Here is a 144,179-nt window from a genome sequence, read left to right as displayed (position 1 = left end):
TTGCTTTGACAGATACTTTAACTAGAAGAATTTTTTGCCAAACAATATTTTGCAATTCAGTATTGTAAACAACTGGTCTTATTTATCTTTCAAGACAGATTGGTGACACCATAAAAAGGGTGAGGAAAGCAAGTATCTTTCTGCCTTGACAACTACGAAGTTGCTGTAGGCTTCTAGTTTGTGCTTTCAGAAATGCCAGCAGGAGGTTTTCTGGCTCCTAGAGGCAGTATACTTAATACATTGCTAAAAAGCTTTTAGCTGCAGAATTTTGCTTCCCAGTTCATGAAAAGCAAAGTCCAGTGGTGAGGGCATCCAGTCACGCTCTTCAATATGACAAAACTATACAGCATTAGTTCAAAACAATGTTATTTGCCATCCATATTGCATAAGTCCCTGTATGAACAGAGCGCTGTTATATGAAACATTACAGACATAATGAATAACATTACATATCATTCCCAAGTGCATGCACCCATTTTATTGCTTTCTGTAAAGAGAAGATAACAAATAATAGGGTGTGCACAGCTCCAGGCTTTTCACAGTAACAATAGCTGTATCCTCTTTATCCAGTATTACTGAAATACAAGACATACATAATTTCATGAGTTGCACTATAAAGGTTCAAAGCTTAAGAAATAAGTATCCAGACACTTATACGTGCCCTTAGCAAAGTTCTTCAAGACTGAAACTGTTTCATGTGTGATGTTTAATACAACTGATCAATAGAGGGCAGCAACTTCCTTGTAAAATGCAGGAGTGCAATAGATTTAAGAGATTAGATTTAAAAAGGTATAGCAACAATTATATTACTTAGATTCAAAAAGCAAATAGGGAAATGCATGATTTACAAAGTATCTGCTGTTAACTCAGCAAGTTCTTAAGTGTTCTGGTACATCAGCAGTCCTTAGCTGATGAAGTATAAAGGCTCCAACTCAACAGAGCACTTCCCAACATGATAAATTTCTGCTTAATGAAATTTCAGCTTGATAAAGTGTCTGTTTTGTTTTAAACCAATGTTGCATAGATTCCTGAAACTGGGACAGAGTGAAAGTATGGGAAGAGTTTTTGGAGTTTATGTTCAATTTTGAGAAATATTAATCTTTTTGCATGGTTTTTGGACTCAAATGAGAATCCTACCCCTGTCCAGTACCCAGACCTCCCAGTCCCAGCACAAATCCCTATCTCCAGCTCAGCCACAGACAGTTGCTTAAATGGCAATTCCTCTCTGCTTCCGCCTAGATCCAAGGTTGCCTGTCCCTGGGTTCTTATGTTGGGCAGAGGGGAACATTTTATACCAGTTCTATAAACAGTAGAATAAATAAACCTTGGTTTCATGTGGAGTTCCCAGGGTTGGGTTCTTGGTATCTGATGTAGTGCAAATTGAAGATTTCCCTGTGTTAGGAAAATCTCAAATACAGTTTCTTTGATGCATGCTAGGGAAGGAGTTCCTACTGCATTCTTTCACTAGGTAGAAATTATAAGAGTTGTTTGTTTTTATCTTTTCTTTTTTCCTTCTATCCCACTGCCTGCCTACGTAAATGAAATCTGGAGAAAGTTTTCAAAACCTTTGAATCCCTTAGCACTCAGTCAAAATCTGCTGAAATTAGACAGCATGTTTAAACACCCAAAACATCCCAAACCTATTTCTAGGGGACGGGAGATAGATCTGACAGATTGTGGATAGTACAAACATAATTTTCTTCAAAAGAAAGGCTAAGATTTTTGCAGAATCAGAATCTTTTCCTTTTCCTCACTGGGAAATAAATTTATGCTTAAGAGGCATTAAAGATCTGTAGATGAAGGTTTCAGAAACACAATCAACATCCTTGGGAAACTGCTTTTCTGGTTCTGTCCTACATAAGATAGTAGGAATGGATTGAGAAAAACAAACAAAAGCCTTCAAAAGAGGTAAATTTATGTCTTTACTGAATTGTATTTATCTGGGACATGACTGCATTAATAATTCAATATTTATCTACTGTCCCTTTTCTCTGTGTCTTGATAAAAGTGAAGGCTGATCTCACCATAGCTCAGAAAAAGTGTTACCTGCTAGCATAACAGGTTTGAATTTGCCCATCAGAACAGAAGAAAATGCAAAAGACTTAAGAGGCTCATTTAAACGCTCAAATGGATAGAAGTAAACGTATATAAGTAGAAAAATAATGGTTGAGACTACGCTGTATATTTTAAAACAAGAATAATATATACAAGGACAATTCTCCATTCATTTATTTAAAAACCACCCTTCTTCTCACCAAACCATTAGGTATCTGTAAGATAGGCTCTGAAAGAGCTGATTTTGGGTTTATTTAGGCACCTTAGCATCATGAAAAGCCTATCTTCGAAGGCGTGTGCTTACTCATTCCTATAGTTTATCTTTTCATTAGATTCTTTATGACAATGACACAGAATTAAAGACCAGAATATTGAAAATAAGATATCCTTATATATTTAAACAGCAGCTTAGAAGGAATTAAAAAAAGCAAGAAATCTAAGTACTTCCATCTCCTGCAGGTTTTTGGTTTTTTCTTTTGCTTTTTCTTCTTCCTTTATTAAAGCATTTTAATGATTTGTATTTATCTATTCAGTTATACCCTCCTGGCAGGCACTTCCTCCAGGAAGGCCCACATCACTTACATAAAAGGACTTCTTATTTTCTTCTCATTCTCCTGCACAAAACTCAAATCAGGCACATAGCTTGATTTTGTCCTTACTGATACCACTAATGTACCATAGACTACTGCTCCAATGCACCAGTTAACAGCAGCTTTAACAATCCGTTGCAAAAACTAGTGATGATGAAAATGCTGAAGATACTCTAACAGGATATCCCCAAGGAAATATATTGCAGAGCTAGGTTTATTATTCTTTATTCAATTCACTACAGGCATAGAACATGGTCTCATTCTTACTTTATTCTAAAAGTAAGTTTCTACAACAGATTTCAAACTCACCCCTCTCTAAGAATTTTCCTATGTTGTTTGAATCAAAAAACAAGGAAATGCAGCAAAGACTTCTTAGCAGGCTCTATCTCTGTTCATCTCCCTAATCACCTCTCTCCCTGTTCGTTCCTATCTCTGTGCTGTTAAAGGAGAGGGCTACATCCCTCAGCCCAGAGAACCGTCTTGAACTTTCTTCAGCCGAATCAACATGCAAGAAAACAATATAAGTTTTACACAAATTGGGCAGCAACCCATAAAGATAATCCTGACAAAACAACACAGGAACAATAAGAAACATACATGGAAACCAAGTCTTTAAACAGTCACTAGGAATAGAAAGCAAATTAAATGAAACTAACAGGCAAAAAACCCAAGAGCTAAACAAAACATGGAGAAAGAAGAAAGCCAACACTTGGGAAGTACATTAAGTTGATGTGTTTGAGCGAGGCCGCACAGCAACAGATTCTCAGGTTTGCCACTGAGCTCTCTGAAGAACAGGATCGTAGTAACTGCGTAACCCCCAAATCTGGTAAAGGTAATAGGTGCTAGTGATGCTCCTTTACTGAAAGCAGAGTCAAGATCAGAGGTCTGTTGAAAGGCAATGCATTTAACTAATGCTGCATACTATAAATGCACAAAAAAATTCCTTTAGCTGCAGTGTTGCTGAAGGAGGAGTATAAACTAATGTATAAACTAATCATGAGAGATTTCCTGGTAAAAGGTCCTTCCTAGCTGAAGAATGGGAGGGTCAAGTCCTAGCAAGTGATGGAAAGTCCTAGTTAAGCCAGCTGAAATGATCTTAAGTGCAGCAGCATGTAACAAAAACCAGTCTCTTAAAATAAAGGTAGATGAGCACAGAGTGTTCTCTTTTGAGTAGAAAAGCAGAAGTGAGCAGTTGTCTGAGTAAGCTTGTGTTTTACTTTAGCTTTATCAAGGTAAGGACATTGTATAAAGTAATTATTTTATCAGGGAATTTGATCTGAGGTTTCTGATGTATGTGGATTAAAGTCAGATAAAGAAGCTGGAAGTCTTTCTAATGAGGTTTTGTTACCTTAACAACAGGCAAAGCATTTATCAGGGTATCTGTAAAATTTAATTTAATTTTTCTCTTTCATTATTTTAAGAGTGAACTTGGGTCCTCATGTTGTGGGTTTCTGAGGCTGTGGAAACTCAGTCTCAAAAGTGTTGTATCCATTTTAAGTGTCTTGCACTTAGAATGGATAGTATGATATAGGGATTGTTCAGTGTGCTGGCATATGACATGGAAGACAAACTGGTAAGCTATTGAGGTACCTGTGTTTGGTGCTTGGATTTTTACATTTAACTCTTCTTAATGTCTAGTAGCTTTCAGTTATTGGGGAGCAGGGGGTAGACAGCAAGACTGAAATAAGTAAAATAAAATAATGATCTCCAGATATTATAATAGGAGCTTAGAGTATGCTTTAAGAAATACCCTTTTTTAATATTAATGTTTGAGTTTTACCATATGTCAACTATTTCATGTTTTTAATCATATTTCTCAGCCACTTAAATGATCACTCTCTAGGGAACTGAAGTTTTAGAAGAGAAACTTAAAAATTATATCAAATGTATTCAGCATAAAATCTGCTAACCTGATTAGTTCTTGACTGTGATGACTCACATCTCACTTGATAGAGAGCATAGTGCTTTGGCTCCCTGCTGCTGAGGCAGTTGTCATGTGATTCCTGATGTCTCTGCCCCATCTAAGGAACTGCATGTTAAATGTGCCAGTCTGTGCTGGTGATCAAGGGAGACTGAATCCCTGCTATTCTTTTCTCCTCTATTGTGTATGGGTATAGGGCTACTTGCATTATGGTACTGCTAGGGAGAAAGGACAAGTGCACAGCCTATTTAATTGGAAAATGTGATGAAATAGAGACTGTATCAGTGAAAGAGTGAAGAATCACATTTAAAGTAGCTGTAGGAGGAAAGGGAAATTCTGGTGTGAATATGAGAGGATCATACATCCACCAGTTCTTATGCTGATTGGGAAAACCTGAGGATTTGCTAGCAAAAAGGCTAGTGAATGTCTTATCTGGGTGACTGTGATGTATGCTTTGTCAGTGATATGGGTATGCCATTAAAATAAAATATTGAAGTAGCACTGCCCCAAGTTCTGGACATCTCAGATGGTGTTTGACCATACGTAGACTTAGTGTGAGAATAATGTTGATAACATACTGGTGTTTTACTTGTTGCTGAGTAGCACTTAAGGATTTTTCAGTTTCCCATGCTTTGCCAGCAAGCAGGTGCACAAGAAATTGGGCGGGAGCACAGCCAGGACAGCTGACCCGAATCAACCCAGCAGATATTCCATACCATAGAATGTCATGCTCAGCATATAAAGTGGGGGGAGTTGGTTGGGAGGGGTGGATTGCTTCTTTGGTCAGAGGGTGGTGAGCAACTGCACTGTGTATCATTTGTCTTTTCCTGGGTTTTATTTCTCTCTCTTTTGTTATAGTCCTTTTCATTATAATGATTATATTTTATTGCTATTATTATATTTTAGTTATTAAACTGTTCTTATCTCAACCTGTGAGGTTTACTTTTTTTTTGATTCTTCTCCCCATCACACTGGGAGCGGGGAGGAGTGAGCAAGCAGCTGTGTGGAGTTTAGTTGCTGGCTGGGGTTAAACCACGACAAATGTCTTGAAAGAAATGTTTCATTGGACAAAGTAAGGATAGCAAAAACTTACAGCCTGGGTATTTGATTATTCAGCACTCATAGGAAAAACTGAGCACTCTATCATTTACAATGCAATTTCATTATATTTGACTTTCTTTAAATTTGTTGGCATTTAAAAACTCATTGTTCTGCATTTTCCCCCTCTCTTTTTCTTTTGCCCCAACACTTTTCTGAACATATGTACATCTGGGTGGTACTACACCAGGCTGGTGATTTATGGTGCAGGTGCTTTGTATGTGTATTTTGAAGTACCACTCCTACTTCCTTTTAAATCTAACAGTGTATAGACTTGCACGACTTTGAGTAATTTAGCCCATTATATCTGCAGGTTGTTGTTCTTCATTTTCAAGGATAAAGAACAAGAAGTTAAGATCAGATTAACAGAATGTGCTTCAACTCTCCTTTCTCTCTGGTGGCAAATGTAGAACAAATGATTGTTACCCTCTGCTGTGGTTTAGTTGAGACCTTATATTCAGTGCCAAAGTACTTTGTCTTAATTTAGACCTTGAGCATATAAGCGCTTGAGCATGTATCTAGAATTACTCACATGAGTAAAGCTATTGACTTCAAAGATATTGACTACCATATGAGTAAAGTGCAGCTTTCATAAGGTTAAAGGTCTGGAGCCATTCAAAAAAGGAGGCTAAGAAAGCTGTGGCTTTTGTACTTTTAGGAGGTTTTTCTTACAGAAAAAGATCTACAATTTAAATAGTTTTCAGTGTTGTTATTCTGGAGATGTCAGGAATAGAAGAATGAAGATATTGTCACCTTCTAGAGATCTGGCTCACGGTGTTCAAGGTACTGTATACAGTATGACAGAATTTTTTGTCTAACTTTTTCTGAAGGTTCCTCTCTGGTGTAGTGGAAATGGATCCAAACCCAGTCAAAGCAAATAGAAAGGGCTTTCCCTCCTCTGCTTCCCCTCCCCCCCCACATTGTGTTTTCTGTGAATACACCATGGTTGCTTCTCAGAACCTCTGCAGAAGTAACAAATATCTGGATTTCTCCTGTGTAGTCTGAGGTACATAGAATCACGTCTGACACGACTAACTTGGTGCTGCTGAAAGCAACTCCAGCATGGGACTTCAGTGCTGCCTAGAACAATGTGTCACAAGCCCTGGGTAGAAAACCCTTAATACTTTCTATCAAAAGCCTGCCTTTTAAAGAGTAAATCCCAGCATTATGTGCTGAAAGCTATCTGAAGTATTCAGCTTTGTGTGACTAATAGATTCCATTGCTACCATGAGCCACAGCCAAGATAATGGAGATTTCTGTTGTGAGATCTTCTTTGTGAAACAGCAGCAAACTTTACATCACTGCCCCAAAACAACAACAAAAAACCCCCTCAAAAACACCCGTGCCCCCCGCAATCAACCAGCCAAAACAAAACTACCCAAAACAAAGAACACCCACCTCTTTTTGGGTGAAACTCTTCACTTAATGAAAGAACATTTTTTTTTTTCCCCCCATCATGAAAAACGTCAAGAAATGGTTTGAGGTGAGAATCTGGAGGAGTGGAAGAAGGGAGAATCTGCCAGGCTCAGAGTGAAGTGTCTGTAGTGGAGCCTCATGGGAGGAACATTGCTCTAGTTTTAGTTTTTGCCAAGGACTCAGGAGTTCAAGAGGGTGAGGCTCCTGTGTGCTTAGTACTGTTTTCTTGTTTTCTTTTCCTAGAGATAGTAGGGGATATGGAACTGAGCAGTCCCTTCTGATATGAAAAGGAGGCTGTTTTGGGGGATTATTTCCCCAGTTTGCAGATGTCTCAAAGTCCCTTGTGAGGCTCTCTGTAATTAAGAAGTGCTACTGCAGGTGGGGCTATTGCTGAAACAGCCAGAGCTCTGTCACTGGGATGCTCTTGTTTCTTTCCTATCTGCTGTTCACTGAAACCACATGTCTGGTACAGACACTCTGGAGTTGCATGCGGGATCATGGAAAATGAGAGAAGTTGTGGTTTGTGCTGCAAATCTGTGGTACAGAAAGAGTGTAAAAAAGCAAATAGATAGCTCATAGGTAATGTCTGAGAACTCACTGGTCTCAGCCTGTCCAGTGGTGACAGATATTGTTCTGCACTATTTCTGTAACATAAATGTAGCTACTGAACAACAGATTACTGCAGATTCAAAAGCTTGATGGCTTACTTGAGTCTGGGGGGAAGCACTAGTGTTCGCTCTTTATAATGGTTGACACCCTGCAAGTTGCTCCTCTTCTATTTCAACCCTAATCTAATCCTTTGGCTCCTTATAGGAATATTTCTGAATGTTCTGATATTCTTCTCTCTGAGCCCTGCTCAAGCAGGTGCATTGTATGAAAGCTATATACCATGTACAGACAGGAGAACTGTCACTAATTCTTCTAGGACCTGCAAGAAGCTCCATGTGTAGCAGCCCAAATAATGAGTCAGAGTGTTCTTCTTTCTTTCTGCAGGGCAGGGGCTATCTTCTTTCTTTATTCTTTCTTTTTTCTTCTTATAACAGTACATACTTATGCTCTCATTAAAGCTCTTACTTCATAATTAGCAAATCAGCAATTAGACAGCTATCAGCCTTTTCTCCTATCAGCATAAGACCACTCTAACACGTGCTGTGCAGACCAATCAACTTCTTGTTCACGTGGCTGTAACTTCTCACAGTTCAGTGTTACAGCTGTCCGTTGTTTTTCCCTGCCACCTTGACACAACTAGGCAGTTTCTTATCTTTCTTCCAAGGCCTGTTTCTCATCAAGCCCTTGCTGCTTCTCAGGGGCTGCGCAGAGCTGACAGGCCAATGTTGACTTGCCTCTCTCCCACAGCTGCGCAGAGCTGACAGGCTGATGTCGACTTGCCTCTCTCCCACATCTATGGATCTCTTGGTTTCTGAATCATGTTTCTTCCTTCTAACCTCCTAGCAACTGTGCCTGTATCTTTTTACTTCAAGGTAAGATTTTCACTAGATATCATGTAAAGAATCATAGAATCATGGAATGGTTTGGGTTGGAAGGGACCTTAAAGATCACCTAGTTCCAACCCCCCTGCCATGGGCAGGGACACCTTCCACTAGACCAGGTTGCTCAAAGCCCCGTCCAGCCTGATGTTGAACACTGCCAGGGAGGGGGTATCCACAGCTTCTCTGGGCAACATGTTCCTGTGCCTTACCACCCTCACAGTAAATAATTTCTTCCTTATATCTAACCTAAATCTACCCTCCTTCAGTTTAAAACCATTACCCCTCATCCTGTCATTACCCTTCTCAGTAAAGAGTCCCTCCCCATCTTTCCTGTAGGTCCATTTTAAGTACTGTAAGGCCGCTATAAGTCTCCCCGGAGCCTTCTCTCCTCTAGGCTAAACAACCTCAACTCTCTCTCAGCCTGTCCTCATAAGGGAGGTGCTCTAGCCCTCTGATCGTTTTTGTGGCCTCCTCTGGACCTGCTCGAGCAGGTCCATGTCCTTGTGTTGGGAGGCCCAGAGCTGGACACAGCACTGCAGGTGGGGTCTCACAAGAGTGGAGGGAGAGAATCATGTCCCTCAACCTGCTGGCCCCAATTCTCTTAATGCAGCCCAGGATACAGTTGGCTTTCTGGGCTGCGAGTTTACGTTGCTGGCTCATAATCAGTTTTCCATCTAGTAATACCCCCAAGTCCTTCTCTGCAGGGCTGCTCTCAATCCATTCTCCACCCAGCCTGTATTTGTGCTTGGGATTGCCCCAACCCATGTGCAGGACCTTGCACTTGGCCTTGTTGAATTTCATGAGGTTTGCACAGGCCCACCTCTCAAGCCTGTCAAGGTCCCTCTGGATGGCACATCCCTTCCCTCCAGCCTGTTGACTGCACCACACAGCTTGGTGTCATCAGCAAACTCACTGAGGGTGCATTCAATCGCACTGTTCATGTTGCTGACAAAGATGTAAAACAGCACTGGTCCCAACACTGACCCCTGAGGAACGCTACTTGTCACTGCTCTCCACTTGGATGTCGAGCCATTGACTCTTTTGAGTGTGACCATCCAGCCAATTCCTCATCCACTAAGTGGTCCATCTGTCAAATCCATGTCTCTCCAATTTAGATACAAGGATGTCATGTGGGACTGTCAGATGCTTTGCACAAGTCCAGGTAGATGGCATCAGTTGCTCTTCCCTTATCTACTGATGCTGTAACCCCAGGATAGATCCCTTCTTAAGGAAGCTAGATAAGTCATTGCAGAGGTCACCTGTGTGTTTCAGCACAGTAGGGTTGAGATGATTGTGCTGATGAGCACAACAACCTAATTCAAAGTTGCATTACCATTAATATTATATACTATCATATTACTTGCTTTTAACAGGGCCAAAATCTTGTAGAAGGGGAAGCAGTTATCTAAAAGAATCTAGAACTAAGAATCCTGTCTAATATAAAATAAATATAGTCAGACACTATTATTTCATTGTAAGCAGAGAGCTTGGAATCAACAGACAGGTGTGAATTAACAGCAGCTGATGAAAGTGAAATGCAGTCCAAAATAAAAAGTTACTTGACTCATTTAAGTAACATAACATGTTCTGTATTTTTCCCAGGATTAACTGCTGTTTACTTTCTGTAAAGGCTATTATTCACTCCACTGGATCTATTGTAGAGCGACATCATAACCTTGACTCTCTTGTGAATACTGCTGATGGTATTATCACTGTGTGGTGTCTGGTGCTCAGCACTTCCACTGTGTAGCATGGCTAAAACTGGAAACCAGGGAGGTTCTTGTGCTGACCCAGTCAGCTTTGGATATATAAAAAAAAAATGGATGTGAAGCTTCACCATTCAAGCTGGGATCTCTGGAAAACTGCTTTCAGTGACTAACTTGTCCCAAAGGCACCACAGTTTTCAGCAACAATCTCACTTCTAGACTTTTTACAACCTCATGGTCATGATTTATCAGAGTGATCAAACAGTGCTAAGGAAGCCACATTTGCATGGGCCTGTGAGATGCTGAGACCCAGCCTTTGGTCCTTGCTTTGTTGAAACTGGGGAGAATGGAGAGCTGAGTACTGTAACAGCTTCCATCTGGATATACGCATCTGAACTGGGTCAGAGAGGCATAAGGCTTTCAGAGATCATTTGCGTAGAGCAAGCTAGGTGTGAACTTGTGTAAACATTAAGGCAGATGAGTGACCTGGCAAAAGCTATTTTTTCATGGTCTAAGGACTGACTCAAACTGGAACTAGAGCTGGGATCTCTGTATAGCATTGCATTTTGTATAAGCAAGTCTCTTGTACTGAGCAGAGCATGGAGCATGGCTCCTGTGTGCAGTTGTTTCTTCTCAGTTCCAAGTATCATACTGTGGCCAGGTTAAGAAGTCTTTAGTGCAAAGCCCCAGGACTGAATTTACATATGCGTTAAGATGTGGCCTCATAGGAGGCAACGTAGTCCTATATCCAGGGAGTTTTCTGAAGAGGAAGAATGGAAAAGGCAGGGGACTAACTGGATAAAATACAAACAGTGCAAACATATCTTCACAAAAAGAACTTGGTCTTTGGCACAGGCTTCTACTTGGAACATGCAACATTAGTTAGAATCCAGCTAACTAATGTAATAAAGAAATGCAGCATGTGGTATCTGTGAGCGTTAAAACCAACACTGATAAAATATAATTGGACTCCTGTTGTAGTTAGCCGAGGATGGAGATGTTTCAGTCAGGCTGCTTCTCTTGGTTATTGCCTGGGTGTGGGCACACCAAGGAAGACCATGTTGCTACCTGATCAGCGCAGACAGATCTGATCCGTTGCCTCCAGTCCATGGAGGGGAAGAGGAAGCAAAGACTTGCTGACAGGCTGGAAGGATAAGACAATGTGTTTGTGTGAAATTACTCTGCGTAAGATCCTTAAATGTTTCCCACTCACATAAGGGGAGTTCACAGTCTTTAATTCTCCAGCCTTCTTGTTTAGTGATGCAGTATAATTGCTGTCCTTCGGTCGAGGAATCAAAGCATATATTGACTTGCCAAAATACAAACAGGCACTCGTGGGAAGAAATGAACTCAGGTCTTCTGTCCACAAGACAGCCTCCTTTTTCTCACATCTAGCTATCAAACACCGTCTGTCTAGTCTTACCTGCCTACACCATTGCAGGGACCTTCATAGGAAGCAAGGAAAGGGACAGTGACCAATATGAGTGGTTTTAATAATCTGCTGTTTTTCTTCCCTGATTTGGTTGTTGAATCTCTCTAATAGAAGAGTAAAACTTCAAGAGCATCTTCCTAATGATAATACCTTCTTCTAAGGGGCTGGACTGAGCTTTGTGATCCATTAACTTCAACAGGGATGGGAAGGGGTGGGAGGAAAATATGTATGAACTGGTCTGTTCAGATGTGTTGTTCTGCAGCTGTTCTGAAACCATACTTCTGTGCTCCCATTTCCCTGCTCCTTTAACCCCCCAACTGTGTGAATGGTTCTAATCTCCACCTTGGAACAGCCTCTAGGTTGCTCTACCTTAAATTTCATGAACTTTGAAGAAGAGTGGGGAACTGAAGAAGAAAACTGTCGGTAGATTCCAGGCCAAATAGCTTTATGAGTAAGCAGACATAAAATACATTTAATGCATAAACATACTTGATAATGGTGTAATTTCTTCTGTGAAAATATTTGTAGTTGAGATCAATGGTGTAATGGCTTTAGTTTATTTGTATGTGGATATCTAATATTGCCTAGCTTCCTTTCCTGCAGAGGAGCCCTTCCTGGTGAGTATCCTGGCTTATTTGCTCTATGTGCCTGAAGCCCTCAGTTGATTCCAGAAGCCAGTATCAGAGTTGTTTGTTGTTTTTTTTTTTTTTTTTTCTTTAATATTTGGACCATGCCCCTTCCCACAAAGCTTAATGTGAGGGAAGAAACCAGAGGAAAAATTTTGTGATAGGAGTTGCCTGAGGTGATAGAATAACAGGATGACTTCTGAGAGCTGTATTCTTGGCTCTTGATCTTTTGTAAATTGAATTTTCTGGAAGCATTGAAATACCCATGTAGGCATTCTCCATCAACATTTTAATGTAAAGAAATACAGATGACTCTTTCTGGTTATTGTTGCCCTGTGACTGTAAAATTGTTGTGCTATACCTTCCTATTGAGAAGGCAGTACACTAGTTTTTAACTAGTTTGTGATAAGAGAACAGGCACTATACAGTTACTAACTAAAATAGAACTGGAGGGCGTGTGGAATAGCACACAGGGAGAAAGGGAGAGGATGGATGAGTGTTTGATCAAAAACCTATGTAAGAAAACAAATGAAACTCTCTGCAGTAATACCTGCAGCTTTTCAGGGACACAAAAATCTGTTTCTCTGCCATGGTAAGCCAGGTCCATAGTAGCCCTCCAAGTTAAAGTACACAGACAGAAGTTGGGGAGCCAAGTCCTGTCAGCAAGGGAATAAAACACTTGAGACTATTTGAATTAATGGGAGAGGGGAGCAGGAGGGAGAGAAATGCCATGAAGAGTTGACTTAAAACCCAAACAAATCACATTAAAATGCAAAACTTGAGCAGGAACTGCAAGTAAGTGACGCAGGTCTGCCCCACTCCTGGTGCTGCCTTCTTGCTTTCTGGACAGACCCATCCCAGCATGTGGGGTGTGATCATGATGAGGACTGGCTGACACCAAAAGAGGCTGGTGGAAGCAGTGCTGCAGAAGTCAACTATGGAGGGAGGGAAGTGCTCCAAAAAGCAATACAGTCCTGCAAGTAGTGCCCTTCCTTCAGGTGAGAATTGATGGTACAGGCTTTCATACCTTGATGAAGGCCTGGGTTGGAGAAACAAACTCAGAAAGATGCCCTAGACATGCATGTTGGGAGGAGCATAATGGCACTGAAATTGTGGAGGGGCTCATGCACTGTGAAGTCTGAAGCTGGTAAGCAGAGCTTTGAACAGAGCAAAGAGAATGATGTAACTGAGGTGGAAGAGATTATTATTATTATTTTTTTAAATAAAGAAAAAAATATACTTCAAGTAACTGGATAGCTAAAAGATTGACGTGCTTGCCTGTAACAACCTTGTCCTATCTCTGAACTAAGAAAAAAATCAACATTTGAAGCAAGTGTTAACCAGACAGAAGGAGGAAAAAGCAAAGCTTGAAGCATCTTTATTAAATGTGTCCACAGTCTCTAATCAGCCTCAACTACACTGGCTGCTGAGCTAATGCAAGCTTAGCCAACTTGCCCGATGTTTACCAACAGGTTTACTGCACAAAGAACTAAAGCTCAGTGAAAAGACTGGAAATATCTGAAAGTGCTGTTTGGAAATGTTTTACTTCTCTTAGTCAATTCTTGAATACATCACTTTTCTCTTTCCTATTAATTATCTTTCCAAACAGTAAGTTGATGGTTTGCCATAGTCAGTTGCTTACTCTGCAGCGTGGACTGACAGTTTCTTCAGGAATCTTTCCCTCTTGCTGGTGCAGACACCCAATGCACATCAAAGCTACCACATGAACACATGATGGCTGTCATAACTTGTGGGAGAGAAATCCCTTTTCATCTGGTCTGTTGTACATGGTATTATTATTTTAAAATGTTTGAGGAGGCCTCCTGCTTGAAAGAAAGAGCCATTGTGCTTTACAGAAACAGAAGATTATGGCAATGATGAAGCCTACATTTGGCGGGGCAATATCAGCCTTTTAGTCCTATCCTGCTTAGTTGTGGGAATGAGGGGATGGTGGGCCAGAGGGAGGACACTGCTGAAGTGACAGTGGGAAGTTCAGGGTGGGAGCAACCCTGAGGAGACCGCAACACACACCAGAGGAAGGATGCCCCTGAGGGAACTGATGGTGCCTGAGGGATGGCCCTCAGTAGATGATGGCCCATGTCAGAGCAGGGGATGGCAGCCTGCACCACTGAGGAACCAGAGCAGTAGGAAAGCCATTAAACCTCACATGGCAGAAGACCCCATCCCACCCCCCAACCTCCTTTGCCACATGTTGCCTTCTTAACCTCAGGAATCTGGCTGGACTAAGTGAAGCCCATAGCAAAACCAAGAGAAAGTGAGTTTAAGGAAGGAGGAGGACACGTGTTTACATTGGTGTCTGTTTAAATGTCTGTCCTTAATTTTCTCAACATCTAAACCAGTTACCAGGCACTTGTATTGTCTGGTAGTAAAGTAAGTGAATATCCCCAACTCAGCATTATGTCACCTATGATAGCAGGACATGAGATGACGCATCTCATCATGAGAAATCCATCTGAGGCATCTACTGCTGAACCACTCATCTTGATATGGGCTTGCTGAGCTGGTTTAGGTATGGTGTGTCAATACCAATGTGAAAATGCATGTGAAAATGATGAGTATGTAATGAGAACTGGGATTTCTTGTATTGGTTACCTTCCAGTGAGGAACCAGTCTTTGCAAAGGTGCTGCTCTTTTCAATAGTTAGCACTTCGCAGTTCTTATGAACATAAGTGACTTCAAAAGAGGACTTGATGTGTACTCCAGTATGGCTCATTTTTGTGGCTTTTTTCTTTCATGTTTTATTATAGCTGGGGAGATAAAGGAACCATTCTTTAAAAAAAAAAAAAAGTAGAGTTTGTTCTTGTAGGATAATCACTTCCTTAAATTTATAAGTTACTCTTTAAACAGATATTGTTACAAAGGAGTGGGGGCTTTGTTTTCAGTTTTGATTTTTTTTTTTTTAATCCTCTTTTCTTCATATCAATTCTCTCTGTGCCTGAATCACCATCAAAGGCTTCCAGATTCTTGCTTTTTTTAATGCTGTTCTGTGACTTTGTTTTCCCTCTTTGACATGAACTTTGGGGAAGATGGAAAAGTACTTGGAGTAAGGACTATAGGCCAGGACCTTGTTTAGTACACATGGAGTGACAGGCGGGGAGGTAAGGAGGAGGTGACTGCATACTACTTCTCTCCTTGTATTTGAGTGTATGCCTGTAGAAATACTAATCACAACACTTACCTTTCAGCTGGTAGTAAATTGGCTCAGTCTCATCAGACTGTAATGTGATCATGCAAACAATGCAGTTGTTCTGAATCCTCTAATCGCGCAATATTTTGTGCATGACGGTCTTCCCCCCCTGCAACCCCCATGGCATTATTTGTGCAGCAGGGTTATTTACTCCCTTCCCCAAACTCTTCTTTTTCTGTATTATGTGCTTTTTCTGTGGCTTTTCACTCACAGATTGCAAACTGGAATAACTTTGTTTTAATGCCACTATCAGGACTGAAGTGCTGCAAATGTCTTGAGCATTCTTGGTGGTATTTTTGGCCATGTATGTCACCTTTTTCAACTCGTTTCTGACGTCTCTGAGGAAGGTGAAAGCCAATGACAAAAAGAGTAGCTCTAACATGAATGGTAGGGATGCCTGAAACTAATTTATGTGGTGCAGACTGTGGATGTTCATTTCTGTTTATCTGACTCGTTGCAGGACCTCATTCCCAGAGGATGCAGTAGAAACTAACAGCTTAATCAGGGCATGAATGGAAGCTGGACCAGTTAATGGAAAAGAAATCCACAAAGGGATGCTAAATGCATGAAAATATCTGAGTTGGGAAGTTGCTGATCTGAAAGTAGTAGTAAGCTGGGAATGCTGGGGAAATACATTGCCCTTGCTCTTCCCTAGGCATTCAACAGTGTCTTTAGGTAAGGAGGAGGGTATTTAGACTAGACAGGCCCTTGGTCTGACTAGATAAAGTACTTATTATTTAAATAACAGGTAAAACAGCCTCTACTGTCAGAACAATGTGGCTGTCTCTTGTTATTTTTCTTTTAAAACACTGAATGACCCACTTGGATGTCATATGTTTTGGGGTTTAGGGGCTTTGGTGGGATTAGCTGCGTCTGTTTCTCTTGACAATGATGGAGAACAATGAGTTCTGTCTTCTATTTCTTCTCAAAACCAGGTTGTTCACTTAAAATGTCCCTTGTTTTTCCATGAAGGACTGGCCTCTGAAGGGAGAGGAGGAGGTAGCCAGTAGATTGCTTCTACAAAGAGGTGCTACCCAAAAGTTCACCATGACACCTCACATAGAGGTAAGAGTAGCAACAAATGCTGTCAGGTAATGCTAAAATAATACCAAGATATATTCATATTTAGATTAATTGATCTAGGATGCTGTTGCTAAATTACCATTTGGCTTTAGCTAACAGAGGCATAATATGGGGCTAACAGCCAAAACTGCAGCTAAGGAGGAGTTTCTTTTATTAAACTTTGGGTACATTGAGACAAGCTGCTTAAATGCATCATTCTGGGAAACAGAAGAGTGTTAACTTTCACCTTTTGAGTGTCTAATCATTGTATGGTTTAGAGAATTGAATATATTACAAGGCTAAACAATACTCAGGTGGTCCAGTAATTGGATTGGTTAATATTTTTTTTATTTAAATAGCAAAACTTCATAGCACAGGTAGCAAAATGCTGTAGGGAAGTAGAAAAATAGCCTTTAATGTAAAAAACAGATTGGTGTGCCTAAGGGGAAGATACTCTATAACATTTTCAAGGGCTCTTAAAAGCAGAACAGAATGTGTTTAATTCAGTAGACTGATCTGACTCTCACCCTCAGTGGCCAATTCCTGAATGTCATTGGGAACTCAAGGGGCTTGAGTAGAATAGTTGCTCTTAAACTTTTTACCCAAAACTCTTTTGAATAAAGTTGACCTGATGCATAAATCCACAAGAAGACAATGGAATGGATGAATAAAAATGGAAATGGGACTTATGGGCTTAGTCTAGTAGAACTAAATATAGTAAGGACTTCTGCATCTCTCCCTTGAGTTTCTATCTTTCTTTGTTTAAAATAGTGTGTTGTTCTGGCACAGGCTGCAGCATGTATAGCTCTGGTGCAATGGAAAGGAGAGAATAAATTGTGAAAGTAAAATGGACAGTATGAAGAATACAGCTGTACAAGGGTTTCTATAAATTTTCTTAGTGTCTGAATAAAAACCAAGGAGGAGAGGATACCTCTTGTGTAAGAGGAGACTGCTCTACAACACTGATTAAACGGCTTCCTGCTTGGTCATTTATTTCAGTAAAGCCCAAAGGGCTTTCAAAGAAAAGGCTGAATTTTGCAGGGCAATTTATAGACTTTCACAAAATAGATGAAAGTAGTATTGTCTTTCTTTGTTTCTCTGCACTTGAGTTTAAGAATGTCACTTAAACCACAAGTGATGAAGTCTGATCCTTTCCCTTTTTCAAGTTACTCTGGGAAGAAACCTAAACAATAGGCCCCAAATTAAAGGGCTAATGGATATGCCAGGATGGTCTACTTGGTCTCTTGCTAAAAACGCTGTGGTTTGTTGTTTTAGTTTTGTAACTAGAATATAACTTTAGGTCAGAGAGAATCTCTGAATATTCATTTGACTGGATGACTGATGGGGGGGGGGGGGGGGGTAGGGGGAGAAGAGATGTAGTTCTCAGTATGATGTTTTCCACAATGATTTACACAGCTCCAAAGACTGTTGGAATATCTAGCAATTGAGTTTATTCCTCCCAACGTTTCTTTTCTTTTTTTTTTTTTTTTTTTGGCAATTTTGTATTCAGTATAAATCACTAATAGTTTGGGCTTACCTATTTTTGGTGAGAAACAATTGTCAACTAGTTTCTTTGCAATTTTTGCCCTGTGCTGCCTATAGCTTACCTTGGAAAACATATTGATCCCGTTCTGTGCAGGGAGCTGACTGCTGAGAGAGGTGAACAAATGAAATTTGTAGTTCTGATTTCTGTTCTTCAAGAACTGCTTTGTCTCATGAGCTATTTCATTTAAAAGAGAATAATAATTAGGCTCTAACCCTCTTGAGACTTGATCCCTCTCCATATATGACAAGATTAACTATGCCCGTGTCACTTCTACAGCCAGTCAGAATTGTAACTATGGAAGTTTATAGATAGATTTATATTATCTGCCTAAGTTTGTGAGACTATATTATTTTCCTTTCAAGTTGTTTACATTTTAAAATTCTTCTGGTGAAGATAAAAAAGGATTGCTCACAATTTTAAGCTTATTCATGATGAGCAAAAGCAATTGGCTGGGGAAGGGGTTAGTTCTTTCATTTCTAGCTGCTGCTTCTTACTAGAATGCTGTGATGCCCTTTCTTTGTTGTCTCTTCTATTGCTACTTAACAGCAAACCTTTATGCATTCCTTATGCTTTTTAGGCTTCTGATCATTGAGCACTCTTTGGACTCTGTCTCACTAGCATTCACATGTATTAAACTATGCTGTAATAGAACTCCAGTTTTGCATGGGGAAGAATTTAGCAGAACAAAACGATTGTGTGATATGTTCCTGTTTACGCATGCCATTGTAGTGCTCCTCTTAGATGATGTCATGGCACTCACCTGTAGATCATGAGCCTGAGCTTCAGGCTTTTTCCTCAAGAATTGCTCTTAGCCAGCTGTTTCCCATGCTTAAACTCATAATGAGATTCTTTAACAGAAATAAGTCTTGTGCATTCATGATTAGACTGCGTACAAGGCCAAAATGGTCTTTCACTTTCCTACAGTTCCTTGTGCTATGAAATCAACATACTTATCGATGCACAAGCTTATGCATTATTACCAGAATTCTTGAGTTCTGTAAGTGGGATTTAGGTATTGCACTTGATGCTGGTTTAAGGTTGGAACTTAACTCATTCTGGACTTGAAAGTCTGCAGAGCTTTGAGTAGAGACAGTTAATTAAAGAGAATACTTGTGAATGTTTTCATGTGCCAGAACATTGTTCAGGGGCATTATGATTCACCAGAGTATTAATTATTGATGATCCTATAGGCAAGTATTTGGTACGTATTAAAAAATTATTCATGGAACTCTATTAAAAAAGAAGTTATGTTGAAGGGAGCTGCTATTCACTTATTAATCAACTACTAATGTAAGTTGGTTTGATAACACTGTTCAAAGAGCTGTGGTATCATGCAAATTAAAGCTAGTCAAAACAAGTTGGTGAGTATTTAGCAAGTAACCACATCTGCAGAACTATTAGGCCCATGTTCAACTTACCCGATACAAGAGAAGCTATGTTTTTTAAAAAAAATCTATTTGAGAACAAATACTAGAAGTTGATGTAGATAGTGACTTTAAAACAGTACTGTGGGCCTCTCCATTACTGGAGGCACTATCATATACATCTTCCAGGTGGCATTTTGAAGCTTTTATTTAATACGAATTTTCTTAGTTATGCCAGTTATAGATTAAAGTCATGCTCAGACTTATAGGTAAACCTGTCTGGTTTACCTTAGACAGTGATGTTGATTTAGACTTGACTGCAGTACTATGGATACAACTGATGGTCTGTCTCCCAGCAGTGATAAAGACGGAAGCTTGAGGAATACTACAAGAAGCTGTGTGTCTGTGCACAGGGAACAGTTCAATTTCCTTCTCAGCCACTCTAGGGAATTTCAAGTCCAAGTCTGCTCCTGGTGTGTTACTTACTGATGGACCTGCCCTTGATAAACGAGAATGAAGGCACATACAAGGGGCTCTTTAGTTAGTGTTTTACATGCACGGTTCAAGGTATATAATGTTATCTTTAGTGACCTTAATTAAATCTAGCCTGTAACATCACTCAAGATTGTTGGAATTATTTACCATTGACTTCGATTCAAGCCTTTGTGCTCAAACTTTAGGAAGTGAACACTTACCTTGGGTTGTTCAAAAGCAGTTTTCACTAGTGTTAACTTCTACTGAACTCTTTCCCAAACTTCACTATGGACTAATTATTTTACAGATAAATGATTACGTGCTGGAAAGCTGCTTGCTTATTTGCATCAAAAGAAAGAAATCAATTAAATAATTTACTGCTGTGTATCTGACAAGACATGACTATGCACAATTAGTTCTCTCATGCATATATATGCCCGATTCTTTTTTCTTTTTATTATTTGGCATTGTGACAAATAATGAAAACAAATTTTTTTAATGAAATGTAATTTAAGCTTTAAACTTAGGTAGTGTGCATTAGAGCAAACTTACCACAATTTATGGAAGAAAAGGTAAATGCTATCTGCCTGAATTTAACACACAGAGGTATATTTGAAGCCTGCAGTGACTTTAACTTTGTCATTAATTTCAAGCAGCTTAATTCATGGGTGGGTCTATTTTTTTTTTTTTTTCCAGCAGAAACCTTTAATTTCCTTACGAGCTCAAGCAAATGCTGCTTGCTTTTCTGCCTGTCTTTCCCAGCCCCTAGCTATTTTAAATAAGGTTCAGCTGAGGTATATCTGTTAAACACTGGACAGACTTCCTAGAGAGGTGGTTGATGCCCCAAGTCTGTCAGTGTTTAAGAGGCATTTCAACGATGCCCTTAATATGCTTTAACTTTTTTTGGCCCTGAAGCTGTCAGGCAGTTGGACTAGATGACTGTAATAGGTCTCTTCCAACTGAACTATTCTATTCTAAATTCTCAATGCTATCTAGGATACAAAATTCTGCAAATGTCATTAAGACAAAATCTGGGTACAGATGGATTGTCTTTGCTTATGAGGTAGGAAAAGCTGTTCAGCTCCAGTACCAAAGACCCAGCAGCATGATACCAGAGGAGGAACTACTTTTTGGTAGCTGCAGCAGAAGCATTACTAGAACAAGTTAACAAGCTGCTCTCTTTCAGTGTGTTGTGGTGACTTCCAGGAGAGTGCTGGCAGGCTGTCTGGCCACAGTATTTCAGCTGGCACATATACTAGCTGGGCTGCTGCAGATTACCAGATACATTGTGTGCATGCTACTAAATAGCAATCAGTTTATTATGGTTCGTTTTTTTTTTTTTTTTTTAATGATCCTGAGTGGAATTTTTTAACTGACAACGTGCATACTATTAAAAAACAAACAAAAAAAGTACCTTGCATCTCCTTCACCCCCCCCTTCATTACTCCTTTTAACTTCAAAACTGTTCAATTAAGTTCAGTACTCACTCGATGATGCACTTCTGTTACGGAGGCTTCCAAATAAGCAACCCACCACCAACTTAAAAAAATAGATAGATTTATTTTTTCCATAAAACCACCAGTCAGCTCTCCGTAGATTACAGATCCGGATGTCCACAAGAGGAGAACAGAATAACTTTCTGGGGTTTAACAATAACCCGAAATACTTTACAAAGCCCCACTCCCCGGGGGTTTAACGACAACCCCAAACGAAAACTTCACTTCCTGGGGTTTAACGGGAACCCGAAACGTAAAACCAAGCCTCACACCCCAGGGGTTTAACGACAACCCCAAACGAAAACTTCACTTCGTGGGTTTAACGAGAACCCAAAACGTAAAACAAAGCTTCACAGCCTAGGGGTTTAACGACAACCCCAAACGTAAACTTCACTTCGTGGGTTTAACGAGAACCCAAAACGTAAAACAAAGCTTCACAGCCTAGGGGTTTAACGACAACCCCAAACGTAAACAAAACTTCACTACCTAGGGTTTAACGACAACCCAGAACGCTCTATCACTCACCTAGAAAGTGAGGGCTCTCAACCTCGAGGACCTGCTCAGGGCAGCGTCCCGACCCAAAGTACCTCGAGGAGTTTCCTTGGGCAGCGTCCTGACCCAAGGGGAGAGTCCTCTGACCGCAGCGTGCAGCTCCAGGGGACGAGCTCAAAATGGCTCCCCCAGGGGACTCCATTTATACCCAGGCCGAATCTGACCTGTAGTCAATAGCGGCTCCCATTGGTCAAAAGGTCTCAGCTACCGCGAGACCCTGAAAACAAAGACAGCCAAAAGCTGCCACGTTTCAACAGCCAGGAAGCTCTGTTTTCACTGGGCGGATGCACCTGCCACAACTTCATAATTACTTAAACTGACCAGAATATAATTTTATGAATAGAAAAATCTAGTAATTTTTCATTGATGCAAATGCATTCCAGTTTCTACAATGTGATTTCCACTTTATTTCATGCATGCTGAAGCAAGGAATTGACTTGGTTTCTCCGGGTAAGATTTCACATGTTATGAGTCCCTTGGTCACCTCAGACTGTAAGCACTGAATGAACAAATACTTCTAAAGTACCTCTTGTCCAACTACTACTTCTCTGGCAGCTTATTCACACCTACTTGCCAGTAACCTACAAGATTTATGCTTTTAGGCCAAAGCAAAAATTTTTTTTTAGAAGTTGAGCAGGTTATTTATTTTTCTTTCATAAAACTTAAACCAAAACACAGCCCTGTTTTTCATGGGGATAAACCTGAGACCTTACTGAGTGGAAGAGGAGTTCAGTTCAGTGTGAGGAGAACCACACTAGCTTAGTTAGGCACCTCAAATGTAATTAGAGGAATGGAGTTAAGCATAGGTTTCTTGAGAGGTTTCCATTGTTGTGGTGTTGTGAATACTTAAATTGTTTGAGCTAGTTAATCAGAAGTGAAGAGATGTAATTATGAAGATGTGGGTGCTAATGGATGAGACCTGGGAGACTACAAAATTGTTAGTAGCACTGCTTTTCATACATGTATTTTGATGCTGTGCTGTTTTGTCTCAAAACTGAATTCCAGAAGATTGAAAGGCAGATTTCTTACTTTGCAGGATGCTTTTCATTAGTTTTGGTATGTCTCGGTATTTATGAAGATGACAATGTCAGTAGGAACATTAGATTACAAAGGTAACTCTGAAAAGGTCAGCAGGTCTGACAGGCAATTTGTCGTGTTCAATTAGGCTTTATATTGATATCCTGTCTGTCTAACCAATATCGTAATCACTTCAAATATAAGTGATGTGTGGGAAATTATTGTGGTTTTGTCTGAAGAACAATCAGAACTCTGAACAGCTCTAACGACAAAGCTAATAAACATTTAAGCTACAGTATGTGATCCTGTGTTGACTTTGATCGTTAGCTCTTGTAGCCTACTTAAGAATTTAATAGGCAAAAGAAGTGTCCAGCTGTGGCATCTGTAAATAAGAAATATTGTCTGGTTTTCATTACTTATCTGAATTAACAGATATCCATAATTAGAAATGCATGAGGCATACTCACTACATCTTTCTTAATCTAATGCCTGTTGCTATGATTCATCATCATATTGCAAAAATCAAAATATATTAACCTGTATAATCCTCCAAAATGCTTGCTCCACATACTTACTATGTGTCTGATGCTGTTCAGCAGAATATAAAGAATAGCTGTCTACATTGACTTGCTAGGAGAAATGAAGGGAGGATAAGTTTAAATAAAATAGGTCTCAAGTTTAAATAAAATAAGTCTAAGCAGCAAATAATTCAGGAGAATTAGAATTTCAGATCCAATCCATTTCAATTATCTATTGTGGCTTGCCAGTACTGAAGGGTTTTCTTTGTTTGTGGTAACTTAGTGTTCCAATAATTCTGAAGTTAAATCGGAAATGATGAGAAAGAGCGGGAGGTGATCTTTCTCATGCAGTCACAGCAACTTGCCTGATTATTTCATGGAATGGACCTTCTTCACCTTAATGAAACAGGAATACTCATTTATAATTCTACAGTGCAAAAGAACATTGCAGGAATTCAAGTCAATTGGAATAAAAGTTATGAAGGTATATTTCTTGCTAGTCCTAATGCTACTAAGGAACATAAGAGATTAGTATTTGGAACAAACAACTATGCCTCTTAAATATTTCAAATAATTTAAAACTAGATTTTTCAACCTCTTTTTATGGATTATTACTTTCACAATGCCATTGAAAGTTTGTCTTAATCCTCTTTTAATGCTCATTTTGGAGTCCTTGCTATTTTCAGTGACAGAAGTATTGGTATTATTTATCAGGTAATAGAAATTTACATGTTTACTCTAACTTATTTTATATTTCCATAATAGTGATTAAAGTATTTAAGTATTTTAAAACTGCTTTAAGTATTGTCCTCTTCTGTCAAAGCACTTTTAATCACAGGTAATTTATCTCACTCTAATTTGACTTTCAAGCAAGCAAGAAGCCTGGCTATCAGAGGGTTTCCTTCAACCCTGGTTGTGCAACCAGTTTTTAGAAGTGTCAGTCAAGAGAAGAAAAATAATGTACTTCTCTCAGAAGAGAGGCTCCAGCCTCACCTGTTGGTGTCTAGAATGGGATTGTCTCCCAGACAACACAATGATTCTTTCCCTAATTTTATTTGAAACAATGAAGTCTGCATAATAATTCTTAGATGAGGCTAAAAAGATGTTGCTTTCCTCAATGGGAACTGGCTGTAGGAATTCACATTTCTTGTATATTGTATCAGGAACTGAGAAAGAGACTATTTGCTTGTACTTCAAGTGGTCCTGAAATATAGGGATACATTCTGTATCCTTCTGTAACTGCAAAGGATGCAATGCTGCTGTTTAGGAGATGCTAGTTCTGCTCCTGCTGCCACTGATAAGCTTTGCATCATTAAGTAAAGCTTCTTAAATTCTTTTTACTTTATGGATGCCTCAGCACTAATTGCCTAAGTAGAAGTGCTGAAAAAAGTGTCCCTCTGAATATAAAATGGAAGATCAAAAGGTAAAGAATGTTCTTTAAAACTCTTGCTGTTTTTCTGTGGTGTCCTTGTCTTTATGAATCAAAGTAAACAGATGAGGAGGACTTCCAAGATCCATTTGTGAAGTAGAAAGTAGTAGTATTTCATTAACTCCATGGGTCTTGCTGCTCTGTAAGCATGTCAGAAACTTAGAGTAGATCAGAAGAGAACTATAAAAATGTTTCCGTGACCAGAAAAAGTGGCCTTATTGGGAACACTGGAGAGTGATCTATGGTTTTAACAACTCTTGAGAGACAATCCAGGTATAACTGCCTTTATGGGGGAATATATCTGGAGCTAAAGGGCTCTTACTCTAGTACAGCAAAACTTTACTGAGAAAGCTGTGTTTGGGAAGCTGATCCAAGGCAAGACTGGTATGTCTACACAAAAAGAACAATTTGGTCCCTCTTCCCTCACTCAGAAAGACTAATATTATTCCAAAGGCTAAAATAATAAACATTAAAAGCCCTTTTGGAAGGGATAAATGATAAATTTATTTTAATTCTTGTGTTTAGCTTTTACTGACTCTGGCATCCTGAAGGAGAAAGACTGTAAGACTTACATTAATAAGCAAACTACAAATGTAATCTGGTATGGTATCTGAATGATCTTTGTTTCCTACCACATCGGTTTCCCCTGCTTTGGGTAAAATGTTAAAGGTGTGAACACTTGCTTTGTTCCATTCAGCCTTATACAAAAGCCAACACTATTTAAAGTAGTAGAAATGTGGGAAGGAAAATATTTTTGACTTCCCATTAGATTGTATGTAGCTGATGAAATCTTACTGTATACTAAAACAAAAAAAAGTTTTAAAAGATGAATTATCACACTTGAAACAGAAGCCAATTCTGAGCAACATATTTGAGGACTCTTTTCATCTACCCAAACATCTTAAGGTATTTTAGTGGAACGAAGGGTCCACTGGTGGTCTTCAGGCAGAAATCAGTTCAGAAGGTTTTTGTCTTTATAAGGCAGAAGGAATATCCACCCTTCCCATGACTGCATTCACATAGCTTTAATTGCACATTCTTATGGAAAAATTCACAGAGTTCTAGATATCTGGAGCATAATAGAAAGGCTTTAGTGAAGCCCAGGTGTCTGACATTAGTCTGTCCATCTGTGCTAAAAAGAGCACTTCATGGAAACATATGCTGTAAAAATAATGTATATAGAATGTATGATCTCCTGAAAGTCTTGGGAGATGGGTCAGTTTTGAATGAAGTAGGTTAAGCTTATGTCCTGTATGCAAGCACCTCTGAGAACTAGGTGATAGCAGGCTCTGGAAGGACTATCCCTCAAGAAGAGCTGTTTCACATACAAAACAGAGCTTGTTTTGTCTGTAAGTTAACTGCCAAATGTGTCAGCACAACAGCGCACTTTGTGAAAGCCTTTTTGTAAAAATTGTCTGTGTCTCTACTCATTCCCTCCACACCAGACCATCTGCTGTTGGCCGCTCTTGGGAGTGCTACATGAACTGAGAGTACAGACCCATGAAGGATGGCAGCTTGATGTTTGGGTGGAATACTTGGGCATGCTTTGCAGGGGGGAGAAACTTGGCATCATTCTACATCCCAGCAAAGACAAAGCATCCAGATTCTCTGCAGGACAATCTGGTGTGGGTTTTCTCTAGGAATCATGCATTTTATACGTAAGATGATTTTGCTGGAGGATAAATAATGGTGCATTTTGACAGAAATGAAACACATCATTCTGGAAAAATGTTAAAACATCATACTAATTGGAATTTTCTCTGGAAAAATTTGAAATTCTGGCAAAATTGATCACATTTCAGCCTTAGTTTCAAGGGAAGGCATATTCTAGGGGCATGCACATTTGATGAGGTCTCTAATTGAAATGATAGTAAATGCTTAATAGTCACTCCTCAGTGAAGGTAGCTCCATCATTAAGTTTTTTACTCATATAACAGTTGACAAAGATATCACAATATTTCAGCACTCTGTGGGACCATCTGTGCTAGGAATGTGCGCCCTAAGCTAAAGGTAATATTAGATAAACTGTTCTTGAGAAAGCTTTGCCAGAAGAGCCTCTCAGTGTCTTGTGAGCACAGCTGTTAGCAGGTATGGCATGTCACGCTTGCTCTGTGATGGCTTATACCAAGGGTGTAATGACTACTGTTATCATTCATTGCAGGGGATACCCAGGTAGGAAGGTTCCTTGATTCTGGCAACAGTCCTTAATTTCCATGGCAAAAAAATAAATCCTAGTATAAAAGCAGCAGCAACAATGCGTAAGCCTGTATAGCTGATACTGGACAGTAGTTTGATGCAATGGCAGTCTTCCAATTGTTTAAAAATAATAAAGGAAAAGTGACAAAATCCTGAACCCATCCCATATGGGCTCTGCAGTTGATATGGGTAAAATTTCTGTGCTGCTGACACTAAACACCTCCAGAATTAATGATCAAGACCTTTGCATTACCTGTAATACAAGTTATGACAATTCAAAACCTTCTGACAGTTCAATTAGCTTAACTAGGGCCTAACTGAGATGATGATGCTGGGGAATCTGTGCTGCAGTGCTGGATTTCAGTGGCAATTTTTGTTTGCCTATTTTTGTCTACACAATGATTATGCATCATGTGAGTAATAACAACGCAAACAATTTTCTCTACTGTTAGAGACCTGAATCAGTGGGCCAAATGTATATGGGAAACACTTGTTGAAGGACTGCTTAGACTCTAACTCTCCAAATTGTCATTCAATTTTTGTCATTACCATGGTGTAGCAGTTACACTTTTGGTCAGCACAGAAGCCAAGAAAAGAGGCTAATCATTAGTATTTTTCATGACTCTGCTCTTTCTGTTTATACTATGGACTCTTAAATGTGGTGCTTTCCAGTAGATCCTACTTGTGCATTTGTGGTAGTGGTCTAATGCTTGGTAGCTTCCATCCTTTAAAACAGGAGCTGTTCCAATTTTATCACTCTTTTTGTAAGAAAATATCTTGTCTTACTTTGGCAATTATCTCTATTTAGATGATGATCTGCATACCCTACCTAAATGATGCAGCATTTTAATTAAATTAATAAATCTTATTTGATGTCCAGAATTGCATATGGATTTTCTAAGTCTCAGTTTAAGTTGTTCTGGAGGAGATAATTCACGGCTTCTGGAATGAAGCTGTTTTTGGCAGAAAGACTAGGTCTGTTTCTTAATTGATAGCTTACTGCTTGGCATACTGTCTTGTTGAGAAACAAGTTAGTCACAGGCAATGCCTGTACTATTAAATAACACAAGCCCATGACAGAGATGTAAGCACCAGATCACAAGCACCAGTACTGTTCAGTTTGTAGGCATGATCTCTGGTATACTCTGGGGCCTGTAGCAGCCCAGACTGCCATCAGAACAACTTCCACATGCAAATCTTTCACTGCTAGTTTCAAATATGAGGTCACAGGTATGCAACCAGCAGCTATGGATGAGTGACAGTCCAACTGAGGCGCCTACACCTTTGTGACCCAGGAGCCAGTGTACTTTTCTCTGCTAGCGCCTCCCTTTGCATATAGCTGGTGGGCATCTCAGGACCAGGATGAACAATGTATAGGACAATGGTATACCTTGAGGTATGGGAAGATAATTGCTGATTGTACTTATATCTGCAAAGTTCTGCAAATTATTCTGAGTTCATGGCTACTTTGGCCAGAAGAATAACCCTCTGCATAACCCTGCTCTGTGAGGCTAGGAGCTCTAAAGAGAAAACCGCTTTGGATCCCAGAATTGTCTACCAAAATATTTGGGTCATGGACCAAGGAGAAAAAGTATGATTCATTGGGTTTATCCTGTCACCAGCACTGACTCTGCCACCTAGCATGGTAGCAGAATCCTGATCAGAGCTGTAGGGAGATGCGATGGTGTCTGCTTGCTCTCCTTGACCAAAAAGAATCCTCAAGGATTGACGGGAAGGAAGTAGCTCCTGGCTGTGTTCCTGGAGCAGCCACTGGGGAGCAATGGGGAAAGTACTGTTCATACCAGCACAGACCACCTCTGTGACATGACCAGGTCCTGCTCAAAGAGAACTGGCTGTTCTGGGATACAGAGCAGTTTGGTTAGGTATGTGGGTGTTGGCATCTCCTGAGCTATCAGCAGCTTGCCCAGCTGGGCCGTGCTGATATACTTGGCCAGGTGGGACTGAAGCTCCAGGCTGCTGAAATAGAAACTGAGAAGGATGGAACACCTCCCTTTTAGTTACCTGTCCCCATGCACACCTGGATGATAGCTATTTAAATAGCAGCTGGACACATGCTCCACTGAGACAGTGGTTGTTGCAAACTGGACCTATGACCTATGGTCCAAGACGGAAAGCAACATTTTATGTCTTACAGTATAGAGATGGTGTCCCCAGCAACTACCTCTAATTCCAAGTAGGAAGAGCATGTCTTGGGAGCACTGCTATTGCCTCAAACTAGAAAGTCCCATGGGAACTCCAGATACAAATGAAATTAATTTTCTATGGAGCCCGTAACTGAGGGCAGCTTTGCTGGCTCTAGCCTGAAGAATGAGGCAGGACTATAGATGGGCCACACAAGGCACCTAAAGGTATCTGACAAGCATAATGAGAAAATGAAGGAATAGGCAAAATATCCCTGGCAGGCAGCAGGATGTTGTCACACCTGGTGCCCAGCACAGATTTCCAGCCTGCAAGCATAGAACAAGGAGTGCTGAAAGGTTTCATAGTCTGATGCCTGCCTCAATAATGGACTGAAGTGAGTGTGACCACCTATGGGGTTGTGGGGATTAACAGGGGCCAAAGCATGTCAGAGTTGCTCTGAGCCAGGGCTGGCTACCAATAATTTGCAACTTGGATGCAATGTTTGTATTTTGAGTGTGACTTCTAGCTGTGTGGATATGAATCAGTCTGTGCCATTTGGCCTTGGAGCCCAAGGGTCCTTGGCCCTCTATTTGTCAATATAAACAAATTTCTCTGGGTTTACTGAGCTTTATCTCTTCTTCAGCTGGATCTCTAAGTATCCACTCTTAGAGCTGTAACTGCATGTCTTTTTAAGAAAGTGTACAAAACAGGTTGAGTATGCAAAAATAAGAAAAGAGTAGGGTGTAAGGAAAGGGAATTTGTGAAATTATTGACTTGTCAGCTTAACTTCAATTATGAGAAAAATTCTGGAATGGGAAAAAAATCAAGCCATCTGTAAGCTCCTGGAAAATCATCAAAGAGATGAGTAGCCGCCAACATGGTCCATTTGTTCAACCCAGTTCCCTTCTGTGACAGACTAATTGGCCAGTGGATACAGGAGATGCATTAGATGTCACATTTTGAGATTAGTAGAGCTTTTGCTACTCCCTTGCATCACATTTTTGTAAATATGCATGTAAATTAAATTGCAGGGTAAAAAGCCAAACCAGTTGGATAATTGTGCCCAGAGAATTAATCTGATATCTAACCCAACAAAGACATCTATGATGTTTTACAGGGTCTTTTGAATGGAATAGTGAATTAGCCTATTATCTACAATTTTAATAGCAAGCTAGAAGCAAGAAGACTGTTTTTATTGCTAAACTAGTTCTTCAGTCTTGATAAGCTCAGGATATAATCGGAAATAAAGATAAAATTTAGAATCATAGAATCACAGAATGGTTTGGGTTGGAATGGACCTTTAAAGCTCATTTAGTCCAACCCCCCTGCTACGGGCAGGGACATCTTCAACTAGACCAGGTTGCTCAAAGCCCCATCTGACCTGACCTTGGATGTTTGCAGGGATGGGGCATTTACAACCTCTCTGGGCAACTTGTTCCAGTGTTTCACCACCCTCATTGTAAGAAATGTCTTCCTTATATCTAGTCTGAATTTAGCCTCTTTTAGTTTAAAATCATTACCCCTTATCCTATCACTACAGGCACTGCTAAAATGTCTGTCCCCATCTTTCTCATAAGCCTCCTTTCAGTATTGAAAAGCTGCAATAAAGTCTCCCTGGAGCCTTCTCTTCTCCGGGCTGAACAACCCCAACTCTCTCAGCCTGTCCTCACTGGGGTGGTGCTCCAGTCCCCTGACCATCTTTGTGGCCTCCCCTGGACCTGCTCAAGCAGTTCCATGCCCTTCTTATGTTGGGGGCCCCAGAGCTGGCACAGTACTCCAGGTGGGATCTCATGAGGCTGGAGTAGAGAGGGAGAATCACGTTCCTGGACCTGCTGGCCCTGCTTCTCTTGATGCAGCTCAGGTTATGGTTGGCTTTCTGGGCTGCGAACGCACATTAGTGGTTCATGTGCAGCTTTTCATCTATCAGTACCCCCAAGCTGTTCTTCACAGGACTACTCTTAATCCCTTCATCCCCCATCTTGTATTGATACCAGGAGCTGCCCCAACCAAGATGCAGGTCCTTGTAATTTAGTAAGGTGTTCAATTCAGATGGAACAAATGGAGAAAATAAGTGATCGTGGTTCAGAAAGTTTCCTGGAAAATGAGATGGGGAATTGTGGGAATTGGGTTGTGATATGAAACAGAAGCATCATGCTGTGTCTTTTTGCTGTGGGAAGGAAGCAAATGTTGTATCAATAAACATTTGTATTGCCTGCAAAATACAGAATTTATGCCCATTCTGCTCAATGTTATCAAGGCCTCAGTTGTAGTGATATGTGCGGTTTTGGGGCAGTACACTTCAGAGAAAATATAGACTACCTGGAGACTTTCCCAAAGATAGAGACTGGAGTGATCATCTGGTTTAGAACTGCTGCTCTTTCGTTAGAGAAGGCTGAATGCAACAGGTCTTCTAATAAGGGAAAGCTGTTGTGAATCTGTTTAACAAACCTGTGATGCACAGAATGATAACTTTTGTTAATGGATTCAAATGATAGGAAGGAAGGTCACTGTGCATTTTCACATTTTCATTTCCTTTCTTTCCTGAGCTAACTGAAAAGACTCTGAAACACTCTGATGGATTGCTGGATACTGGTGATACAACCATCTTGCAAGCAAATAATTTGAATGTCAGCTGCTCATACTCCCATCACAGTCCAGCTGCTATAAGTCTTGGCTGTCCACTGACTGGTGTCAGTTCAGATAACAAGGCTACACAGGGAGATGAGAACCTCTTCTCTACTGGTTTGGATTCTCAGGAGGTGGTGAATACTTTGGAGACACTTCCATGTCTTCCCCTTGCTGAAAGTACAGGCCTGGTTACTTCTTTCAAGCCTGTTGGGTATCACCATGAATTTTAGAGGAGCAGATAACATATGCTATGCATGATGTGTTCATCATGCAATGGAGTGGCATGCAGATTTTGTACCACAGTATCTAGACTATGCACTGAGTTGGGACTTTTTTTCCACACTAGTGTGATAGTGGGATTACAGCCAGCTCACCCAAAAAAAGGGCCGACCAGCCAGCCCTTATCTAAGACTGCAGTACTTGGTTGGTGTGATGGAATGCTCCCCATTGTTGATATGGTCCACAGTAAATATTGATGCTGTTTTGTTGGGATGATATAGTCCTTCCATGATTTGGTTCAGGAACTTTAAGCTTTGGGGACACTGCAGTGATTAACCTTTTTCCTGATAAAAATCTGCTGAAGTATGGCCAAGTTACCAGGCTTCATGTTGCCCCTGCTCTGCCCTGCCCTGCCCTGCCCTGCCTGGAGGAAGCAGAACAGTTTGTAGAGGTCACTGGAGAGAAGCAGCATTTATATCCATTGCTTTCGGCTGAGAACATCTCTTCATTTCGATTCAGCTGTTGTGAGCTGGCCTGACTGCATAATCTAGGCTGAGACTGGGGGGTACAAGCAAGTATATAATTATTAATCTCTGTTCATGCCATCACTTGGCACCAGAAGAGAGGACTGGGTGTAGAGGATTCAGTAACTTTTACCTAGAGCAGACCTAGAGCTTATTAAAGCTTGTCTCAGTTACAATAAGCAGCTAATAACCTTCAGAGGTCAGTGTTTATTAGGAAGAGAGTAGTCAACCAAAGTTCTCGGGGACAGACTGCTACATTTCAGAGTCTGCCACCTGTATAAGGACTATTGTTTTTTCTGCCTGTCTGCTATTTTCTGGGGAGAAGAAACAACCACCCCAAGCTGAATTGTGTAGGTAAGAGGACATGGACTTTAAAAACAGGTAAAAAAGGGAGAAAGGAGCTTTAGGATTGGAAGAGAGCTAAATGAGAGCATGCTCAAGTGAGAACTTGGAAATTTAACCATAATTCCTGTGGCTCTGTTAACCATTAAGGACCTGCTGGTGCAGGGGCTTCCAACATATGATGTCCTGGCAGGATGCCTAATCAGTTTTAAATGTCAGAAGCACAAACTTGCATGTTAGCTGGTGGTGTGGTGTCACTCCTGCTGCTGTGGTTTGCCTTTACAGAAGTTAACCCCATTGCTGCCTGTTTGTTAGATCTGTGGTCTGGTCCTTGAGTTCACAGCATGAGTAAATTCTTGTTGAAAGAAGAGATCAGTATGCTACATCATGTCCTACATTTTGCATGACATACTCCCTGATTTATGTGCTTTGACCAATTTCTAATGCCTATGTGAGCAGATTAATGTACAGATCTGCAGAGAGAAGTTTATGTGAAAAGTCTCTGAAAAAGTCCCAACTTTGCAGCCTTAGTGCATAGATGTTTTTATTTAAAAAACAAAAAGCCTCTGAAGTCTGTAGAAGACATATGTAAGTGTTGTGTTGTGGTGTAACCAGTGAGACTGTTTACTGAAACATAACCCTTCTTTATTGCCTTAGAGTAAGTGATGTGATGTTTATCCTGAAAAGCTACGCTGACCTTTCACTGGGTGCAAGTACATGGGCGTGCGCATGTTTCCTGTGATGAAAGCAAGAAGAGACCTGGGCCCGTGCTGTTTTCTGGAGCTCTGCAGTTGCTCTTAGGCTCTATTACTACTGTTCACTGAAGTTCAGAATATAGGAGGGAGAGTGCTTAAGGTTCTTACGTGCCATAGCTTTGTTTTTATGAGGAGTTTTAGTGTTTTAGTTCTGCAGCAAAGTAATCTGCTCTGCCTTTAAAGAGCATGGCTTGTACTTGTGTGATTTCAGTCTAACACATACCAAACATGTCAGGAATTGTGTGGTTAGAGTCATACTTTTTGACATGGGAGGAGTTCAGATGCATGAAAGGCTGGAAAAACTTCAAAGCTGCTTTAAAAGACATTCCCTATACATTTTCTATTTAATGTTACACTTGATTAATCTAAACATCACTATCCAGCTCTGAGACTTTGTTCTTTGGGTATTTTGTTGGTTTTTGTTTTGTTTATACCTTTGAAATGGGAGCCTCTTTATACCGCTGTATCTCAGACACACAGTATTTTATGGATGCTTGTAACTCATCTGTAAAACTAAAAATCTTTTTACTAGACAGGAAAGCTCAATTTCTTTCTACTTTTGTCAAATTTTTTTTTTAGTTTTGTAGCAGTGACAGGAAAGAGAACATTTTAACTCTTGCTGTAAACAAGTATATTGGCATCTCTGGGAGAGACTGAGCAGCTCTTCTAACTGAAACTTTGCTTACAGCATGGCACTGCAGGTTTCTTTTGGTATAAATCCACCGAAAACCCATGCACAGTTAGGATAAACATCTGGCTGCTCCTCTGTTGTCCTCAATACAAGTGATCTGCTCTGTCTGGAAACTTTGATTTCTGTGAACAGTCAACAATTGTGTTTGACAGAACAGCAGTGTTCTTACACTGTCTTTGCCTTAGGTTTGCATTCCCCTAGCTCATGAAGGAAGAGAGGAAAGTTAATCACAGTAAGTTTTTTGTAAAGGTATTTCACTGAGTAGTTCAAAATCAACTAAAATCCTATTGGTTAGGCCTGCACTCATATTGTCACTTTTATTTTTAAAGTGTTACAAGATGGGTTCAGTGTTGAAATGGATTATAAAATTGTAGATAATGGAGGACAGCTGAGGACTTCATGTATCTAGCATGTGTTTAGATCAGTGTGCTGTTCCACCTATTCCAGACCAGCAGACCTTTAGTGGCAAACGTATTTTGGAATTTCTTTGAATCTAATCCAAATGGATTAATGGGTCAGGTCCTAACTATCAGACAACTAGAGTTAAGTCTTTGTCATGAGGGACCCTCAAAAGATGTCTTAGATTTCTCAGCTTGCAACTCAAGATTCAGCCTGAAGAGTGAGGGATACTGTCACTGGAGACAGCTGTTAAGTGGAGTGCTAATATATTCAAAAGCCTCCTTCTGCTGGCAAATCCTTCAGGGCTTATGCTTTTCCTCTGGGCTTTGAAAAATACATCATTTGTAGTGCTACCATAGTGTTAAAAAATAGAATGTCTTAAATTTTTAAAAAATTATTGTTAAACTTTGGTTAATTACATTTTGCAGTATAATCAAAGGGAAGATTTTAGATCTGTTAGGGATAAGACCAAGGAACCTGTGCCCAATTCAGGTTTGTGCAAAGCTGTTCAAGGTAACATGGAAGCAGGTGGCCATGCGAACTTGGTGCTTCTCATGGGCTAGCTTTGCTTCTCACTGTAGCCTGATGGGGCTTTCTAATGACCCTAGACAGTGAGTGCCACAGTCACGTTAGTGAAAAATTTCAGGGTCTGTCTCTCATTTTTAAACACAGTAATGGTGCAAGTCTATCTACATACCAGCAATGAGGAAAAAAACCCTCTGCTCTCCCAGTAGTCAAGCAGCAGTGCCCTTCTCTTTAGGAAGATCTTTTTTACTCTAGAGAGCTACTCTGTGACTGACCTCCGCAAGTCACTGTCTGTGACAAGAATCTAGTGTATGCTTTCTTCCTTTTGAGCTGGAAGCCACTTTAAATCTGCCAACACTTTTGCTTAGCTTTCCTTTTAGAGCAGAGCCAGCTGTTCTTCTGGGTCTTTGGAGTATCCATATGTTCTCTTAAACTCTTCTAATAGTTTTGGCTAGAAAATAGGGACAGTAGCTAGACTGCTTCCCATACCAAAAGTTTAACAAGGTATTACTATATTGCTTAGACATGCCTGTGGTCATAGTTCAGTCCCTGCTTCCCCTTACTTGAGGCTTCATCAGACCTGTGTCCAGGCTCAGTTCATGGAGCAATGCTGGTTTGTGTCAATCCTCTGACACAGCGCACCTACTCTTTGTACTTTTGAGAGGTGGTAGCAGTTGAAGGACAACTGGTTCTTCTGTCATGACCCCCCCATCTCATCCAGGAAAAAGTAGAATGGATTATGTTCTCAGAAATTAAATAGGAGCTAACGAGGCTTGTTTGAAGCCAGCAATGGGAGTCACAAAGCAGCTGGTCATTAGAAGGGCTGTGGAAAGATCTCTGCTTAGCCATTAATCAGAGAAAAATAAAAAAACAAGTAATACTGATCTAGGGATTTTTTCCTCCCTTTTCTAAGTATTAAATTCATGTTAAGGGTTAAACAAAGCCTTTTTAGAAGTGAGACAGAACAGTTTTATGAAAGGTTAATGATACTAAACAGAAGACAGGAAAAAAGAGGAAAGCAAGTTTTATTCAGTAATTGTGAGATTTTGTCACTGGCCATGGACTTCATTCCATCCCCTGTTGAAGGATGCATGAACTTGTGCTGCCTGTCTCCCAGAATGATAACTGATGAGACCATCATCTCCCAAGTGAATACACACATTTACAGACTTGTTCTTTCCCTTCTACTCTCAGTACAATGAGTAATCAAATATCTTACCTCTGAGTTGGGGTAAGATCGAAGGTAGTTTCTGTAGTCTGTCATAGCCTGCTCTGTCTGGGATGTCCACCAGAGACGATGCTGGTGTGTCTGAAGACACACATTAATGCAAGTGTGTGGTGTGCTAAGCACTAAGTAGATTCCAGCATCCTACTGGGATAGGAACATGCAGACACAAGGTGTGTTTTGAGCAAACTTGAGTATAATACAAGGGATTTTTTTTTTTTTTTGGTGTAATTTTTGGCTGTGGTGGGGTTTTGGGCCTGTTTGTTTGTCTGTTTTGGGTTTTGTTTGTTTGTTTTTCCCCCTCCCCAGAGGTGACAGCTGACTAAAAGTGACTTTCCTGGAGTGATTTCCCCACCCTCTCCCTGCTTCCCCCAAGTATGGGAAGTAACTTACGGAGAAATTGTATAGAGAGGAATCTCAGAACTAGTGTACAGATACTGGATAAAGGAATTTTCAGTTAGGGTTGCCGGTTTTTCTCTTCAGCCAATGCCTTTCTCAAATGTGCAAAATTCTCAAAGTAAGTGTGTTAATTTATGTTTCTGAATTAAAAATATTTATGTTTTTTCCTTTCAAGTGCTTAACTTCTTTGAAATAATTCCTCTATAAACATTCATATCCATACATTGATGTGCCTGATCATGCAATGAAAATGGCTGCAAAGATAGCCAAAGCAAATTTAATTTTCTCCTTTAAAAATAAACACATTGAAGTATTTGTCTGGTTCAGAGACATTGTCTTTCCTTGTTTTACCTTGTGGCTTTGACATTGGTTCTATTGTTTGTTACATTCCTGCTGTATTTGGAAGTTCCTAACATTTAATAGAAGAGAAGAAGGGGAATGAAGAAAGCTAATGAACACCTTTATCTGAAAACATAATGTGTATTATTATAGGCTTCCTGTGAACTAGAGTATTCAAACAGGAATTCTGGACCTGCCTGCCAACAGTGCCAAGACCTCCCTTTCCTATACCTTATTTTATTAATGTTCTTGGACTTGAAGTAATGAAATGGATGTAATATTCAAGTAGTATCCAGTATCATGATTTTATGTAAATGGCATTGCACTTTCAGTTCTCTTTTCCCTTCTTAATGAAGCCTGGTTTTGACTCCTATGCACTAAACAGGTAGTGAGCTGCAGAGTGATAGCATGCAAGTCTTTTCAGGGAAATATGAAATGTTGATTGGAAATTATCTGTATGTGGCTTGGTTTTTCTCCTTACCACTCTTTGTTCCCTTGTATTGAATTTTCACTGCCCAGTTTATTTTGGCTTTCTTCATAACCCTACTGTGACCTCTGTCATCAGTGTGGTATATTTTTCCCCTGCCTGTGTGTCTCTTCTGTTTACTCCACAGAACTGAACAAGACCAATGTTGATCTGAATGTCTATTCACAGCTATGTTTACTGGCAGTATTTTCCCATGACAAAATTGTTGTTTTCTTTTCTCTGGCTTTTAACCAGTTCCTAATGTATAACAGGACTTAATTTTCAAACCAGTTACTCTGCTTTCCCTTCCCCAGTTTTATTTAATAGTTCTGTGCAGAATTCACTTTATATACATGGAAACTGCTTTTAGATATCTGACTAGTGTCTTCCATGATCTTAGACTTCTAGGGAGGATCTCTGGATCCACTGTACCCGGAAGAAGGAAAGAGATATCCAGCCTAGGATATTTAAGGCAAGCACTGGTGGCTGTGCCATGCCACTGTCAGTTACTCTTCCAGAGTTGAGGGTGAGGAAGATGTTTCTCCAGAAGATCAGAGGCATGCTCTTTCTAAAGTGGTAAAACACCTGCAGTGAGTTGGATGGTGTGAATACTTTTCACTGTCAAGGATACCTGTTTCTAAACATTTAATTCAGCCAAGTTAATTCTATCTAAAGTGTTGTCTTGTGTCTAAAACAAGAGGCTTCCTCCATGTGGTGGATCAGCCTCAATTTTTGTAGGACAACGCAAGGAAGCTCTGAAAACATTGATGCAGCAGTTCTCCCTCTTTGATGTGATCTGATCTGATCTGATCTGATAGACCTGCAGTGTAGCAGGAGGATACAGAAGTTTCTACTGTTTGGGGGCCATGTGCCTTAAGGATCTTCTATAGTCTAGATCCTTCAACCTTGAAAGAGTAGTTCAGAAGAACTTCTACTGAGTTGTCTTTTATGTTTTCATATACAAAGGCACAATTCTTACCCTCATTAGCAAGTATCAACTGGGAGCTTATAATGATACATTTATGGATTCAAGTGATATTCAGGGTCTTATCTAGATTATGTAGATGTATGCTGGAAAATTGAGAGAATGATGATGCTTCATTAGGTGAAAGGAACTTTGTGGACTTTGTGTAGAGAACAAATCTTATGAGGATGTTGATGTATGGTGAATGTATCTGATATCTGGGTATTACAAGAGCTTTCAGGAGGGAAGAATTTAGGCTCAGTGTAAAACCCTGACTGAAATGGAAAACGAACTATGTGAGGTCTAGAATCATGCCCTTAGTTTGCCAGGGGTGTGAATATTTAACCAAAACTATTCACAATACTTCCTTGTAGAAGTATTAAAAGATCTAGTTGCTATGATCTGGAATAAAGGAAATAAGTATAAGGCTGTTTTGCCTACTGGAATTATTATTTTCCATCTCTTTCTCATGGTGATAATTCTTACCAAACAGCATTCGACATATGTGGAACTCAGCAAGAAAACTTCAGACTTGGTTGTTTTCCTGCTGCCACTCATACATCAGAAAAGTGACATATTGATGCTGAGTGACAGATGAACTTACCTATACCAAAATGGAACCACTCACAGTTATGTAAAAGAGGCAGCACAGTATCTGGTCTATCAGGAGAAAGCATTGGGAATGTTCAGGGTTTTTTTGACTTACCTTCTAACATATTTAACTGGAATATTTGATACTTATTTTTAACGAGTAATTTGCTTGGTCCATATGAAATGTTTTCTAGGTGAGAAATATAATTGAATGGTAGTTTTCTGCAGGTATACTGCAAGTATATGAAGAAATGAGCTATCTTTACTTAACTGAAATAATACTGAATGCCTACAGCATTCTTTTAGAATAACCCACCTCCATGGTTTTCACTGAGTTATGTTTGATAGTCACATTGCATTCAGTTGTAACAAATCACATACAACTTGCAGAATTCAACCATATAGCAGTAAGTTTCATATTATGGAAAATACCTAAAACATTTTATATAATCTCAGGTACCAGTTAACTTAAGGGCTGGTGAATAATAACGAGAGTTTATGTTTATTTTCTGTCTAAGTGAATATTAGTATTTATTGTCTGTTCTAAGAGGCAAGTCTACTATCAAATGTCAACCCCCAATGAATTTAGCGTGATAGTTCAGATCCTGTTTTTGAGAATATGAACACAAAACCAATATCTCATTCTCCTAGAGAAAAGGAGGGATAAAGTCTTTAACCACAAGAGATGCAATCTGCCCTATACTGAAGAACTGTGTCAAATGAAGTATTTTCCTTCCAGGGCTGCTATTAATTTGTCCAGATTTTATGCAGCAGTTGTGTCAGTGCTGTGTCTTCAAATTCTTAATTGTGGTGGCATTTCTGTTTAAATATCCAAGGATGGCCTTTGTGGATACTAAGAAAGCACAGGGAATGATATACAGTGCTTTTTGTACTAGAAGGTAACCTTCTGTGATCAGAGAATTAGACTGGCAGGAGCTGGCCTCTCAAATAATTGCCTCCATGGGGCACAACTGCATATATAGGAGTTGGGCAAGAGAGAGAGATTAATGGGGTGCTGTGATGAATCAGCCATGATTTTGAGGTGATAGTGCTTCAGATGTACTATCAGAGTGAAGCATAATGTACTTCAACTTCTGGTATTTGTTATGTACCAGTAAATATTCCAGTAAGGGCACTTTTTTTTTTTTTTAAAACACCATCTTGTTTTGCTTTATTTCTCTACTTTCTGAAATGGAGCTACTCATCATGTGAGCTAATTTTGAAGTCTTAGCTAGTTGTAGCTTCATATCTGACTTTGAAACTAAATTCCAATATAAAAGTGTTGTTTCAAACTTATGAGTCTAGGGAATTTTTCTATTTCCCTCCTCTCCTCCTGGAAGTGGCCACAGCTACTGCACGAATTGTTTTTCTTCTCTTGCTTCTGAATACTGTTCTTACTGATAGCTTCTGATGGAAACATAATTTTTTGAGCCAAAAATAACTCAAATTATCATGGAATCTGGAATAATCTAATGCTTCTATCTATTACTAAATCAAAGAGGTTGCAACCTTTATTTCAGCGTTGTCTGTGCATGTGTCTCTCCAACTCTTGCCCAGTTTCTGTTTGAAGAAAATAAATTGTAGCTGAGCAAACTTGTTTACGAGATTTTTGAGGTTAAATAGTTTTGAAGCCATGTTTTGTTGATTTGAAAAGGCTTTTTCAACAGTGGCCTGCTTGTAATAACATTTACGGTTGAGAATCTGTTGTCATTTGACCTGGAGAGTGAAAATGTGGGTTGCATTTTTGAGCACGTCTCCATTTGGATGCTTGCACTTTCAATCTTCTTTTAAAGCTGCATTCTGGTTTACCACAGCACGTAACTAGGACAGTGGCACCTTCAAGAGTGATGTGTCATGACACCTGGAGAAGTTGCTTCTGCACATGAGCATCCCTTACCTGAGCTGAATCCCAGTTAATGTGTGAATAAGACTATAGCCAAGGGCAGCCTGGGAATTTGTTCTGTGGGAACCCAAAATTTCAGCTTTACAATTCTGACATGGAATGAAGCTTTGAAATTCAACAACAAATGCAAAATATTACAGAGGTGCTATTTCAGCTAACCTCTGCCTTTTGGTAGAATTTGAGTCTTGTCCAGATATCAACTGGGGAGAATATGATGATGAAACATAATCTCAATTAGATGGAATAGGTCTAATTACCATTTAGACTCTTTACCAGACTACTAACAATAGCAACAGGTGCCTCCTATTTGTGTTTTAAAACGAAAGCAACACTGACTGTATTTTCTGAAGGGTCTGATTATCTTTGTGTAGGCATACTGAGTCTGACTGATAAATGATACCCTTATTATGTCCTAGGCCCTGCTCTGCTTGGTTTCTGGAGCAGAGTAGTTATGAGTCCAGAGTAGGGTCCAAGACAAAAATGTAATCATTGAGAGAACTGAGGAAGTCAAAAAAAGGAGAAGGCTAGCCATTGAGCATAGGCTTGGGGGTCCTAGACTTGTCCTGAAGTCTTAAGATATAATAATCTTACACGTCAATACTTGTTGCTTAATTGATATGAACTAAAATAAATATTATAAAATAAAATACAATAACTGTAAAACAATGTTTAATGTTCTTCTTTGGATTCATTGTTTGGTGATTACAGAAGTGTTCTAATGAATCTCAAACAAGTTCTATATTTCTGAGAAGTTTGGGAAATTTCTTAACTTCCCATTTACCCATAAAGTAGCATTTGGGGATAAAGCCTGGGGAAATAAAAGGTGTTCATTTTGCTGACAACAACCTAGAAGCTCCTAAACCGAGATAAAGTCTTGATTTTTTTTTTTTTCTTTTTTTTCTTTTTAAGGATCCTGAGCTAGTTTTGGGAAACTGTTTTATTTTCCTCACGTTTGCAAATTGAAAAGTTGAGTTGATTGAATTGATATTGATATGGAGTACTTGCAGAAACGATTATTTTTCACAGCCTGTTCAATTTCAATGCAAAATAACCATTTGTTTTAGAATGCAATGATTTACTTAAGGTCAAGCTAATCTTTTTTCTTTTTTTACTGTGAACAAAACACTTCAGCCTCAAATTCATTTTAGCAGCTGTAAAAATGCTTATGTTTTCTATTCTCATGCCAAGACTGACGTGAAAAGAGAACTTTTCAATAATGTTCTTTCCACAAAGAAAAACTTGTACTTCCCATGTTGGTTAGCACTTTATTTTTCAAATCCTTTGGGAGGTCTTGGCATTTCCTTGCCCTTTCTATTAAAAATATTTAAAACCACCTATATAACTTTTTTTAAAAAAGAGAAAAGTATTCCTCCTCAGATCCAAGACTCAAAATCCTGTAACAAATACTAGATGTTGCTTAGCAGTCTTAATAGACTTTTACAATCAAGATGCTGATAAAAAATCACATTTGTGGGAGACTTCTGAAACATGAGGACAACAAACAAGTATAAAATTGCTTGTTTTCAGTAAATTAATGAGCTTTAACAATCTGAAAGTGAGTTTGCTACTTTTTCTTTTCAATTCTCTAAGTATTTTGCCCACTTCTAATATTTAACTTGCCAAATGATGTCTGAATTTGGCTTGTTTTGAACCAAAGTATTTTTGCCTCTTGTGAGATCAAAGAAACAGATTCAGTTAAGTGGAATAGTTGTCATATTCTTTTCTCTGTCTAAAACTCTAATTCCAGTTTCTTCCATGAGTGTTCATTTTATTTTAGGAAAAATTTATCATCTAAGATGATGAAAGCTACAATTTTCTCAGCAAGGTGTCAAACAACAGTTCTATTACCCTGTCATTTACACATGAATAAAATGTCTGTTTGAACTAATAATAAATTTGCCTTCATTTTCGTGAGACTAGTGATTTCTTGCTATCTCAAGGAAGACTGCAGAATACTATAGGAAATACAAACTGAGAAGGCAGGGAATGTCATTTTAGCCCATCTTCTGTTATGTGGGAAACCCATCACAATCTGAACATTTTTATTGATGTATGTGAAGTAGGGGAAATTAAGATCCGCCCAAGATAGTGTTTATTTAACTACTATGATTTAAATATGATAATATGTGAGTTTGAGTATGCTGACTTCTGTGGACTGCTGGGTGAAAAAACAATGCAATAGGGGATTCACTGTAAGTTTATCACTGCTCTTTGGTTTTTGTTGTGTGGTTTTTTTTTTTTTTTTTTTCTATTCTTGCTGCGAATATTCCTAAAAGACAGGCTTTTTTTAGTGTTCCCTTAAATGTTTGAAGGAGATAGCCATATAAGCATGCTCAGTGTAAATACATAAATATTTCTATTTCAGATTTGGGAATGAGGTTAGTCAAAAGGAAGGGGGGAGAGGGAGAGTATGCAGTCATCTGGAGGAAAGATTAAACCCTCTTTGATCACAGGCAGCAGGACTGATCTTCCCTTACTGTGTCCTGCAGCTCTGGCTTTAAAGTCCTCGAACTGAAAAAAACACAGTTTCCTCCTCTTTTTCTTTAGTAGTAGCTTATGCTACCTGAAACATGGGGGACTGAATTTACAGGAAAATTTGAAGCAGGGCTGCCTTGCCAAGGATGCAGGATACTGTCTAAGAGCAGATCTGTTGTCTCCACAGCTGTGCGGATGTATCTGGTCTTCATGGGACCACAGCTGAAATCAGAAGATCTGTAAAACTGTGATCCTATGATGTCGCACCCCGTCATGGGGTTTATGTGTTGGAGGGTTTTATATAAAGCTGTGAAAAGCTTGTATAAAACTGTGAAAACTTGGAAATGGCTGAACTGTCTTGCACAAAACACAGTTCTTCAACCAGTGGCTTTTTGCATAATATGTCCCTAGGATCATGCAGACCCATGGCATTTGGGGAATGCCAGCAGATGCCTTTGTTCCTGAGGTAGTACATGGACAAAGCTGGGTACCACAGAACAGACAGAAGCCATTCTGGCAGGCTATGGGAAATGCTAAAGGCAGGGACACATCCTGAGTTTTGTCCCTAAGACAGCTAACAACTGTGCCTCCACCTGTAATTCATGGCCTAAAGAAAGAAGCCATTTCCTTCCAGAAATGAAATAGGATACACTTCAACACTGGTAACTGTGTTATTTTTCCTCCAGTGGCTGGAGCAATGAGTAGAAGCCATATCTCTTCCCTGCAGTATTGCCTTAGTCACTGGCTTGTAGCTGTCATCCTGTGGGATCCCAACTGATTACCTCTATGGTAGTGTAATTTCAGCTGCATGGAGAGTACCCAGAATCTGTACCCAAACATTTATGGAAGTCTCCTGGAAGGCAGGAAATATGAGTTTGAAGCTCTTCTGCCAGATGCTGAGGTTGAACTAATCTTGCCTAAATCCTGAATCAGAGCTCTGGCTCCTGAGCGTAGGAAGGAGAGGTGAGCAGGGAAGAGTAGGACTGGAGGAAAGCAGGTTTTGAGGGGCTGACATAAATGCTGGGTCACGGTGTCACAGTGGGTCAGGCCAAAAGACTGTCTGGACAGGTAATCTTTGCCTGAGAGCATCCCAGTCATCATGTCAAACCCATGTTACAGCTTGCTTTCTGACAACTCTGCTAATCATTCTTGTAAGTTCTGTTTAAATGATGCAATTTCCAAACATGAGGCTGTATGTCCCTTTGTGTCATGAACATGAGAATAAATGGAAGGCAAGTGCAGAACATACTGAGATCTTACTGTTCTGTATCACACTACATTTTGCACAAGGAAAAGAATATGAACCTACTTCTGAGCTTCCTATAACGACAAGCAAAAAATACAGCAGACAATCAGAACAGGCTTAGCCTTCTGAAAGGAATTTCTTGGCATTCATCAAACTGCGTTCAGTTTCATGGAGCACAGTCAAAGTTATGCTTAATATAAAGGAATTAGGACAACTCTGCCCTAGACTACCTTGTGAAATAGTTAAATTGCTCATCCATTTTTAACCTGCCTCTCAGTGTAGCAGGAACATATACACTTTTGAAAAAGTATTCCTAATCTCGAATAAATATGTGGATTTGTGTGGCATGCATGATAGAAGACAAGTATTTCAATTACTTCCATGTCACTAATATTTTTCTTAAATTTGCATCTCCTGTTTAGTTTTTCTTGTTGCAAGTATGAAAAAGAACCCCAGGCAAAGTACAGAGAACTTCTGGGAGGCGTTGAGTTGGCCTCCAGCTCCTGCTAGCTCCTGTCCCATTTTAAACTGCTTTTAATGCACAGCTAGAAGGAATTCTTGATTAGAAATATGGTTCTTGGGTTGTTTACAGAATTGTAGAGTTAAACTCTCAGTCATGAATCAAAGTTCAATTTTTGAGGAAAACAGCAGTAGTTCGCAAAACCTTTGATCTATGTAGCTCATTTAGGGCATAGAAACAGTACAAATCTTACTTAAGTAAGAAGACAATAGAAATTGGGAGAAAATGTAATTTCTTTCTGTAGTAAAAGCTATGGAACTTTTAAGTGTGAAACTCAGGTTTGTCTTTTGGTTATAACCAAGGAGTAGTCAAGCGTTGAGACTGTGCCTGTGTGCATGACCAGTGCACTTCAATCATAAAATCCTTGGCTGGATCAAGAACTCTGGGGTTACTCATGAGCACAGATGAGATAATTGACTGGCTTGAGATGGTGGACCAATTTGAAACAAAGTTGATTGTGCAAATAACCACCTTCTCAGCCAAATATTTGATTAATTGGTGCAAGAGCTCCTCTCTAGGTGGGAAAGTCAGAATGACCTGAAGACTCCTTCCAGGCAGTTCTTGCTATGCCTAGGCTAATTCTTGTGCTTGAACATTTTGATTAACATCCTAGGTGAACAATTTGTCCCTTCCTCCCACAGACTCCACTAGAGGCTCCTGTTGCAAAATTGAACAAATGTACATAGGGAAGATGCTTATAAATGGTCAGTAGAAACTATTCTTGCAGATGCAAAAATGGTCATGTAGAACAAACAGTTTATGTATGTACTCACAATGATTTGTAGCAATGGATCCACCATATGCTGGGGTGGTCATGTAGGACCATGGGTGAGGTGGATTACAAGAGTTAAGGAAAACAGCGGTTCAGGGAGTCTCACACAATTTAGTAAAAGATCCTCGCAAGTGGGACTCCTGCTGCCCTCTGGACAGCAACCAGCCATTCTGTTCAAGAATTTGATCACACTCAGTCTTATTCTATGCCAAGATCCTGTTAGGTTGGTTAGTATTTTTAAACCAACACTGTGGCCATGGCTGCCTGTGTAAAATTTCCCCCAGTAACTCCCAGCCCTTTTAATTGTGCTGTCCAGGCAGTCCTGAGCTCTAGATTAGCCTTTGTGCCTTGATGAATACTTCACGGTCCTGGCTTGATCTGTTCCCTGTTCCTGACTTCAGCTTTAGCAAGTGATAGTAAAACATTTTCATCAGAAAAATTCCAAACCGTTCTAATCACAATAAAAGTGGAAATAGTATCACTTCCAATTTCTCCATCAAATGTTGTCAGACATGACATGTTCTCACAAAACTGTCAAATTTTTTAATAGTCGCCAGACATCTCAAACAGCAAGCATTTGGAACTGGGGATTTGATGGAAAACTTGGAGTGAGGAGTTCATGAAAAACTTATAGGCAACAGTAGAAAAAATTTCAAATAACAGAGTTATTTGAACCTATTGGTTGCTGACAGTTTAGATGGGTTGCTGTGGGGTTTTTTACTTGTTTATACTTCAGATTTGCATGACACCATGTTTGGAGTAGGAGTTGTAAAACAGAATGTCTCCCACTTACTAGAATTTTCTAAATTACAGGAATAAGAAGCTGAGCAATCTTTTATGACAGCTTGCTGGATCAATGGATCTCAATTCCATGCCCCCCACTCTTGGTTTTGTCTGAAAAAGATGTAGAGATGGTGTCTGACATCTTAGGTGTATTCTTTTATTTATCATTTATTTCAGTAGGAAAGATATAATTACCTGCATTCAACGTGTTTCCACGCTGACCTTAAAGATAACTTGTGTGATAAAGGAAAATACATATATGGCCAACCACTGATGTGCACTAGAAAACAACCTGCATAACAGCTTACTGAAGTATGCTTGTCTTATTGACATTAACTAGAAATTAAGGAATTTCAACTTTGTCTGCTAGAGAATAGCACTCCTCAGTAACTAAGACAGTAAGTTGGTTTCTTGAATGGGAATTGCTTGCCTTCTTCTCCCAGGTCTTTGCTCTTTCCACATCCTTTCTGATCCTTTGCCTACACTGTAGCATTATCAGTAGCTCTTGCTTTAAGAAATATTTGTAGAGTAATGTTTTAGGTTAGTCTATGTTTGTTATAATCTTGTAAATTGTGTTCTAATTATCCTGCAAACCTCTGCAAATCCGACAATACTTAATGTGAACTTCTGAACTGTTGTGGGAGATATTTTACCTGTAAAACTCCTGGTCTTTAGAGGTGTGTTTGATTTATTTTATTTGTATAAACAGTTCTGGTTTTTTTCCCCAATTCTACTTTCTGTAGAGAAAGAGATTCAAGCAGTCTGATTTAGGTTTTATTAATAAAATTGGTTGAACTATTTCTCATTTGTAGTGCAACAAAATGGAGTAAGTAGCACATCCTGTAATATAGATACCAATTCTTTTTCAAGAAATGTTTATGCTGCCCAATGTCTATTTATTCCTTTTGTTTAATTCATTGTGTAAATAAAGTTAGCAGCTAACACATGCAAGACATAATTCCTGTCTTCATTGTGTTGTTGGTTGTTTTTCCAGTAGGATCTCAGACTATAAATTCTCTTCAGATCTTGGCAGAAACTTCAAGCTCTAGAAACCCCAATTAACACTTAACATTATGCCAGAAGGGAAGGACAAGGCCACAGGATGCTTTCAGTTGCCCTGCTCTCTCTGTCTTTGAGCCATTTCTGGTACTACAATTGTATCTGTGTGTGAAGAATGTGGTAAGAATAAATCTCATCCACCAAATATCTGGTTCAATAGAACTACTCCTGCCACTGGAAATACAGGATTATTCTTTTCTCACCCATTTATGCAGACATTTTTGGTTGGTCTTTTCTGGCTTTGAAAACGTTCTACTTTAAAAAGCAGAAGTAAAACTGTTATGTTGGATTGTGAAGATGAAAAGATTTCCTATCTTCAGAAATCAGAGATCATTACTTGTTTTCACGTAGTCAGCACTTCTATCATTATCACTGCCAGGGATCAATTCCTTTCAGGCCCAAAGGGAAGATGCTGTACAGCTAAGTGTGCCTGTCTAAGGGGGCGACCTGCCTCAAATAATTTTCTCAACTGCAGACATTTGAGTGAGACTTTGAGTAAATGAGCTTGCTTCTGAAAAAAATTAATAATAATAAAAGTAAAGCATTTCACCAGTCTCTCTGCCTCATTTAGACAGTGCAGAGCTTATTAAGAGAGACACAATATATGATCTTTCTGTAAGTACTGTATACAGCTTAAAGGATAGAAAATAGCAGCAGGTGAGTGTCCACCAGAGCTACTGCCTTGGGATTTGCCCTCCATGCACTTGTTTTCCTAGCTTTGGTGATGAACTGCAATAGGGGTGCTGTAGGAAGCAGCTGTCCAATTCTGTCTGCAAGCAATGCTGCTCCCATGTTTATACCTCTCTAGAGGGATAGGATTTTTGGAGAGCCTGGATTTATTGTGCCTGTGTCCGGTAGTGATAGAGTATGATGAATGGAAAACTTTAAGAGGGGATTGTTGTGATGGTTTTTAGCTGTTTCCTTTCATATGAATGTGTTAAACTATTGCTAGGCTATATTCTTAAAATGAAAGGAAGGTGAGATGTCTGGGAAATGTTTGTTTTTATTTATCTTCATTATCTGTCAGTACAGTCTGACAGGTTTTGCCATAGTTCAATAAGAAAAAAGGCGAACAAAGTGTGCTTTTTTAATTTAAATTTGCTTGCTTTTTGCACATCAGCAGTTGTGGTTTTCTTTCTTTAAAAGAATTCTGAAAATAATATTTTAGACTGCAATATGGTAATTTATTCCTATCCTAAAGTTGGGGTCACATTTATCTTGCTTGCTTCTGAGTAGTCCCTCTACAATTCTGCTTTGATACACAAAGTCAGGTTTGCTCTAAGCCCACCAGGGTTTGGTTTTGAGGGCTGTTCACAGCTGACCGTAAAATAAATGAATACACCTAAATTGTTCCCTACCTGGAAATAAGCTCCCAAAGTCAAGTTGCACAGTGCATTCATTGTGAGAAAGGACAAGGTGGCAACTCTTTCACTCATCAGTTTGCCACCGCTTGCTTTGGTTTCCCCTGCTCCACCTTCTTTCCAGTGGCCCCAAAACTTATCACACCTTCCCTTGTGCTAGTTTAGCCCACTATCCCAGCAGAAACATTATCTGGGTTTTTCTACAGGGCTGCTGAGCTGAATCTGTTCATAGGGGCATCCAGCAGCTGCCAGATCTCTCAGTGTGACTGAGCATGGCTGGTGATGTGGAAAGAGAAAAAAGACGGATAGGGAGAGAATGGTCAGAGATACCTCTTGACATCTGTTTTTGAGGGTGATTGTCTTACGTTGTGCTGTGGGACAGCCCCCAGTAAGAAAGTCAACAAACACAAGCATTAGACTATGGACTATCATCTTCCGTGATTCACAACAGTCACTGGAGCGGGAACATGCTCTAGGAGATGATTTGGAGAACAAGATTAATTTCAGTGCTCTGGAACACCTCTGAGGGACAAGTATCCCCTCACTGAGTATTTTATGCATCTGGAGCAATCAGCGTCTTATCAGAAATTAACCTGTACAATGTCTTCCCTTAACTTATGTTCTTTGGTCTCTCCCTTTCTTGTCATTGTTGCCTCTGGTGGGGAATGCCATTTTTCTTGGGCCTTTCAGGGCAGCTGGGCTCTTCTGACTGCTCTGGGCCAGAGGATCTGCCCCTTCATACTTCACCTCCCCTGTGTTGTGGAAGAGGTACAGAGTTTGCTGTTAACACGCTAAAAATGGTAGTCCAGTTGTCCTTGCAAACTGTCCCTTGGCACTTCTGTAGACAAGGGATCCATGATAATTTTACAATTTTCCACTACACTTGTTTTTTTTTTAAATTATGATAAAATTCCTCCTGGCTCCCACCTCTTCCAGCTCTCAAAATATTATAACTGAAGAACTTTAGTTGGGTGACACAAGTTAAAATTCACAATGGCTGTAGGGGATAATCTGAGCAAGAGTATAACTTCTTCCCAACATCTTTAATTCTGTGCTTTTGAAATAATCCCCTTATTTTAATGCCACTTGAGTAGATACAAGAAAAAATGATCCAATTTCACAAGTAGCTTCAACAGAAGTGTGGTTGCAATTTTAAATATTAAAAAGATCCTGCTCTCACCAGGCACCTGGCAGTGCTTTTGAAAAGTACGGTGAGTTTTTCTTTCTTCTTGTCTTTTCTTCAGCTGAAAGCTAAGATTATAGACAACATCTAAATATTTTTTAATGAAGGGAGAAAAAAGTTTCTTTCATTAAATGACACAAACACAGCCATGTTTAATAAAGGCCATATCTACAGTCTCAGTGCATCCCTTGTTTGGACAATTGTAATAGCTTCTTTGTTTGCTTACCAACATATTCCCTTTACGTATTACAACATACTCTGAATCAGGTAGCTTATCTGATCTTTTGTTGCCTCTCTTTCTCTTTTATAACCCTATTACTTAAAGGTCTTCCTGATCTACTGACGTACATGTGTGTGCCTGCGTGAGCTTTTTATGCATATACATAATATGCTATCTTAGACTGAAAGAATGACATTAAAGTCCCCCTACTCTGGAATAGTGTCATTCCTATTCACTGCAGCTTCTATAAAAACATGGACTGTGTATTTCTGGCCTGTCTCCAACATCTCCGTTCTCCTCCTCTGTCAGTTCTAAGTATTGGCTTTTGGCTGCATACTGTGCTTGGGGTGGAATTCCCAAACTTTTCAGGTCCCTGTTTTCCAGCTTACACTTTTAAGCTGTGATTTAATTTGTATTTCCTGAATAATGTGATACATTAGCAATTCTCAAGCATTATCCAAAATACAGACAGTGAGTACTGTTACAAAAGTGTGTTCTATTTTCTGTCTTCTTAAATAAAATGTTTTAATGCTTTTCTACACATTAGTTGAGAAGGTCATCTAATATTTTGGTTAATATAGGAAGGAATTGAAGATTGATCCATGAAAAAAACCGAACCTAATTTATAAAATCCAGAGGCATAATAAGAATAGTTAATAATTTAAAACAAATGGAGAACAAAAGCCTGAAGGTAGCTTGTCTCCTTTGGTTTGTGTAGGTCAGGTGTTCTGTGCTGACTGGGCAAGGGTTTATACTGAGGGTAACAGTAAATATCAAATAAACCAGTCTCAAAGGTAAGCAGAGCCAGTTTTTAAAGATATTTTAATATCTGTTCACAGGGACCATAACAAAGTGGATAGATTTAAAAATGGGCTAAAATACTTTCTATTGTCTTTATGTACAGTTAGGGAAGAGGGGGAGAAGTAAGATTCTGCCTTGCTTATTCTGCTACTACTGCTGCAAACACACAGCATCAGAGCCCTGAATGCATCAGTCCATCTTCATGAGCTGTTTTGAAATGTTGCTGGATGAATAACAGACACAAGGAGACTATGAGACCCAAATGGCCCAAGGCAATCCACACAGCAGAATCCACAGTCCTGAGTCAGGGATCAGATTTCTTTGAAATGCTAAAAGAGAACTAGCTTCTGGAGGTGGAAATGGGAAAGTTTAGGATCCTGAGTTGGTTATTACAGCTCTATAGTCAACACTACCAGATGTGTGTCTCACTGCGTCTTCTGCTATGAATATGATTGAGAGATGATGATGATCTGGAACTGCTGGAATGAATTGACTAAGGGTAAGCCATGCCTGACCAACCTGACTGCCTTCTGTGATAAAATAACTAGGTTTGTGGATGAGAGGAGAACAGTGGATGTCACTTACCAGGACTTTAATAATGCTTTCAGCGGTCTCTCCCACAATGTTTTTCTGTCCAAGCTGGAACATCATAGTTTGGTCGTTGGACAACTAGATGGGTTGATAACTGGATGAATGGTTGGGCTCAGAGGATAGTGATTAAAGAGTTGTATTCAGCCTGGAGCCTGCGATACGTGGAGTACTGCAGCGATCTGTCCTGGGACATCTCATTTGTAACATCTTCGATCTTTGAAGCTGAGAGAGATGGGTTTATTCAGCCTGGAGAAAAGAAGGCTTCAGAGGGACTAAATAGGAAGCATCCAATGAGGTTATTGAGAAGATGTAGCCAGTCTCTTTACAATGGTGCATGGCAGAAGGTTGAAAGACAGTGAGCATAAGTATAAGGAGAAATTTTTCTCACTGTGAGGACAGTCAAGTCTGGAGCAGGTTGCCCAGTGAAGTTGTACAGTTTTCCTCCTTGAAGGTTTTCATGCACTAACTGGACATAGCACTGAACATCCTGGTCTAATTTCCTTGATGATCATAGTTTGAGCAGGAGTCTGGACTAGAGACATCCTGAGATCCCTTCCATCCTGAATTATCTGAGGACTCTCTGATTCTAATGTCTGAGCACACAGTTGATTGTCCAATTAGCCAGACCCCAGAGCTGGCTTCACGCTGACAATAGGAGGACGTAAGACACTGAATCTGACATGATAATTCTGTAGTTGCAACCTTCCTGTCAAAATATTGTTAGCAAATGTATTGTAAAAAACATGGGTTTATATCACATTGTGTTTTCTGTCACATGAAAGCAGGCTTTGATTTAGTGGCAATATTGGAAACTGTAACACAGTACACCCACTGTTGCCAAAATAAGGTTTCCAAGTTGCCCATCCTCAGTATTTCATGTTGGGTACATCTTGGACTACACTGCATCTCAGATCCCACTTTTTCTGGGTGGGAGTTTTATACTTTGGGATTTAGATTCCTGCAGCTTTCAAAACATACTCAAGGGCTGAACAAGAGCAATTTGGTCTTAATGTTCATGCTGAATGTTTTTCTACAGAAAGGTAGGAATTCCTAGGCTTTTCTTTTTTTTTTTCCTCATTTTATTCCCCAGGCTGCATATGTTCTGACAGTGAGGGGTGGTAATTTGACTCTGTTTTTCACCTGAAGTAAATTTACTCAAGGGAAGAAGATCTTTTGCTACAGTCTTCAGAGTTCCTTCAGTTGAGAAATGTGGCTTTGAATGTCTGAATGATGGAATTTATTCACCAAACTATATTTTGGTTCATGCGTTTTGGGGGAAAGACAGATATCTTCTATAGTTAGATCATTTGACCTTGTTGGCACAGCATCCACCAAATCCTGCTCTTGGTATGAAACATATGGAGGAACTTCTGTCAAGGTATTCTGACATGGTCCCAAGGAAGGACCTGCGCTGTGCAGCCATGGGCCAAGGTGCACGCATACATAGTGCACAACAGAATGGCAGGTACTCACCTGGCCTGAAAATACAGATATGTTTGCACTTGGGTGTCATCATTGCAGTCCTCATCATTCCCCACTTGTCCATAAGCTGCTTACCATCCTGGGGAATGTGATTTCTCATGGAACTATTTTGTTCCTGAGAAGCCTGCTACAGGGCAAGGATTTTGAACCCCAGCCTCTCGAGCCCCTGATGAGCTAGACAAGACTTTCTTTTTACCATTGTGGTGAAGGAGTGAAAGTTTGACCCAAGCCTCCACAAGGCCAAAGAAAGACTTAACCCCAAGCCTGTATCTGTTTTCTGTTCTCTTATCCTTGCATTCTTAGCCACTGAGGACACACAAAACTTAGGGCGCAGATTTTATAGCATGCTAGTTCACCTGTTCAAGCTCTCCCTGCTAAAAGTCCTAGTGACTGCGTTTATTCTGCATTTATCCCATTTTCAAAGCAAGGTGAGTTACCTTGTTTGGTGTCATTCTTAGTTCATGTTAAGCTTATCTGCATGGAGTACCAAAGTAAAAAACATAGGGCTCTGTAAAATCACACCTTTCTTTGTGTATGGTTATATCCTTGCCAATCCCATCTATACATGAAGCATGGCTCTTACTGGAAATATATTTTACTGCTACCAAAATTCAGTCTTTGCTGGCTGAGAATAAAACTCAATATGAATACACAATTTTTCTTTTCTTTCTTCTTAAATATACCTTCTGATGTTGGACATCTTGTCAAATTTTCTGGCCCTATTCCCTCACCAGTGTTGCACATGACTTTGGATGAGTAAGAATGTAAATCTTCAGAATATTAATTTCCACTACAAAATCAGGTGTAAACCCATCTTTTTTTCTTTCCCACGCCCCCCCCCCCCCCCCCCCCCCCCCCCCCATAAAAAACAAGGGTAATGTGAGGGCATCTCAGGCTATCTTCTTCCTTAGATCTTGAATCAGGCCCAGAAATGTGTCTGCTTTTTCTACATCTAAGCTACCAATCCTGAGGCTTGCTATAATGGTGCTATCAATCTCTTCTATGACAACACGGAGGAGGAAAAAACTGCTTTTTGTCTTTTTGAGCTTTTATAAATTAGGTATCTTTTTTTTCAAGGATTCATGTTGAATTTGTTTATGTGGTAACCAAAAAATCAGCTTTTTCTTCTGGAATTCTCTCTCACATTTCACATCCTCAAAGGCCAAAGGGTTTATTAGCTCATCCAGTTTGACCTGTTCATTGCTCCTGATCATGAAGTTTCAACACACTAGAACCTCATTTTAACTAAATCCCTTCCTTTCTTAAGAAGTTCCATTATATACTATAAAAAGAAACTTCAGGCAGTAGTTCTCAGCTAGCAAGATGACTGCTGCTTTTGGACTGAAGAAGAGCTGGTGTGCTGGAAAGTCTGTCTTTTTAGTTTTTTGTTTGTATTTTTCACCTCTGGTAGCATTGGTCGGTCTAATAATATATTTTTTTCTCTCCTGTGAGGTTTGTCTTTCTTATGGCCGTAGATTATTATAGCTAAAACAATGGTTTATTTACTCCTGGTGCTGTTAAGTAGCAGTCTTAACTCCAGAGTTAGCAGCTTTGGGAACTGAATGGATGGCCAGGTGATGCAGCAGGCAGGTACCTTGTGCTTCAGAGAAATGTGGGAAACCAACATCCTTCCTACCTGATGCAAGGAAAATATTTGCAGGACTTTTGAGCCATTTTAATGAAACTAGAAAAAATCAGTTCTCACTGCAAGGAAACAAAGCTTATTCATTGCAATTTACAGTATCTTACTATCTGCTTTTTTGAAGACTACAAGACTTAAACTTCAAATGAAATATAAAAATGTTCCATTACTCACTTTTCTTTAGAGCACACTGGAAAATAAGCATGCCATCTGAGGCCCTTTTTGAAAGGTTACTAAGAAATAAAAACTGACCCAGTCCCTAGTGTACTGTGCTATCTACAAACATAACAAAAATACCCTTATTTTCCCCCACAAAATTGACTGTGTAAACATAGGAGGTAACGGTTGCATTCAGACAAATAGAAGAATGCACCCAACCAGGACTACTGCACTTGGTAGCAGACAGGAAGATTTTTCTAGTCAGGATCTCTACTACTGTGTGGGGCACTTACTAGAGAGCCACTGCTGTTACTCCAGTAATCAGAAAGCAAAAGTCAGCATAGGCAGCAATGGTTTAGAGAGCAGAGAAATGACACAATACAATTTTCTTTTTTTCTCCACCTCAGTTGCTGTCTTTCAAGTGTCCAATTTGTTTCTCTTTTAATTACCTTCATCACAAAATATGTGGTGTTTCAAGCTCCTTCTTACCAAGCCTGGGAGCAGCTGTGGTGCTGATGGGTGACTCTCCCATCACAACTTCTTCACTTGGCATAGTTTATGATCAGTACTAGGCTCTGCTGGAAGAGGGAGCCCCTCCTGCCACCTTCTACCTCTAATTTCCCAGTGTGTTTTCATACATCTGGTCAAGTTTTGACTCTCTCTTTTTTTCAGTCTCATTTTGTCATTCTGATATCAGTTCTCTTCAGCTGATCTGCATTTTTCCTTTTTGAGGAAGAAAGCATTCCTTGTTTATATCAGCAAGGACATATTTCCTAGCTAAGGGACCACCTTTAAATTAGGAATAGAAGAAAAACACTCCCAAAGCAGAACTATCACTAGACCATACTTTATGGAGTAACAGCAGTAACCCTGTCAGTTACACAGTACTTTAGTCTTGAAGTGCTTCACAAAATTTTAACTGCTAAATGAGTATATCAGAAGATTGAGTCTCATCTACCGTAGGGTTTTTTGACTCTGCTTTGGTGAATAGAAGCCTTTGAGTGGAAGGAATTGATATCATAATTACTTTTCAAAGTATTTTGTTTTTGTAGACTGTTGGAATATAGAGGAAACTTAGCATGAGGGAGAAGTAGATGTATTAGGGGACTACTGGCCCCAAATCATCTTTCAAATGGCCAGTATAATCACAAAGATGAAGAACAAGAATTCAGAATAAGGTGTAGGCGTGGGTAGGTTTTTTTCTGTTTGTGGTGTTTTTTGGTGTTTGGGGTTTTTTTGATTTTGTTAATGTCTCTTTTCCTTCTCTCTTCCTCATGCTCTTCAGGCACCCAGTCTGGGATGTCTCCCTCTGCCTGCACTGTCAGCTTCTGTTCCTGCAATTTCTGAAAAGACTGACCCTCAATATATGCCATGATAATTTAAAACAGATGTTAGAATGAGTTTGAAATTAGAGAAAGTAAGAATTCTTTTCATCTAATTCAAATGTTTGTTTACTGTAGTAGCCATACTAGGGAAATTATCTGTATTTAGTAGCAAAAATGAGCAAAAGTGTTGGAGCACTGGCTCAGTCAGTATTAGATATTATGGTTTTGGCTGAGAAAAATAACACATGTTGGAGATGCTTTCATTACTTTCTCCAAGAAATCGCTAGCATATTTTCTAGGTCAGGTTAGTGGTGCCAAAGCCAGCAGTGAAATACTACAATGTGATATGTTTAAAAAAACCCCACAAATCACATAGCATGTGATTGCAATGTACTCATTATGTGCTCTTTTTCCCAGGTAATGCTCATGAATTCTTTTTACTCTCACTGTGTCTATCATCGTCAAACAACTGATCTGACTTCCTACTATATAGTGTTTTGTGAGGTATTATAGGAGTGTCTCAGACCCTAAGTAAGCTTTTCTTATCCCTTCTTATTTGTGTTTCTCTTCCCCTGCATGGACTTATTAATTCATTAGTGGTGTACAGCATCAATGTAATGTGTTACAGATCTACTAGGAGACAAAAGTCCCAGCAGTTTTTCAATAAAGGAACATGTGTTTATTTTCCAGGAGGATAAAATTGAAGCCTTTTCTGAGCTCTGTTGATTCTGCTTCTCATCATGCTCTTTCTACAGCATAATTTGCAACTTCCAGAAAAGCACAGCATGGGTGTGAGTCAACGGCAGGCGAGTACATGGCTTGCTTAGCACTGGCTTGTCACACAAATATTTAGGGCACACATTCCTGTATATTTTGTGAAGCTGAAATAATTCAATGTTTATAACTCCCTAATATATACTTCTATTCAGTGAAGTCTTGTGAATTGAAAGTTGAGAGGATGGAGCATGTTTTAAAGGAGTCCTTCAAATGTCCTTTTAGTCAACAGCAAATATGAATTTTCTTTCTTTTATTTTTTTCTACTGCACTGTTGGATACAACAAGTAAAATTAGGTCATAAAGGGAGATAAAGAAATAAATCCAATAACACTACGCAGCTTAGCAGCTGTGATGCTACCTCTAAGGAGCTTTTTAAGTTGCTGATTGCTAGAAGAAGGAAGGGATGGGGAAAGGACCACTCTATTAGTTCTCTGTTGCTTACATACCATCTTAAACTTTGGTCAGTACTGAAAACAAAGTGCCAACCTGGATGGACCTGTTGTGTGACACAGCATGGCTGTGTTCTGCATTTGTTACATTTCTGTTTATGAATTGCCTGATAAGAAACCCTTTCTCCTCATACATGAGGGACTGCATTTAGGGTTTTCCTTTTTTGACTTAGGTTATAACTGCAACATTTTAGTGCAGTTGTATTTGGTAGGGGTGGTGCAAGTTGTAGTCTGAAAGAAAGGAGAAGTTTTTTTGTAATAATAGTGTGGTCACAGCTGTGACTGTCTACAAGCCTGGCAAGCTTTTTGGAGAGAGGTAAGGACCTAGATTAGACTAGATTTTTTTGTGTGTGTAAAGGCTCAGTTGCTGCATTCATTGAAACTGTTGTTGTGAACCTTCAGAACACCCTCAGGGTTTTAAGGACAAATAATCGAGAAAATTAAGTTTTCCTATTTTTGGGGGGGATGTTTACAGTTTTTCCTAAAAGGACTTGGTAGGTTGGACAGTAAAAAGATGAGTTTAGGAAAGAGCAGATTAGTAGGAGAGGTGGAATTTAAATTGGGAAGTATAGAATCATAGAATGGTTTGGGTTGGAAGGGACCTTAAAGGTCATCTAGTTCCAACCACCATTCCATGGGCAGGGATGCCTTCCATCCACTAGACCAGGTTGCTCAAAGCCCCGTCCAACCTGACCTTGAACACTGCCAGGGAGGGAGCATTCACAACTTTGCTGGGCAACCTGTTCTGGTGTCTCACCACCCACACAGTAAAGAACTTCTTCCTTATATCTAATCTAAATTTTTCTGTCACTACACCCCCTGATCAAGAGTCCCTCCCCATCTTTTCTGTAGCCCCCTTTAAGTACTGGAAGGTCACTATAAGTTCTTCCATGAGCCTTCTCTTCTCCAGGCTGAACAACCCCAACTCCCTCATCCTGTCTTCACAGGAGAGGTGCTCCAGCCCCCTGATCATTTTCATGGCCTCCTCTGGACCTGTTCTAACAGGTGCATGTTCATAAGCCTGCTGTCATAAAAATGCACATTGAAACGTGAGCACGTGACACATGCTGGTATCCAAACCATGAAAAAGCTCTGGATCCTAGGAACAGACTGTGTGTATCCACATGGAAAGTGGCCTCTGCCTGTTTTTAGTTGGTCTCTGAGGAATAAAGTACGAAGCAGCAAGAAGAGAGCTGCTCAGCCTGCTTGTTAATTCTTATTTCTGTTCTTCAGTAATTAAAGGCTCTTCCAGCTCTCTGTGAACCCAGTGAGAGTCTTTGCTAACAGATGATTCTTCACATTGCAAATAAAAACATTATTGTAAATTAAAAAATGAAGCCAAAGCAAAACAACCCCTCTCCCCCCTCAAAACTGGAGTCCAATAATTGTATGTTTGTTCCTAGTCACCTGTTTTCTTCAAGGGAAGGAGAGGAACATGGACTGGCTGGGAAGAAATTCTGTGAATTAGAGTTAGTCATAGGGATGTAGATGAGTGAATTTTAAATAAGAAAGAGGTTTGCTTAGCAGTTAGTGAGGTCTCCTTAGAAGCTGTGCCATTGAAACAGGAACATAATTATAGGTTAAGCATCCTGAAATAACATTCCCAACTTTTTTTTTCTTAGTTCAGCAAATGTGATGTGAGAATTGTGAAGAGGAGTTAAATTAAATACCTTCTGAAAACTCTAAGTGAGCTGTTTCCTTCCTAGATATTATACTTTAATAACAGCATGCCTGCCATCTAAGAGAATGATATTCAATGATGCTACTAATACAGACATAAATGCTGCATATTTGTGTTAAAATCATATTCACCAAGGCAGAGATCTGATGTGTTTTGCAATATACTATCTGAACCTGTCATTTTTGAAATGATACATCAGGCTGAGGAGAAAGCAAAAGAAAATCTGTTCATGCATCTATTTTGTGTGGAGAGACACTCTCCTAAGTTTTCCTTCTGTGAAGGAATGGGACCATGTGACCTCACTTTATTGGTCACGGTGATGTCAGGGTGGCTCGTTCTGTTGTACTTGGGGATGGAAATAAAATGACATCTGACACTGTAAACTAATCCTACAAGAGAAAGATCCTCTTGAGTCTCTGCAGGCAGTTGAACTCCTGTCACCAAAGAATATTTAAAATGAATTTGTATTCAATTCTTAAATCTCTCTACCTGCCCCTTCAAAAGAAAGCTTGCAACTAGACTCCTCTCTTTAATTTATTGTTATGGCCCATCAGAACGTAAGTGATGTGAATCAACATGAAGACTAGCATACTGCTGTGTCAGCTTAGATTCAAAATGAGCTGGAACAAGCTTTCAGGATTTGGATGCTTATCTGAAGCTTTTTCAAATTTTCTCAGAAGTTAGGTTTTATATCTGAAAAGAAAAGGCACTCGCAGTTCTTCAGAGCTAGCTGCAGTTTGATGTGGCGGTGGAGATACCTTTTATTTTCCTACTTCAAGTAACAGTGCCTCAGTCAGAACTCTATGTGTCTGCATGTACATGTGTGAGTGGAGAATGATGCCAACCAGAGCCAAATGTTTCACAGTCTCCACAACTAAATGTTTCACAGTCTCCATAACTAAATTTAAGCTGAGCTTGTTTGTACAGCTGAACACTGGCTCCAGAAGGGATCTAAAGCATGAGAAGTTGGGGGGTTACTGGTTTGCTTACTAGTAACAGCTTTCTCATCACCACCTCAAATGCCCTGGAAGGGTGGTGGGAGTAAGCTTGCACTGTGCATGGGTTGTCATACATCTGTTTTGGGAGAAAAAAAAGTCATTTCAGTTACTGTCATTCTGGCACTATCTCTAAGCATTTGATTCAGTGAAAAAGAGCTTTCCCTAAACAAGTCATTTTGTTATTGCTGTGATTTTTTGTACTTGGATCCAGGCTGAGGCATGTGGCGATGTAATTTCTTGGTATTACAGCTAGCTAGGAGCTCCCGGTTTCATTCTCTGTTCCTAAAAAAAACCCAAACAGCCCACAAAACCCAAACCCCACAAACAACCAAACCCCCCAAAACCCCAAATCCTGCCTTTTCTCAAACAGTCTTCTCTGATACCTCAAACTATAGATTCATATTCATGTACTTGATATAAATCTCAGCCTCCCCGTATTCCCAGGAGCAAAAGGTATGTTTAGTCATGGTTAGTCCCTTACTCATCGTGTTTTTCCATATCCAAAATGACTTACTACATGTGTTTTTCCCATCAATGTGAAGCTGTGCAGTATGTCGTCATTGTGCAATGGGATATTGAAGTCCCACAGAAGAAGTTAGATATTTCTTGTCCAAATCTTATTTTTAAATGAACAAGTTGCATTCAGCATCCCATAATATTCTACTTGTGCATTAATTTTCAAGAGTTTGGCCAAAATACTTTAGTAGTTTTTAGGAACACTTGCACTGATTTTTGTCTTTTGTTTAATTACTTGTAATAATAATTTGCAGGTAGAACCAATTGAATTGCTACATCTTAATCTAGCAAATGCTTTTTTCTTAACTATGATCTGTTTAAGAATGCTTGCATGTTTCAGTGCTAGAAGATCTATGGACAGATAGATACATTAGATTTTTTTTTTTCAAATGCATTAATTATTTATAAGTAATTCATGGAATAGTTCAAGTGAACTAATTGCAGACTAATTGCAGAATTTACTTTGTAAATTATTGAACTAGACTATCAGGTGTTTGTGACATGTTATTGAAACAAACTCTTCAGTGGGTGTTACTGAAACTTCTGAATTCCAGAAGAACAAAGTCATAGAAGAACAAAGTCAAAGCCATGCTTTGTGGACTTTGAGTATTTTGCCAAAGAGCTGGTTGGATCCTGCAAAAACATTGTATCTGCCATACCTCTTTGTGAAAGATACTTGAAAATGTCCATATTTATTTTTAATCTAATGGCAGAAAAAGTAAAACAAGGATATAAGAGACTGACTTTTATTCTTTAGGTATGTTTTCAGACCAAGAAAATGTATTAAGATCATAGTCTTTATCTCTTTTGTTATAGATAGAGTATATCTCTGGTTTTGGTTAATGTTTTCTAGTTGGGGTTTTTTGTTGCTGTTTTTCACATGAATTTGTCACACGCAGGATTTCAGTGTGTATTATCCTATTCAACAGACAGCAGCCTACTGAATTACTTTATTTTAATGTGTTGGTATTTCCCACTGTTTTTTTCTCAGTGGAAAAGTATTGGGTAAGATTGGTATGGTTTGTCAGCCAGCTCAGAAGTGTGGCTGGGGCAATGCCTTGGAGGGCTTACTTTTCGCTGGCTGTACCTGGATTTGATCCTTTGTTGACAGCAGAGTTGTATAAAGTCTTGAATTAATTTTCATTGTGACTTTAAGGAAGTCAGATAGCTTCACTTTCCAGGAGAAACTGCTAAAACATCTTTGTTTTTCCTTTTTTATTGGTCTGATGTCTGTGGATGATGGTGTCTTGCACACGTCCTGCCTGGGTCAGTGAATGACTGGTAGAGCTCTGACCAGATGGCCTGTTGATACAGGATTGGTGCTATATGTTTCTGATGGCAGGATACAGCAATGAACAAAACTAGGGATGACACTCATTTCAGGTGAAGTGTTTCTCTGTGGGGTAAAAGCAGTTTTGTGGAATTCATGGTTCCTTTACATAGCTGTAATTTTCTCCCTGCAAATGAAATGCAGAAGGAGAGGCTCTCCTAGCAGGTATCAGGGATCTGGGAAGCCTGGTACTGGGTTACTTACAGGTTACAACAAGTAAGCTACCTGCCATAACCAGGAGAAAGGATGATGAAAGCACAGTTCCACAGCTACAGATTTAAATGGAAGTATTTTCCTTTTCCAGGGAGACATACCCTTGGCAGTTACTAATTCTAACTGCTGCAATTGTGTTTAACACTAGCAAAACCTGACGTTTCAACCTCTGTAACTTTCACAGATGTTCTGAAGGAGAACGACTTCAGCTGAGCTGTTTCCAACTGTACATCACTGTGAGTCAGGGTAGGATCCAGCCTTCAGGGAGGGGAGCTGAAGTTCCCTTTCCAGGTTGAGAAATTATTTATCTTTGCTTCATATATTGTAGACACAATAAAAACAAGCCCTTATTTTTTTAGCAAGACAACATGTATTATTAAGTAGGGCATCTATTCATATGTTACACTCTTTTATTTATTAATTTCACTTTTGAAAAATCCTATTCACACACAGCCTTTGGACATATATTTTTTAATGAGGTGAGTAAAATGTAATTGTTTTCTCATCATCCTTATCCATTATGGTAAAAGGCCAGTGAGTACATTTTGCTTCTCTGCTCACAAACGTAAAAGAAACATTTGCTTGACTGATTTTATTATTTCCTTAGACTTATTCCAACTCCATTCTAAGTATGGATAAGTAATAACATAATTGTATCAAAGTTCAAGTAATCAAATGTGTAAGAACAATCTGAAACGCATATGCTCAATCTCAGTAATGTTTGCCATTAGAACTCACATTTTCCTTTACTCTGGTGTTCCCCTTCCTCTGCCCTCAGCTCAGATCTTATTATATTTTTGTCTATCACAGTCCAGATCTTACTTTATTTTTGTCTACCTCTTAATATTTACTCAAAATTCATTTCAGGAAAGGGGCCTTGTAGATTACCCAGGAGATTAACAAAGAAATGTTGTGGGAAGAATATTCTCCCTACACACTTGTGAGTCTGCAAACTTGCATGCAGCTGCTGTTTTCATTCTGGATACAGGAACATCATTATCCCAAACTTAGAAGGGTGTTTGGCTTGAGCTCTCTCTGCAGGAAACATGCTGCATTTCCATGTTTAGTGTTGGATCTCTGAACTTTCATGCTTCAAGGTTCCTGTTGGACTGAGCACACTTCTGAGCCAGCGGAGGTTGATTCTGATCCTATGTGCAGGTCCTTGGCACAGGCTATGTTTAGTGCCACTTTCAGATGGTTTTTTTGCACACGAGATCAAATGCCCCAGGCTCCCCAGGTATGCTAGTTTCTCATGCATGCTCTCCTCTATGCTTCACACTAGAAAAAATGCTATTATATAGTTTAAGCCTCTATGAATGGCTAAAACAAGTCTTTTGATAACCCTTTCCAGACCAGCTCAAGAGAATTACAAATAGACAAAGCCCAGCAGTCTTTTTTTCCTTTATTTCTCAGTGCTTCAGGAACCCTTTGGGATTAAGGACAGTGTTTTCTTTGAAAATCCAAGACTCGTCTGCAGCCCTTTTCCTCCTCATTCTTGTGCAGTTACATTGTCTTCTTCAGAAGGACATGTTGAAGTAATCATTTAGTAGAAGCCCTCAGCATTTCTTTCGCTCCTGCTTTCTCCATATTCTGCCAATCCTCTCCACTCAGTACATCAGTGCTGCCATATAGCATTTCTGCAATAGCAACTACAGTAGCGTGGCAGGCTTCTTATTATTCAAATTATCACAGATGAGAAAATAGCTTCCTGAAACTCCAGGTCCTTATTTGAGATGGTTATAACTGATCAGGTTATGTATGCAGAATATTGCCTCCAATGTATAGCAACTGTGAAAAAACATTGCTTGTCTCCCATATATGGGGCAGTAGTCAATGCAGGGAGTCTCTGGAACATGAAAAGTCAAAGGAATCTGACAGATGGCTGCTGCCAAATATTGATGGGGCAGTTAAGATGTTACCATCCCTGGTTCTGGATAGCTCTGTAGAATTAAAGGTGGGGCAAGACAGAGAAAGAATGACTCTTCTAGCCAAGCCACTGAAAACTGGCCCTGTATCATACAGTCATGGTGCTAGCTGGCACCACTAAAATGATGTTTATGTTAACAGAACCACAATTTTATCTTACTGAAGTTGCTTGTAACTCTTCTAGAGTAGACTCTATGTAAATAAGCAGACTAAGATCCACTTCTGATGAAAGTAGCAAAGAAAATGCGTGGTTTTTTTTTTCTTTCCTCCCCTGCTCAATACAAAAGACAACTGGAGACTATCATCTTGGGGAACAGCATGTAGCCTGTGACATTGAAGATGAGAAACAAATGAAAGAGAACAAAAGTTAGAGCTACTTATCGTGGTGCTTAGTGCACTGCTTCTCTTTATCCATGGTATGGGAAGGATGTGTGTATGTATGGGCATGAGCATGTGATTAGATTAAACTTCTAAAAATAGTGTCCACATTTTCAGTCTGAAAATGGTTATGCATGGTGTGTGTGGATATATATATCTAAGATATATAGCTGTGCTTTTATCTTTGTTTAATATCACTTATTATCCAAGACTTCACTGCATTGGAGTGACACAGTTCTGACAGCTCTTGGCACATGATGTTAGCTATGAGGGGATAAAAAATGACAGTCTGATAGTAGCTTGCAAAGATAACCTTGCACCCTTAATCAGGGACTTTACAGCTTGTGTTGTGCAGAGGCTGCCTGGCAAAGTCAACCCATAACCCTGGATGAGGAAGGGGGTGTGTACACAGAAAAAGTGCAGAGCTGGGAGAACCGAGAGAAACAGAGGAGGAGACACAGAATATGTGACTACCAGGTAATCAAGTAAAGAAATGTTGATGATGTGGAGAAATGGGCCCAGTCCTGTGTGCCCTGAAATAAGTAGCAGTTTTGCCAATGACAGCCTGAGAGTCTATTGAATGAGGTCTTGTCAAGGGAAGGGAAGGGAAGGATATAAAACAAAAACAAGGAGGTGAAGGAAAGAAAAGGAAGAGGCAAAGGCAGAGGAAGAATTCATATAGCAAAATTAACTCATGAAGTGTTTAAGAGAGATAAACAGAAGGGAGTGGGAGGAAGAGAAAAAAAAAGGCAAAATTCAAAATTTCCAAGTAGCAGAACTATCTAGGTTTTTGTTAATTATCCATGTTTTGTGAACAGCTAGCATATTGTGAATACACTTAAATATCTAGTAGAGCAGAACTTGTGCAACTGAATGCACTGAAGTATAACTGACTGGAAAGAAAGAAGGAAAGAAAAATTGTCTTTTATCTGTGTAAGGCTTGAATAGATGAGGAGATTCTCTTCTCAAAGAATACTATAAACATGATATGGAGGCAAAGTAGCCAAATGACCTATTCAAGGTCATCTCACAGGCAAAGGGCAAAGCTAAAAAGCTCAGGAGTTATGTTGCACAGTGAATGAACTCACAAAGCTGAAAGAGGGCTGGCATGCTTTAATCCAGTTTTGTATTTTCTTTCTCTTCAAATGAATTCCAAACATCAGGACATTGCTTTTTCTCCCTTCAGAAACTTGTTTAATGTAAGAATGAAATGGATGTTCCAGTGTCATCTGAAGTCTCATGACGCTGCCTAGGATGGTCTGTCTCGGTGTATTCGTCCCATCCAAAGCACAATCCTAAGAATTAAGGAAAATCCCTCTTTGCTCTGAAGCATGGCTAGAGGTATAATAAGCTATCTAACATAGCTTCAATGACCCGATAATTTCCAGTAAAGAACAGAAAGTGATACAACAGAGTAATTCCTCCCTATGGAGTTTCCTTGCAATGTCTGCTTTCTATAGTTATACTGGTTAATATTTCTAAAGACAACAAGTAATATAACTGTCACACCCTGGAGGCCAAATTTCAATCTAATGCAAAAACACTAATCAGAACTTGAAGTAGAATTCAGTATAGAATTTATTAACTTGAGAGAGGATATCTTGCAAAGAAGGTCCAGGTGATAAGATATACGTAAGTACTTCTGACTATAGCAAACAGTATCTGCTTTAAATAGTATTTGTGCCCTCAGGTTAAAGCATTAGAATTTATATTAAATAAGCCCCTTGACAGAGTGTGCTTCCAAGTGCCATTTTGTTGACCCTTTTACTGAAACCACAAGGTTTTTGATTATTAGGTCTTTGATCTCTTAGGATAGTTCTCATAGCTTTGTGTCTTCTAAGGAAGGAGATATTTGAATCTCTCTCTCCTACGTTCCAGGAATACTTTGCTGTGTCAGCATACCATTCTGGTGGAAAGCCCTGTTTTATGAAACCAAATCAATCATTTATTATATACAAAACATTTTTCCATTGAAGTTACTTGACACCAGTCAAAAAAAGTCCCTGGAAAAAAATTATCATTAGCAACAAGAATAGTAGGGTGAAAGTGGACTGATTACTCACTCCCCATCACTTACATTATTAAACTAAAGAATCGCATCTTTATTTTACGCATTTACCTATGTATTTTCGTAACTGTTGCTGTTGCACAAAATTCTGTTAGATATTATTTCTAAATGATTTTGCTTCTTTTATTGTGAGACATGGCAGAATATAGATCATAAAAAAAGTGAAGACATGTTATCATGTAATACACAATATTGTAGTGGGAAGAGTGTAACATCAATGATTTGCATACAGGTCTCATAAATAGAAGCATTCTGAGTGATGGGTCTGTAATATCAGTAATAGTCATGCCAATAATAAAACTATGGCTATATTGCTGTGCTTATTTAAGAAGCAGGTTCTTAGGTGACATTTACATACAGTTCTAATGAGGGTATCAGTGTTCATGTTGCAAGTAAAGAGTAGTATATAATATCAAGAAGATAGTAGAAATAGAATACTATTGGTAATAATTTTGTTATATTCCAGGTACTAATACTAGAAGTATTGAAGCATTATAAGGACGGTTGAGCTCAGTGGGGGATGTTTTTTCAGGAATGTAGAAATCAGCAGTCACAGAGTAATGTCATGGGGTATCTGGAAATTTTGCAGGGTTCTGAGGAGCCATTGCAAAACCCGATGAGGGTATTACGTGCAGAAGTCATTTTAGACAAACATCGTTAGTAAAGAGGACGATTTTTCAGCTGTTCCCCAGTGGCTGGGTTCATTTAAAAACTGATGGTTCAGCTGCTATTGGCTCAGGACTGTGAGTGGTAGCTCCTGAAAACAAATCTCTTGGCAAAGTATTCCTATCTCCTTTCCAAACAAGTTGAAATTGATCCCAAACATAACTACTTTAAGATTGAAATATACGGTCCACTTGACTTGAACTTTCATATTAATAACGAAATGGTCATGAGAAAGAAATTCAATGTCTCCATCTCCTCCAGCCTAAGAGGACCTAATAGATATTCAAGCATAAACTAAATTTTGACCACATTGGTTAAGGCACACACATGGTTTTAGAAAGAAATGGAGTTTCCCTTTTCTAGATGATAAATTCCAGTTCTGTTTATAACCACTGGATTTTTGGGGCAGAAGGCTTTTTGAGTCAATGAGTCTAATTTTGGAATTTTATTCCTGTAAATAGATGAAGCCAAGCTTCTACAGGGCTTCTACTTCTGATGTAGGCAGTTAGATGTAAATGACAAAATAGTCTTGTCCATTTAATGCACTTACATGTGAAGTCTCTTGACCAATTTCCTAGCCAAGGCAACCATTAAGACCAAACCACCAACCACAGGTGGCTGAAACCTGTATTTCTCTGCTTCAGACATGAGAGGCAATCCTTCTGTCCATGTACAACACCCTCTGCCAGATGTCAAGGTGAGGTGCATGACCCTGAGCAGTTCCCATACTATTCTATGAATTAGATTCTGGTGCCCTTCTTCATAATGATGGTGATTTTCCCTACCAGTATTTCCCTCCCAACTAGTGATATTTCTGTCAGTAAGTCACTGGTACAGACTTTGATGCACGTGCCAGGGCTACCTTTAAAACATATGATCTGGGCTCAACCTTAGGAGTTTTGCAGACTCCCAGTGTGCAAAGGTGTGTATGGATGGCCTCTTTCATCAGGGTTATTAACTGCAAACTGGTGACTAGTTTTCCAAAAGCTTTGAACATCAGCATTCTTTGGTATTCTGGGTGCTGCATTCCTTAAGCTGCATTGTAGCACCGGAAACTATTAATCATGATGACATGTCATTATATTGAGACTTCAGCAATGATAGATTCCAAGACTTATTTGAAGTATGGCTATTATAGACTCAGTTATGCTTTTGGACACATGGGGCTTCACTGGAATTATTTTGGATTTATGTAACTGTAACTGAAACCAGAATTTGTCCCTATGGCAGTTAAACATTTCAGAGTTTAGCTTGCTGATGATTAGTAAACTAACACTTTTGAAAAATAGCTCACACAAATGTATATTAATTTTATTTTTGAATTCAGTTGCAGGATCAGTTTTAGCCTGTAGGGAAATATCTACTATATAACACAATGCTTTCTAAATTAAGGTGATTCTTAGTTTGTTTTTCAAAACAGGAGAATGACAAGTCATTATTTGAAAATGAAAGATGAGAGAATTTGACAGGCTTGAGCTACCATAAAGAGCTAAAATGTGAGGTGTGAACCTACAAACAAAAAAAAAAAATAATGTGGGTGGGCAGAAGATGTATTCCCTAATATAGCAAAATTTAAATTAGAACAGTCAAATTCTAAGCAACTTCTTAATGGAAATGTCAGTGTAGCTGTAATCATGGCAGCAGTACCAGGCACCGGTTCAAGAAATAATCAAATAAAAAAGAAAAGCAAGACAGACGAAGAAAGTAAAATAGTAATATTCACGGAAAATGTGTTTCACATGCCACCACCAAACCTGTTCAAAGACCTAGACTGAAAGAGCAAGCTGAAGCTAGAGCATGTTCAGAAAGGTATTAAGAAAGACTAAGCGTTTTCCCAGTGCTTTGTGTCTTTGCAATAGCAGGAATATGTTAAATACAATTCCCCAGAGGAAAACCCTTATGGACTCAGCTACTCTGATTTAGGGGAATGAAAAAAAATCCTCCTGACTGTAAATCTGGTGGTAGGGTTTTCATCCATCATAATGGATTTTTTTGCTGTGTTAATGAAATGCTGATTGCCAGCCAGTAAAATGGATGCATCTTACTAACACAAGATCAATTGTACTTCCTTATTCTAACAAAGGTAGCATTCATTTTAATTAATTAATCAGCCACATCATCAGCAGATCTTGGCTGTAGTCAACTAGTGATTACAAATTGACTCTGGGGTAGCTGGTCTCTCCCTTGGAAAAGGAACTTTTTAAATCATGTTCTCATTTTCCTGTGTGGTGACTGAAATCATGCACATGCACTCATAAGTAGAGAGTAAGCTTTATTTTCTTTGCAATTTAGCCAAGATCTGGAGCCTCTCCAACAGCAATTAAATCATTCCATCTTCTATAAACCTGAAGAGAGTAGGGTGTTTTTATCTCATTGTGAAAGGAAATGTTTCTGTATAATTATTGGGTCAACAGGAAGATCAGACTAAAGTTACATATGCTGATGATTTATTTGGTTCATTTGTGTGTTGTGCCTGTAACAATGGTATCCAAGTACTTCTCACTGGTATTGAAACTTCTCAATTTATCTTTCTCTCTCTCTTCCTCCTCTCATCCCTTTTTCTGTAACTTGGCAGTAGGTGGAAGAAAACAGCTTGTTTAGATTATAGCCCACTTACCTTTTGTACACAGATTGATCATACTTTTTCTCTTCCGTAGCAGCAGGTGGGAGAAAATGTTTACATCCTCCTTACTAAGCTTTTGGGTCTTTAAGTGTGTCAGGGCCAAACTTAACAGCCATTCACATCCTCTAGATTCCTTTTGTGGACTTGGAGGGATCAGAAAGTATGTAGAAACAATTTGTAGGAAGGGGGGAGTGAGTGGCAGTGTGCTGCTCAGTTGCCCTCTGAGCTCAAACCACGACACCTGTGTACAAGTTTGTATCACTGTACAGTGCATGGAGGGAATAAAGTGCTTTAATTCACCTACACAATGAGCAGGAGCCCCCTATGGCAGAGGAATCTGAAAAACTGAGGACAAAAGGGGTAGTTGATGCAATACTGCTTGTCAGACAAGTTATAAACTTGTGTCTCCCATGTAATGGGAGAGCATGAAAATATGTGGCTACAGGTCAGGGTGCGAGAGTTTCACTCCACCTTTCCTTCAGTGAGCTGGACATCTGTTCAGTTCAGGAATTTCCAAAGTGAAAGAAACCTTTCAGTAGCCAAAGTGGATGTCAGCATGACATCAAGTGTCTCAAAAATATTGTTGTCAAGAGGAAGACAGACACAGTGGTGTCCCGATCCGATATCGGGAAGGGTTCTTAATCCCAGGAGTGAAATTAAGACACAAATGAGGTCAGATGCCATACAACCTTGTTCACTTTATTTGCTATAACAATTAGTTATAGCGATAGGACAGAGAGGAAAAGAAGAGGAAAGTCAGAATCCCTAAGCAAGAAAAACAGTAGATATGCAGCTAATTACCACCACCACCAGGGATCCAGCGATGTTCTGTTGGCTTGGGCTTGGTGCAGGTGATGGTGACTCCAAGCTCCAAGCTCCGCTGAGGTCCTGGCTCCAAGCAACAGATGTCGAAGAAGGTGCCCCCGAGGGAGGAGTACGCAGTCCTTTTATTGTCCCAGTCCCCTCAACCTTTTCCAAAAGCATCCACCCATTTCGTGCCAGCCTGCACGTCTCATCCCAATCATGGGGCTCCTGGTCCCGTGGTCCTCCATGCGCAGATGCCCAGGCACTGGTCATGCCAGCCCACGTGTCTCCCGCACCCCGATTTAGCTTCGGGCGGATGTTGTGGTTTTGTCTGGGACCCTTTGTCTCCTTTAGAACGTACTCCTCCATGGCAACAGGGTGCCAAAGCCAGGAAATGGTGGTGGGGCAACAGCAATGTTGAGACAAACAAAGTTTAACACAGTTCCTTACAAGTGGCCTTACAATACCCAATATATTCTGAACAACTTAAAACAAACTGGACTATCTTTCCTATAAGTACTTAAAGTGGCCATGAATTTATATCTTGGATCACATTGTCTTACTATAGTTACCATTTTCTTTAACTTTTAATTAAATTTTATTTGAATCTTTTTTTTTTTTTTTACTGTTTAAGTTGGAAATCAGCTTTAGGGGAGAATTGCTAAAGTTTTCAACTAAAGTTGCTAAATTGTTGCTAAAGCTCTTCAAGACTTGGGTGGTTTTCACATGTTATAAAGCCAAACCAACAGAATAAGTCAGAAGTGAATCTTATTCCAGTTAAAATTGATATCTTTCAATGTTTTATTTCATTACACTTTGAAGAAAAAGTTACCTTTTGTGTGTTCATACTTCATGACTATTCATAACAGATATGGAAATCACAGCTTAACTTCCATTGCTTGAAAATAATGTCAGTAAGGTTTTTTAACTTAGTCTCTGCTCCTTACTATGGGAAAAATCTCTGAATATTGAATCTGTTTTCTGATAGTTTTTCCTTCTCTGTTATATCCCGTTGCTATCATAGTTCAATTATATCCTCCCAGGTTACTTTTCATAGCGTTCCTGACCAATTTAAGAAACCTGCTGCCAATGTGCAGACTTCCAAGTCTGTAACATCATAAAGATAAGCAATAGTGTTGCCAAGAGAAGCGCTCCTGTCTCTCGCTTAGGCTTTTTTGTAAAGTAGACAAAGTGAGATAATAATATTATGCTAAATGTGATTAATATGGTAATCACATTTGTCATCTCAGAAGCATTCTATCAGCTCTTCTGTTTCAGACAAGAGAACTCTCTTCTCCTTTTTTTCCATGACTTATCTTGTCAAAAGGAAAAATGTAAATAAGTTTTGCAGGGGAAGGATGTCCTTATTCAGTTTCAATTTGTTATAAAGGGATATTCTACCATGTAAACCTCAAAGGACAGAACCTGTCATGCAGGGTGCACCACCATGTTTTGTGTCAAGTATGTTCATATGATCAGTGTGAGACTGACCAGAAAACATCTCCATGTTAACACAATTAAGCTTGATTATAGATAAATTCACGTGAAATAGCATATTTCTTGGTGCTCAGACTCTGTTCAGTCAACCCTATATTTATGGGGCCCTAGTCCAGCCTGATTTCAAGGGTCTGTTTATGGCCCAGATCCAGCAAAGCACTTAGACACATGCTTATGGTTTAATGGGCATTTAATGTTGTGCTGGATCAAAAAAGTATTAGAGCTATACAATGCCATCATTTTTGGACAGCAGTCTTTTTTAATGCCAGTAGAGATTTCTGCATCAGTCTGTGGTGAATGTTAACCATTGCCACCATATAGACTTTAACAGACAGCTGTCCCTTGTGTTTGAAAGGATACGGTTTCTATGAGTTGCAGCATGTGATGGGTTTCGGATAGTAACTCCCCTATTATGGATTACATTAAGGAACTTCTTATTTGGGTATTTTTTTTTGCTTTCTTATACCCAGATCTAATCTCCTAGCAATTCACTTAATTACTAAGGGAATAGCTCATTCTGTGTCCCTTTGTATGTGTTCAAATACCTGGTAAAGTGCAGGGACTTTGTGCAAAGAAAACCATCAGACAAAATCAGATCTTAAAATCCGAAGCAAAGAAGAAACAGTTTGCAGTATGTCTGTACTTACTATACCACTGTGGGGAACAGAAAAACTGAGTAAGAGGCAGTACTGAGAGCTGACTGAAGTTGAAAGTATCTGAGGTAGATCAAACCAAGGCCAACCAGGTGCTCTTCAAACAACTCCTCAGAACCAGTGTTGTGCAAGGGCACAGTCATACTGGTACTTCACAGCTATGAACTTCAGAAAAGCTTTTTGTAAAACAAAGACACACTAGGCTTTTGCCTACAAACTTTTAGGCATGAGTTTTGAAGAAAGCTCTAACCATAGCAACTCTAGGAGTAGAAAAAGAATAACAGTTTTTGGTATTCACTTATAGTAAAGGTTTAGGCTCTTCTGAACATAGCAAAAAGTCCTCTGACCTTCCTAATAAAAGGTCAAATGCTGAAATGTACTGAGCACCCGTAATTTTCACTACAATCAACCTCTGAATGTTATGTACTTTCAAGGACTTGGCAGAAAGACTTCCTGCAGTAGAAAGTATTGGAGGGACTGGCTTTTGACATCCCAATCAGAAGTAGGTGTTTTGAGGTAAAAGACCAACTGATTAGAAAAAAACCACTTTTGATTGTTTCAGTCTTTAATGTTTCCACAGACTAGAGACCAGTATGTCCCTGATTTGCCCTGTGATGGGAAAAGAAGTGTCTTGTGTTCTGTGAGGAACATGACTAGTAAATTAATTAGTGGGAACAGACTATGAAAAGAGTTGTCCCCACTTCCTCTTGGCTGGGAGGATCTTGTCAATGTCAAATAGTCTGGGCACTGTGGAAATAGAAAGACTGAATAAAAAATACGCAAAGCACAGGTAATGCCAACATGATGTGAGACTGGAACAAGACTAGGCCCCATTGATCAACTGTATGTGATATTCTGACCCCTCAGTGATGAGGCAAAGGTGCTGTAAATCTCATCAATGGAGAAGATATTTAGGAGACAAGTAAAAATGCAGTAGCAGCCTAACATAGTACTAATATGATTTCATCCTGCAAGGTGCATAAGAAAGTACATCTTGAATTTCTAAAGGGTTTTGAGTCCTGATGGTTTTGAAGTTTCTGCAAGGTGGGAGGGAAATAAGTGATAGGAGTGTGGGAAGAATGGCCATTCAGCTTTAATTTGGGCAAAACCATTTTGTAAAGGCTTTAAAAACAGTTTGACTGGGGAAAAAAAAGTTTAAATATATGTCATCTTTCGAAGTTCCAAGCAAGGAGATCATAGACAAAGGCAAAGCCTGAGGAGCAGGAGTTTGAAGACAAGACTTAGAAGGAATTTTCTTTGTTTTATGTCCCACTTTATATAAAGGGATATAACAATTGCTATTTGATCAACTAGTTGCACTGTACTGCTGGATTGTTTTTCAGCATGTAGTCTTCAAATAAAATTAAGTTAACAAAAGTGTAAAGCTTCTAAGTTTCTGGAAAAAAACCCCCAACATTAGCATATAATTCTCATAATTGCATAATTTTTTTTTTTTTTTTTTTGGGGGGGGGGGGGGTGTTACTGAACTACCTGATATAGTTTCAGCCAGGAATTGTATTCCTTTTTGAAACAGGATATAATTCTTGAACTGAAATCTATGTATTGTCTCAGAAAATGGATTTTCATTAGACAAAATCTTGTAAAGGGAAATGCAAATTTATTAATGTTTATGTTACAAAGCAGCCAAAGATTTTAATAAATATATTGAAATTGGTTGGCTAAATACAAGTGAATTTCATGTGAAAGCCATTTGGAGATGTTTTGCGTTTTGTAAGAGGTGCTAAACTTTATCCACCTGCACTGGTATATATTGTCCCTCCCATGCAAATGTGCCTCTTTGATATCAGTCACCTCTCAAATACCAATTTTACTTGGGAGGACGTGGTTGATGAATTTCTCCAGTGCTAAAGACTGATGTTAAATAAGTTGCTGTACGTTAGAAATTCCCTGCCAAAGGCACTTGGAGGGCAGTACTTCAGCAGTCATGCTGCCTTGACTCCTTGAGAAGAGCCAGCTGCAGACTAAGAGACAATGTGTGTGAACAGAAGTTGTTTGCCATGACTACTAGTGACTTTTGGTCGTCCTGGTTGCTGTGTCGGTGCTTTCCTAAGACAATACAGAACACAAGGTGCAAAGATGTGGCCTTTTGAATCTCTCTTGCTTACAGACTCTTAATCAGAGAGTGCAACACTTCCCTTAAGTGTACGTTTTAGTAATAAGTAAATCACCAGAATAAAGATGAATAGCAATAAAAAGATTTCACTGAGTATTATAAGTTTTCCCTAAGCAAATCTGATAGGGAATGTGCACTGCCACTTGATTTTTCTTATCACAATCACTGTAACAGGGAGCCTCTTCAAGGGCCGTGAACATGAAATAGTTGTGCCGGTGAGTTAAATGGCAAAGTATGTGGTATCTAGTTCCAGAGACTGCTTATATCTGAAGAAAAGCTTTATGTAGTATGAGAGACCTTTTGAAATAATTACATACTAAAAATCAATTGATCAAATCTCGCTAGGTCAGTTTGGTTGGTTTACAAGTGGAAAATCTGAAACTTTGCATATGTGCTCTTTTTTTTCTTGCTTGGCCTTGATTATTAGGTGCTGGATAATGTCAAAAAAATTTGAAATCTTTTGACTATCCATTGCTACAGTGGCTTGATCTTTTGTGTTTGTTTTGCATGTTTTGTATGTTTTTATTTATTTGATCATTTGTAATAGTCCTTTGGAAGATCTTCTGTGTCCCTATTTGATAAGTAACCATTGTTGTGGTCATTTGTATTTTACATATGATAAAAATTAAAAAGGGGGGTTCTAGGCAGAACTGAGACCCTTCTGTTAGACAAGGTGCCAGGAAGCAGGCCGGGCTGCTAAGTGCACGTCTATCATTGGTGAGAACTAGCCTGTTCACAGCTGGTGGGCAGCACCTGTAAGTAGTTACTCAGCCTGGCAAAGGGCTACCAGGGAGTAAAAGGAGGGGACTAGATAGGGGGTCAGAAGCTGGAAAAACCCACCTGTGTATTGGGGAATTGGAAAGCTGCAGAGCAGCAGGAATATCCTGTAAAATGTTTTTGAGATCATCAAATGAGGTTTTTCTGTCTGGAAAATTTGGGACCTGAGGAGGATCTTTGAGTTGATATGTGTGTGTAGGAGTGCTATGAATTTGAATGACTTCCTGAGAAATCATGCACTCAGGAAAAAATGGATAGGTCAGATAGTGCTTGAGTAAAACAAGGGTTTGATGTCTCTGAGGAGCAGCCAGCCTTCACTTGCTAAGTTGAAGATGAGACCACACTGTGAACTAAACCTCCCTCAGTTTAATGAGGTCTGTAGTATGTGAGATGACCTCTGAGGTTTCTCAGGACTTCCACTTGTCTGCTGCAGCTTGCAGCTGGTCAGGTTATCTGGACCTCTCAGGAATCCAGCATCATTAGCAACCATTTCCTCTTTCCTTAAAGACAATCATCAGATTAATACAGTAGACATTTCATCGGCATAGACGCAGCATGGAAACTGGATTTTAACTGAAAGCTTTCAGCTGGCCCTCCTGAGTGCAGGATGCTTCCACATCTCTACCTAATGAAATCCATCTCCACATGTTAGAGGAGTGAAAGCCCCACAATTCTTGGGAAGGGCTACAGCTTGTCTGACACGTGGGACCCAAAACTGCTCATCTTCTTTCATTGAATACATAATCTTGTTAGTTTGTCACAATTGACAGGCACTTTGCAGCCTAGAGTGTAACAAACACTGCTGGGTGCTTCAGCTGAATTAGCACCAAAAACTGCCAACAGGACCTGAACTGCATCTTTGTGCATCTTCATGCTTTTGAGAGCACAGTGGGCTTAGTATTCCTTTGGAAGCATTTTCTCTGGCTTACTATACCTCTAAATTGCAATCAAAGCTGCAGTATCCTCTAAGTAGACTTGAGATCATCTTAAAATATTGTACTTAGATACTGGTGGAATACTAACTCTACACAACATGCCTTGAAGTTGTATAAATTCATCAGTAGTCATCACGTATTGAAGGACTATGGTTACACTTGTAATAAAGTACCTAAGCAAGGATGCTCATTTTGCTAAAGTCTGTGATGAGGCTGTTGAAGGGCCGATGGGAATTAAATATGGAATTGGTCTTTGAATGCAAGTGTGAAGCACTTCCATATAAATAAGTTCAAAAAGTTGAGTGCTGGTGGCTGCACTAGATCCCTCAGCTAACGCGGGCTAATTAATTCCCTTTTATCTGCTTTTTACAGAGCTCTTGAAAGTAGAGGTATTTTTTTCTGGATTGACTGAGCCGTGTCTCCAGCTATGTCACACACTTGAGTCTTTGGTCTGTCTGCTCACCTAGCTAAGCTATAGGCTCTGACATTAAGAAGTGGGAAAGTATACATTTTTCTCCAGGCATTCTTTGCCTGTTCTCCAGAAGAGCTGCTGTGGCTGTGTCCTTTCTCTCTAAGTCCCATTCCTTGACAAAGATATTTATAGAGGTCACTAACTAAGCCATTGACACCTGTACTGTTTTCTTATCCTTGCCTGGCCTGCCTTTCCATTTACTTCCATGACCTTGTGTTTATTCTGCTGAAGTATGACACTTAACTTTTTTTGCACATATTTTTGTTGATGTGTAACACCTTCGGAGAGATAACAAATTTCTTCCTTCCCTTTTCATAACAGGTCAATGGGATATTTTTAGTCTTTGAGTGCTTTTATTCTTTTCTTACAACTTCCAGAATGAAAAAAGCAGTTTTTCACCCTAGCTTGTATTGTCTTTGCTTGCTGGAAGGATTCTTGAGATCAGGATCCAGCTTCTGGCTTTGCTGCAAGTCCTTTTGATACCCTCTGTTAGTATGGTTGCTATGAAAGGTGGCCATTCAACTTCCTCTCTCCTCATCTTTGCTGGTTTTTGCCTTTTGAAATGACTGGTTGCTCTGGACAGGGAGGCTTTCCTCCACTGTGTTCATATAGGACCTCACATAGAATGAGATGCCAGTAAATCAATACAATTACCATGATGACCATAGCTGAGAATATGCTCCTAAAGTTTCTTTCACTTTACTACTGGTACACTCCTACATTTCTTCCACTTTTTTTTAAAAAAAACCCTGTGAATTTCAATAATGCTTTCTGTTCAATAGATCCACTAAAGGCAACATTTTGACAAGAATTATTTTACAAGAATAATTTTCTAAAGAGAGAGGTCTGTGTTACAGGATGAATTTCCACATTTATTTGAGACAGTCCCAAGAGCTGCAGCAGACTGTACAGGATTACCTTTTGAACCGCAATGTTGTCGGGTCAGAGATGGTGCTTTCAATAAGCCATTGGGAGTCAATTAAAAATTTTAGGTGTTCTGGACTGTTTTAGCAGTGACAGCTCCTGAGGTCAGGTCAGGTCAGGTTTGCTTGAACCACACTTTGCTTTTTCTGTGCAAGATTCATGTGAGTATTCACAGGTCATGGCATCGACCTTTGGTAGCAAAACACAGTTTACAGGCCTTTTTAAAAGTGAGAGAAACAAAGGTTGTCAGGACATTTTGACCTCTGCTGTGCTCATATTGTTCTTATTGCAAGACTCTAGCCTTTTGCTTGGTCAAATCCTTCATAACTTGACAGCTATTTTGCCAGACATTTTCCTGCTCTTCTATTCTGGTGGAGATCTTGGTTGATGATATGTAGAAAGCTTGAGAAGGGAGGGGTGCATCAGAAAACAAATGAAGGAAGAATGATCTAAATCTGATTGAAGAAAAAGATGAATTCAATCTCTCTTCTTAGCTTTTTCTAGCACCCCATCAGAAAATGCAGAAATATCCTTACAGTTCCCCTTACAGAACCCTGCTTCTTCCTGTGGGATCTATCACTGTCTGGCCCTTGATTTTCAAGGAGGTTGTAAGTTACTTTGAGATCTTTGCCCCCCTCCTGTTAAAATGTAGTTGACGTAGTCAGTGCTGCCTGTAAACCAGGTGTAGTAGTGTGTCATAATGCATCACACTCATTTTGGGTGGTGTGTGGAGACTTGTGTCAGGAGGAGGGCTGGCTTTTACAGCCAACCCTTTTTTTTTTTGAACAGAAGAAATTCTAGATAGGAGTAGAGCTGGCCCAAAACCAGAGGAAGGACAATGAGGAGGTGACACCACTTTTCCTTCCTCTTTCACTCCTGAGGACCAGAATGAGGACTGGAATCGAGAATGGGGGAACTTCTGACACTGAGCAAGCAAGAATTCCTCTGTGCTCAGACAGGAGGAGGGAGCCCAGAATGAAAACAGAATCATTGTAAAGGCGCCCTCTGTTTATAACTTGGGGAACTCTATGATGTTCTTTTGAAGAAAGGAGTCAAAATGGGAAAACATTTATTTCCCACTGAAAGCTTTCTGATGGGCATTGAACCTACTATGAATATAAGCAAAAAGGCTGACCTCTGTGTTGTTTGGATGTGCTCAATATCTAAATACTTATCTCTTTTTTTTCTGAGTAACTACATTTTCCTATGGTGTCCTGTGCTGGGTAATACCAAAATGATAGCTTGACTGACTCAACCCAAAAAAACTGTGCTCGTTTTAAGCATCTGATAACCACCACAGTCCATGGAGGGTTTGATACTGGAAAGCTCAGGGCACATACAGCTCACATTACAAGAAGAACTGGTGCTCAGTCCTACTCAGGACGTAATGAGCAACAAGCGAGACATTTGGTGTAAGTTCAGGTGTATTTGGATACTCAAGATTCCTCTCAAATCAGATTTCATTTTCAGAATGTTATTTTATCCTATTCTTTTATCCAGTCCTACATCTCAGTAACTACTTCACCTACTGTCTCCTGTCATAAACCTAATTCTTCATTTTCAAAGAGTTTTGGCTGTGGCTTGCAAAGGCATTCAGGCACAGGGTAAGTGCCTGGCTAGTTCAGATAGTGCAGATGACTGCACTAAAAAGAAAAGAATTTAGGTATCTACCTGCACTGAACAAGATACCTATGAGGGCTTGTAGATCTGGAAAACCTTGTAGTCCTGGTCCTTCACAGAGTTGAAGTAACTACAATAAAAAGTATACAACCAATTGCAATTAAACTTTGAGGGATCCAAGCCATAAACAGTAACTTTTAAAGGGAGAACTTGTCCTTTTTCTATCTGTTTCCACAATGTCTTCTGCCAAACAACACCCAAAAACTTGAAGCCTGTAGGCTAAAAGTAGACTTTTTTTCCCCTTTCAGGTTATGGTATGTTTGCTCCAGAATTCAATGCCACTCATACCCAAACCATTTGTAGATTCTTATCTGAATTAATTTAATATTGTTAGGGGAAAAAAAGAAGTGGGCAAAGCTAGGTACTTAAAAGAATCAAAAACCTTCATGTTTCATACTGATACCTTTAAAACTAGAAGTGAGTTTTCATACTGATATTATTGTATAAAATTTGACCTGAGTTTTAATTAAAAATTAAGGACCATTAATGAAAAAATAAATTAAACCTCTCATTTCAATTAACACAAAATTACTTGTTGACCTGGGATGAAATGACTGGCATTTTAATTTCATTAAGAAAATACATTGATTGAGTCAGATGTTAAAAATCCTCTTAATAAAAAACCTTCCTCCAGTCATATGCTAGGCATTGCTATAATAAAGTAATGATCTTTTTATTGAAAGAAATGGTAATATATTATAATTGCTAGTAATAAAAAGGTATAGATGTACCACATCTATAAAGGAATTTAATAGAATCATTGCTTGGCAAAATGAGCCGATTTTTTCAGATATTTCGAAAGAGATAGATTTTAACTTTATATCTACAGAATAGAAAAGACTGAGACAAGTTTAGTAGCATTTATTTTGCCAGCTTTGCCTTCACTTCAGAATATTTTCAGAGGCAGAACTTCAGATACTGGAACTGAAACTGCAATATGAAAATTGTGAATTATTTCAGAAATAGGCCAGTAAGACATTTTTTAATATGGCAGGCTATTTTTGAAGATATTCTATATATGAGTTTACAAAGACTGGAATCTCAGTTAGTCATTTTGCAGCAACTGCTGCATCACCAAAGTTGCTGCTTTCTCTGCTTACTCTGACAGTGAAGTTCAACACAGGATGAAGCCTGGCAGCTTTAAAGGATGAAGGGTTTAGGATGAGCCAGTGTGCTTCTAAGCTAGTCACTGTCTCAAGCCCATCTCAGAATCAAGTCTATCAGTGGAGAGCAGTGATTCGTGGTTTACCTACAGTATGAGTGAACGAGCATATTTTATGGAGAACAGTCTGAGTGATCCCATAAATCCTAATGCTACCCATAACCACTATTCATAGGTGGGTTTTTTTTTGTTGTTTTAATTTTTTCTCCAAGCACCCAAAGTTTTTCATCATTTTGTTTGTATATGGGGGTGTCTGTGTGTAGGCACATGGAATGACTGAATTGGTAGGGAATGATTGAAGTCCTCAACAGCTTTCATGGTGATATTTTAATATTCAGTGTTTCAGAGCAACTCCACTTCCAATATTGTAAATTTGTTCATTCACGGGATGTTTGCACACGAACTGAATACGAGATCTTGGTCATTGTGTTTCTCTAGTCTCAGTACTGCTTGCAATTTTTCCTAACCCATTTTCTTTTGCAGATGCTACAAATTTGCTATATATTCCTTTTTGACATGATTATATAAAATCAGGTTATAGCAACAATTTTAGAATCATTCACTAGATATTTTGGACAGTTGAGGAATGGGGGAAATGTTGAATTGAACAAGGAACAGGCTGAAGAGAGAAATGACAGTTACATGGAAGGATGGATGAAGTCTGAAAGACCTTCTTTGATATTTTCACTGAAGTTGTGGTATGTTTGAGCTAACAAAATATTCTAGTAACTAAAATTGAAGTTTTTTCAATAGGTAGAGAATTGAAATACAGTACAAAGAAAATTAGACAGCTGTGAGAACTGGAATACTGACAAGAAAATCAGAATTCCAGGTCATACTCTAAGGAATTAATCCTACAAAGAAATCAGGTACCTGTAGTTTTCAATAACAGACATGAAGAAGACCTGCATGTATTTTCAGATGCTATTTCAAGAACAAATAAATACAAAGCTCCCATGAATTTAGAGAGAAGCTTCTTTCAATCTTTGTAGTGTAATAGCAAAGTAAAAATCCCTGATACTTTAAAATGGAATTTGATGAATTTGCGTAAAAGATTGGATAACAAGATTGTGACATGATTCCAACTCTAGCAGGATATGTTGTAGACATTGACTCAAAAGTATTTTTGAAATATGAAGTTGTTTATTAGATACCTCCACCTCACTTTTCTTCAGCCTTGGCTATGGTTAATTGTGTTTATATATGACAGTAATCCTAACCTACTTGGGAGACAATAAAATAATTAATGTCAGTGAGAATTACAGAATAGAAGGTGTTGTCTTCAGCTGTTTATATATTGATGTGTTTCAACAGTTAAAAATTTTTAATGTTATGTAAGATCCAAGTCTGGTGAAAAATAGAGATCTGCTGGCTTTGGCTTTTGTAGCACTGACATAGTCAGTCATGCACTGTCTTGGCTGACAAGGTTAAACTATAACAACGGGACTGTGGATTTAAAACAAAATTAAAATGGATATAGCAAACTTAGTTCGTGAACTAAAGGTCACTGTCTTAGGGAGCCACTGTATAATTTCACATCTTTACTGACTCATATGCATTCCTTGGTATGGATTACTCATGTTTCTGTTAATGTAATTGGGGGTGGTTTGCAATTGAGACTGTTTGGCTGCTGTCAGCTAGGATGGAGGTGCTTATTAACGTTGCTTTAAGGGTGAGTGGGTGTGTGCACATGTTTCAGAAACATCTCAGTCTTGGGACTGAATCTGGAGCTACACATCTAAAGAATCTTGTATTTATTTGTTTCAGATGGACTCTTTCTAATAATTTTCTTGTATTCCTGTGAACATCCATCAGAATTATCTCAGAAAGTTCTAAGCAATATATTGTAAAAAGCACTTCAGTGTTGAAGACCAGTCTTCAAAATTGTTGTAGCAGAGTGTGTCATGTATGTGTATCCAAAGTGCTCATGTTAACTGGTGGGGATATAATCAGATCCTGAGCACATGTGAAAAAAAAAAAAAATCTGTCATGCTGCTACTGAATAGTTTTAAGATACTTTCAAGATGATTGATCTCTTCCTTTATTATTTCTAAAAAAGGGGGTTTCAAACAAAACAAACATCACAACAGCACAAAGAGATTGTCAAAGAAAATTTGTCTATGTCTATAAAAATTGCAGTAGCAAGGCTTTCAAATGGAATACTGATCAGGTATTACGTTCATTATTGGCTCTTTAACAAGTTGCTTCAGTTTCTGGGGTGGGCTATTCATAACTTCAGTGTGTGACATAGCTTTCCTGTGCTGAAGTCACTGCATGCTTGTGAAAAATCTACTGATTCATTCTGCATGAGTGGAGAAGGCAGGATGAGCTGTAGGACTCACCAGACCTCTTTGCACTATGTATTTCCACTTGCACAAAATATAGATCAGTTAGTGATTCACAGATGTGAGAATTTTGTGAGTCCTGGGAGGTGATGAGCACACAGAAAGTGTTAAAGCTCATGACGAGGAGTGTGTTGTATCCTATATCAATCTGTAACATAATGATTTTGCTAAATCATCTAACATATTGTGATTGGCTTAAATTTGCATTTAGAATCATCAAAACCTGGAAGGAAATTATTTTAAACTCAGATAAAATATCCACATTCTTGTTTTAATATTGAAGTTAAAAGTAAAACCATTGACATGCAAATAATTGTACTGACTTGTTCAATCCCTCATAGACTGTTCATAAAACAGCACTGTAATTTAAAGGTCCTTTTTATGACAGCAAATATATTTCATTTATTCATTGCTCTACTTCAGGCAATAAAGCTGAACTACTCTGTTTACACAACTAATTATTTTTGGGTTTGAGTCCCAGCCTAAATATCAGTTATCCTTAATTTATGAAATATATGAATTTCAGAAACAATCTTGAAAGAAAGAGAAAGCCTGAAGTTAATGAATAATGTTTAGCTGCTTACTGTTGGAGAGAATTATTAGAACAATAATCTGCTGTCCTCAGAGGGCAGCTTGAACATTTTCTTGCACTTACTATACATTTAGACCCATTGAAAAAAACCAGAAAAGTAGTGCATATCAGCATGTGGCTGGTGGAGGATGTACAAGCAATTGCTAAAGAGTAAGCTGGAAGGACTTAGTCTGAAAATATTTCTGTAATGCATTTCAACTATTTTTGACCAGCTGTGTTGACAGAAAAGACTAACTGTGAAAGTGCATTCAAAGTCGGGTTTTCCCCCCTCAAAATAAAAAGCATAGAAAATCGGTACAAAGCTATATTGTCCCTCATTTATATCCAGGTAGCCTTAAAACCAGGGCCAAATTTTGCCCTGACTTTTTAATGTAAAAATTTGGAAAATATGCTGTCATTTACATTTTTTTAACTGAGAGCAAGACTTGCTCCATTTCCTTATTTAGTTTTACATTAACTCCTTCTTCAAACCTGATCCATTCAGCATTGTCTGAGTGGCGAAGCCTTTTCAAAATCTTCAGTGTCGAGCTACTTTCCAAGACAATATGGTTTTAATTTCTTACATATATTTTGGGTTTAGTGGAGCTGTTAAAATTTGTCTTTGTCTACCTGGTGAAGACAACCCATAATTTCTTTACTCCAAAATAGATCTTGACTTCTCGTGGCATTTTGCACATGGGAACATCTCCCTACTATTACTGTCTGATATTTAAATAGTACGCGCTTTCTCACAGGAAGGGCTCATTGGGAACATTGAAACTTTCTGAACATGCACGACTTTCTCTCCTCAACATTGAAGTCCACCCACTCATAGAGTGGGAGCCTCATAACACAGGTAATTGGAGCGTCAAGTGCTGCATAACTGGGAGGAGGAATGCTTGGATGAAGGCACTGGGACCTACCAGTGCCTTTGAAAGCCTAAAGAAGCCCTGGGACATGCCAATGCCATGGCTCCCTCATGAGGAACAATGGTCTCACTTCTTGTTCACAGCACTCCTGTATGGTCAAACTTCTCACTTATTGGTTGTGTGGATTTGGACTGTATCTGAAGTAGATGTTCACATTTTTGTATTATCTTTTCTTAATGGGGGAAAAGAAGAAGTGGCAACTGACTAGTGAGCTGACAGGTCCTGCCTTTGTGCAATAAGTCCACGTAAATCATGTTTCAAGCAGGTCCCATTTGCTTGCTATAAATTGACTGAGTTTCTGTGGAAATGTGCTCTTTTTTTTTTCTTTTTTTTTTTTTTTTTTTTAGTGATAGAAGAATAGTTCTTGCTGTTTCTGTTTCTCATCTCTTACACAGCGTGTTCGTTAACATTCATAAACAACCAACTGCAACAGCTCTTCATCAGACTTCTCTTTTTTATATTTAATTTATTACTCCTACAGCAAAGAAACTGTAGGATTTCACCATGATGCAAATGTCACTTGGATGCTTTTATTTTTCATTCAAAATACTCCAAAGATGTTAATGAATAGTTGAAATACTAGACAGAGAAGCAGATCTTTTGGAGCTTGTGTTTATATCAACTCCAGATCTTGCTATGAGAGCAATGCATAAATACATCTAAATATGTTGCAAAATAATGTAATCTTAAAACATTCTTTTGGAAAGAATAAAAAGAACAAGAACAGGGAGCATTTTTATTTTTTATGCATCAGTGCCCATTAGAGATTAAGAGAAAAGCAGGATAATGTGCAGCTTTTCAATATTTCATAAGCAATTTCCACATTTAGGCAATTTTAAGTTGCTGGCTAATTGGGATTGAGGAAAGGTATCACTGAGCTTTATTTTAAATGTACTTGATTCAATCTGGAGTAAACCATGGCTTTATTTTATGATGGTTTTTGCTTTTTACCACAGAGGCAGTGATTACTGAGCATACAGAAGATTCAGAACTTCTTTGTATTGTGAGGTGACTCAGTTTGTAGTTTTGAATAGGGCAATATCCAGAACATGAGATTCACTCTGAGGATTGCCATATAATAATCTGGAAAAGATACTGCTATAGCCACATACGTTTTTATTAAAGATGCTCCCAATCTATATTGGGTTAGCCAGAACTTTTCTATACAGTATTCTTTCAGTTTTCTCTTTGCAAAATACTCATACCTCCTATGTTAATAATGAGTCGTTAATATTTTCTAGAATATGCTCAGGTTACAGATGTTCAGCTTTTGCTACAATATCAAATGTTATTTCAATCATGTACTTCAGTGGTTCACACCCCTCTGAGACCCATTTGTGGACAAGAAATTCCTCTAAAAGCCTCCAGGCCCAACAGCCTATTGCCTTTCCAAAATTTTACACAAACCTGAAAAGGGGCAATGAGTAAAGTCTCTCTTTACCCTGGGGCCAGTTCTGTCCTCCCTTTGACAGCCTCCTAGTTAATGCAGTTGATTCTCTGTCTGAAATGACAGCTGTCTCTGCTGACATTTTTCTGAGTAAAAAAAAAAAAAAAAAGGACTGAAAAAGCAATTTTCTTATGTCTTCTCCTTTAAAATAAACCCTAGGAAATTGTAATAAAACAACAAGCATAAAAGTTGCTCATGCTACTTGAATTTTTACTGAACTATGGATACACCATGGTATTGGATGGAGTTGCATGATCATGTATTTTCTCCATGAAGTCCCGATCCCATCTGGTACATGATGTAGACACAGAACAGAAAAGAATTAATGCAACAGGGCTCACTGCAACTTCCTTGTTTCCAAATATTTAGTCTGCAACCTGAGCGAGACTACTTTGACAGAGGGGATTACTTGTTATATATGATATAATGTTTTTGAAAGCCATTCCTTACCTTTACTTAAGTGAGGGAGAGACATTACATGGCACAGTTAGAAGTCAGGATGAGTGCTATTACACATTGTGACCAAGTCAGACTGACTTTAACAGAGTGATTATCAACTAAATATCATCTGTAGAGATGTGGTCAAGCTGGACTTGAGAAATGAACTGTCATGGTTTAAACCCGGTTGGCAGCCAAACACCACACAGCCGCCTGCTCCCCCTCCCAGGGGATGCGGGAGAGTTTAATAGTTGAAATAAAATAAAACAATAACAATAATAGAAAGGACAAATGGGTAATGCACAATGCTCACCACCTGCTGACTGATAGCCAGCCCATTCCCCTCTAGAAATCCCCAAATCCCAAGATCCAAGAACCCCCTCCTTCCCAGCTGACCCTTCTTTATATACTGAGCATGATGTTACGTGATATGGAATATTTCATTGGCCAGTTTGGGTCCAGCGCTCTGGCTCTGGTCCCTCCCAGCTTCTTGTACGCTTTCGCAGCAGCAGGACATGGGGAATTGAAGAGTCCTTGATCTCTTAGCAACAACTTTAAACATCAGTGCATTGTCAACATTCTTCTCATACCAAATCCCATACTGAATCCAAAACACAGCACTATTCTAGCTACTAAGAAGAAAACTTAACTCTGTCTCAGCTGAAACCAGGACGCAAACCCTGAATAGATCTGAATAGTGATTATTTTTTTATAGCTCCCTGTGCTGGTAGAGATGCTGAAGAATAACAGAATTGTTTTTCAAAAGTGTGCTGTATTTGCTGAATACAGAAAGACGGGTATGGTATTAATTTTAATCTTAGCTGTTGTTTTCCGATTTCTGGTGGTTGTAATTCTCTGCCTTATTTTATCTGTCGAAAATGAGAGTAAAGAAGCATTCAGTTGAGAGGGGTGAGTATATTCTGCTGGTACCAGCTGTACCATCAAACTGTTGGGAAGCACTGTTATTTACCTGAGCAACCTAATTGATTTTATGGTATAAGTAGTTTTCCCAGCTAAATGATTCCATTGTTGTGGGTGGAGATATTCCACGTGCACTGCTGTGTAACAGTGTGGCCACCACTACAACATGAATCTCCCAAACAGAGCTTGTAACAACAGTGTTTTTGTGAAAGTAATTTTTCATTACTGTAAGCTGTATATACTACCCCCTATACCAACTAGAAGTAATTGCACAGGCTTAACATGGTATAATTCGACGTTCTATTATGCCAGATGGAGGAATATTTTATATTAATGTTGACAGGTTTTCTGAAAGTTTTGTGTGAGAAACAAAATGAGGACACAAATGTAATACTAAATCTATCAGGTAAACATTTTCCAATATAAAGTTGCCTTTCTAACATCTTATTCACGTTAACACATCAGATGTGGCTCCAGAAACTTCCTAGAAGTACTGCTTGCCTCAGCAATGAAACACTGCTATGAAAACACCTTAATACAGTAATTTGGGGATTTAAGGGTTTACAATAATCTATGAAGATGTAACTAATTGTTTATTTAATACACTAACTTTAAGATTGACAAATTTGTCAAAGTACTGACTGAATTAAATTAGCTATTTCTGTTATGCTTATGTTTCTTAAAGAAATAGAGTATAGATAACAGATAGATAACAGCACTGCTTAATGCCCAGGTAAAATTAACCAATTTATTATTCACCCAGAGATGGCCTCTTAACGTTTAACGTGGATATATCACTGGTTAGAAATTATTTTTTTTTAATAGACCTCTACACTGCAGTCAGCCATCATACTATTTGAGTGATATCTTATCACCAGAGGAAACATCAACATGGAAAGCAAGGTGTTCTGCCTTCATGACACTCATCTAGAGTGGCATTACTCAACACCTTGCATGTGGTGTGGGATGATGGAGAGCTTGAAAAGATGTTCTCACAGCACCTCACGGTAATGGAGCAGAAAGGAGTGAAATGATTTTTTTGAATCCTATATTTGCAAATGTGGGTGGAATTCTCTGAATAATTTTGGCTGAAATGAAGCCTTTGCTCAATTTCCTTCCCTGCCTGTGGGAAGCGAACCCACACCCCTATTGGGAATACTTCAGTCAAAAGGCTACCACTTCTGGGGTAGGGTTCCCTCATGCCCTGGTCTGCATGAAATAAAGGTATTATTTCAATAATCAATAATTAAGTTGGCTAGGGAGAAACAGAATGGGAGTAAATCCACAGCCCAGACATTAGGACAGTCACCTGGGAAACATTTAGCCAATTTTTCTCTAAAACAGGCAGAGAATAGAGTTGAACCAAGGGCTGCCATTTACTCACCTGCCCTCATAACTGAAGCACATCAGGTGACATCCACTCTGGTACCTGGAGGTTACCATGAAAGAATAACAGTGCACAACAGATAGCACAAAATAAGTTTGGCATTGCTTCTAAAATTATTTCAACAGTTCTTTCACAGTAGGGTCTGATTTTCAGTTTGATAAGAGATGGTGTTATCTGAAAAAAAACCCTCCTTGCTATACCAAATTTTGCTTCAAATATGTTATTATTAGTCATTTTAGCATAGATTTCCAAAAAGTTTGTGATGTTGAACCCTGTCTCAGACATAAGTCCAACAGTGCATGTTACAGAATTCATGCAATCAATCTGAAAGCCATCATTTTTGTAGTTAATAATATGCAAAAGAAAAAATTCCTCATTAAAAATATGTGGGCCAACATATTATGGCTATAAAGCATTGTGAAAATTTCTTGCTTTATCACACAGAGCATCATAAAAATAAATTTTCTGCCCAGATGCTCAGATCAGGCCTATTTGAAATGAAATAATATTATCTAGATTTCTGTACTGCATAGATTGAAACCAAACTTGAATTTTATGGGTTATGATACAATATTAGATAAATATTTTCTGTGGCACTTCTGACGCCACCCAATAGAAGCCTTTCCTACATATATGTATGTAAAAGACATTTACAAGATGTTTTGCCTTATATTTGCATATCATTATACTGTCTGCACAGTCAGTAATACACTAAATAACCCCAGAGAAATCAGGTAAACAAATACCATCTCTCTTTTAGAGGGAAACAGAACCTGAGAAGCAATAAAACATCAGGTGATCCACAAATCCAGAAACTGGAATTCTTATTTAGCTTTTGATGAAACAAAACCATGTGGGCCAAAACACCCTTCACGCCCCCCCCCCCCCCCCCCCCCCCCCAAAAAAAAATTTTCAACAGTCAAGAAAGCAATTTAGGAAAAATCTTCATCCATATTGTCTTGTTTTTGACCAGCTACTCACTGCTGTTTGCATTTATTGATATACCACCAACAAAAGCAAACTGATCAATCCCAGGCATAACCAGAAATAGTAATGACTAATTTTGAAACTATTCCTCTCCAGGTGAAGTCTTGTTGCTGATACCAGATGTCTGCTATCTGTTCTTCCATGTAGGATTTCTCTGCCCAGATTATGCATATGTAAAAACTGACCAAGATCTTGCAAACACTGTGAGGATTGGAGGATTCACTGAAATAACTGACTTGTGGCAGGGTAAGTACGGCTACTTGCAGCTGAAAAGAAAGAAACATGTAATAGTAACTCTGTTCCTCAGTTCATTCAGCTGGAAAAACAAGGGCCATGATGTTTGCCTGCTTCTTAATGAGCTGTGAGGCTTAATTAAATAGAATCAGTGTTTGGGGATTTTTGCTTGAGGGCATTTTGCATACAAATTGTTTTTCCTTTTAGTCTTCTGAAATTATTAATTGTGCTATAAAAGCATCAAATGTCCTAAGTAGGAATAGAGCTCCACTGCTCAAGTCACCTAGATAGTGCACACAACCAAAGCCAGCCTATGTTCCAGTAATATCACAGCATGAGAAAGGAAATGTGCACAGGAGGGAGAAGAGACACTCACAGAATCATGCATTTCCATGGAGCTAGAGCAGAGCTAACTAGTTTTAAGCTGGTTCAGCTGCTTTGGATATGTAGTTTTCCCTGTAAATTAGTAAATTTGAAAGTTGTATTTTTGCCTTTCCAGACCTTCTGCACTGGAATCTTTCCATTATTACTTATGTCTGGCTTTCTCCAAAGCTATTGCATGCTTCTTTTTATTTCAGACCTCTTTAGGAATGAGTTACCTTCATCAACTTTACAAACAAATCTATGAACATCCTTATTGTCTTCTTGTTAAACTTGAGGTTTTAATATCAAGATTAAATTTTCATTCAGTCATCTTCTGTCAACAAAACCATCACTACAATAACTCCAGGACAACATATTAAATCCTTGTTTCTAAATTTGGCATTGACTTCTCATCCTGAAATGGCTAAAAAATACAAACCTCTTACTTTTGTTAATGAATGGTTCTGAAGTCATGAAGCAAACCAGCATCACTCAAATATTAATTTTCTTATAACTAAGAATTATGGTCCAAATGCCTGGGTTTTGGCTCAGTTTTATATTAATATAATACTGCATCACTATGATTAGACAAAATGAAGATTTTAATTTTCATGATTAGCAAACAGAAGTCTCTTGATTTGCATTTATTTTAGCACTTTTATATCATTTCATTCTCTGCTGTTAGAGCTGAATATTTCTTACAAATTTTTTCTGTTTTTCATTCAAGAGCACTTAGCACTTCACCACAGTTGAAGCAACAGGAAATAAACTTCCACTTCAAAAGCAGAGCAGAGGAAACAGTATAAAATGTTTTAAGGATTATTTTTCTTAGGATTGGAGACTACCTTCCTGTTATGTTTTGCCTTTTTCAAATTGTATCATTTGACTACTGCAAACTAAAACCTAACAAGCATGGAAGATAACATTTACAACTAGTTTTCAGTTTATGGTCTATAACATTTTGAAAGAGCAACTGAGAAAAGCAGACTTGTTTGGTGCAGATTTTAATTTACCATTCACATGTCTGTGCCTCTGTTACAAATTCTAGTGGATATTTAGGAACTCCGAGAAGACTGCACATCAATGAAGTGAACAGACTAGGTGCAACACGTTAAAAAGTCTGGCTGAAAACTCTCAGCTCAGTAAAATCAATCAGAGCTTTATCATTCCATTTCACAGTACCAAGATTTTGAATCTTGGAAGTATTGCTTCATTCTTATAAAAACCAAACCAACATAGGAAAGATCACAGAAGTGAGAAATGAAGTCTTTTGCAGTCTGCTTGCTGCTTAGTAAGCTAAGGTTGAGTTGATAGCTTCATATTATTTCTGAGAATAGCAGGGAGGAATCCTTAGTGATGTTGATCACTTTACCACCAGAGCTGCATATTCTTTGTCAAAAATATCACACGCATATCCTATACCTGATGAGAAACCAAAGTGCCTGCAACTAAAACATGGATTTTTCAGCCTGATTTGGGAATATGACAATTAATCAGGTGGTACTTGCCAAATACCCTTTACTTTTCATATAAGAGATTTAGAAAACCATAAAGTCAAGCCTTGTGGAGAGGATTGTCATGGAGAAGACTGTATGCTTCTTATCTTCCTCCCATTGGGATGAAAATGTCAGGTTGTGTTAAGTGGAAACCCAGAAGATATCTAAGCTCACATGCACAGAGATTTACAGGAAACTTAAGGTATGAAAGTGCCAGAATATTATTTCCCAGCAGCAGTAGCAACCAACAATCCCCTGGGTTCATGCAACTTCAGATATACTTCTCAACAGGAAAAAAAAAAAAAAATCAGAAAAGCTGACAAGACCACAGTCTTTTCCAAAAACAAGCTCCTCTCCTTCCCACCAAAAAAATCTCACCTGCCTGTCTCTGAAGCACTCTGTTTCTGCCACACTCTCAAAACTAACCAAAAGATCTGAGGGGAAGGAAAGCCAGCAAAATGACAAAATAAGGGATCAGTCATTTTCTTTGATATCAAGGCTGGAGTTGGGTAAATCCCCTGACCTCAGTTTTGTACCAGCTTCACACAGACGCGAATCGGGTACAAAAGCATTAGACAGGTTAAGTGTGAACACACAGGTCTGTTTCCTACTGCAGGTATGGGAACTAAGGGCTCACCTCTGACAGATTTAACTGCTTCATCCAGACAGGGCTAGTCTTGTGTACTCCAACAGAGCCCTCACTGCTATGGCAAACTAGATTCTGTCTCAGGGCAAGCTCTGAGCCACTGAGTAGACAAAATGCCATTAAAATAAATGGACTTGTATCTATCTACTAAACCTTAACGTAACAAGAGATTATTCTTTTACACATTTAGCACTAGAAAAAATAACCACAGTATGAGGGAACTTTACTGGTTGAGGCCATGTTTAATCTAAAGTTAGAGCAGAATCCTAGAAAGCAAATTGATTTCTTCAAAGCAGTACAAACTAGTTTATTCAAGCAATCAGTCTTGCAATAAATGTGTTCAATTTCTAGGAGCTTGTAATTTAGCACTATCAGGGCCAGAGAAACAAATATCTCTGATTTCTGTGAGAGGTTCCAGGATGTTACACAGACAGACCATCCACTAATGCTTCACAAATGTTAGCAAATGAAATATTGTTTCACATGCTGTAGCAAGATGATTTGAGAAGAGATGCTAAAAATGTGAATTGTGGATCCCAGGACTATAGCCAGACATCAGCAGAAGGGAAATTACTGTCACTCTATGGGGTAGCCAAGTTGTGGTTAAGACACAGAGCTTCAAAGCTCTAGTGAAGATACTGGAGGGGGTGTGATGGGTGGGGAGGAGAGCTCTGCCCCTTGCTTGAGGAGGAAGATGTCAAAGGGCCTGATATAAAGGGGCCTCTGGTGGGGGAGCCTTTCTGATCTATAAGGCCTGAGGATATTAACAGGTAGAGGATTTAAAAGAGCATACACCTGAAGAGGAATACAAGCAAACGCGACCACAGCCAATGCTGGTGGAGGCGACAGACAGAGGTTGAAGAGCTGGTCCCCGATCTTCTGTGCCACACAGAGAATAACTCCTCTAATGAGCCAAAACAGAAGGCAGTTCATGCATGCCTGTTTGCATTTGGATTTTGATCCTTCAGTTCTCTTGCACATATTTTAGAGTCCAGCCACTTCCCTAGAAAGCTTCAAAAATCAGGAGATAATTTTCACCAATCCAAATAAATAATTACATGGCATGATTTTTAAGCCAATGACACGATTGTTATTCTTTGTAAGGGAGAGCATAATATGACTCATTATTTTTGAGCTTGTGGAGTCTGCCACACTATAAAAGCCACTGTATAAAACTCAAGAGATAGCTACAGCATTTGGCTGGTAAATTGTACATAAAAATACTTTCTGAAGTAAGATTTTGCAAGAAGCATTAATGTTATTCAATTAAATTTCACAGTTCAACTGTGAAACAAAAAGGACCCTGAAAGACTAAATTTTGCCCAGCGTAGTGGTTTGCAGCTTCACAGTAAAAAGGCTGTTGGAGCGGAAGGGTACCTGGCTCCCAGCACTGGATTTAGTGGCAGATCCCTTTGTAACACTAGCTGTTCAGTTTAGTGTGCCACAGAAATCTCTCCCTCTGTTTCTGTCTTCAGCAGGCTTAATTCAAATTTTCACCAATCTTAATAGGGCCCCAGGTCTTGCATAGTCACTGAACAAGCATCCTTGTTTCAGTTGTTCAGTGTACTGATCTGGTGGGAGTGTTCCCCTTGTTAGTCTCTCTTTTTCCTTGTCTGTCTACCTTCCTCCCCTTCACTCACTCCCTTCAATTTACAAATCCTGTAAGTAAAATAAAACAAACTTTTTAACTCTCAGCTTCCACACAGAATACCAGGAAACAGCAAGCATAATACAAAATGAATAGCAGGAATCACAAAAACATGTCCCCAGACCAGAAACCCTAAATTAAATTTGTCAACTTACCTAAGGACTAAAAGCTTTCTCTGAATGCTGCACTGCAACTTAAAGATTAAATTAGCCACTTCCATCATGATGTTTTTGTACCACTAAAGTCAATCTGACTTCACAGAAAGAAAGTCACAATCAATACAAAAGTGCAATTTCTTAGAGTTTGGTTAAGTATGTTACCAAGTTGGTGGAAATAATCACAAATTACAGTCCCTAAATTCTTTGAAAGCAAGGCCAGCATCCTTCAGTGAGGACTGAAAGCTTCACTTGATTCCATTAGGACATAAACATAAGCAGTATTATCCTTCCCAGGGGTGCTTTCAAGGCCTTTTTATGCTTGACCATCCAGTGATGTGCTGTTTAAGCTAAGGTGCCCTTAATATCGTCAATCCCCTGAAGTCAAACGATCAAACTGTATCATCTCACCAAGCACTTAGGTTTTAAAGGTGACATTAATAATTACTAGAACTGCAGGAGCCAAATTGCTTGATATCTTCTTGACCCTCCCCAAAAGGCCAAAAATTTTGTATTATTTGGAGATTTCAGATGGGATCTGATCCAAATCATCTCACTGTTATTCCTTGCTAGAGCCATGTGATGAAAGGAATGAGATAGTAATGGAAACCCGTAAGTTGACAGAAAGGAAAGTTTAATTTTGAATTACACTCTGGCTTTCTTAAGATTTTGGTCTTTTGGAAATATTAAAAGCATACAGACTTTTACCTAGTGCTTTTAAATACTGAGAGTACCTCATTAATCATCCTGGGTAGGTTAGACACTCAATTTCTTGTTGACCAGTCCCATCTCTTTTCCCTTATGATTCACAAAAGCCTATAATCAGCTATCTGATTTCAGGCCCTTTTGTGAAAGAGATTGTCAGGCTTTCAGCCTTGGTGTGTAAAGCCTTCCAGTTTCAGTCTCAAATATGCTTAAGACCATTTTAATAATTTTCCAAGCCTTGGGTATCAGAATGAATTTCTCAGAGTGAGAGTAGTATGGATGAGATTCTGGCTTAATGGGCTTATGCCTGTTAAGGGTCTAAACCTTGGCTATGTAGCAGTGAGAGAAGTCTGACCTTGTAGAAAGAAAATTGTCCATTTACATAATCAGGGTAAGACTTAAAACAGAAAACAGATATTTCCTAGTAGATGAGAAAATTACAGAGGAGGTAAAAGGATGGTGAGAAAGTATATGAAATATTCACCAGGTACCTTGTGATCAAACCACTGCTCCCTTTCATCCCTGTTGCTCACGCCCAGCAGCAGCTCCCTTGTAACACTTGCTGCAATCTCTTCTTGTTTCTTTGTGGTGGTTTCTGAAATGAAGAAAAGATGCTCCCTTTCTCTCTTTTCACAGCATCAGTGCCACACAAGTTTGGATTTCTCCTCTTTGTACATGCTTGCATTCCTCTGTCCTTAATACAAAGCATTTAGTGACATTTTGTCATACAGAAGCTACTGCTTGTTTATCTGACAATATACTTTTTTTTTCCTTTGAGCTGTCATCTTGCTGAATGACTGTGAAGGCTTAAGTGAAACTAGCTCTTAGCAGCCTCCCATAGTTGTATGTTTGACATAAAAGGCCACAAGAAAGACAGGATAGAAAGCATTTATATCTTTGCTTCCAAAAGCAATTGATTCGATTTCTAACCCTTTTTCTAAGCAATGGGCACAGATAATCTTTTACATACACAGTTCAATATGGTCATATCTTTCTACTCAGAAAAGCCAACTGTTTCCCTTTGGAAAGCTTTAAAATTACTGGACAAACTCATCCCAAAGCCAGATATATTTCTCAACCTGCTTGTTTGGGTTTTTTTGTTTGTTTGGTTGGTTGGTTGGGTTTTTTTGTTTGTTTTTGTTTTGTTTTTTTGTTGTTGTTGTTTTTCCCATTTCAGTGTATTTACATCTATGAGATGTGCAACAGAAAATGAACTCTAAGAATTTTCCCATCACGTAGAGAGGACAATTAGAATCTGAATTTCATAGATGGCCACAGGGTTAACCATTACAAATCTCCACAGAAGATCAAAGAAAAATCCTTACTTCTTCTGTGCCTCCATCTTCTTTATGTGTATGTGCCCTTACCTTGGTTTCATTACTATTTTATATGGATTTAGTGTAATTAGTATTGGAAGTATAATTCTGTTTATCAGATACTAAAGTCTGCTGCAAAGGCCATCTGTGTTAGAAAAAAACCCCTTCTTACGTGTTTTGAACAGTTCAATAAGCTGAAATCTCTCTCAGTAAAGCATTTAGATCAGGTTTTTAGTCAGAGATGGTTCATAATGATTTTTCCTTTAGGCTGAGGAATGTAGTAGGTGAGTTCTTTAAGATCCCTTTTTTACTTTAGATGACTTAAAAGATTGCTCCTCAGATGAATTATAGAAAGTTGTAGCTGAACTGGGATTGAAGAACATACTGAAACCTCCCTGTGGACAGCCTGTTTAATTTCTAGGCACTCAGCACTGCTGTCTAACTAGTTTAAACAGTTTTGATTTTTATATTTTAACTTCTCTTACGAAATGTTCCAAGACATTTATGAAAGGGACTTTTTTTTTTTATTTGTTTCTTCTTAAACTTGTAACATGAAGAACACCATTCCCATTGTTCGCATGGGAGGTAAGGGAGAATGCAGGGAAAGGTTTCTGACACAAAGGCTCTAAACTTGCTTATGCCACCCACACTTGCCTTTAGCCATGATGAAATTTTATACATGTAGATTACTATGGACAGTAAAGGCCATAATGATAATCTAGTTTGACTCCACTGCACAACACAGACCAAAGACCTTCACCAAACATTTTTGCATCAAGGCTGTAACACTAAGCTATAATCTGTCTTTTAAAAAACCACTCTAACTTGATTAGAAGAGCTATCACATCCCTTAATAGGTTGTTCAAACAGCTAGTTATCCTCCCTTAAAATATGTGTATTCAAGTACATCAAGCTTCAGCCTCCAAAATTTGAATCTCTCTATTCTGCACTGAAGAGTCATAACTCTTTCACAATTAGATACTACTTGATTGTGATCTTAGTCTTTTAACCTTCTTTTGAATAGGCTAAATAGACTGTTATTCACTATGTTCTCTCATTAAATCTTGTTTTTCAGAACTCAGATCATTCTTGTAACACTTTTCTAGTTCTTTTCTGTTTGCCTTTTCTTTGAACTCCTGACCCTAGACAAGAAAAGCATTTTCAAACAGTAGTCTCATTTAAAGTCATCATTCCAACAACATATCAATCACTACATTCACCTCATGAAACCAGCTGGTAAAAGCACTATTGTGCTTCAATACTAAAACATAATGGCATGGATAAACATTGCACTAAATATTTAAGCCAAGAAAACAATTACCAGAATTTGGAGTAGCTTTTCTTCATTATTGCACCTCTACAGTAATGTCCAACAGCCTATAAATAAGCTTACATAAAGCAAAGTGGGTATGGTTTAAGGTTAGAAAGAACTGATGTGATTAAACTTGTGTATTAATTCTGGTGACTTTATCCTTCAGACATCCAGTACTCCTAGTACCAAGGAAAATTAATAATGAGTATGGTGCTCTGTAGTGTGTATTGGCCATGTACCATATAAATGCATGATAGTTTGAACTTTAAGCCAGTTTTCATAAAGTAGAGCTTGGATTGTGGCACTACCATCAACTGACAAAGTATATAATTTATCTAATCCGTGAAGGACCTTTCTCTTGAGCTGTGATGTCTCCTGTGGTTACAGAAGAATGTGCAATGCTAATAATGACTAGGATTTCTTTAGATGCCTCACCTGTGCTCCACATCTGCATGTAGGTTATGATGAAACTAAACACAGAGATCTCATCTGAAGCAAAGCACTGCATCACATATTTTTCAGCCTTTTATATCTTAACGTTAGGATTTTTACCTGTCTACAAAACTGCAATATTCAGAGTTTCTCATTCATTCGACAACTTAAGACATTTCCTTTGATAAAAGCCCCGTGTTCTTCTTGGGTCTTCCTTAGTTACAGCACCCTAAACATTATCTAGAGTATAAGATGTTACATTACCAGTACTACTATTCCTTTTAATGATCTTAGTTTGAAAGGCATCAGATATATCACATTGTGTTGTGAAGCCCTCGCATTCAGATCTGATAGCTGTGGGTGCAGTTTAACAAGGCAGTGAAAGATGGAAAGATATCCCTACTCTATCAGATCCTGTATTACAGGGGAAGAAGAAAGATAACTCATACTAGTGATAACTACCACTTCATGTCACCTGCGTGGATTTCCTGATGCAACGCAGGTAAACTGCAGTGCACCTCCTTTCATTATACTCTTTTCTGCTATCCAGACTGCAGGTCTCGATCAATTTTCCAGATTGTATTTTTATGACAACATCAAAAGTTATCAATTTAAGGCACAGCCTTAGTGGAATAAACATTCCACAAACACACAGATGGCGTTTCAGCCCTGATACATATATAATTGGCAGGTCAGATAAAAGATGGGGAAAAGGAAATAGCTGTTTTAAAATAAATGTAGGGATGGAGATACAGTTATTTAAAAAGAGAATGGTTCTCGTGAAGTGCCAAGAAATGAACAAGAGCTTCTGGTTTCCATTAAATAATAAAAAAATATTACTTCCCCTGGAAGTTAGATATGAAGTTGGGGAATGAGTGTGTCAACAAAGAAGAGTGGATTCAGAAAGGCTGGGGGTAGTGCCAAAGCAGGACCACCTGTCTTTGATCCTTAGTAAACCATTTTCAGGACACTTGCTTCTGAATGATGCCATTTTTGTGATGCACAAAATAACATTTTTCCGTTACTTCATTTTCAGAAATGACTAAAATACATTGGTTTATATTTTCTAAAAATATTTCAGTATATATGCGCTACAGAAATTGTGTATTCCAAAAGCTGAAGCTTAGTAATGTCATAAGAAACTGAAACCAGGAATTTATAATCCATGATGTTGGGAAACCTCAAATAAGTGGTGTTACAAAGTCTACCTGTAATGTGATCAAAGCTAAAAAATCTATTAGAGATCAGAAGAGGGGTGTCTGCTCTTCAAAGATAAAATGCCTTGAAATTCAGAAGCTGGTTGTAGGAGTAAAGTAAGTAAAAAAATTCTAAAATGCAATAGCATGCATAAATGCTGGTGAACCAATCTTGAGAATCAAAAAGGCGTAGTAGTTCATCCCCGCTTCAAGAATACTTAAAAATAATCTTTTACAAGGACTGAGTGCAATGATTCTGTGGTAGGTTTACCTTGGACAGCTGCCAGACACCCACCCAGCTGCTCTCTCATTCTCTCTCCTCAACAGGGAAGGGGGGGAACATAACACAAGAAAGCTCATGGGTCAAGACAAAAACAGAGAGATCACTCACCAATTGCCATCATGGGCAAAACAGACTTGGGAGAAATTAATTTAATTTAAATATATTTGGATAGTGAGAAACAAAGACAAATTAAAACAACTTTCCCCCATCCCTCCTTTTTCCCAGGATCAGCTTCACTCCTTCAAGCTTCACTCCTTCATTCCCAACTCCTCTAGTTCCTCTGCTCTGAGCAGGAAGAGGGGATGGGGAATGGAGACTTATGGTCAGTCCATAACAGTTCCACTGCTCCTTCCTACTCACACTTTTCCCCTGCTCCAAGCATACATTCTCCATGGGCAGCAGCTTCCTTCAGGGCATATCCACCTACTCCAATGTGGGGTCCTCCACTGTCTGCAGGTGGATATCTGCTCTGACGTGGTCCTCCATGGGCTGCAGGGAACAGCCTGCCTTACCATGGTCTCTCCACAGGCTGCAGAGGATTCTCTGCTCCAGTGTCTGGAGCACCTCCTTCTTCACTGACCTTGGTTCTTGTGGGGCTGTTTCTCACACTTTTTTCCTCGCTCCTCTCTCCACTGTGTGGCATCTTGCCCTTTCTTAAATACGTTTTCCCAGAGGCACCACCAGCTTGTCTGGTGGACTCAGCTGTGTCCTGTGATGGCTCCATTGGAGCTGGCTGGATCTGACCATGTCCGGCACAGGGCAGCCCCTGACCTCTCCTCACAAAGGCCATTCATGTAGCCCCCCACTGCCAACATCTTGCCATGGACACCCAATACAGATTAATTCCAGGTTTGTATCTTCTTTACAAATAACTGAATGAGTCGTGATCAAGAAATGAAGGATTATTGCTATGTATACTGTGACTGAGTAAAAAAATGGAAAAAAGGAGTTAATGCCTCATCTTGAGCCATTGTGCCTCCTGGAGTATCTTAAACAGGATGCATGTGCCCTCCTTTGGCACAGGCTGTCTTCCATCACCTATAGAGCTGGACGCAGAAGCAGCCATCCACACACTGCATGGCATCCACAGTCTTGGAAGAATGATTATGCTAGTGGAGTGATTTGCATGAAAACCCAGAGATTACTCAGTCCTGTGTACATCAGGCCCTTTATGCTCTGTTGTATAAGGTTGAACACAGGGAAGGTTCTGATAATTTCAGAACCTACCCACTAAAACAGAGTACTTAATTGTTTGAAAGGGAAAGTTAGATTATGAGAATTACAATGCAATGCAAAGCAGAATCTTCTTGTGGTCGTTGAAATTTTGTAATCATATTCCATTTCAGTGTGAATCACTTTTACTCACAGATCATCTGCCTCAGTGAACATATTCAAAGGCTCAACAAAAAGAAAAAGAAACTCTACCAGATGCCTCCAAATATTTGTTCAATCCTCCCTGTGCAGTGACTTGAACAAACCATGGCATCCCAGCTCACCCACTTCTGCTCTTTTTCTTTCACATGATGGCATTGACGTTCACCTCCGAGATGACCTGGTAAGCAGAGGCTAAAGAGATGCAGGATATACTGTAGAGAGATGCAAGGTTGCATTGTACAGGCTTTGCACAGTAAATGTGCAGTGTGGGGCATATTCTGGGATGGAATAGCTTCAGCACAGTGTGACTTTATTTCATTATATATGTCAATGCAGGTTGTGTTTCAAGGATGCAGAAGGGCAGGTGCCTGCCATGGGATACACAGGTTGGGTTTTGATTTTTTTGTTTGTTTTGGTGTTGGCTTTTTCTAACTTTGAAACCTTATTTACAAATTAGACTAGATTGTAACTCTTGCAAGGTCTTAAAATCATCAGTCAGCAACAGGCCAGCTTCCCACTGAAAAGAGACATAATGATTCAGAGAGATTTCTTAGGTGAGCATGTGTTTTTACATGAAACGTTCACCAGTCCTGGTTGTTTGAACAGAAAGAGAATAGAGATCAATTGTTTTACATACCCATGGGGAGGAACAAAGGGAAATTGGCTTAATTTGGAAGAGAGAAGATTCTGGCTGGATGTTAGGAAAAACTTTGTAACTGCTAGGGAGGTAAGAGCCCAACTCAGGACAGTGTGTTGAGTAAGCATCTGCGAGGGCTGGTCCAGGAGTGGCTATTCTGCACTAGTCCATGGATGTAGCCTAAACAATCCTTTGAAGTTTTTGTCTCTGTTTTTATGATTTACTCTGTGCAAACCTTAAATGGCTAGTGTTTAATATTAACATATACAGAAAGACTGTTTTTTCCTGGTGTAAATTCAATTAAATATTTCAGAGAAAAAACAACAAAATTACCCCTCCCAAGCCAAAGCCTGTTCAATAAAAGGGCAGAACTGACTTTGACAAATAATTCAGTTCTGGGGACTCATATGTCCTGGATTGGCTATGTGATTTTTGAGCTGAGAAATGTTATTTTTAAGGTGGATCTAAAGCAGGAAATGCTCTACAGTCTGTCAGACTTTAAGGGCTGCTTGTTAGACGGAAATACTTTTGGTGATACCTGGTGCTGTGATACTGAATTGCAGGTGGAATTTTGAGTTTCTCTTTTTCCCTTCTCCTCAGCAATCTTCCCATTTTTTCAGTCCCTCTTGTAGCAGTTTTGTGCCTACCTCCAGGATTTGAATTGTAGTGTTACAATTCCCAGAAAGCATTACAACACTCAGAATTTTCATCTCTTTACATCCGTTGTGGCAATGTCAGTGACATGCCCAAGCCCCCTTGATTTCTCTGTAATAGGATTTTTCTTGCAGATTACTCCAGAACATCATATTTCTTATCCAATTGGTAAAACAAGTAAGACAATTCAGTGGCAAAAATAACTGATGTGTATAATCAAGGAAACCTGAGAAATTTTTCTTCCAAGTAGATCTGGCAATTTTCAAACCAGTTTTATTAATCAAACAAAACCAGGTGCGGGAGCTAAAAATAGAGCTGTAACCTTAAATATATTTTGTTCTGATAAAGATTTTGTCTCACTTTTCTTTCCTCCAGAAGAATTTTAAGCACACTGTAAGATAAGATGAATTAGAGAATTGCAAGGTTCTGCACAAATGTGAATTAGAAACTTTCTGTGTAACAAGGATACATTTTGTAGTTGGTAGCAAAAAACTGTACTCTTGGAAAAGCATTAAAATCTGCAATATGATAGTCAAAAATGTTTGTTCAAGTACCTTATGTTTAGACCTGGGTGAACTAGTCATAGGAAAGATTCTATTTTATTGTTATTTATGTTTAATGTGATAGAAACAAGAGGCTCCTGTATAATTAGGACCTCATTGTTAGGTATGATGCAAATAGAAAATAACTCTTTGCTAAGGAAATGAGGATAGAAAGAGATTGAAATGTATGTATTCACACACATAAGGATAGCGTAAGACGATTAAGATAACTGCCTGAAAGATTTCAGCACAAAGAGGCTTTTGTAATATATTATTAAAAAAAGACCTATCAGGCATCTGAATGTGTCCCTTCATGTGGGACTGTCTGTAAAAGTACAGCCTCTACAGACCAGAACTATAGAATGACTTGAGGAATACTTTCTTCTCTGCTAGCAAAAAAATGGAGAACAATGCTGAGGCCTGACTCACACCCCTGTTAACGAGGGGCAGCTCTGTAGGCTTCTGTAGAATAATGCTTCGTGAAAGGTGCAATGATGAATAAAAAGTCCTTGACTTGTAACACCTAAGTTCATCAGGTGTTTAACTCCACTGGTTCTCAAATACAGCCAATAAGCCATACCATCCCTCTGAGAAGTCTAATTTTTCTAGCAGAATGCAGCTGCTCTGATACATCAGAGGAAGTTGAGTATAAGCATCACCAGTGACTGCATTTGGGTTTTATGTTATTGTATTTTACTTCATGAATTTCAGTTTAGTACAACAAAGATTAAGCCATTTTGCAATATTTGCTTTTGTGTGCTACAGTATGAATGCAAGAGATTTGACTTTCTCCTGAACACTTACACAGATGTACACACAAGGTAAGGTTTTACTTTTCAAGTATAAATGGTTACAAGATGAGGAGGAGAACATAAGGCTTAGAACAATAAATGTGATAATGAGCAATCTGGATGCTGACCATACTCACTGCCAACTGCTTTTATGAGCATTATCAAATCAAAGGGAAATGTGCTAAGGGGAATAAGGATGAATCAATGCGTAGAAAACTGCGGGTAGCGTAACACATACTTTGATCCTATGGCAACTGAATTATTTAGATTTAAGATTAGAAGATGATCTGTCTGCATAATTTCACTAGCAATCTCAAAACCAGAGAACATTTCATTTCCTTACTTCATTACCTCAGTCAATGGATGGAAACAGTAACAGTAGGACAATAAAGAATGAAATTTTTCAAAATAATAATAAATAACAATTATTATTATTTTAGTATTAAGAAGTTTTCTTTTAATGTACATATTTAATCCTGTTCTGGAGGTGGAGACCAAAATATAGGGATGGAACTGATATCGGAGGTTAATATTCCCTGTGACACAGAGGGAATATTTATTAAAGCAGTGGTGGAACAAATCCTTCACAAAGGGCTTCTTGGACATGCCATCAGACCGCTGGTGAAATCCTGTGTGTGAACAGTCTGTTTGGACAAACAAGCTATGCATGTGAAGACTCTGCTGTAAGTGTTTGCAGATGTCAGGTTTCATCTCCTGTGCCTATAAGACCTGAAAGCAGTGTGAGGCTGAGGCCCCTCAGCTGACGTGCCCTTATGTGATCTCATCTAATATATGCAGGAATTAATGTTTTGTGAGATGTTTTGCTTATCCTCCTTGCAAGACTTTCACATGAAAGCTCCCCAAGCACATGCGTTTCTCTGTATTCTCTGCCACCACCTGGGCTGAGCCACAGGGGCAGTTTGCTGGGACTCACAAAGTGGCCATTCCTCATTCTCCCTTTATGGCAAATTCAATCCAGCCAGAACTGGGGCCACATCTGTAGCTCACAGAGAAGCATATGGGAATATATTAATATCTCCCTTCTCCCACCCGCTCTCCAGGGCTTGGAAGATTTCTCTTCCAGCCCCCAAGTCAACTAGCTGCCTGGCCAGACAGCCTTGCTATGAGCTCTGTGCCTGTGTGTGCCTGCATGCCTCTTACTCGCTTTTGTCATAACTGTTCCCTGCCTAATAGAATTACATATGTGCTGGGCCACAGAAATTGTGATTTTCTTCCTGCTTCAGACTGAGCATTAGAGAGTTCAGGACTGAAGCTCAGGTCTTCCCTTTCTTTTCATGAATTCTGTAAGATTTAAGTTCCTGGGTTACATTTTACTCTGGGCAAAATAATATTAAATTATTCTCTGTATAGAGGAAGAGTTTCCACCTGTGAAGGAGAGAAGCTCTCCCTGTCGGATTACCCTGCAAAGTTATGGCTAGGGGAAAGCCAGGAGAAATAAGGTTCAAACTTCTGCAGAGAATCTGAGTAACAGGGAAAGAAAGCACAATTTCTACCCCCAGTTTACCTCATGGTATTCCTGTAATACCAAGGAAAAAGAGGTACAGTCCTGAAGCCCAATTAGCTGCCTGACACCCTGATAAAATATCTCTCCACCCCACCCACCCATCCCATCAAGATTTTTCCAGCAGCAGTGTGCTTAGCATGCATTTCTTGCAGACACTCCTTCATACTCTCCCACTCTCATTACATGAGCTTTCTACCCTCATATAGCATATAGAGGAGAAAATGGCTTAATTTTAGAATTTATGAATCACCAGAGTTCAGCACAGGGCACAAATTTGAGCACTGCAATGCCCAAGTCCCTTCAGAGAGCTAGCTGTAAATGAATGATGCCACCTGGCTATATCCGTGAGTGTTACCACTGTATTACAATAAAAGTTTCCTGTTTTAAAGTTTAAATCCATACATTTATTTGTCCATAGGATTATTTTGCTTACAGTCTTATATCTAGAGCGTGATAGAAGGATTTGCTGAGATGACATATATGTCAGCATAAAAATAAATATCATTACAAGACCATTTTAAACACACCAGAAGTGTATCCTTAATTGAGTCTTGCTTAGTGGCCTGGGAATACAGCTTATGTAGGATTGATTACGCACTCCTGAGCTAGCAGGAAACATGCATGCAAGAGCACATGACATAAACAAAGCTCTGATGCAAAAAGGTTCAGAATAGAGCTCTTAACGGAGATGTTTCCTACAGGCAGCTAGCTCTTGGCATTGGCTTTGTTTAGAAAGGTCTCATGATCTTACAGAAAAAGAATTTAGCTTCTAAGCATTTGGTGTGTTTAGAAATGCAAATGTCTTTGTCTCTGGCATTTCTGATGGCTTGTCAGATTTAGGTTGCTGTAAGTGTGAAAAAATATTCAGGGAAATAACCTTCTTTTTCTTTTGTTAATATGATATCCCCAAATTATGTCTCCTGTTCTAGTTTCTCTTTCTTTTCGAGTCAAGGCCAATTATCCCTGCCAGCTTTCCAGCTAAACGAAACAATATTTCAGGGTACTTCTCACCTATTTACACACCATAGTGCTCTGAAGCACAAATGCACACACCACTCATCTGTCAATCAACAGTTCTTTAATAACTAAGGTACACAGAAATTTTGTAGTCATATTCTACAGGATATGTCTAAATCTTCTCTGAACCCTCTTCATGCCCTCTCGACCCTCAGAAAGATAAAGCAGATTTTGATCCACTAGTTGGGAAGGGGGTAATTTTGTCTTCAGTGTATCCTCGCGCTATTTGTCAAATGGTACAAAATTGCCTCCAGAGCATCTCTGACTAGGAAAGCAGGTAGGATTACGAACTGTCTCTTCTTTCATTGCCACCAGCTACTCAATGTTTTTTACAGTGACATAGTTGACACCACACCTGCTCCTACCAGCATAAGCACAATGTGCCCCAACGTAAGGAGCAACATCCCCAAAGCAGTTCAGCCTGTGAATTATGATTAATGACATGTTTGCCCCATGCTGTGGAACATGGTATGGAGATTCCTGAGGTGCCACTGACATCCAGTGTTCCAGTTCACCATTTTTCTGTGATTTTATCCCTCTTCACAGACCAACTGAATTTGCTGAGCAACCATCTCTTAATATAATTTTTGTGGCTCTTAAACTGACGGGTGCTGCAGGATGGTAAACTGAAGAATGTCCCTCCTGGTGCCTGTCCTCTTACTGTGCTGAGCAATGATATAAGGAGGTGCAAAGCAACATGTCCTTCTTTAGTGAGGCTACGGAGCTTGTCTCCTTCAAAAGGCTTTGGTTTGTGACCCCAGGACACAAGCCCCTTTACAGTAGCTCTCCTCAGTAGCTTAGGGAAGTGATGGATGCTGTGGCTTGCTAGGTTTCTATTGGGATATGCTCAGAGTATAGATGTTGGTTATCTTCATAAAGGTTTTACATGCTATCACAAAAAGATATAGAGAAATTTAAGATAGTGCAGTGGGGGTGGAATTTACTAGGTGAAATTTGTTACTAGTGTAGCTCCATAGAAATATCCCAGCAGGGAATTTGCCCCACAGCTTTTTTTAAATGCAAGAGTTTTCAGAAGTTTCTGGTGACAGAAAAAAGATAGTTAAAGGGAACAATTAAATAATAGCTGTCCTAAAGCCAACTGGAAATTGCTTTTGATATCAGAACCCATCTGTGCCAATAAGTGAAGCCTACTGGGGAGAAATGAAACAAAAAGAAATAAAACTGTCATGACTACTGGCGGACAAGTAGATGAAATTCAATTAGTTTAGCTTGAAACATGCATTCACCATTGTAAATTAAGTCTAACTTTTCCCCCTCAATACTGGAATGGAACCTGTTCTATACATTCTGCCCTGAGAACAAAACTTCTCTGTTTTTTCTTTTGGACTTCCCCCCGAAATCTAATATATTATTATTACAGCTTGAAATCTCATTTCTTATATACTGAGGAACAGCTTCCATACCTATCAGGGCAAGATAAAAGTATGTGCATCATGTAGTAAATGTATACTTTATTTCAGCAATGGTACTCTTCATTATTCATTATACAGAACACAGGAAATCTATAAATGCCAATTCTGTAGAAGTTTCTAAACCAAATTTCTGAATCTGTGCCCTCTTGAATGTTTTCTTCTTATCATCTAGGTCTGAATTTTGTGCCCTGAAACAATTGCTCTAGTATTATGTAACAGGCATTCCCTCTTGAAGCTAATAAAAAAATGCCTCACTAGGTGTTACTGCCACAAATTCTTTTGAAAAATGACATTGTCTTCTTAATAATGATCTTCTCAGCTGCATTTTAGAAGATAAAAATATAAAGCAATCTCTGCTTCAGTAATAATGATCTACTTCTTTTCCATATCTCCTTTTTAGTAAAATACATTCACCCATGCATATGATTAAAAAATCAGCTTGCCAATCGGTTGGCTTTAGAACTGTCATAAATTTTTCATCAAGAAATGTACAGTAGCCTGAAGAGAGTTTACACTGATTGAATGATAGTAAATGTTTTATTGATAGAACATATTATGAAAACAAAAACTGTTGATGTCAGGGACTGAATAATAAAAGTATTGTTTTATGACAACAGATTCCCTGATATGATTTTCAAAAGCTGCTAAAGAAAATGGTTATAATCCAAGCAAAGAGATTTAATGTAGTGCTCTTTGCTTGAGATCAGATGCAAGGAGCCAAGATTTGCAAAACCCATTGTCTGAAGTTACTTTCTTTAGTCCAGAGTGAAGATACCTAAATTCCAGGCTTGAGTTTTTGCCATGCTAATGGAGCAGCTCTTTCTGAAAACAACCAATGCTCACGGTCTGAGACAGTAGCTGCAAAGTTGTAGGCATGTGTTTGGGTAGTCTTCCCCTCGGAGCACTGTGGTTTGTTTAGTTAACACTGGTGAAATCCAGCTTCTGACAAAAGCATTACAAAATTTACTCTTAGTAAAGAATAAAACCAAAGGCAGAAATATGCCCATCATGCACTCACATTATCACCTCTAAGCTCAAATGGAAAACACTGGTTTAGAAACCCTATCTCAAACAAAAATCTCTGCCAATAAAGGACTTATTAGTCATCAGAATTTTTCATTTCAATCTTCCTACTGTTTGTCTTGTTTGGATTTTAAGAACTTTTTCAAGAAAAAAATAATCTGAAATTCTTGATTTTTTTGCAGGTGTGGATTTTACTTTTCTCCATACTTCTGTAGCAAAATAGGGAAAAAGGTACAAGTAAGAAGAGAGGTGTAGAGGAATAAAAATATAGAAAAGGGGGCTTTAGGTCATATGGTTTGGGAGAGTTTTTCCCAACATTGGTGTTTTCCATTTGAAAAAAAATAGGAAATATTAAAACTCTGTGAAAAACATTGTCAAAATGGGAAAATAATGTTGAAAACTAGCTCTAGTTCTCCTGCTAGGTAGCCAGTGGTACGAAAAAGGTTTCATTTTTGTTAATTAGGGTTTTTTTTTCATTAAAATGCCTTTGAAAACTGCATATAACCTGTGGGGTGGCATAGAGGAAAATATTCCCTATTTGCTAGTATTACATATATATGTAAACAAACAATTATTAGGAGAGTAAATACATCATAACTTGGGGAGATGCAGCATAAGAATCCCTGTACAAACAGGAGTAAGACTCCCGTCCTCAGTGACTTTAGTGGTAGCTTGTTTCTTTCCTTTCCATCCACTGATCAGATGGTCCTTTTAGTAATGCCTCCACCCACCTCTCAGACCTACTCACAATATCCAGGTGTTTCAGTAAACATCTGTCTCCCATTCTAAGGGATTTTCTTGCTTGGTCCTGTCAGACAGTATCACCAGCTAACCTGGGCAGCCCACTCAGTTCAGTTCCTGTCCTTTCCAACATCTTTTCTTGTCCTTGAAATCTGCTACGTATCACAAAGGTCTGTGTACTCTCTTCCAGCAAAACCCTCTATCAGCTTTGTCATTCAGTTCTCCTGCAGAGGAGGCATCAGCTATTAAAGCTGTTGAACACATTAATAGGTGTGTAAAAATCAAATCTACCTTTATAAAGTAAGAGGTCCTTTCTTTTCCCCACTCTGAACACCAGAATCCAAGTTTGAATATAATAATGGGTGATTTCTAGAGGAATTACAAGTAGTTGGCCCATGCAAAATAAATGCTCTGTGGCAGTGTATTTCCATTTCATGAATGAATGATATTTTCTCCTCTGTAGTCTCTTCACAGGATTTACTAATCAATACCGTGAGGCTACCCTGCAGCAAAAGAAGGATGGAGCTATAAATTCTTCAGGATTTCTCTACCTGATTTTGGAAGAAGCAGTAATACAAGAATTGTATTTTGTGGTCACATATGCTGAATCTATTTGTTTCTACTGGACAATATGTATTGCAATCATCACTCCAGCAAAGCCATAGTTATGGTTTTAATAGCCCAGTTGACCTGAGCACCAGTTTTCTCAATTATTTTGGGGGTTGAGATGTCCCATACTAGTTTCCAGCACAGAACTGAAGCTTTTCTAAAGGCTAGCAGAAAACCCAAATAATCTGCACTGGAACATTTCATCACTGATGAAATGATGCCTGTTTCATGGGTTGGCCTCTCCTAGGCCCCATTTGGAAGTTAATGTTGATGGACTAGTAGGCAGTTGTAGCTGGTGCACACTGCAGAACTGGTATCCCCTGGGTTCTTTCCTATGCAATACTCAAATTTATTCCCAGATACACTTACCCAAAGAAATAAATATTTTTCAGTATTATAGGTCTCTGGATCTAAATGATTACAAGAAGGCAGCAGCAACTGGGAGGGGCAGTTGTGAATGATAGGAGTGAGCCTGCTTGTGTTTCTGAGCTCTAACATCAGTTAATTCAATTGCTGCTCAGGAGTCTTCTAGCTGAAATGAATAGGAGTCTGTAAATGCCAGCTTACAGGCATTTTGCTGCTTTATTTTCTTGCACTAGCTGCACTTTTGCAAGGGGTTTGTGGAACAGGGAAGAAAAAAGAAACATGAAGGAATAAAAAGAGACTAAAAAAAATTAAAAATAAAACCAATATCCCATTATTAAGGAAGGCAATTCAGTTATAGAGTCAGTGCAGACAGCTACATCCTTGCCAAGGAACCCTGAGGCTATTCATGGAACTAGTTACCTGAATATGTGTGTGTGTGTGATTACTCCTTAAAAAAGAATAAAACCGGAACTTTAAGAGAAAAAATCTTTTAAAAGCATGTGACAAATTTACATATATGTTAAATCAGTCTAAGGGGGCAACTTACAGCTTTAACAATACTAAGTAAAAATATATAGTTATCCTGATCTGTACTGTGTTTTTCCACAATCAATTATTTATTTTAATTGTTTGAGTTGAATATTCAGCTAGCATATAAAGAAAGTGCTCGTCATTTGTTTTGAGCATTGAAGATTTAAAAATGGCTTATTTCTGATATTTTAATCTTGGGACATATGTAGTTGTCATTGTAGGATGTGCAATTGCTTGGGAAATAGTTATAAAAATAACTTCAAAGAACAGAAACAGAGCACACTGATTTAGAAGTTTCATAAGTGCAGTTTTCTGGATATATGTAGACAAAACATTGACATTTATCATTCCAGAGTTTTTTCCACATTCAGACAATTTGTCATATTTGTATCCTGAGCAGGAATCATGCTTCTAGGCACTGAACCTGCACATAAGAAACCCCAAAACAGGAATGGCCTCAGAAACATCAAAATCTCAATGCAAGTGCTGTTCCCAGAATCACAGCTCCCACAAAAATTTATACCTCCTTCCTAATGCTCAATCACAGACAGTGAGAGGTTTTGAACCGAATATTTGCAAATAATATGAACTTAAGCTAAGCAGGAAAATATAAGGCAAAAGTTTTCCTCTGAAAATTGTTCTGGCCTTCAGCTATGATCATAGAATCATTTAGGTTGGAAAATACTCTTAAGATCATCAAATCCAACCGTTAACCTAACACTGCCAAGTGCACCACTAAACCATGTCCCTACACACCACATCTGCACATCTTTTAAATACCTCCAGGGATGGTGACTCAACCACTTCCCTGGGCAGCCTGTTCCAGTGCTTGATAACCCTTTCAGTGAAGACATTTTTCCTAATATGCAATCTAAACCTCCTCTGGCACAACTTGAGGCCATTTCCTCTTGTCCTATCACTTGTTACTTGGGAGAAGAGAATGTCACCCACTGATAAATTGTCAGTTCTGTAATATCTTCTGTAGATACATCAAAGAGCAAACTCAACATTTTTAGAGCCACTTCAGCGCACAAGAGTTTGGGAAAGGTACAGAAGTTAGACATTAAAGTAGACATTGATGATGCATGTTGCAACTGTCAAATTTCAAGTCATTTAAAGCAAAAATAGAGGACAGATGAACTCCTTAACAAGTAGTACCTCAGTGACTATCCTCAAGTTTTTATGATATGTTTTTCTAATAATAATGATCTAGGACTTCTGTAGCACTTTTTTTTGTTCATAACTTTCAAAAATATTTATGAATTAAGTAATATTGTGAATATCCCTTAATGAAACAAAGAGGCAAGATATTGAAATGACAGGTATAAAGCACATAGCACACTGGGCTAGAGGCCAGCAATAGAACTAGATATGAATCCTTGTCCAGGCCTCAATAATGTCTCTGCTGTTAACTTCTAATAAAACAGAATTTTAAAAGTTTTGGGCCCAGAACTAGCACTTCTACTTCATCCAAATAGTATCAAAGGCTAAAAATAACTGATGACATTTTAAAGTGTTTTTGGAGTCCTCATCAAACAGAAGCAGGCCTCAAAGAGTTTTCTGAACTTTCTGAAGCCAGGTGGGAGTGCAAATGGTACCAAGCACCTCTGGAGCTTCATAAAAGACAGCAGAGGTGGGCAGAAAGGATTTGTTTGATAACTAAACAGAACAGCGTATTTATGAGCTGTAGCAATGGGACCTTGTTCTCTGTTGATCCCATGGACAAGTTTAGTGAGGAACAAATGTAGCCCATGGCTTCATGATGCTGTTGATTCACCACTCCCTCAGCCAGGTCACTTCAGCTGCCTCAGCGGTATCCACAGACCAGAGACTGCAGCAAGCAGCTGCAGACTGGCTCTGCTCACACCTTGCTGCAGATTTGGCCCCAGGAATCTTGTTTCTTTCTTGACTGGACACAAAGAGGAAATAGATACTTTACGCTGTACTTGTGCAAGCTACATCAAGGACTATAACTGTATGTTAAGAGCATTTTCTAGCCCTGTGATATATTTAGTGGCAACCAAATAACAAACTTTATAACTTACATGGAATATACAACTGTATTGTCATGCCCTACAATAGCAAATGCAGAGAAATATTACTGGCATTTTGAAAGGAAGAGAAGGATTTGCAATTCCAGATGTGACAACATATTCATGAATTCATCAGCTAGCACCTGATCCTCTGAAATGCCACTTCTACAAAAGGGTCAGGCACCTTCCATGCAAAAATGAATGAGGAATGAAGCAATGTGTGTCATGTTCAGAGACTCCCATTGCTCAGGCTTTAACTAGTCTTCAGCTGTGTATGGAAACATACTCAATTCCTTGTTAGTTTTATCCTGCCCACGACAGCTATGGTATAAATCATGACTTGGTACTTTATGATCTATATTATCACTTCAGAGTCAGTAGATCATGAAGACACATTTGACTAGCTGGACATTAACATAGTTTGCTTTTTTTGGGAAAAAAAATCAAAAGTTCTAAAGAAAATGCCTGTAAAATATTTGTATGTGTATGTGCCTCTACTGTGTTAAAGACTGGGGTGAGTGGGGGTGACAGGAGAAGGGAACATGCTGTAGGGGTCTCTAGTTACTAAATTAATTCTAAACAAAGACAAGGTTTGTCCCCTGGACCCAGCCAAATGTGTATTAAGACAGAATTTGCACACAACAGATGATTGAAAAGTTTTAGAGATCTAGAGATAGGAATAGCCTAAGGAAGAGATGAGCAAATATGCCCACCTATAGCAATGTATGTGCATCTTTCTATAGACTATTATTTTGATGCTATCCAACTATTAGGACTTTCTTTCTGTTTATTATTAGGAGGAAACAGGTCTTAGAGTCATAGGCTACTTCAGGTTGGAAGGGACCTCAGGATGTCTCTAGTCCAGTCTCCTCCTCAAAGCAGGGTCAGCTATGAGGCCAAACCAGGTTACTCGGGGTATTATCCAGACAGGTCTTGAAATACTCTAAGGACAGACAGCACAGCCTCTCTGGGCAACCGAGATATTTTATTACATGACAAATAAAACCTCAGGGATAAGTAAGTGCATTGAGTTAATTGAGTTGTGCATGATTAATCAGAGAATGAAATGGTTAATTTGCATCCTAATGACTCTTTTAAATATGATTATTCTTAATGTTTACTTTCGCATTGCCAAAATAGAAAAGGAACAGTTATTCTCATGATCTTGTAAAATATCTTTTCTGTTTGTTTCTCCCTTGACTGAAAGGGAGGGGAAAAAAGTAATTTCTGTCATTAATTCATAGTAACTGTTACCATAACAAAAATGTAGTTAACACACAAAAAAGTTTTGACACTTTCTGAAAACATTGTAACCTGAGGGCAGCCTCAACCTATGTGACTGTCAGTTATCCCAAGCTAGAGGTGACAGAGTTACATAAGAATGAACTGCTGCTGAACTCTCTCCAGGAACAGACGGATTTCTTCTCCTTCCACATTTACTATGCATGACTACTTTTAAAAATTACTTCTACCTACTTTTTTTCCTTTAATATCATATTTGAGGACAATACTTTCCCTTAGTTATGAAAAGTATGAGTTTGATAGACACTGACTGGCATTTCTGAAGGTTGTAAATACTGTCAGGAAGCCTGTACAAATCGTTCACCTGGCATTCAAGTTCTCGCTATGATTATCACTTTGCCTGAAAAATATACACAGAGTTGTTCAATAGCCTGAAATGTTTGTTCCCAACAGGTGTATTGCCAGTTAGGGAGTGCATCATGCCTAATGTTGGAATCATGTATGTTATTTCTTGGTTCTATAACATAAGTTTTTCATTGGGTTTCCATGTAATTGCTGGATTATTGAAGACATAGGTTCAGTAATCTCAAAGGAGGTGACATTCAAAGCGTGGGAAAAGAACAATGTACCGATCCACATTGTATCCTGAGACACCTGGCAGGCACTAAAAGAAATGGGAGCTATGAAAGATCCCATGGTTCATCTCTGGTTTTCTGCCTGAATTTGAGCCTTGACCCGTAAATGAGGCCTGGCTATTTCAGTGACTAGTTTTTGGGGATCTTGGGTCAATTTTTTTTTAGTAGTACTTCTGACTTCTGTGCTTTGCCAGAAGTACAGAAGAATTCCACCCCTTTGGGGTGTAAATTATAGGTCAGAGTTATGCCCTGAGGGTACTTGTTCAATACATTGAAAAAAACAGGCATCTAGAAATGGTAATGTGAATCCAACACTGGTGACTAAAATTACAAACACAGTCCTTAATAAAAGGTTAGCAATGCCAGTGCCTCCTCACAAACTGGAAGTAGTGCCTTACTTTTTTCTTATTCTGCAAAACCCAAACTGCATGACCTGCCTACCAGATGCAGACAAGGAAAAGAGAGAAACATTTTGTTTGTGTATCCTGATAGGATTTGTGTGCAAGTTCTGTGGGCATGCAACATTCACAGAGCCAGAAGCAGAACTTTAAAGCACAGGCAGAACTTATACATTGGAGTATAACAGGGGTCTGAGAATCAGTAGTGAATTTGCAACTGGAAGCATACACATGAAGTAGAAGCTTGTTAAGATTTACCTACCTATATGCCATTAGTCTTTTGGTTTCTCATCAGCAAAAAGGGCATGATAGTCCCTCCTTAATGCATAAAGACATTGACAGACTAAGCATAACAAAGGTTATGAAGCATTTAGATACTATGATAATGGAGCTCAGAGCTGAGTGCCCATAAACCCAGGGGCCTGGGCTGCCCAGCATCCAGGAGCCTGGAAGTCTCGGCTTTCTGGCACCTTATTCAGCAGCCTGCCCAGGAGCCAGCCAGACAAGCCAGTAAGCAGTCAGGCCAGCAGAAGCTGATTAACGATCTCCTGGTTTCCATTATATATGGGACAAAACAGACACATTCTTTAAGGATAAAGATCAGATTTCATCAAACTAGCATTTTTTCTGACAGAAAAATATGCCATCCAGGAATCTTTAATCACTTTTATTGCTAATTGTGTTGTTAAAACAATGCATCGGGTTCCTCTAATGTACCATGTGGCAAATCAAAAGTAGTGGTCTGATGGATTGACTAAAAGTTTCCCTTTAATCACCAACAGAAATGGCTGCTGATGTAAACACATCAGTGCCAGCCTTAGTGAATGGACATTTTTAGACACTTTGAAACTCTGAACACACCCATTTATTGGTAATAAAATGGTATGGCTTGGAGTGAGTCAAGAACTTTTAGCATCACTCCTGTTACTCCACTAGAGGTACTTACATACAGCACAACACTGCACAGGTAGTTGTCTGGGGAATCTTCCCAGCATACCTGGGAGGAGGGGAAGCACTGTCTACCCTTTGTAGATCAGACACTGAGGCGTACAAGGTAAAAGCACAGCGAGCCTGTGCTGTGTATTGTACTCAGATTGCAAGCTGGGACTGATTTAAAGAGTGCAAAAAGGGAACAGAAAGACAAAGTAAGAGAGCCTGCTATAATGTGGAGTGATTCAATAGGCACATATTTTCATACTCTAAATCTTCGCTGGACACTTGAAATTGCTCTTCTCAGTAGAGCTACAAGGGCCCCAGCTGAACAGCTCCACACACTGCACCAAAATCTGATGAGCGGCACATCAGAGTAGGTGGTATCAGATAGGGCATCCCCACCACAGACAAGATTAAGCCTTTTTCTTAGTTCAGCTGTAGCCTTTTCTTTTAAAATTTAGCTGGAATGGCTGGGGCTTTTCAGGATTTCTCATATTCTCCCCAGTATTTGACATGTGTTTGCTTTGCAGATAGAGAATGTCCTTGTGGAATGAGAATGTTAGTCTACCGAGATAAAAAGCTAGATCAAATAAAACATTTATGTGCCTAAAGGAAAAGCATTTTAGCTGCGTCACCTTTATAAATAGTCTATTGGTGAAAGCACTCAGTGAGGAAGTGGGAGACCTCAGTATTAATTTCTTACTCCAGCAGACTAGGTTGAAAGGGATGCTGTGCTGAAAGTGTTCTGCTACAGAGGAAATAATTTGAAATGTTGGGTCAAAGACATAGAGAACAAAACCAAAAGAAGCATGTCCCTGCAGCCTAGGGTTAGCCTCTCTATTAAGTGTGCTGTACATCTCAGAACCAGTCAGGTTATTATTTCTCTGACTCATGTCACTTACTAGACATTACACCAAAAGATCTACTTCTAGTGGCCTGCTTTTTAATTTATTAGAGGAGACTTAACAGAGTTAATGGAGGCAAATATGAATCCTCAATTTTTTCCTGTTGTCAACAGAGTGTACAGCTTTCTCTGTCAGCAGAGAGCTATCAGGAAAGAGTATCATACAAAATGAATGACTGCTGTTCACAAAAATGCTGAAACACAACTTAATTGATTTTGATGAAGCAGAAAGCTGTATTTGATTTGTGTACTTTACATTCAGGAACTTTAATAAAGCATTTTTGTTAAGAGAGTTACATATAGACAAATTGAATTAAGTGCTGTTTTACTTTTCATTAGATTTTTCAGAGAAGTAAAGAAAATTTCTTTACAGCAGAATGCCATTTATTGACAGAAAAACTCTTTTTTCTAGTGTAAACAGTATCATCAGTGTAGTCTATTAAAAATAAGCTTATGTAATTTTGCATGAATTTCTGTTTTCCAAAAGAAAAAAGGGGGTGGGGGAGGAAGACTGGTATCACGGTAAGTTGTTAGGCTAGAACACCAGGTTTCAATTCCTAATATTTTTCCATGCCTCTGTTTCTTTTTTTCTGTAAGATACTGGGAGTCTTTTCTACCTTATCAACCGTTGTGCAGTTGAATTAAAAAATGTTTGGGATAGTATAGTGAAGGACATGTACCAGAGAGATAAACTACTGAAAATGTCTTCCGTCATACTCTAAGAGCTGCCACTTCAAACAAAGGCAAGGTACCAACTGTAGGTATCACCTAAATTCAGATCAGGCACGGCAGTCACTGTGAGTTGAAGATACCCCAGCCTTTCCCACTAAAACCAGTAGCAGTTATCCACCCACTGGAGGACTGGGCATCTGGTATAACCATCTGAACACTCTCTGAGCAATTTGCCACTTTTTGCTTCCTTGAGAAGCAGTATTTCTACCGTTCCCACATCATGTACCCCCTTAAGTCTTTCTTAGGAGTTCAAAGTGTTTGGGAAGCCACAAAATTAAAGCCATCTCAGTTATCAGAATGGGATCTATGGAAATCTCACAATACACCCATGACCCTTCAACCTGCTGATTAGTCCTTTCTCACATGCCTTAAGTGTCACTCTCCCACTTCTATCCTGAAATGGAGATGTGCAGGGTGTATAATACAGACTGATGCTTTTTGCTAGAACCAGACTATATTCAGTGTAGCATTATAGATGCTTTTGGGTACAAGTGCCAAACTGTATTTTTGGCTTAATTTCAAGGATGAAGGACAAACTTAAGCTTGGTGTTGAACACTGAAGTGAACAATCCCCTATCCCTACTTTCTCCTGTGTCATTTTTTTGTATGGCCTAGTTGACCCACAGATCTGGAAGGCAAATTAACATTTGGTATTGTGCAATGAAGAAGGCAAATTCCTCCACTGTACTTGTCTACAGTGCAGAGAAGGTAAGTAAATATTAATTCCTCTAGTGTTGTGAGTAGTCATTTCCTCATGCACCACCCCCTCTCCAAATTAGAGCTTTTTCTCTGAAGCATCTAGTTGCCTTCTGCTCACCAACAAGGTCACCATGAGCAATCATGAAAACAAACTCACAGATAGCAACTGGCCTTCATTTTGCACAGCTCGTAGGTATTCTCTCCTTGACTGTAGTCATAGTTTAAGGTTAGAACATTCTCCTGAAACACATGTTACTGACATTTCCTACAAAATCCTTACACTTCTCAGATGCTGTTCTAACCAATACCAACTTCCACAGAGCAAGAAAGAGACCAACAGTTTTCTTCTCCAAAAAACATATGCGATCAGATAATGCTCTTCACACAGCTTATACTGAAAATATACAATAGGGTTTGTTGTTCTGGTTGTATAGTAAAAAAACCCCTTGACCCACACCTTCTATGGGTTTGAACAGTAGTTGAAGTTAAGCAGAGGATTGCTTGCTTTCAGTTCACGTGCATTTATGCACAAACATTTGCTTACATTCTTCAGACATATTTACTGAAAAAGAGGCAATGTCTAAGGAAGTTCCCAACATCCTTGCCCACACTGAGTAGATCCCTCATTCACTCACAGGTAAACTCTGCTGAAGTTTTCTGGGATTACTCATAAAGAGTGATACAGCTCAATGAGGGCAAAGCTGCTCGCATGTGGTCTTTCATCGCAGGTCTACTTCTCAGAATTGCCAGTGTTCTTGGAGCAACATGACTCTTCTGAGCAGAGATCACACAGAACAACAAGGGCCTGATCCTTATTTTAGACAATGATTTAAAGCTGTGATCCTGTCAAATCTCCTATATATAAGGTCCCTTCCATCTGCCTCAAGCCTTGAAGAGGCTAATTCTGCAGTTCTCTCCTGAAAAACTCCCACAGAAGAGGGCTTAAGGGCAGCACCAAGTTCCCATCCAAGCTAAGTTACACTGTTTGATATTTCAGTAACCAACCAATAGTGGTACTGTTCAGAAAATTGGTTTTGAGAATAAAACACTAACTGCTCACTTCAGGCAGACAGAAAATTTTCTTCATGGTGAAATGAGCAAATGAAGAGTTAAAGATTGGGTGCTTGTTGTTAAAATCAATACGGCTTCACAGCAACATTTCCTTCTTCACAACAGTGAAGAGTGCGTGTTTCAACTAGCTCATCAGATGTGATCAAAGACACAACTGGACACATTAGAAACATAAAATATCTTCTCCCTTTTTCTTAAGCAAAAGCTGCATTGACTTTTTTTTTTCCTGTATATGCTATTAGTCAACTTACAGTGGAAGCACAACCACAGTGTGAGTAGCAGAGCTGATAATTTTTTATGAAAAGTTAACACCACACAATATGTTACAAACAAATTCCAGTCTTCAGCTTTACAAGTAATAAGAGAACACTGTAATTAAAAAAATAAATCAGCCCCATTTTACTTCCTTGAAGCATATTCTGTAGTTACATTAAAAACAATTTTTATAGAAATCCTCTGTATTCACTAATTTAAAGGGAAATGCACTTAAAAGGGGTGTATACTGCACATCTTTATTAATGAATATTACTTTTATCTAGCTCAGAAGAAATAAGATCCTCTTGAGGCATTGAATCAGATGAGTAACTGTGATGAGAAATAAATTAAAACCACAGAAAATGCCCTGGTTTTAAGTATGCTGCTGCACATAGACGTTCAGTATCTGCATCAATTCTTTTTAGACATTTGGAAATGCAAAACAAAATTAGAAGCATTACTTCCTGTATGTTTATAATGACCACAGAATCATTTTATAGCAAAGAAATTACTTTTAAGGCACATCAGTCATTCCATATATACTTCACATCCACTAAAATCTGACTGTCAATTAAATTTCATTTCCATAGACTCCTTGAATTCTACATGGAAAAATAAATGGGAAGGATTGTGTTTACAGGCAACAAATCTCATTCCAAAAGCAGTGCAACAGTGAAACTGCTGTGTGTCTGCAGACTGGGAAACCACTCTAAACGGGCATTAAATGACAAAAGCAGACCTTCATCTTGGTAGGAACGGGTGTCTCTAATGAAGCCATCCAGTAGCTTAGAGGTAGTAGCTATGTACCATATGTTGCTTTGGTTGCTCTGGCAATTATGTAGTTTCTTCAGATTAAACAAACCTGAACTTTTTAGCTACGTCATTATCTACAAATAACATGAGCTTGTTTCAGCTCTTCTTGATGTAACTTTAAAAAGAATTCTCCATTTTGCAAAAGAGAAAATGGCTTGTAATTTCTCCTCTTGGTTGCTATCTTCTTCTCTTAATTTATCTGTCTCAGGTATGTATTTGTACCAAACAATTTATTATTTACAAAGGGGTGCTCCTGAAAATAAGTCTTAACATCCTTAAGTGCAGATGTTTAAACAAAGCCCAAATCTTTTCACAACTCTTAAGACTTTTTTTCAAGAAAGATGCAATAAGTTACTGACTTAGGACTTTGAAATTGTCTCAGTTGTTTCTTTAGTGAAATCAAGCAAACTTCTAATGCATTTGGTGCAATCATCTAATCCTTTACTTCAGCAGAACTCCCACTTGAGATGTCTATTGAATTAACATGAGAATCTTAGCCACTGACAACCTCCTCTTCCAGGGTTAAGTGAACCAAATGCTTATTACGAAAAACTGATGAAACAAAGTGACTGTTCTATCATTTCTCCTTATGTCATAGAGATTTCAAGAGAAGAGAGGCTACAGACACCTGTCAGACAGAGCAGAGGGAGTAAAGAACGGGATATCTAATGATTCTTAAGTATAGATTAAAATTAGCTGTTTCAAGAAGCCTGCCGTATGAGATTAGATTTCGTTACATTTTACAAAGAGCTGTTTACTGTGGAAAGGTTCATTTGAGGCAGATGCCAAATCCTGCTACCCATGGAAGGAGCGATACACATAAAATGGAGCAGTATTTACCCCACAAACAGAATACACACCTTGCAGCAGCACAGCTGGAGACGGGATGTAAATGCTCAGCTGTGTCTTATACTCGGTATGCATTCAGTGGTGAATGTACAGACAACAGTCCCGTCCCTCATTCTCTTCATTACAGTTTATGACATTTTATAAACCCATGGGAAATACAGTTTGTTTTAATAACTATTCAAACTCTTCTCCCCTCCCTGCAACAAAATCCTCTGAAATCATAAACTAGAAATGCAAACAGGAAAAGGGAAAGAAAGCAACATTAATAGTAAAGGTTTGGAACAGCTGCACCTTCTTTTGAGATTTGTTCACATACACCACTGAAAATCTGCAATGTATGCTTCTCATTAAAAAAATAAAGGATTTAGTTGCCCTAAGACTGCAAATACAAAAGATTTAAAGACCTTAGTGGTATGGCAATTGCTCTTCCTCTGAAAATCTGCATAGCAGACTGCCTCCAACTGCCTGTCCGAGAATGAGAGCAGCATGCAGCCAGCCCCTGAGATAAGCCTTTTGAGGGGGACCTAAAAAGAAGGGGGAAAAAGTTCCCTAGGGCACATGCAAGTTGAGCTGGTTGGAAATTTTTTTTTTTCTTTTAACTGAGAAAACGTTAGGTGAGTCCACCAAATTATTTTTTCCACTACCTGTTCCAGGACAGCAAGGTGCTTAGGCCACTGATCTGAGAGGGATGGAGCAGGAATTTACTGCCTGGTAATCCAACAGGGGGAAATAAGGTCATGGGGTGCATGTACTCTTTTTCATATTTCATGAAAACATGCAAGACTCTCAGGTTTGTCCCACTGACAAATCAAAAATTGTGGGGAGATAGAAAAAACCTTTCCCATCCAGCTCTATATGCAAAGACCCCTCCAAAGAAAAAGAAAACCCCATGCTTTCTGCTTCATTTAAGTCCTGTGTAAAATCATCATTCAGAAGGTTTTAACAGTACAAAGGTTTATTTAGAAAAGAGTTTGGATTGTTCTTTAGGGTTTTTTTGGCAAACATTTAAATCCTTTCGTAACTCAAAATACTGTCAGTGCCTGATACTTTGCACTTTCTTTCCCCACATAAGCAGTAAAAGCCAATGTCTTACTGGGACGAGCCCACCATAGGCCCCAGCTGCTCTATTTATAAATACTCAAATCTCCACCACCACTGTCACTTCATCCTTTCCTCTCGATGTCTCTGCTTATTTTCCCATAAAATTCCAGAGCCCACAAAAGCTCACTGCCTCCTAAACTCAGTGTCCTAGCCTATTTACCTCTGCGGAATCCCCATGCTCTCTGTCAGGGTTCAAAGACAATCACTCTCCTCCCCGTTTACCCACCCGCACTCCAGCACCACATTGCCATTCTGTACCACGGTGAATGCTCTCAGCCTCCCCAACACTGTCCCTGTACCCCGCAGCATCACTCTGCTCCACCGAGGGGGAGAGCTCTCTTCCTTCTCTCTAAGCCCAAACCCCATGTTCTCTTCCCTCCTCTTTCAGCATAGAGCCTTCTCCTTCTCTTTTAACTCTACTCCTGCTCAAGGAAAATCCATCCCTCCAGCTCAATGTCTGAAGTTCTTCTTCTTCTTCTTAAAGAGAATGTGTTTAAAGGACCTGCGGAAGTCCTGGTTGAAGATGGTGTAGATGACTGGGTTGAGGGAGCTATTGCAATACCCAATCCAGAAGAAGAACTTGAACAGAGTCTCAGGGACCTCACACGCCTCCCGGCAAATACCATAGAGGCTGTAGCTGAAGAAGAAAGGGAACCAGCAAACTACAAAGACCCCCATGACCACGGCCAGCACAAAAGTGAAGCGTTTCTCCCGGGCCTGGGTGACTTTCTTCCGGCAGATGCTGCTACGCTTCCGGCGACGGCGATATGAGAAGAACTGCATGGAGCGATTGCTAGAGCGGGACAGACGGCTACTAGAGTGCTTGGAGGAATATGAGTAGGAGAAGGACTGGCTCTTGCTGCTTTTGCGGGGATGCTCCTCCCGGCTCCGCCTCCGTCTGCTCTCTGAGGTGCTGCTCTCCTCCAGCTCAATGTCCTCCAGCTCAGAGGCTTTGCGCCAGTGGTGCACTGAGTAATGTCCATTCTCTCCCAGCTGCATCCTCAGGGACGTGCAGCCGCCAGCAGCGCGGCTCAAGCCATTCTCAGTCTGGGAGGACCCCTCTGGCATCGTACGCTTCTCAGAGAGGGTCCTGGTCCTTAGCTTGGCCACGCGGTAGATGCGGATATAGACCAACACCATGATGAGGCAGGGGGCAAAGAAAGAGCCAATGCAAGAAGAAAGGATGTACCATGTCTCGTCATTGAGCTTGCACTGGGGAAAGCCATCTCCTTCAGGGTCCCGGTACATGGAGATCAATGGTGGGAAGGAGATGACAGCTGAAATGAGCCAGACAGTAAGGATGATGGCCTTGATCCGCCGGGGGGTCCGTTTGAGGTTGTACTCCACCGCCTGTGTGACCGACCAATACCTGTCGAGGCTGATGGCGCACAGGTGGACGATGGAGGAGGTGCAGAAGAGCACGTCCAGCGCCAGGTAAATGTTACACCAAGCCTTGCCGAAGTACCAGTAATTCATAAGCTCGTTGGCTAAGGAGAAAGGCATGACCAGGGTAGCCACCAGGATGTCCGCGCTGGCCAAGGACACGAGGAAGAGGTTCTGGGGGGCTCTCAGCGCCCGGCTGGTGAGCACAGCTATCACCACCAGCACGTTGCCCACGATGGTGAAGACGATGAGGAAGCCCACCACCGCCGCCAGGCTGGCCACGGCCGCCGGGGAGTAAGGGGAGGGCGGCTGCAGGAGGGCCGAGGACGACGGCGAGGAGGGGGGCAGCGCCAGGGACTCGTTGGGGGAGCCCAGGCTCGTGTTCACCACCAGCAGCAGATCCATGGTGGGTGTGAGGGGCGCCGGCGTCCTAGAGAGCCCCGCGGAGCCCCCGCCCCGCCCCGCCGCCCCGCCGCCGCCGCCCCGCCGCCCTCATCGCCCCCTGCCAACGGTCCAACGGCCGCCCCGACGCGCGGAGCCCCGCGGCGGAGCCGCCCGCCGCTCCCCCGCCCCCGCCGGCCCCTCAGGGCAGGGCCGGGCAGCACCGCCCCGGCGCGGCAGGGAGCGCGGCGGCGCTGCCTCCGCCCGGTCCCCGGCGAGGGGGCAGCGGGGCACGGCTGGCCCCCGCCGCCCGCCCGGTCATGCCCGGCTCAAGGCAGCCTGCGGCTCCGGAGAGGGCACCGCCCGGCCAGCGGGAGTCCCCGGCGGGAGCTGGATCCTGGCAGGGAGCAGGGTCCGAGGCAGCGGCGGCATCCAATCCCATGGAGAGCGGCTCCCAGCGCCCCCGCTCCGGCGGCGCGGCAGCGCGCTCTCGGCGAAGTCGCGGCCGCCCGGCGGCTCCGTCCTAGTCTTGCATCGCGCTCCCAATCGGCGGCGTGCCCCGCCGCCGCGCGCATGCTCAGTCCCACCAGGTGAAGCCGCCGCGCCCGCCTCAGCGGAACACCCCGGCGGGCGGAAAAACGCCCCGAGCGCCGGCAGCCGCCGAGCCGCGCTGCCCTCTCCTCCTCCCCGCGGCGCTCTCCGGGAGGGGCGGCGGCGCGGTGCCGCCGCAGGCTCCGGCCCCGCTCGGCGGCCCGGCAGGTGTTTCTCTTGGCCGCGGCGCGGCTCTGAGCGGGAACGGCCCTCGCGGGGGCCGCCCCGGCGGGCAGGAGTTGCCGGTGCCATGGGGAGCGGCGCCGAGTTCAGCCCCGGGGGCGCGGCGGGAGAGGGGGGGGCGCTGCCTGCGGCGCCGGTCTCGCGCGCTAGGGGGCGGCCTTGCCCGCCCGCGCGAGGCCGCTACCGGCCGGCGGCGCCGCGCCGCCCTGAGGGGACCGCGGCGGGCGAGGGCTGCTCGGCTCGTTCTGGGGACACGTAGCGGTGTCCGGGCGCAGCTGGAGGGTGAGTAACGCCCGGGTAACGGCAGGCTGTCCGCCGCACGCTTCTCCGCTGGAAACTGGTGCGAGCGCGCACCGGGCGAGTGCTGGCCTGGGAGGGAAAACTCTCGGAAGTGTTCAGCTTTCGTCGGGAAAAGAGAGAAACCTCGACAATGTGGGAGAGAAAGCACTGAGGAAACTTAGAGCGGTATTTCCCCTGTTTGGCCTTTCGGGCTTTCTGTGGAAGATGCCCCAGCGGTTGCCAGAGGTAACCGGTGCGGCAGCAGTTGGGGCGGCTCCCCCGGCTCCCGCCCGGCAGAGGGGGGCAGGGGGGCGGTGAAGCTCTGGGCTTGCCTCAGCCCCACCCGTCTCACCGGCCTCCTGTGGGGGCTCTGAGGGACGCATCTTCGGAGCTCCTTTGCTGACAGCCCTGTGTCATACATTACGTTCATTTGGAAAACAAATTTGAGAACTGACGATAAAAATGAAGTTGGGGCCACTTTAATGTCTCTTTCTTTAGCTGAACCGGCCCAGTGGGGGGTAGAAGGTAGTTCAGTGTAGCCCCTGTCTGTGGTGATACGTGGTCCTGAGCAAAGCCACTGCCCTGCACCGGAGAATATGTTCTCTCTGCTCAAGCCCCTTCGTCCACCCACTCTCCCCACATCCCCCAGGTCCTCCTCTGCAGATTGCCTGTGGGACACTGTGCAATTAGGGTAAGAACAGCCATATACGCAGCATGCCTCTTCTGGGAGCCCGTCCTGGTGCCTGGATTTTGGATCACAACTTCTTCAAAGTTTTTGTCAAAGGTTTTGGGACGCCACTGGTCTCTTTTCTGCTGTGCTTGCTTTTCTTGTGCCACGGTGCAAAGAGCCTGTGCTTATATAATACAATAGTACCGAAACCCTAACCACAGGATTAGCTTTCTTTTCAGGTGAGACAGAATATGAATTCATCCACAGCCGGTTAATTCACTTTTAATCCAGAATAGTGTATTCCTTTTATGCTGTGTGGCAACGTTACCGGCTTGCGTGGGATGGGTGGTTTTTCCCACTGTGACACTGTAAAAGATCCAGTAAAAGAGGTAGATCTCTGCAACAGAACTTGCAGGGCACAGCAGTGCTGAAAACCACAGCCTGACTGGATTCCATGGCTAGTACCTAGTTTTGGAGCTGCCTAAACTCCTTCATCATCATCCTGCTGACTTCTAAAGAGACGAACTTGATGTTTTGGCTATGGGCATTCCCAGCCTGAGCAACTGGTTTGTGCCTCCCTTCTGTGCCCTGTCCGGACCCAGAAATGCAGCGTCCCTAGGTCTTGGGAGAGTTGCAGACTGGTACACACGTTCTCTTTACTACTGCCAGGATCATATTCAACACAAAACTGTGAGTAGTGAAGGCACATGTACACAAGAGAACTTCTCTCTCACTGTATAACATTAAAAATAACAAAATACTTGATATTGTAATGGTCCACAAGTTGAAATAGAACAGCCTGTGGCTTTGGGGAGTGATAAGGGATACTCTTGATTCCAGTTACCTTTTTGACGCAACCAGCGCTGGCTGCTCTGTTCTCTGCCCATTTGCGTAGGTACATGGACTGGATTATGAAGGGTTGGAAGTGAATATACTTAGCTCTGATAGGAAGGAAAATTCCTCTGGAGATTATGGTCTAATTAATCTGTTTTGTAAGCAATTTACTCAAGGGTTTTTTTTTTTTTGTATTTGAAAACTCATTAACAAATACACTGTGACTGCATCTAAAAGCGAAAGGACATAATGTTGAAACTAAATTTTGTCAGGTAACAAACTCTAATATGACTGAAATGCAGAAGCAGTAATCACCTAAACAACCAAAGTGTAACATACAGAACAAAATGAAGTAGAAATCTGATGCCCCCTCAAGTCCTTCTACATAGACAGGCAACCTGATAAAGTGAGCTCCTTAAAAATCTTGCAAAGCTACAGGAAGATTAAATGAATGGAGGTTGAGTTTAGTAAAGTTCAGACAAGAAGTAAATAGCACATTTTTAACATGAAACCTGAATAACCACTGAAGCAGCTCCCTAATATTTGTGGTCAGTTCTTCATATTTGAGAATTTCATAATGGTATCTATGAACTGAGAGGACAGAGTACGGGAATTTAAGGTCTAACCTTTGATGTGACTGGCATTAGGCAGAAAGCTGGAATGTATGATCTAACTGGTTCCATCTGGATTTAAAATATAGTAAATACAAACTGCAAAATCACATGAAGATTTGGGATTCAGGAACTAACTGTCAAAAAAGGGGTATATAAGCCCTGCGATATTCAATTCCCTTACTAGGGTTGTTATGAAGTCAGACTGACAAAGTATGTCTTGAAGTTGTATGAACTGGAACTTGAAATAAACTTTCAGCTAATGATTTGGGGTTTCAGATTAAAAGAGTTGAAGCTTTTCAAGACTTATCTTTGCTCAAAATAAGTCAATGCAGAAGTTTCATATCAAAAGGAATGAGAAGGAAATGTCTGAGCAATTATTTAGCATTTCTAATGAGGAAATGCCAACTGGGATATGGAAAAAATTAAAAATAAATTTGGAGCAAAATATTCCTGTTTTGCTGTGGTTTCTTTAGCACTAAAGTTGTACTGTGATGCTGAAACAATTCAGCATATAACTCCACTGAAACCAGGGAAAGATCGTTTGGGTTCTTACGTAGGTATCTGAGATTCAGTTTGCCTAAATAGCCATATGTCACCCCAGCTCATGTATATTGAGGTGAATGAAACGTGGGCATAGATACAAGAAATCTACCCTCGTGAAAATCTGCTTAGTCTACTGAGAGACAAAGGTAGGAGCAGGGTGAACGACAGCGGTATAAAACACAAAGGCTAAAGTCTGTAGAAACTTGGCAAGATAGGTAGGCATCTTGCTGCTTTTTTTCCTTCCAAAACCCTGCATTTATGTTATGTTCACTCTTAAAACTGGTTTCCCAATAGTTATCAGCTCCTAACCATTGGCCTTCATTTGACCTCACGCTTGGTAGGCGTTAATAGGGTCTCATGAGGCTGCATGAGGCTCTTCTAGGCAATAAACTGGACCTGGCTTAAACTGACCCAAGCCCAGTCTTCCTGAAGTAATCCAATAGATACTGTGCTATCGGGAACACATCCGTCTGCTGTACACTGTCACTGCTGCCCTGGTTCCCTCATCCAGCATCCCACTATAAACCTCCCATCACAGCAGGCTGAGAAGATCCCGCAGGAGCAGAACTATTTGTTATTGCTTGTTGTCTCTAATTCTTGTTGGCTTTTACTTGGATTCTCAAGTTGGACTGACCTTTAGTTCAGTTTGAGCTACCAGAAGACTGTATTGGCCAAAGAGACTCACCACCTGCACCTGGGTTTAAGTCTTGGGAAATCCAAAAGCTGTCACTGGGAAACTGGACAGCAGTGGCCTCAAGAACACAAGTCCAAACTCAGGAACAGTTACCAAAGGTGACATCAACCCAGCCACTGAAGTTGTGGAAAGATTATCTCTGACACTGAAACCTTTAAGCTTCTGTTAGGTTGTATAAGGACATTTGCTTTGAATAATGCTGTCACAAGTGCGCACTGTGTTTGCACACAGATAGATTTAGGAGAAAAAAGTGTTCCAGCTGGTTTGTGTTTCCAAATATGTTATGCCTCTTCTGTCCAAGATCTGAAGAAAAACTTGTGTGCCCAAAAGCTTGTCTCCTTTTCCTCCCAAACGTATCAGATGAAAAGTACCTCCTCCTAGAAACCTGTCTTGTTATACTTTATGTCTTTAGTTGTCACAATTGCAACCATGCTATTAAATGCTTTTCAATGCATTTTTTTTTTAAATAATCCCTCCCTCCACAGGAGAACAACGTTGACATTTATAGAGGAAATATGTCATCTGTCTTAATAAAGGAGATGATATTTGATTTTCAGTGGGAACTGGGTTCCTTACTTCCCCCTTGTGACTTTGAAAATGTGTCTTAGATAAACAAAAAGGTTTATAGGACAGCCTGATTTACTAAACATCTGGAAGTGCTCTCTAATCTCTCAAACTAAGCTTTACATCAATAGGCAAAATTATGCAGCCTTATCAACCATACGAGAAACTGTCTGCTGACAAAACATCCTGTACATTTATATACTTTCTAAGACACAATTTACGTTATAAATCTGCTCAGGATGCTGTGATCAAATAGAGTGGGTCAGCTGAAATCTCTGTGAGTAGTTAAAGAGATAAGCTGCAGTACAAACCATGTGATAGAAAAATGGGATAAGAGGTGAAGAGTAAGTAGCCTGTCCTGGATTTCGAAAAAAAGGAGCTAAATATATGGAAACCAACAGTTACTTTGGAGGTGAATTCAGGTCCTTCAAAACTTGACTATTGTTATCAAGGGAAAGATTGTGAAATTCTATAGTATTAAATGGACATTAATCTGTAAATTCCTGAAAGAAGTCAGGGTAAACTTTTAGTATCCGCAAATGGAACCAAATTTTCAAAAGATCTAAGTGTCAACTTGTTTCCATTGTGATTCTCGTGACAGCATCTGTTCATTTTTCCTTTGACATATGAAAATGGAACTCTTTTGTAAATCTAGGCATCAGCTGAACTTCTGTTTGAAAATGTAATTTTGACCAGTTATGTTCTTTCTTCATTAACTGTCCCCCCGCCCTAATTATTCTTTTAGTACAATATCCAGAGAAGGAGAAAATTTTTATTGAAATTAGTCTGTTTGAAACTCATTCTTCTGTATGAAAGAGTATTTCACTGACAATTAAGGGATCAAGACCAAATCAAAAGCAGTTTATTCATTGATTTTTTCCTTGATGTGAAACTAAAACTTAATTGCCCTGTTGAAGATAGTATTATGCTTGAGCTAAAATTGAATAAAGAAATTTATTGGTTCAGCTCCCTAATGCAATTTTTATTCTCTCATATATTTGTAACTATTTTTCATGCTCTTACTAAACAGCATCATTGTTGTTGGTAAGACCATAAACCAGAACTCAAATAATGTTAGTCAGCCATATCCTGTCTAGCTCATTTCTGTAAGACTTTTTTGGTTTTGTAACAGGATCACATCAACCATAACTGTGTTGCAGAGTGCCATTGATTCAGCCCTTTGGAACCAAACCTGGGGCTACTGCAGAAGTATTTGTTTGATTCTCCCTATTACTGGAGAGTCATGAAAAATTGATCTATGTCCCCTCTCTTCCTTTTTCCTATTTGTACTGTTTCCATTATCTGTACTCATTTTAAGGCTTCTTCATTTCTTATTTATTAAGTCAGTACTTTAAATAGCCTTCATAGACACCTGTACTGATAGCTGTGCCATTTGCACAGGACGAGTGCATTATTTTTCTAGCACTCTGCACTGTATTTGAAGACGCTTCCCCTTGATTTCAGTATTTTTTTAATCATGCAAGATTTCTGCACAGTAATATGTATGGGAAGTACTTAGTTTATTGTTCTGAACTTATATCAAGCATGCATTTATTTGCATTTTGAATGAGGTTACGAGTTTGTACAAACTTCAAATTCTAGAGACAATTCTGTGTAGATAATTTATCACCTGTGACATTGCCTATGTCCAGTTTATTAATTGTAGGGCCTGTTTGTCATAAGTGTAAGACAGCCTTTTTCATGACATATTTTCAACTGATTTAGTTAGGAGGCAGATTTTGGCTACAAACCTTTACATCTCTGCTCTCTTAATTTATATTGAAATACCCATTTCCACAGTAATGATGAAGTAACAGAATCCATTTCAATGGATTTTAATGAAGGTGGGGAAGAAGAAGATGGGTTCTTTGTCACTAAAGTGCATCACCTCCCAGCTGCATCTACTTCATGGCATGCTTCTGCTTAATATTTTGAATTGCCATCGAGGGATTTCAAAGGGTGGTACTACTTGCCATGACAATCCATTATTAAATCAAACCCCATGCAGTTCAAGAGACATCTCCCATTTTGTACATTATTCTATGATGCTTTGCAGAAAGAAGATCTTGTCTGCACAAGATCATATGTTGCCATGTTTCCTGTGTCTGCTATGAGTGGCAACTTCAAAGGAACATAGTTGACTACAGTGAAGACTTTCCATGGCAACAAGAGCAGATTGTATTATTTCTGCTTCACATGAAACCTAAGGGACATGTCCAGATATTATGTTGTCCTTTTCATTTCCTCATATCTATGCTGTAGTGATTTGTAGTTGTTAATTTCACATTCTTCCATCTTTCAGAGGCTACTTTAAGCTCATGAAGATTTGATTTCTTCAAGACAGGTGTCAAGTTCTGCCATCTTTGACTAGCAAAATAAGGAGTTTTTCTTGCAGTGTTTGGGAGGTGTTCCGCCCTTCTGTTCTTTTGTTCCTCTAAAATAAGGTGAGGTTCATTTTTTCCAGTCATTACTCCTTACTGCACTTTCCTTGTGGCTTAAAATCTCCAGTAAGTCTTTAAACAGTTTGATAAAATGTTCTTATGTCTCCCTTCAGTGCTGCTGTTTCTGCTTTCAGTGCCTGTCTATCAACAGAACCTCTTTTATCCTTTTCTTGGCTGATCTTTTTACTGTTTTATCTTTATTCCTATATTCCTTTTTTCTTTGTTTACTTTTCTGGCCTTAATGTACTGAGTAGATTTAACTTATCCTGTCTTTTTTTCTGTAATAGCATCCCATGTGGCATTGCTAATCCACTCTTCTTTCCTAGTTTTAATAAAGAACAATCTGCTGTATTAATATAAAATTTACAAATGGCTTCCCATTCTTTTTATATAATGTCAAATGCAGTTTCTGCTGTATCTGAAAGCTTATTTGAATGTTACAACTGAAAATCATTCCTTATGTGTTCATCCTTCATTTTAGTTCTACTAATCTTTCTTGCAATATTTTCATGGGTTTTTTTCATTTTCATGGTGGTTATGTATAATTGATATTCATATGTCCCCGGTGTCTGTGAATTTCATCATATACAGGAAAGAGCTACCTGATTTCTAGTAATACTATTAGAGGAGATCCAGCATTTCTTCATGTATTTAATTTTGAGGGAATAGTGTCCCTCCACCAAAAAGGACAGTTCAATCAAGAAGCCTTTTCACTATTGTCAAGTGAGCCTTGACTGTATATACACTGTATCTGTATCTGTCATGTCAATACATCATTGATGTCACACTGGACCTTGCTAGTAAGACCCAGTAAAAGCCCTGTAAAGAATAATACTCTTTTCCTTATCATATTAATTTGTTCCAGCTTGATATTAGATGGTAGTCATTTTCACACATGCACTTAAAATATTGCCAAGATTTCTGATACTCTGTCTGTGTTGTAATATTTCATTTCTTTGATGTCTTGAGACTATTTTCAGCCTGTATTACAAGTTGTATAGTCCAGAAGGGAACCCAAAATTGGAAATGAGTTTGGAGTAGTGACTTCTGGGAGGCATCGTCTCCCTGCTATAGCAGTATCTCTCGGTACACTTTATGCAATCCACTGGAGAATCACCTGCAGGTCAAAGAGATGCATTTGACATTTTACTGTCTATTTTGGATTTGAACTCAAGCATGTAATTAAAATTATGCACGTCCTTCTGTGTTTTGATGAATGGAGCCTTATATTTAGAAATGGCAAATCAGTACATATCAATAAATAACTAAGTGTTAGCAAAGTTTTTAAGTGAAATTGGCTCATAAGAAACATCTTACAGAACAGAAGAGGTGTCATAAAATTAATTCTTAATTCATGTAACTCATTCTTACTCATGTTTTCCAGTGAGAAAGATGAAGCAAGGAAGAGATGGAGAGAGGAAACAAGGGAAGGAGAGAGGAAAGAAGGGAGGGATGAAATTACTACTTTCATCCCCCCTTCACAAAACATGTGAGGAATATGGGCTAATGTGTTGGGGTTTTTCTGATCTTATCCATTTTTTCAACATCTTCAGTGTGCAGTAGTTTATGTTTGTATCTAGGCTAATGGCAATCACCAAGAATGTTAGATAAAACATGTAAAAAATTGTAGTGTACCTTTAAGAACAAATTATCTACTGAATGTGGAGAACACAGGATCTTCCAGATAAGAATGGTTTAACTCACAGATGATGCACAGCAGGAGTAGCAGCAAGTATTGTAGCCTGCTATTTATCTGTCATGCAAAGGAAATGTTGATTTCAAGTTCACATAAAGTTCAGGAGATCAAAATGTATAACTCATTCAAATCATCGATTAGCCGTAGGAAGACCGTAATCAATCGGAAACTTATGATATCTGTTACCAGTCCTTGATTATTTAAGTTACTGCAGCTATTGGAAATGGAAGCCAGTTTAGCACAATATTTAACATTCCCTTATTTGTCTTTTACTTGCTTGTCATAGCTATGTAAGATTCAGCTAACTCTAAGAATCTTTCAGTCTTGAAAATAACAACACAGAAGCCATACAAATTGACTATAGGTTGTACGAAGAAAAAATTCACACTGAAGAAGTTTTATTAATACTATGCAGAATCAAAATTTAACTCAAATTCTTGAACTGACATGAATATGAATCACAGATGCCTGGTTCAGAGATCAGTGCAGAAAAGGCCCCTACTTAGGTGTGAATGTTTTCTTAAAGTGTACCAGCATAAACATTAGATACCAACACACATGCACTGTTATTATAAACAGAACTAATACCTGTGACATTTGTCTACTGTTCCTCCTCTTAAACAGATTCACATCCTGTTCAAACACATTTTGGTGCCCATTGCAGAGGGACATGTGAGACATATCTGTCTTTTAACATTGCCCTCCTAGAGCTAGCCTCCCTGTAGGAGCACTCCAGAATTCTCAGAGGAAGACACAGCCATAAGTAATGACATTGCAGAGTACCAGGGTCAAGTGTGAGGACTCAGAGTGTCAGCGTGGGTCAGGTAAATAAGCGTTCTTACTGCACCTGATTCAAGATCAATTATTCTTCAACAGTTAAATTATTCAAGTGAATAAATACTTTGCATAAAGTAGACAAGCATGCGTGACAGTGCTGGGAGTATCCTGTGAGGAAATACCAATGCATCAAAGATTTTTTTTTTTTTTTTCCCTCTCTCGATCTTTAATCATGAGCACCCCAGCCAGATGTTCTGGCTCATGCTATTTATATTAAGCAATTCCAGCAGGTGCAAATCTTGGCTCATATCCACCACAATTACCATTAGGTTATAAGTAAAGAGTTTACAAGTAAAGACTTTCTGAAGCACCTGTAAAAACACATTTAATCATTTGTATCGCATTTGTAATTTAACATTACACATTTAACTATTTGCTTGTATTGTCATTCTCCATCATTTAAGTCATTGACAAGTTAGCAATCTTGCTCCTTCTGGTACTTTTATGACTTTGTTTTGTCACCTTTGGCTGGGCAGAGGCCATTTGGATTCTCTTCTGTCTCTGAAAAATGGAGTGAGATATATAACAGCTATTTGACTGATACGAATTTTCAAGATTTCTTTAGAACATCTGTTAAGAGAATGGGTAAAGGTTTCAGAGCTCCCCTTACCAGTGAAGATCCCGTTACCTGGCATCAAAGAAACATCTAGCAAATGACAGACTGGGACAGGTGAGGTTCCTTTCTTATCTAGAACAGTAACTTGCCCTTAAAGGTGGCCTCTGCATTAGTCAGTTTAGCTTAATGAGTAAAAAATATTAAGAAATAAATTTAAAAATATCTAAGAAAGGGCTGAATTTCTAAAAGAGTAAAGAGAATAATTTCTCATGTGTGTAGTCATGCAAAATTACTCTGTAAATCTGTGACAAAGGCAGCTTCTTTGTTGATGAACTCATTTAAAATTTAAAGTATTCCTTCTTTCGAATGGCTACTTTCTGCTTTCAGTTGTTAGTCAGCTTCTCCCAGGAAGACATTTGCAGCAATTTTAACAGTCTGACAGAGCAGCCTCCAGGTAAACAGTCACTCACATAAGCTGATAGTTTGGCTTTCATTTAAATCAAATGGTTTTGGGCAGAAAAAGAGAGAGCAGCCTGGCGTCCCTCCTGCAGAGCACACTCTGCTGTTCGCTCCAGAGACATCCTCAGTAACAGGACCGCACTGATGCTCTCTACTAAACTCATAGCTTATGCAGCTCCACACAGAAAACAAACCTGTAATTAAATTGTTCAAAATTTGAAGATCAGTGTGTTTGGCCATCCCTTCAGACCTAATTACTTGCCAAAACACACTGTGCGCAGGGTGGGAATTAATATTAATTAGGAATCTTCTTGAACTGCAGATTACAGCCATTATAGACAGAGGAAATGATTATGAGATTTATGCAACTCACATCTCTAAAAAAATGTAATTACAACAACAAAGCCCTGTCTCTCAGTATACATAAAGAGGCTAGGTATAGACATTTGTTCCAGGTTAATGTCAGCCTAAATTGACTACATTCCACAGGACTCATCCTGGTTTATACTACAGCAAGTGACAGGAGAGAAAAGCCCTTTGTGTGTTTCCACGTAGTAATGAACTGGTCAGTAATGTTGCCCATGGTGATTTTCTGCTGAAAACACCCTGGGCCATTCTGGTGTGCTGTCTGATGTGCCTCTGCTATCACCCAATTCTCGCTCCCCAAGGCATCTATAGACCCACCACATGTCCCTTCCAAGACACATAGCAGGGCCATGGCACCCTGCTTTGTGTCAGATGATATGGAGAGTATATTTAGGGCAGTTTCCTCATCCCTAAGCAGCAGCGGAGCCCCCAGGATACTGCTGCATGGTGGGGAACTCAACCTGGGACTTGGGGGTCTGGGGAAGGTAATGCCTCTTTTTCTTGTTTAGAGGGTGAAGGTCCAAGCTTTTGCTCCATAGGCAGAAAGCATTACTGAACAACAAAGCAGCAAACATTTTCCTTAGTGTAATCCTAGACGTCAGTAATCTAGACTGTATTTGGAAGACCTAAATACCACCCAATTTACTATTGACTAAATAAGAAGAAAGCCTCCAGAGACACCTAACCACATGGAAACACGAGGCTCAGGAAATACAACGGAATTTTGGTAGAACGTGAGACACTTTTATTTTAATAGTCACAAAGAAAGCACTGAAGAGGCAGACAGTGGAAAAGTCACCTGGCTGTACTTTGTTTTCTAATTCCTAGAAGAGAACAGAATGATGGGGTGTGCACTGACTTGTTGCAGACTGTCCCTTAATGATTGCAGGTTACAACAGAAGACATTTTTAATTCAGGCTTTCCAACAACAGTATCAGTGACTGTCAAGAATATTTAATGGGCCATACATTTATGAAAAAGAAGTGGCTTCTGCTGTGATTTCCTGTAGACTGTATGATTAAAAAAAGTCTTGTGAACAATCAGTTACTGATAAAATATATACTGGATTGTTACCTTATTTTTTAGCTCTGAGACTTAAAGGAATAATTTCAAGAGCAGACTACAGTATTGGATTGTGTGACTGGGCATACACCTTTATGGAAAATATTTTGAAGAACAATATTAATAGTATTGCAGTCCTAATTTATTTTGAAAACAAATACTAAAGAAATATAAAAAATATATTGATTTGGAATATGAAAAGCATCATTCACTGCACTTGAGGTTCTCAGCTCTTGGAAAAGAGGTGATGTTTGTTTGCAAATGCTAACGATCCATGTCTGTATATTTATGAATTGATAGCTACTGAAATGATCAACATTTACCCATGTTTTACATTTGCTGTTAAAAGCAAGAGTCAGATTGCCATTTTTGTTGCCATATCTCCTTCTATTTCTAATATATCTTTTTTATCACAAGTAGTGCTGCTTCATTCTTGGTGTGCTGTTTTAAAGTAGTGCATCTCAAGTGCTTCTCACTGGTGACCAATATGCAAAGATCTATATCCACCATTAAAAGGAATAGGAAGAAACATTTTAGAATAGCCATGATAAGCCAGTTAAGTGTATTACTATGCATGATTCAAGAAACTGACTGTGAATTTTAGTTGAATGTGTCCCACTGTCTTATTTTGAAAGTCACAAGGAGGGCACTGAATGAACGAAACAGTGAAAATGTTAGCAGGCTGTACTTTACTTTATGATTTCCATACCTTGAAGATAATAGAATGATATTCAAATATCTTCAGTATTTGATCCTGATAACAAAAGGTGAGGCAAACATTTGTTTTACAAGTTTGCAGTACTCCTGGATTCAAAAACTCTATGATGTTTGTAAAATTCATCAAATAATAAAATCTGAAGTTTCAGAAGAATGAATATTGACCAACGAAGAAAGCAATGCATTTCTAATGTGAATAAATCTAATCAGTGTTGTAGAGGAATACTCTATTCATCAACCTCTTTTACATGAAGCTATGAGTTATCACAAAAGAAAGCATCTCAAAATTAGTAATAGGTATAAATAAGCACAAATAAGCAGTTCCTGGAACTCTGGTGTTTCTTGGGGTAAAAAAAAAGAATCCTTTTTATGGATCTCCTGCATTCATTTTAAAAATGAAGGATAAAAAGAGAAAATCCCCTAAATTTATTGGAAATTCATTTTAAAACACTTTGCAGATAGGAAGCAGAAAGCCTTATGAGCTATTTTCATTCAAAATTCCTATTCCTGAAGTGTTTAATTATTGACATTTTAATGTCTCCTGAAATCTGCAGTAAACCCCTTGATGGTTGCATTACTGGAAAAGATGTTTTAAGCTTGGAGTCCTTAAGAAGAATGATTAAAATAATCTGGACAATTTACTTCTTCAGGAGAAAGAAAAACCATCACAGGCAAGACAAGTAGATGCAGATGTAATCATGTAATGTCTTTATAGAATGTTTGATAATAAGAGAGATTTTCCTACTGTAAACATATATATTTAGTCTGGTCCTTACTGTCCAGGTATCTTACACAAAGAATATGGTTATGATTAATCAGTAGTCTTACAATATTGTGGGTCTCAGCTGACTATAGTAAAAAAGCAGTCACTTTACTCATGGAAAGTACTTATTTTGTACAGTAGAGTTAAAATTTTGAACACTTATCTTATAGGATATTTTGAGATTTTTCAACTGTTGGTTTCATCCTCAAATGGGACAAGACAAAAGGGCTTGGTTCAGTTGTCTAAACCTAGATGTCTAGTGCCAATGAAGATGCCATAGCAAATCCTGCTAAACCTTCAGTTACTGTGCCAGCACTATGTTTAGACCTATGTTGCCAAAATTTAGGCAAATAAATCAAGATTCAAGTCCAGAATTTATGTATTATTATTTGAAATATTTAAACATATTTGGTTTAGCCATATAAAGATGTTTTATTTTGATGATTTCCTTTGGAAAAAGCTATGGAAATCAATATTTTCCTGCAAAACTCAATAGTATCATTGATTTTCTATCATAAACATTTATCTAACTGCTTACCTGTAAATGATGATGGGGTATCACCATTAGTTAGAATCAATTATTATTCTATCAATTTATTTCTAGCTGTGCTTTGAGGTTTTGAGGTATGTGGTTGATTCTCTGGCAGAGGCTTTTTTTTTCATCTTAAGTAGATACTTTTATGTCAGACTAGTAAGCATTTTGTTGCCTGTCATCTGGATAATAAGGTGCTATTTTGAGTTCTGTTCCCTGCCTCAAAGACCTTTTATGGGTTTTTTAAATGCAATGATCCTTAATGTAAGAAGTGGACTTCATCCCCTTTGACATCTCCAAATGTTACTTAGAAAGATTTGCTTACTTGCCTTTAGTCCCCTGGCCAAGCTACATTTTGCTCTCAAACAGACTTTCAGCAGGGGAGCTGCAAACCCCCTTCCTTCCCCATGCTCACTGATTTTGACAGGTAGCGGTCTGTCTAGCGAGGACCAGTGGGCTGGAACCCCCCACAGGCAAAGGCAGGAAATGGGCTTTAACAGCACTGAATTCCCAGCCTCCTTTCACAGAATCACAGAATCATCTAGGTTGGAAAGGACCTTGAAGATCATCTAGTCCAACTGTTAACCTAGCACTGACAGTTCCCAACTACACCATATCCCTAAGTGCTATGTCGACCCTACTCTTAAACACCTCCAGGGATGGGGACTCCACCACCTCCCTGGGCAGCCCATTCCAACGTTTAACTACCTGTTCTGTAAAGAAATACTTCCTAATATCTAGTCTAAACCTTCCCTGGTGCAACTTGAGGCCATTCCCCCTTGTCCTATCACTTATTACTTGGTTAAAGAGACTCATCCCCAGCTCTCTGCAACCTCCCTTCAGGTAGCTGTAGAGGGCGATGAGGTCTCCCCTCAGCCTCCTCCAGACTAAACAACCCCAGTTCCCTCAGCCGCTCCTCGTACGACATGTGCTCCAGACCCTTCACCAGCTTCATTGCCCTTCTTTCCTTTCCAAAGAGGAAAAATCAAAACCAAAAACCAAAACCTGGGCTGTGTGCAATTGGATGTGAACGTGCGAATGCACATGCACTCGCAGGAAGAAGGAGTAATGGTATCATCAGTAAAGGAATATGTAGAAATAAAATGCAGCAGTTTCCTGATTCTGATTGAAGTCGAAAGTGCCTGAAAAACCAAAGAGGGATTTTCTACTGTATTTTGTTTAGCGAAATCTATCCCCAAAGCCTTTAAAAAACCCCATTTTAGTAGTTCAAATTAGTTAAAACCCTTAAAATGATACCACACGTATTAATCATCTCAGAAATCGTGGCTATTTCATCAGCTATGACACTGGAAAATACCATGTCTTTACACCTAAAATGGAGGGATGTTTGCTAAATCCAGACCTAAATTATGGTAAGTTTTTGGTAAATATTTGACTTAATAATGATCATCTAGCAATGCATACTTAAGTCAACTTTTTAATCTGCAGAAGCCATTGCAAAAAGCTTGCCACTTCCTCAGTACGTTGTCATCTTAATATCTTATATAAAAAATGGTTTTGCCATACATAGGATAAATTGAAAGCACTATGTGTTTGCACTAAGTCTGTTGACCATCAACTTGAAGTAGAAACAGAGTGTTGACATAGGTGTTTTGATTACCTTTCTCTGTATTACTGTCATCCAGATTCTCCCCTAAAAGTACATTTATTTAATCATGTGGAAGGCATAAAGATGAATAAATATATCAGGCAAATTGTATTTAATATTTTAATATGTCTCAGTTGATTTTCATTCCAGCTTTTCTCTGAATAATGTGCTAACATTATTTAGTGAGAAGTGAGATGTATTAAACTAAATTATTTATTCTCATATATGCTGTTTTTTCTGCTTAAAAGAAAGCTAGAACTTTTACTGTTCCTCAGTCTATAAAGATTTATTAAGTAATTTTTAAAGCACAAAGATGGCAAAAATATTCATCAGCTTCATTGAGAAAGGTAGTGAGAGGCAGTGAACTTGTTCTTTTCTTCCTTCTCAGTGGTCAAGCATTAAACATACGATTAAAGAGAATAATTCTAGCAAAGAGCTCCAGTAAAAGCAAAGGTTGATAGATTTGATTTATTGGGGTACTAAAACATTTGAGAACAGAATATATTGCATGTGACTTGATGATGAAGGGAACAGCCAATCCCTCCACATTAAAAAACTGTTCTTTATTCCTCCTGCAGCCTTCCACTCTCCCTCTGAACTACTGCACAGTTTAACTCCAATGCTTTAGTATCAGCCTTTGCTGCAATTCCCACAAGGGATGAGCCACACACCTGCAGGGGCCAGCTCCAGTGTAGAATGATGTCAGCTGTGGCAGCCATGGTGTAGGTGTAGGTGTAGGATGCACTTGCATGTGGAACATGCACATACATGACTCTCTCCTTTCCCATGGGATTCAGGGCTGGTCTCTGCTCCCAGAAGATCTGACTAACATTTTCCTCAGAGGAAAAACAATGTGCTGCCTGATGAAAAGCTTTTAGGGGGCTTCCACCAGGCCATGCTGCTGTAGGCATGACTATTGAAGTCAGTGAGAAACTTTTCTATTTTATTACCACTGGACCAGGCCTTTGAAATCTTACACTCATGACAAACCCCAGAAACCACAGCTTTCTTTTGCTCTAGAATGTTTTCAGGTGAGCTAGAAGGAAATGAAGTGACTCAAGTACATCCATTAATTTTAGGAAAGAAAAATCTCTAATTGGTATACACTCTCCCAGATGAAAATCAGAGACATGTAACACAAGCCATCATGCTGGACAACTACAATTTCCCACTCTTTTCATCAGTTATCATCTTTTACATATATATATATATAAAGGGAATATGAATTGTCAGGGCAGAGACGAACAGTTTAGGGACTGAGAGAAATGTCCCTTTTCACTTCTGAGAAAAGCTTGTAAGATGTTATAAATCATAAAAAATCTCAGGAGCAACATTGAAAGATGTTTCTAGTTTCATGACAAAGGCAGTTAAAAATGTAAACAGGTTATCTGCCAGCCTGTAGTCAATAGTACCTAATTTTTCAAATAATGACACAAACATTGAAATGTTACAGAAAGTTGCTTTAGCTAGTGGGAAATAAGATGATTTCATGAACACAGACCAGATGATCCAACACATGAAATGCAGTTGGAAGACCCTGCTATAAGGGGGCATCGCTATCCATGACTTGTATACTGACATGGTGCTGGCACTGGGAAATGAGGTCAGTGAGATCTTTTAAGAATTCATTGCAATCACAGTATGTTTCATTAGGATCTCAAAGTGGGACTTCTCTTTGTTTCTTTAACTATGAAGGATTCTAAAATCACAATATTTGTAGAATAGTTTCTTCATCATTTGATTAGAAAAGAGAAATCAAAGTGTCAATGAAATAACTGCATAATAGCCCAAAGATGAAAAATATCACCCTTCTCTGGCAATGTGGAAGTTGATTGGGGAAGATCAGTAGTTGTTTTGCCAGCATTAAAGACCTTCCAGTCATTTGATGAGTATGAGAGATTTACTTAGTAATTATCACTTTTCTCTGATATCAGCTGTAACTCATAAAACTATGGGATTCAGCTTTCACACAGACATTTTCATTCCCTTTCAATCTGTCTCTTTTCAATTCTGTTTCTTATTTGTTTGCTAAAATGATTTAGTTAAGATGTCAATTGGGAGTCAGATGGAATGTTTTCCGGATGGTGCATTTTTCAGTTCGTTCAATTTGGCCATTTAAAATGTTACTTCATTTCAGCTTTAGATCTTAGATCTGCTAAAATTAAGACTTGCATTTTCTGTAGCATGATAAAACCTCTTTTCTTTTCCTTAATCATTTTACCAGTCAGGCCCAGGAAGTTCTTAAAAAATGTTAATCTCTGGGTTAGCATTTGGCTTTGATAAATGAATTCAGATGCAACAAAGAAGCCTAAGCAAACAAACCTTTCTGCAAGATCCAAGGAATCAGTGGTATGCTGTTGTACGTCCAGTACAGACAGCCCACAAGGCAGACAGGAATTGCAATGAGGTATGTAAACAACAGGCAGATCTTCAAAAATGTTAAAATAACTTAATAACTTTTTCAGATTACAGTATTTCTTTCGTACTCATCATCTGAAAGACAGAGAAGTGAAAGTGGGAAAAGATGATAAGAAGGAAAAATACAATGGTTTGGTTTTTTAGCTGTGGTAAGGTACTAGAGGTAGTCTGGTAGATTGGGAGACTGGAAGGAAAAACCCTAGTGAAAAGTTGGGAGGAGGAGAAATGGATCATAAAGGGAAAACAATGGTCTGAAGTGAAGGAATTACATCTGAAAATTCACTTATCTACAAATCCCTCCATCACAAATGAACACCCACACATCATACACCCAACTCTTTGGGAAATTAAAATCAAATAACTTTAATATGGAAGTTATGGGAGGAAATAGGAAAAAGTGGCAGCAGGCACTGCGCAGGCACTGGACAGACACAGCTCAGAGCAGAATCCTGATGGCCCTTTCATTCTCTCTGCATTCCTCCAAGTTTGCTTTGAGAGAAAACACTTTAATTCTGCTCCAGATAGATGTGCTGATGTTGAAATGCAAGCAGGAGAGAAGTGCAGCAGGCAGCTGCATAGCTCGAACCACATGGATTGGGCTACTGCAGCACCCAGCATCATTGCTCCCCTCAAGCAGTAAATAAAGAGGAAGGTTCTTTAAGGAAGTAGCTGTTGTTT

General features: G+C 39.4%; 1 protein-coding gene and 2 long non-coding RNA genes across 3 annotated transcripts in view; 1 reads left to right on the top strand and 2 right to left on the bottom strand.

Moving 5' to 3' along the window:
* Nucleotides 1-65,607: 65,607 nt before the first annotated feature.
* Nucleotides 65,608-101,810, top strand: LOC141942076 (uncharacterized). The gene is made up of 3 exons (XR_012628514.1): nucleotides 65,608-65,672; nucleotides 90,763-90,861; nucleotides 101,748-101,810. It is a non-coding gene; the product is annotated as an uncharacterized LOC141942076 (long non-coding RNA).
* Nucleotides 101,811-120,565: 18,755 nt separating this feature from the next.
* ADRA2C (adrenoceptor alpha 2C) lies at nucleotides 120,566-125,113 on the bottom strand. The gene has a single exon (XM_074865027.1). It carries the CDS (start codon nucleotides 125,095-125,097, stop codon nucleotides 123,760-123,762), a length of 1,338 nt encoding a protein of 445 aa, XP_074721128.1. The 5' UTR covers nucleotides 125,098-125,113; the 3' UTR covers nucleotides 120,566-123,759.
* Nucleotides 125,114-143,489: 18,376 nt separating this feature from the next.
* LOC141942074 (uncharacterized) overlaps nucleotides 143,490-144,179 on the bottom strand; it is a 21,327-nt gene continuing 20,637 nt past the window's right edge. Inside the window, exon 3 of the long non-coding RNA XR_012628513.1 lies at nucleotides 143,490-143,576. This is a non-coding gene — a long non-coding RNA (uncharacterized LOC141942074). The remainder of the gene's footprint in view (nucleotides 143,577-144,179) is intronic.

The sequence above is a fragment of the Strix uralensis genome, chromosome 4 (assembly GCF_047716275.1).
Source record: "Strix uralensis isolate ZFMK-TIS-50842 chromosome 4, bStrUra1, whole genome shotgun sequence".
Taxonomy (NCBI): domain Eukaryota; kingdom Metazoa; phylum Chordata; class Aves; order Strigiformes; family Strigidae; genus Strix; species Strix uralensis.
Note: the sequence above shows the minus strand (reverse complement) of the source record. Positions and strands in the feature narration are given on the sequence as shown.

Coding starts and splice junctions, on each gene's coding strand:
- ADRA2C (XM_074865027.1), bottom strand. CDS start 125,097: ATGGATCTGCTGCTGGTGGTGAACACGAGCCTGGGCTCCCCCAACGAG.